Consider the following 144,179-nt stretch of genomic DNA (forward strand, 5'->3'; position numbering starts at 1 on the left):
CCACTTCCCCTTGCGCCTGGTTTCAAGATACGCATTTGGTGCCGCAGCACACCGTTGCCCCCCCCTCCCCCTTCCTCCCTCCCTCCCGTACCCCCACGGCTTTGGCACGACGGAAGAAGGCGCGTTTGCTCTCCGCCGTTAGTTCGCATCCCACGCGCGCTTTCACTCGCAGATATGGCGTGCGGCGACGATTTTATCGTCCTTGGACTTTATACGAAACCTCACGGCGATGACGACGGTGACGGCGATGGTGACGGCGACGCCGACGGCAGAAATGCGCTTGACGTGTCCATATAATTGCTATCGCAATAAAACAAATGACACTTGAAGCACAAGGATAGCTGTGAGCACCGTCGGCGATTGTCGAAATCGTATCTGCGGGTCATGCGTGTAGGGTTTTATACATGAGTCTGCGAAGGTTCCTGCCTAATCGCTGGGTCCTGCGTGCCTTCGAAAAAACGTTTCGCATAGCGTATACAATCAGATTACGCCATGTATGATGGAAACAGTCACAACAGATAAAATCGAGAAGCCTTCCAGTAAGTTCCATATAATGCAGGTGCATCTTGCACTCAGCGATGACATTAGCATGTTAGCGGAGGAAATGCAGTCCCCTAGAAAAGGCTAGATAAGTACACGTGTCAATACTCCCCTCTTAAAGAACTGTGGGAACGCCGACATTATTAGCGGCACTGTAGACGAAGAAGACGAGGGAGGCCCCAGCAGTGGCGCGAGGAACGCGCGAACTGCGGCTGAACGCCTTGGGCGAGGCCGGCCGAGACTGGAGCCTGCTGGCGTGGACTGCGGTATCGAGCCGTTTCCCACAAAACATAGCCCCGATGCTACAATCACAGTGCAAAAAAACAAAAAAAAAACAAGCTAAAGCACTGTTGATAAGGAAACAAGACGCAAGGTCCTAGAGTTAGTGCTAGAGGGGCGTAGGGCGGCCAACATGGACTATATTTCAGTTCGTGAGCTGTGCCACTGTGATTACGAAAGGCCGTCTGGCGCGAATGTAGGCCGGTACGGCAATACGTTGGATGATCTTGTGCGGTCCGAAGTAAGGCCGTAAACGTTTCAGCGTCCTCGTCAGCGTCCCGGAGTCGAAACAAAACACGGTCACCGGAATGGTATTCCACGTAGTGTCATCGAAGGTTGTAGTGCTCGCTGTTCGTCGTTTGCTGGTTCTTGATGCACAGGCGGGCGAGTTGTCGTGCTTGTTCGGCGCGCTGCCGATCGGCAGCGACGTGGAGCTTCTTTTCTTCGGTGACATGCGGCAGCGTGGAGTCTAGAGTCACTTAATTCTTTCCGTCAACAAGCTTCAACGGCGTGGTCTGCGTTTCTTGCACGGCCGTGTTATAAGCGAAGGTTACGTAGGGATGGACGGCATCCCTTGTCTTGTGTCGGGCGTCGACGCACATCGCTACCATGTAGGCGAGCGGCTTGTTGTGGTGATCCGTTAGACCATTCGTGTGCATCTGGTAGGTGGTTGTACTCTGGTGACTTGTCGGGCTATATTACAGAATAGCTTCAGTAATCTCAGCTGTAAAAGCCGTTCTTCTTTCGGTAATGAGCACCTCTGGAGCACCATGTTGCAACAGGATGTTCTCGACGAAAAACTTAGCTACCTGTGGTGCAGCGCTACCTTTGGGCAGGGCTTTCATATCGGCATAGCGGGTGAGGTAGTCGGTGGCGACGGTTACCCACTTGTGTCCGGATGCTGACATCTAGACGTCCATCTCGATCTGCTGAAACAGTCGGCTAGAAGGTTCGATCGCTGTAGGAGCCGTGCTGGTCTTGGCGGTGGTACCTTGCTTCGTTGGCAGTCTTCGCACGTTTTGACGTAAAGGGTGAAGTCGGCGTTCGGGCGTGGCCAGTAATACTTCTCCTGAATCCTCGCACAATCCACGGCTCCACTCAATTAGTTGCTCTGTTTCAGGCTTGTTGAGCCAACATTTATAGACAAAAGGGTATCTATAAACGTTGCGTTGAGCGACCGAAGCCATTTCTCGAAACAAACCGCGATATTACTCTCGGCGCAATTTCGACGGAAAATCGCAGCGATCGCTGCGGCGTTGCGACGCTGCGATCAACCGCTTCGCAGCCGAAAAACCCTGAGTCGGCACCGCGACTGCTATTTTCGTTGCATACGACGGAAATCGCATCATGTGCAACGGCCTTAAGTACGAAGTTGCGCGCGGAGCGCGCGGCAAAGCGACGTCAGCTATAGGGGAAAGTCTAGGTGGCGTTGAGCGAAGCCGGGAAGGAGAAAAGAGGCAAAGCGTCGCGGAAGAGAAGGGTAGTCTGAGGCGCGCTGGATTGACCTCCACTGGCAGTTGCTACCGTTGCGGTGTGCGGACAGTAGTCCGCAAGGCTTCATAACTCAGCGTCTGCTTGTTACTTCTGTTGCTTCAATACTAGTAATTCTTGTTAATAAAATAATGTTTCTGTTTATGTTTTAATTACTGTGATAACACTTGTTTGGGTGGCCTAATAATGTGAAAAGTTATTCTACCAAATTAATGCATGTTCCTTTAGGAGTCACAAGCATTGCAGGAAACCACTTTTTTATAAAATTTGTTCAGTATCTCATATGTTCTGAATGCTGAAACATTCATACCTGTGTGAATGTAAGCCAAAGTGATTTTGCCTATTTGTTATCTTATTGCAAGAGTGAAAATAAATTGATGGCTTTTCTGTACATCTTCAGGTGCCCTGCAAGGTCTCACTCTAGCAACACATACCAGTCGTTTTCTGCCAGCAAAGTGGATGTATCAAAGCGCCATAAGAAGGTCCAATAAACAACGCTTGGGAGATGTATGACATGCCCTTGCTTAAAATCGGAAGATTTCACTATTAATGAAAGCTTGAATGGGTGTGCAGAACTTGCGTAAACTACACTGTTTTAGTTACAATTGGAAGCTATTACTTCACCTGGTAATTTTTTTCATCTCAGAATTACTCTTTGCTGTAGATTTGGGAACAAACTATAAAAGCAACACAAAACTGTGATAAGATCAGTACAAGTTATCGCGCATGTAGTTAGTACACATACTACAGTGGTATTTGATTTATTATAGTAAATATTAAAATGAGGTGAATAGTAAATATAAATTAAAATTTCTCATACGTTCTCGTTCAGTTTTTTCAATAGGGATGTGAGGCCCAGAAGAAACTTGTGGAATTCGGCAGAGGCTTGAATACTAAATTACAATTGGGCTAAAAAACACTGTTTCCGGAAGGAAAGTGCTACATATTCGACACCAACGAAAATTATGTTATCGAAGTTAATACTGACAGACAAACGAGCAATGTTGTCGCCAAGTCCCCAAAAGCAACCCGTTCTAGACATGCCTATGCGGGAAATAAGTAGGCACACGCGAGGGTTGCAGGCCCTTTGTCAACAGCACCGTCATATTTACTAACACTCGGAGCGTTTTTCTGAAAAATGGTAGTTTGAACAATTTAATGAACCATACTGTATCTGACATTGTTGTACTAACGGAAACCGGGATCGCTGACAAAATAGAGACAGGCGAGCTGTTTCAGGGCAGCAGGAAATTTACCTTGAATCGCCCAGACCGTGCTGATAGGACATGCGTTGGGGCCTCATTTGCTAATAACTCTAGTTTTTAATCGTTCGTTTGAAGTGTGGATGCTAATTGGGAATCACTCCGGTGCTACCTATCTATTGGTTTTAAAAAATAATTATAGGCGCCTCTTATCGTCCGCCTAATTGGGATTGTTATACTGCCGAAAAAAATTCTTGACACCCATAGTTCAATTTCCAGGTTCACCCACGTTTTTTTAAGAGGCTTTGATTTCTCTACTATCGGCCAGTCGCGTTCCTGTCCCTTTTCTAATCCGGCATCTGCAGAAGCTACAGAATTTCTTAACGTTTGCTCAGATTTTAACCTTCCACCGCTAGTTGTCAAACCAACACGTGTCACATGTGCCTTGCTTGACTTGGTTCTGGCCACATCCTGATAATGATTCACTAGTGACCCACGTGTCTAGCCTAAGCGACCATGACATCTTACACTTTACTGTTTCAATCCCCACTACAAATGTACAGAAACACACGGAATATATAAGGGACTACAAAAAGGCTAGCTTGAAAGCTATTACTTTTGAGCTTTCAGCTGTGTTTGACGGCTTCTTTATGACACATGAAGAATTATCAGTTCACGAAACATGTTTGTCTTTGAAAACTACAGTTATGCGTCTCAACAGAAAATATATTCCTCTTAGAGTAACAATTCAATCTTCTAACGCCCCTTGGTACAGAAACCATCTGAAACATTTTTCCAACCAAAGCGCAGATATTCTGTTTCACCAAAAGATCGCTAACACCGACAAATGTTTAGCATAACCATCCGCTGCCAAAGCTTATAGAAGCGCTCTAAACCCGTCTATGTTTATCATCTTCAACTCTACCCTACCGTCATTGATAAGAATTAACCTAAAACGCTTCTGGGAACAATAAGAAGAGACAGAGAGAAAGAAAGAGAAAGAAAGACAAGGTGGTTAGCCAGTGCAAATACCGGCTTGCTTCCCTGTACTGGGGAAAGGGGTAAAGGGAAATAAAGGTGATAGAAGAAACAAATAAAGAAAAATTGAAGTAAGAAAGTTCGCGCAATAACGCGACCCTACGCGCTACAACGTTCAAAGCGGGTCGCACAATTCACAAGCCCTTAAGAACTTCAGCAGAGCCCTTAAGGCCTTGAGTGCTGAAGCCCATCTAGACATGTGTCCTGAAACTTTTTCCTCTGTGAGGGGGAATTGTCCAGTTTTTCAAGCGCAGTCGCGAGAACTTTTCTTGCCACATTGTAGCGGGGACAGTCACAAACGAGGTGCTTGATTGTCTCCTCGCAGTCACAGTTGTCGCAAGCAGGGCTGTCAACCATTTAAATGCGGAAGGAATGGGCATTCGTGAATGCCACGCCGAGCCACAGGTGGCCCAGAAGTGTTGCTTCCGCTCGTGGTAACCCTGGTGGAATACTGAGTTGCAGACGTGGATCCAATCTGTGGAGGCGTGCGTTGTTGAAATCACTGGTGTTCCACATAGTTTGCGTAAGTTCGCGTGCGAGGGAACGAAGTTTTGTGGCTGCGTCTGTTCTCGACAGTGCTATTGATACAATAGGGGCACCATCGTGGGCCGATCGGGCAGCGTCATCCGCACTGTGATTTCCCGAAATTCCGCAGTGATCCGGTATCCGCTGGTAGATGATGTGCCCCTTGTCGGTTGCGTGATAGTGAAGTAGTCTGATGTCTGCGACTAATTGTGGGTTAGGTCCGTGGTTGAATGGGGACAGCTGGCACTGGAGAGCTGCCTTTGAGTCAGAAAAGATGGACCATGACTGTGATGATTTGGGACCAATAAATTCTAGAGCAGCACGGACAGCTGCGAGTTCTGCAGCCGTCGATGATTTAATGTGAGACGTCTTGAATTGGGTGGTGACAGATTTCACGGGAATTACCACTGCTCCAGCTGAAATTTAGGAGGAGACAGAGTCATCCGTGTAAACGTGGGTGCGTTCTCTGTGCTTTTCATGCATGAATGAAGACGCGGTTTGTTTGAGGGCGAATGACGACGTCTCCGTTTACCAAATAAATAAATAATAAATAAATAAATAATAAATAATAACTAAATAAATAAATAATAATAATAAATAAATAAATAAATAAATAAATAAATAAATAATGTACCAAAGACAATACTATAATCCTCGTAAACGATTCAGTAGATCAAGTTGCGAATTCTCTTTGCGCTACCCGGCTGACCCGCACGTTTGTCCAATCCTTCTACACATCAAATATCAGTGACTATCCCGCTTTTTCATCCGTAAACTTTCTCGCCATGGATCCCATTCCGCTCTACCCATCAGGTATCTTGAGCCAGGATTTCCAAAATAAAGTGCTCATTATCCTGTCGCATTGACGGTATTATTCCAAGTTTCTCCAAAGCATTGCAGAATACAGCTACACCGTACTTACAGTTTTATTTTTACTAGATCGCTTAACGACAGTGCCCTACACATTGACCGGAATACTTGTTAGGTAATCCCGCTTGTAAAATGGGGGAACTCATATAACCCATTGGAAACAGACATACTTCAATAACCTCGATATTTGTAAAACCTTTATTGCGATGGCATTTATAAGGACACTCCCGGCGCATTTTTCCGTCGCCATCAGCGTCGCCATGATGTTCCGTATGATGTCTAGTGTAAGAGCACCGTCACCTAGCGCCGCATGCTTTATGTGCGCGTGAAAGCGTGCGAGAGGAGCCTATGATCCCGGCTCAACCTCGCACGCGCAAGGGAGAAAAGTGGGGAGGAAGCGCGCCGTCTTCCTTCACGCGAAAGGCTCCGCGGGGAGGTGAGGGAGGGGGCGGGCGGCGTTCTATTCTGGCAGCGAAAGCGTATTGCACGACCGGGCGTGGCCGCGAAGGCTTTATCTTGGAACCGATCTGCGTTGGCGGTTGTGTCTAGGCGCGCCGACTGCTCATACATTTGTGCGTGCTGTGTTCTCGCCGCTATGTTTGCATTTAAGCGATAACAGCACGAACGCTACTTCATTCGCTGCTGCTGTCGCGCTTCCTCAGGCCAGCATTTTGATAACGAGTGTCGTCGGTAATTCGAGCGTGATGTGCTCATGTTTGTCTGTGTGCGCTGAAACCATGCTTGTTAAATTAGAAACTAATGCCGATAAAACTACTATCCTTACTGCGTATAGCTGTCTACTAATTTGCTATCACACTCTGTGCTCCGCCTTTCGGGCGAAAGTGCGACTTTTTTGAACATATCATTTTCACTCACCGTGCATATTTCCTTGAATGAAACCACTTTTTAGTTGTTATCAACACGAGTTTCGTAAATCTTGTCCTTGTGAAACACAACCGATAGCATTTAATAATTTCTTGCATGTGATTTCGGACTCGGGATTTTGTGAAGGATTGCATTTTTTTTTTACTTTTCTTAGGCCTTTGACAAAGGAAATCACTACTTATCTATAAGCTCAGCCTTTTAAATATTCATCATTTAATATTGAGATGGACGTGTAGATTTCTTTATATTAGTACCCAATTGTTAGCTATCACTGACAATGACTCTTCAGAGGTACGATATAATGGAGTGTACCACAAAGCTCTGTATTGGAGCCTTTACTTCTCCTAACTGTTCCTCATTTACCTAATATTAACGACCTACATAATCAAATCAACTAGTTCTGTTGATTTGCCGACTATTTCGCAATTCACTGGAAGATAACTAATGATTCTGATATGGTGACATTACAATAAGATCTAGAGAACGTCACAACCAGGTGCTCCCGCTGGCACATGCATGTTAACACCTCAAGGTGTAAATTCACGAGAATCTCACTCAGTCAAGTCTCTTTTTCTTATTAGCACCATAACAACTCCTCACTTGAATCAGTATGAGTTTATGAATGCCTCGGTGTGCACATTGCAAGTATTCCCTTGTAGAAACGACATATTGAACACAGTACATCAAAATCAAACATAATGATGGTCTACCTGTGACGTACTTTTCTCCTTGCACCTTCATCTGTGACAAAATCATCACTGACGATTACGATACTCCCTAATGCGAAATTTCAGCGCATCTGTATACGTGTTTTCATTTCGCGATATATTGGCTGCCGCGGACTATATGTCTCGTGCTGCACGCTCCAAAGATAGAGAATTGTGCGAACATTGTTTAGGAGCGTAATCGTCAGGATACGCTACGAATGTGGCTTTACTGCTTAAATATGACCCTTTTGACCTCGAGAAGAGTGTCCCAGTCTGGCGTCGAACTGTGTTCATAAAGAGAGAAAGAAATCACCAAGCGCTCAGCATTTGATGTCAGGAAGACCTTTATTTCTTGCCAGGCGGAGCGTCTTCCGGAAACCACAGAGTCAGTTTTATGCTCCACGCCAGGGAGCTGCTCTGCCGTGGCGGTCACCGTGACACAGTTCAAACCAGCTTCGCGCTCTCTTCTACGGTCGCCGTTCCTGTCACCGTTCCGCTCCGCGTTGTAGTCGCCGTTGCGCTCTCCTTTGCGGCGGCGGCAGGGCTGAGCACAGCTACTGGAATGCGAAGCCCTTCTTGCACTTTGGCGAAGTTCAAGAATATATCTTGCAGAGTGTTCTCTCCGACGAGAACGTGCTCGAGCTCGAAGTCTTTCTGGAGCTTCTCGATCTTGGTGAACAGCTTGCTCCAAGGTATTCTATCTGCCAGGTGATAGCTGAGCAGGTTCTGGGTGAAAAACAACATGCGATGAGAGCACTAGACGTTATAATGGGAAATTTGTGCCATCTATACCAAAAAAACGCAACATATTTCCCAAATCCCCCATACATAATGATACTCCACGAAACATACTGGATCCTATGTAGAAATTTATAATTTGACCGTTTATCATATGGGATGATTGGAAATGTGAGTTAAACCTAATCCCTTTAGTCTTACATTTAACCTATTTTATCAGCCTGGAATTTTGCGTTTAAACTTCAGTATTACCCGATATTCTTTGTGAAGAAAAAGGAATATTACGAATTCTGGACATGAACAACCGAGGACTCCAGTCGGAGTGAACAAGAGAACGCGAATAAAGAGACATTTTTCAGTAATTATAAGATAAGTTTTGTTTAGGTAAGCAAACAGGTAACCTTTTACCGATGACGCAACTTACAATATGTAATGGCAGCTTTTATATCTGCGATTGAATTCAACAAGCTATTCTTTCGCAAGTATTCTTTATACCTTTAATTATAATTTTACCAAGATCACATTGGCTAGCATTCGCAGTAACCAACCATTAGGCTGTAAAATTTCTTTTTGTTTGAAAAGGTGCTCAACATTTATTGGAATGTTAAGAAACCTCACAAATACAAATTCAAAAATTATGCGGAAAAAAAGTGAGTTCCAGCAAAAGTACTCCAAGAAATTACATTTTAAAAGTGCCCATAGATGTTTTATGCACTCTGTTTGCGTCTTGTGTAAAGTGCACGTGTACAGCATTGATGCCTACCGCATCCGCCTAAATTTTGTAGTATTTTACGACAATTGTGCCTAGTTCGAGGATATGCCGCCATATCAGGCACAAGCCAAGCTAGGCGGTACTGTTACAGATTTCGTTGTGCCCTATGCCCGACTGGCATTCTGAGCAGTGACCCCATTTTCTAAGAGGATTTTGAACATTGGCTCTCTAGAGAAGATTTGAATAGAGCGATGTGTGCGACACAGTGGCGGCAACGCTCACGTAGAAATACTCGCCACTGTTTTCAATAAGTGTGGTTTATGCTATCGGTAACATAGCTGCAATAAATGTAACAATAACACTGTCACCACTATCGTTATCACAATTGTCGCAGTTGTGGCTATCACGCACGTTGCCTATTGCAGTCCGAACGCGTAGACGCAAGATTTGCGTACCACATAAGTGCGGAAAACTATATATATATATATATATATATATATATGTATGTATGTATATGAACGAGAACAAAGGGAACCGAGGGGTCCAATTTTTATTAATCATCAGAAGCCAACAACCAATGACAACAAGGACAACATAGGGGGAATTACTTGCACTTACTAATGGATATAAAAAACGATAAATTATTGAAAATGAAAATGGATGCAAAAAAACAACTGGCCGCAGTTGGGGAACGAACCCACGTCTTCGCATTACGCGTGCGATGCTCTCCCCATTGAGCTACGCGACGCCGTTTTCCTATCCACTTTCTGGGGTATTTGCGTCTTACAACTAGAGCTAAACCTGGGAGTGTTAGCCAGTGCCACCACTCCCAAAGCTTGGCGGCGGATGTGGAACATTCTTTCTGCCGCAGGCGTCACGAGTACGTGATCTTTTTGGGTCAGGGCAACTGGTCAATAAACGCACATATGCTACCTGAAGGCGTCAATGTTGCCGGATTCGAGCCCTCGTTATGTAATGAACGAGAACAAAGGGAACCGAGAATCCCGATTTTTATGAATCATAAGAAGCCAACAAACAATGACACCAAGGACAACATAGGGGAAATTACTTGTACTTATTAATTGATATAAAGAAATGATAAATTAATGAAAATGCAAATGGATGAAGAAACAACTGGCCGCAGGTGGGGAACGAACCCACGTATTCGCATTACGCGTGAGATGCTCTCGCGATTCAGCTACCGCGGCGTCGTTTTCCCATCCAGTTTATGGGTATTTGTGTCTTACAACTGGAACTAACCCTGGAAGTGTTAGCCTGAAGTAGACACCTGTAGTATACACATAGTCCGAGGAAACGCTTGGTAGTTTTTTTTTCTCGTGGCTTAGGTAACTTTCAACTGCCGGGATCTTTTCGGGATCAGGGCGGACGCCTTCAGCACTGACAATGTGTCCGGTATGCCGCCAGCATATCGATAACAAAAAGACGCCCGCTGCATCATTGCTGTGTTCCTAAGAACCGCCACAACACAAGCGTCAGGCAGGGACCCATAAAGAAACGCTGCGCCTCACGTGCTCTGGCCACGTGCTGACAGATCACCGGCGGCTTGTGCTCGAGAAACCGATGAATAGCACGTGACAGGAGGCGACGAAGAAGAGAACGACGTTCTAAGAAGCGGTGCTCGAAGGACCTTTGATTGAGGGTTGATTCTCTTGAGTTAACGGGCACTGGTTCGCCCTGAATAAACCAGGTTTCTTAGAAGATGTCATAACGGTTGGTAAGATTTTCGGTGGGAGTGCTGGGTATGATTCCAAGCCCCACACACGTCATGGAAGCTAGCCCGAATGACTGACGTTTGCAGTGAACGGAATTATTACCGGTCTATCAACGCACAATTCGTCGCATACGAGGTGAGGCCCCCTAGTCTGGTCCTCTCGCCGATTCACCCAGAGCAGCGGCGGCGGTCAGCATATGTGCCAGTGCTATGGCTACTCAAGTGACTTCGCCTCACGACGTAGACTCACCCCGGACGCCAAAATTCGAGGACGCCGAGGATTCGAGGACGCTGAGGACGAGGACGCTGAGGACGAGGACGCCGAGGGCTGGCTCGAGGACACCGAGGACTGGCTGGAGGAACCCGAGGACTGGCTCGGAAACTTCGAGCGTGTCGCCAGATGCGACGGCTGGGACGAAACGAGGAAGCTCCGTTATGTGTGCTTCGCACTGGAGGAATCTGCACGCACGTGCTTTCAAAACCACGAAGCATCGTTCTCGTCGTGGGATGGCTTCCGACGAGAACGGCGGCCGCATTTCGATGGGGGCGAAATGCGAAAACACCCGTGTACTTAGATTTAGGTGCACGTTAAAGAACCCCAGGTGGTCAAAATTTCCGGAGTCCCCCACTACGGCGTGCCTCATAATCAGAACTGGTTTTGGCACGTAAAACCCCATAATTTAATTTTTTTTTTTTTTGAGAGCTGCTCGCTACTTACCCGAGCACGGACCGCAGAGAGAGGGCAGAAGCTGCTCTTCAGGCGAGCAATCAAAGAAGCAATGAAAGTGTGCCCATGTACATTAAAGACATTTCCCACATCTTCTGCCGAGTAACCCGAACATGACCGAAGACAGGAAATTGCAGCACCTAATGCGCGGTATGAAGCAGGAGCTCTTTGCCGGCCTGCTTCATAATTCACCCCGCACCCCCACCAGAAATGTAACCAACAGTTACAACCACAGCTTCTACGAAAACTGGTTTATTCAGGGCGAACCTGTGCCCGTTAACTCAAGCGACTCAAACCTCAGTCAGAGGCTCTTCGAGCGTCGCTTCTTAGAACGTCGTTCTCTTCTTCGTCGCTGCCAGTCACGGGCCATTCTTCCGATTCTCGAGCGCAAGCCGCCGGTGCTCTGTCAGCACGTGGCCTGGGCACATGCGGCGCAGCGTTTCCTTACGGTGCTTTGCCTGACGCTTTTGTTGACAGTTCTTAGGAACACAGCTATGATGCGGCGGGCGCCTTTTCGTTCTCGGTATGCTGGCGGTAATATATATATATATATATATATATATATATATACATATATATATCCTGTACCTCATCGCTTCTGGGTACCCATGCAAAACCTTAAAAAAGCGAACCGATACGTGTCAGCTAAACGTACCCTTTCTTTCGTAAAAATGAAAGAATAAGACCGCCGTACCTGGTGGTCATCTTTAAGTTGAATTCCGGTGAAGAGGTGCTCAACTGCCTTTTTCAGCATTTGAGTGCTGGCTACAGCAGTATGCTTCAGCAAGAGCTCGAGTCGGTAGCCTTGGCCAAACTTTTCCCGCAGGTGTTGGATAGTGCCCAGGCACATCATGCGGCCTTGGACCATGATCGTGGCGCGGTCGCAGGAAAACTCGCACTCATCCATGCTGCGTGTATTCAAAGTCGTAGGGAGCACAGTGTTACGTAGGCAACTACGTTCGAATGAAAAGAAGTTATGTTTTCAAAGCGAAGCTTTTTTGGGGGAATCGAGCCAGATTTTTCCAACAATGGCTGCTGCTGCTTTGCCGCATAGCTTTCTTATAATAATTACGTGCTCGATGGCGGCATCGAAAATCGGTCTCCTAGCCCAGCAGCCCGATGCACTAACCAGTAGTACGCAATCACTTGTTTTTTAACAGCGAAGCTGTTTAAGCCAGCGGTAATTTGTGGTGCGTAGTCGTGGTAGCCATGGACTCGGAGGAGGGGGAGGAGGAGACCCCGAGCGTGCGCACGCGGTCTCCTCCCCGCCAGCTCCCTGCCTTCCCGACCCCTGCCTCTCATCGCTCCGCGGTGCGCTGAGCCAGGAGAGAAAAAAAGGTGAAAGCTTGCACTAGGCTGCGCAAAGCTCAAGACACATCGAAGCTGGCCGATTGATATTGAGCGGCTAGCCTCCAACGCGTTCGGCGTCAGCAAGCAGCAGCGTTCTTGGCACGGCGCCAACCTTGGTTAGCCTGCCTGCGTTTGTGGCATGCCAGGAACGCTGTCGCTCGTAGGCGCCGACGCGTCCAGCGCTAGTCACGCGAAATGTCGCCACCGCGTTCGGCGTCGTCAAGCGACAGCGTTCTTGGCATTGTACGAAACTTGGTTAGCCTGCCTGCGTTTGTGGCATGCCAGGACCGCTGTCGCTCCTAGGCGTCCACGCGTCCAGCGCTAGTCACGCGAAATGTCGAGAAAGGGAAGGTACCTTCAAAAATTATCGCTCGAGAATACCTTCCTACATGCGTAGTTAGGTTAAACCAAGTTAAGACATAGCAGCAACCAAGTTCATACCTAGCAGTAGTATCCAGAAAGCTTCGTTGTACCTAAGCTTTGCTCGACCGAGTGCAAACTTGCCTGTTTTTTTTTCTATATTGCCTTGCTTGCAACTTCATAACAACTGAAAAAAATGGTAAAAGCAAGGGTGACAACCACTCTGGCGTGGCCACGAATTTTGTAACATTTTTTCGTGTCGATCATCATAACAAATACAATTTTTTATTCAATAGATTCAGAGTGCAGCCCGTGTTTACCTCTTATACACGTGACACCGTCGATAAAACTTTCGTGTACAAGAGGTACGCTTGCATATGCATGCGCCTCTTGCATACGTTTCTTCTCCATCGCATCGTATAATATAGTTTCATGACAGCTGCCTCCGCATTACGATGCATATTCGCTTACGTGGCCTTCTCCTGGGATCTTTGGTGTCGTTATACAATGTCATGTGCTAGGTGGACGTGGAAAATGATACCTACGGGAAGTCCTCCTCGCTCGATGGATATTAGGCTACAATCACACGCATACTTTAATCCTGCCAACGCCAATCAGAGCGACGGGGTGGCAAGACTTTAGTTGGAATGTTTCGGGAATCATTCGAGATGTTCAAACCATCGGAATGGACTGGAAATGGATTGGTGGAAACTGTCAAGCAAATGAAATGCAAATGGGATGGGAGCCTGAGATTCCGAAATGGAAATGTATGGGCACATGTTCCTGGAGGGTTCAATTTAATGTTTGGAGAGGACAAAACCGGTATATTTGCCAGTCAGGCAAAAATAGGCTTTCCCTATTCAATAAATCGTAAAACGGGATTTAGTACCATATCACCCAGTAATGACCAATAGAAGAGTATCTTTGCCTCAGGAGGAAAATAACGCTTCATGGTAGAGTTTAAAGGCTAGAAAAGAAGCCTGCCTCAGAATTCTGCATTAAGTGCACGTAGAGACAGCAAATTTTACTTTAAAGAATGATTCGATTTGACAAGAGAATGCGTGACCTACGACACAAGGATGGATGCCGAAAACCACTTCGCCAACGCTGATCTTGCATGAGTACACGGTATTCTGGAACGCCCGCCATGTTCTTTCCTTTTTGAAAATTGTAGAGTATTTAAACGATAAGACAACCACCTGTTAGAAAGATGTTCTGGAAAAAATACTGCTCGTTAGTGCACTAGTTAGTGTGAAACAAAGAATACCATCCTGCGTATCACAATTATACGTTTCGCTTTGATATTTCTCATCAAAGTGACAGAATATTAGTGTCAGTGCGAAAACATTGTAGTTGACATCATTCGAAACATTCTTAAGACTTCAAATATCACAATGCTCGCAAGCGGAGGAAAGTAGTTATAGAATGGCTGTGGCTTAACTCAGTTATGCCTGGGTGTTAGTAGTGAGAGATAGGATAAGTCTTATTGTTTAGCTTGGTTTTCTTTGCGGTTAGATCTTTATCGTTTAGCTGCGTATGTCTGAGTGTTTAGGTTTGGTTGTTACCTCTCGTCAAATTATGGTTACGTTAAAAACTAGGCATTTTTAAAGTGTAACGCATTTATTTAGATAGTCTTCATCCTCTTGTTTCTCAATTGCCACAAAGACGGCCCGATGGTCGGTGAGGCGGCGGGATAAGGGGTTGTCGTCCCAAGTGACTGGTGCTATCCACGTTTCGGGTGCTACCATCTGAATCCACTCGCCTGACCGCTTCGTACTGACGACGCTTCTCGAGGCATGCGGCTCGTTCTTCTTCCGTCTCATCGGCTCGCTGCCTTCTCTTGGTTTCGTTCCAATGATGAAGCCTGGCTTCTTTCAGTCTGTCCGACTCACTTTCCATATCTGCCGACGAATCTAACCGAGCCGCCCCTTCTATATATACCATGCAACGCCGGCTCCTCCTCTGTTGTTGCAACGTGGTTTCACCGGCTCCTCCTCTGACGTCATACCAGATGACGCGGCGAGCGGCGCTGCCAGCTGCGGCGGTTGCTAGGCAAAGGCTCAGCTCGCGGTGCGGCAACCGGCCAAAGCGAAACGGCGACAATACAGCCAATGTAGCTCTCGCTACAATAATTTTAGGTGCGAAGCAACTTATGCGCTCGGACTGTCGGCGTCTCCTGTCGTCGTCGTCACGGTAAATCACGCGCAGTCACGCGGTGGGAGGCGCAATCACGCGCTCTCCCCCCGGCGCTTCTCCGGCGCCGCGCGCCGAGTGGCAAATAAAACGGCGCGTTGGCTCAGGAAAAGCTATTTCTGCAGCCAGCGTCTCCTGTCCTCGTCGTCACGGTAAACCAAGCGGCTCGTGCTCGCAGTCGGCACGCGCTCGTGCCACTGCTTCCGTGTTCGTCGTCATCGTCGTCTACCACATATGGGCGCGTTTCCGCTCATCATTCCAGCGTATAATTTCACTTCTCTTCGGTCATCGTAATGGGCAGGCCGCGTTTACGGGGTTATGAGCCATTGCTTAAGGCAGTATGAGCTCATTAGCGGTGCATCACTGCATGCTTCGCACGTTCCCAGGTTTCACGTTATTGGAGCGGCATTTTGGTCAATGGACCATTTGACACTTACGCATAAAATTTAATGCACCACTGAAACAGAGCCTGCGAACCCTCGCGATTTCTTTGATACAGTCACTAATTGTTTTCTTCTATCGGTGGAATAATTCTGAGGAGACGGTAAAGGTACAGCAATGGCGACAGAGCATGACCGGTTGTGAACTTCGGTGTTTCGTTTTGAAGCCCTTTTATTTACGAAACGTTCCAAATATGTGAAAAAATTGCAGGATGTTCAATGAATTTGTATGCAAGCGATCCGTAGCTTTATGAGTGTGTTTTTAGAGCTAAGCCAAATTTAGCCCGCTACCCAGACATAACTACAATGCGACAATTATAAAACTCACCAAAAATCACCGAATCATATTCAAGAAAGCGTTACCTTTCTTGGAATTGGAGGAGCGCATTGGATTAGCCCAATAACTCCAAGAGTAGGAAGGATGCAACTCTCGCCGTTCCACGAATTTAGGCAGAGGAACTACGGGAATTTACACTCTCCGAAATGGAGAGCGAATGGACTGGAGGTTGCTGCTCCGCCATTCGGACACCAACTAGGGCATTGACATCAACGTCACATATGTATTGGATGCCTGACAGCACTTGCGCGCACTCCTCAGCAATGGAAAATACTTGCATTTCGATGCCATTTTTAATCTCGACATGACCTCATGAACATTGAGTATAATGGCTGTGTTACAATAAGGTCATTCCCCCACCAAAGGTAAGCGAAAGCTTTTCTCAGACCAACGTCAGTGAGGGCCTGCGAAAGCCAGGTGGCACGAGCCGGTGCTCTTAGTCCTTGAAACAAGTGGCCACCTGGTGGTGGCGCGAGGGAGTGAGAGCAGCTTTGAGGCAGGAAAATGCGATGCCCCTTTTTACCAGCTTAGAGTGCACACACGTGAAGGGGACGATACATTCCTTCAAGCGGGCATTACATCGCCAACAGATGTCGTTCGTTTCTAAGTGTAACTTTAGGTCTAAACATTTGATCTTGCTGTTGAAGGTGTGCTCGACCGTTAGGTTTCACTTCAAGCTGAAAGATGGGACAACCTTCTTCAGGATGTAAAAAAGGGACGCATTGGTCGTTTCCGTGAAACACAGGGAAGTCGTCAACAAAGCGGAAAATTTTGACAACACTGGTCGGTGGGATGCCAACCATGACGTTTCTGTCAAAACTTATGATGCTGCTTTCTGTTGCTCAATACGTGCTGCATCAAAAGTGTTTTTCCGAGCGTCAAAGAAGCCCGCCAACAAACGCAAGCTTGCTGCGCGACTGGCCGCTCGAGCAAATATGCGTGTATTCGCGGGCATGTGACATGCTCAGAAAAACACGTTTCGGTAGCACGTATTAACAACGCAAATTTTCTCATGTTGCTCTACAATTTTCTCATTCAAGCTTTTAATGTAATTACAATAATTGAGTAGTGGAATAAATAAGACAAGTTATCTAAATAAGCGGAATGCCATAAATTATCTGAGTATCTTAAAGCGACGGCCAACAACCTTACCTTGGCATTTCTCCAGCTAGGTAGCACTTGCATGTTTCTATAGTTTGACCTAAGTTAAGCGAAACATCCGTATAGCTCGCAACAATACAGGTAAAAAATACGTGTAGAGCTGCATGGGCCGAATAATCAATTGTACGCGTGAATAACTGGCTATCAAAACTAATAGGCTATACGGCTAGGTATTTTTTTCGCAAAGAACACAGTAGGTGACCGCCGAAAAGCCTTTCACAAAGCCGAAAACTTAAATTTAAGGCTCACACAGCTTGTTTGGTACAGGCAAAGATAAAAACTCCGCCTCTATTCCACCTTGTAAAGGTAGTTGTAGAGCGAAGCTGTTTCCGGCATTAGACACGCGCAACCTACGTTAGACGAAGTTAGATAAGCACCACGAGCACAAGCGACGTACGTCAGGCGCGCACGGACGTGTGCGAAAGCGCTGCGGACACTTCTCAGCCCTCTAGGCCCTCCGGCAAGCGCATGTGCGTTATTGAACCAATTGAATTTCTCAAAGTAAATTGTGTCAGGAAATTCATATAGTGCGAATTGCGCACAAGCTGCCGTCATGATAACTTTATATTGTTATTCGAATATACGAGAATAACGACATCGTCACGTGACGATGTCGCCTGATGACCTAATCTGATGACGGCATCAAGCCGAAAGTGACGTCACGCGATGACGTCTTCTTCAAGTGATGATGCCACCTGGTGGCGTCGTGTGATGCCTGTTGGAGAAGCAGCACACTGTGCGTTTCCCGCTTCTTTGCACAGCCTACGGGATCGGCCCACATATTTTGTGAGCACCGCCCAAAAGCACCGCCCAAAATTATGACAAACTAGAGGCTAACAGTTTGGCTGTAAGATGGTGAGTGCGAGACATTGTAGAGCAGGGTGACGTTTGAAAAAAGTGGTGCCCGTGTAAATGAAGAGCTGTGTACGACTTTATAAAAGGTGACAAAGCGTTCGCAAGAGCGTCTGCGCTGAAATGGAGACGAATTACAACAAATTATTGAGGAGCTTAATCGAGAAAAGGTAGAGTGGGGTTGAATATGAATATGCAGAAGGCAAAGATAATGTTCCAATAGCCTGCCAAGGGAACAATAATTCAGGATCGCTAGTCAGCCTCTAGCGTCTGTAAAGGAGTACCTTTATCTAAGTCAGTCAATCACATGGGACCTTGATCATAAGATAGAAAGTTACAGAAGAATAAAATTGGGTTGGAGTGCATGCGGCAGGCACTACCAAATCCTGACTGAGAGCTTACCACTGTCATTGAAATGGAAAGTGTACAATCATTGCATTATACCAGTGCTAACATATGGGGCAGAAGCTTGGAGGTTAACAAAGAAGCTCGAGAACAAGTTAAGGACCGCACAAAGAGCGATGGAACAAAAAATGTCAGGCCTAACGTTAAGACACAGGAAGATAGCGGTGTGGATGAGAGATCAAACAGGGATAGTCGGTATTCTAGTTGACATTAGGAGGAAAAAATGGAGCTGGGCAGGCCATGTGATGCGTAGGATGGACAACCGGTGGACCGTTAGAGTTAGAGAATGGATACCAAGAGAAGTGATGCGCAGTCGATGATGGCAGAAAACTAGGTGGGGTGATGAAGTTAGTAAATTTGCAGGCGCAAGTTCGAGTCAGCTAGCGCAAGAAAGGGGTAATTGGAGATTGCAGGGAGAGGCCTTCGTCCCGCAGTGGACAAAAATATAGGCTGCTGCTGCTGCTGCTGCTGATGATGATGATCATGATGATGAAGATCACATGAGCACTGGCACTGGCTAACACTATCACAAGTAAATCGAATACATCTGCACAAATGTACACCATCGTAAATGATGGGGCATACTCCTCCTACGCTCAATTAGTAACGCATCACATGCGCCTTGCTCAGGTTGTTGCTTGAGAATTCAGCAGTGAATGCAATTTCTTTTTTGTGGTCTGTTAGCTTCATTTAGAAATGGCTAATACTTCGAGCCCTCAGCTCCTATCATGGGCTCCCTTGAAGCGCTCGTACACACCCATCCCCCCCCCCCCCCTTTGTTCTGCTCGTCGTTATTAAAAGGCTAAAGTCTGAGACGGCTCATGTGACCACAAATTCGATGTTCGGCGCTATGCCACCGAAATTGTATACCACCCAATGGCTCCACAATTGCGTGACACCAAAGGACGCCAAAATGGTGTGAAAACCCACGGCCACTGGTTGGAGTCGAATCCACGAGATTGGGTGCTAATTAAGGCTAAGTTAATTAGGGCACTTAATTAAGATAGAGTTCAATAAGGCACTTGAACCTACGACGTTTTGTGGGAGTCGAACCCTTGACATTTGGTATTAATTAGGCAGAAGTGAATTAGCGTGCAATTAATGGAGGTAGAGTTATTTAAAATACTCGGGAACCAAACTTCTATGGCACCAAACTTGATAGGAGTCAAGCCCAAGACCATTAATGTGAGTCGAGCCTATGAACTTTGATGTTATTATGACGAAGTTAATTAGGGCACAATTTTTAAGGTAGATTTAATTAGGCGCTTGGACCCCTAAATTCAAATGTGCCAATATTGATGGGAGATGAACCCACGACCTATGGTGATAAGGTATTTAACGCACAGTTAATTAAGATAGACTTAAGCCACTCGAACCCACGACCTTTGGTGGGCGTCGACTCGCCAACCTTTGCTGGGAGTCGAAACCGCGACCTTTGGTGTTAATGCGCAGATGATGAAGGCACAGTTAATTAGGACGGAGTTATTAAGGCAATCGAACCCACAACCTGTGGTGTTACTTGCGGCGAAGTTAATTATGATGCCGTTAATTAAGGCACTGCTAAATAAGGCACTCGAACCCATCACCTTTGGTGGTAGAAAACCAGTAATAGGAAATAACGACGCATTTGAATGAGAGTGACAGGTAATTTAATTAATTTCTCGTAAGCGCACGCTTTCGTCTTCATGCTCTTTAGCGAGAGCTAAAGTGACTGTCAACTGTTTCCGCTTAGATGTCGCGGTACTCACTTGTGAGACGTGAGCACGAAAGTGGTCCGCGAGCGTTTCTTGATCTCAGCGATGGCTCGGAAGATCTTGTTTCGAGACACAACGTCCACGCCAGCGTAGGGCTCGTCGAGAAAGACGAATGGCGATAGGCCCAGTAGCGCTGCGCTGATGGACAGCTTGCGGCGGTTTCCTCCGCTGTGCGGCAGGGAAGAACACTCAAGTCACAATCGCGAATTTGAAAATACTGCTCACGACAAAATGGGCGGTGAGTGCGGTTGTATGTATCGTTATATTTACTAACAGAGTAGAAAAATGCAGTTTCCAACGGCACCCCGTGACGAGGCATCGAATGTGCAGAGGAACGGCTGATACTCTCCAGGCAGGAAGCATGTGGGTTCTCGGTGAGAGCAGGGCATCGGCTATTTAATTACTTTATTCAAAATTATTTACATTTGAGAGTCTGGACTGCACCCAGGGTCGGTGGACATGATTCAAGCCATCTTGATCTGAGCAGTGGATTATAATGGAATGCAATAGAGGAAATTGGATATACACATTATTCTAGCGCTAGCATTGAAAGTCTGTCTCGTAATAAAAAAAAGGGCATCCTTCAGGTTCAACTACTCGTCAGAGCTGGGGCCAGACCTTTGTGATACCGGAGACCTTACGAGGCCACAAGCAGTTTGACCTACCATAATGACTTGCGAGAGAATGTCTTTCTAATAATGCTAACCCCCCCCCCCCCCCTCCCCAAACGCGCACACTCAACTTGCATTTTCTTGTTGTTGCTGCTTGGCAGTGACCGCAGTCTTTTGACAGGCAAAGGCCAGACTCTTTTATTAAAATATATTCATTTTGCTAACACTAAACCCTGCTATTCAGGTCAACGCACTCTTAAGCGTTTATCACGACGTTTGAGTGGGTGGATCCCGAAGATAGTGCCTTCTAAATAGAAGTAACCACAAAAAAGATGTTGTTTGTGCGATCAAGGTACATGACCTCTGTCCCAAATAACTTAAAACCTTTGTGCCCGGAAACAAACGTGCGTAGAACTGCGTAATTACACATAACGTCAATGCGCGTCTTGAGAAACTGCTTTGCGTCACAGGCCAGCGACCCCTTGCTTTAGATTTGAGGTCGCTCTTGCAACAGAATGAAGGTGCGGCCGATTGAGAACTCCCTGTGCTCGCGTGGTTCCCAGAACACTCTAGGGACATACAAGATCATAGGGTCCAGATTTTGCCAAAGCAGTAACCAGTCGGCGGCAGCACACTTGTATGATTCATAACGACCATTCCTTTCTAAACAGCTTTGCATTACATAGATATTAACTGGAATTGACTCTACTTAATTTTTTATGCCCTCAACTCGACACTACAAATCTGAAAGTTAAATTTTGAGCAACCGCAACGCCATCCACATTTGGTGCTGTTAAGCTAGTTCTCTGTTCCTTTATGTGTTTCGAGGTTTTCCATTCAACTCGCTGCATGAAGCAGGTATTTAAACAATGAATAAGTAAAGAAAACAAATCCACGTACGGAAAAATAAACAGCATGGGAACACTGTTAAGCTGATTAAGGTTTATAGTAAAACGGCAAGTAGCTCATGCAAAAACTGAAAACTAAGTGAGGAACGACAACGAAAATTTCCATATAATTTTAGAAAAGCACACCCTGTAGATGTTGTGTCTAAATGAAAGGTTATACTGATGAGTAATGACGCCTAGGAAATAAACAAAAAACTGAGAGGTCGTTCTAAGAATTTTACGTTAATGTCGATTTGCTAACCTGTACACCCCGCACTGTTTGGACGCGTGCTCCGTGAGGTCGGCAACTGATAGAATGCTGTCTATCATGGACTTCAATTCGCTTTCAGGGATGCCTCTCAGCCGACCGACCAGGTACAAGTACTCGTACGCATTCAGCCGGTTCAGGAGGCCCCCGAGCTGAAAGCAGTAGCTGATCTGCGACTGCCACTGCGGTGAATCAGGAAAACACAGAAACAAAATTTCGCGGGCGAATTTCCACCCCATCGACTATAAAAACGCTCCTTTTTCACGTTAAATTGTACCAGCACACTGGAACCTTTTCCCACCAAATGACAAACCCGTATGCGTGACGGAAGTCAAATTGAAGTTTGCTAAATTCCACTTGATTGCGGCAGGGTTTATATCGGTCAGGCAGGCCGTTGCATCAATGATAGAGCAAAGGAACACGAGCTGTCTATCAAGAATAAGATTAGTGCACATTTACCTATGCACTGTAATTCCTGCACATGTGAGGCAGACTTTTTCAATATCCGCATTCTCGGCAAAAGCAAAGATTCCCTGGCACGGGAGTTAATGGAGGTTTATTTTATCGCTATGAAACGTGACATCTGTGTCAGCGATACGTCTGTGGCTTTACGCACCACTGAACGCCAGTTTCTGCGCCATATGATTGGGTAACGATGCAAACTTTGAGTTACGTGCGCAAATGTACGTGCGCACAAGGCCATCTTCTCCTATTAATTTGACTCTTGTCTGCTTTCAATAAATTAGTTGCAAGTGACGCTCTTTCCTGTCCTGAATTTTTTTCCGTCCTTGGTTGCGTCTAAACACTACGGAATAAGGAATAGAGAATTGGTAATGCCACTGCTATGCTTCAATGAAACGTCAACATTGCGCCAATTTAAACAGAAATTTATTTGGTTTGATGGCACTAGTTCTTTTTAGGGGAAACACAGGGAATGCGGGAGATGGAAATTCAAGACGATGAGCAACACGAGACCGAAGCGAGAGCAGGATTGTGGGCTCCTGCTCTCACCTCGTCCTCGCGTGGGCCATAGTTCTTTTTAAATGTTTTGTGATTGAGATACAAGACAAAAATAGATATACGCAATTACAATTTAAAATATTCTGAATATTTTTTGCGGAACTGCGCATGGGTAATACGGAAAGACATGACTAAGCACCTTCAAATTTATAAAAGCTTTACTTCAGGGTAAAGTAACCAAATCACATTCTCTGATGTCCCATTTGTGTCTTATCGTCAAGCGCATTAGAGAGGAGAGTCGGTAAACAACTAGAAGACAAAGAATAGTAAACTGAAAGAAAAATGCAGTGAGTAATATTAGCCATGTGAAATGCAAGTCGCGCGTTCGTTTGCAGTGATGGCAAGTACACACAAAAAAAAAAAAACAGGAAGTGTGTCCACTCGTATGCGGCAAGAAGGTTTGAGTCTGTTTATTTGCGCAAAAAAAATAATCAGACAACTGCTTTGTTTTATAAAATAGGATAGATCGCATGGCGATTTATTTCCTAAATCAGGTTTCAGGGGCGCATCATGAAATTGAACCTTCAGAGCTCTTGCTTTGCATGAAGGGTCTTCGCGTGTATAATTGTGCTTTCAATTTCATTTTCTTGCAGTCTGTGAACTGAAGTCTAATGGGGCTGTCATGATTAGTTATAAAGTATTAGTGTTTCGGCAATTGTTTACACTTAGTGCTGACGGAGCGAGTAATTTTACACGTTGTAATAACAGTTACTCTATACATTCGTGCAAGAAAAGAAATCACAGCAAGACAGGGCAGGGCAAGCTTCCACAAAAATTAGCTGGTACGAAGGCTAACATTTTAATTATGCGAAATGATAAGTACAGGTTTCACATTTATTCAATCTCATCAATTCATCATCATCATCATTTATTATTTCCTTAAAGGTGCTAGGGGTATTACATAAGGGGGGGGGGGATACGTACATATACGAAATACACTAAAACTGGTCAGTGATCAAAATAAACAAGTGGGGAAAAACAGGCGAGAAGTCATTCAATGAATAAAAAGCAGTTAAAAAACAACAAAAACAACAAATTCATCTTACAGATCTGTCAAGAAGATCATCATCATTATCATAATTTGTCCACTGGAAAGCGAAGCCGACTCCCAGCCACCTCCATTTACCCCTGTATTGCTCCCGCTGGCCACATTTTGTGAATGAACATTTCCTCATTTTGTGACATCTAATTATCTGCAGCCTTGGATTCCGCTTAATCTAATTCGCCCCCAATGAGTTACTCTAATCGACCACGGTTATCTGTTCTACGCAATAGATGACCTGCGCATCTCGATTTATTCCTCCTAATCCCGACTCCAATATTGCGTACCTCCATTGGCTATGTAATCGGCAACGATGTTATCCCATCTTTGAACACTGAGGCCTAACAATTTCAGTTCCGTCGCTCATTGCACAGTCCTTAACTTTCTTTCAAACGTATCTGTTAACCATGTGTTAACCACGGTACAACAAAGTTACTGAATACACTTCATTTCAAGGATAGCAGTAAGCTGTTGGTCGTGACATACTAATACCTACCCTGTGCGCCCCAATGAATTTTTATCTTTTACAACTTTTGTTGTAGAGGTTAAGGTCTCTTGCAAGCGATTGCTCTAGTCAAACGCATTTTCACACAGAATCTAGAGGCCTGTAGTTAATAAAGTTTCGTTATCTTGCCAAGCTTTTGAACGTTGCCGTTATCTTCTACATAAAATATATTTCACCACTACTCTTACACATTTTAGGCTAAAACAGTAAGTCCATTATAAAACTACCCTTACCTAACTTACCTAAAGTGCATATTTACTTTTCTGTTACCAATTATTTATTCTATGTAGTAATGGTTTAGCAATCGCTCAGAGTCGTGTCGAAATAGCCGCTCTAACTCTCTCGTAGCCTAAGCAAGCTATTCCTGAGCATTAGACCCGGATCTTTGTTTCCTATCTTTGCTTACGTGACGATGGTTTACGGAGCTTTATGGCGCAGAGGTCAGATATGGCCAAATGGTGCCAAGCAAATATAAAGAGTGGCCTGTGGAGAAATATATCGCTACCGTTAGGTGTAACTTGGCTCTATAGGGTCATAACAATGATCGCTGGAAATTGCGTAAAATAGGTCGACGTAGCGTGAACGCGCGCACAGGTTATGTCACTTTGGCGAGAACAACAGCGGATTTAATTCGACCGATGGTTCGACGTACCCGCGCCACCAACGTGACCGGACAATCGGCCAATGCGCTCCGAGGCACCCCGGCGTCTGATGAGCTGGCTCGCATGCCGATAGACTATAAACGCGCCTTAATGCTCTCTTGTGGTTTGACCTCTAGCTCTCAAGGTGAAAACTGTTGAGTCGCCGACGGCTCCCCGAGGTAGCGTAATGAAGCTTTCGCTTCAGAACCCTTAACCTTGCACTCGGCCGCGCAACGCTTGAAACAGCGAAGCTGGTCGATCGTAGCCCAGCATTTTCCGGAAGTGTGCGGGAACTTTTCATCTTATTACCCATGATGATTAAAATTTTTTTTCGCACGTCTCGGACTTCGGGCCGTCACTGCGCGTTGCATGGCGCAGCTTGCAACACCGACACCGCGTTCCAATGCCGACAACACGTTCCAAGAGACCCGCTCTTTGAATGCGTCTCTCTCTCTCTCTCTCGCTCTCATACAGCGCAAAACCTCTTCACCTCGCAGAGCACGAGCTTGCGAACGTGCCCCATGTTTTCGATTCCAGCCTCGGCAAGGAAGTTTATTTTCTTTTATTTCTTCATAGTTTCTTCATACGAACCTCAATAATATTACGGCTGGCTTAAACAGCCTCGTTGTTAAAAAAGTTGCCGCAGTTTCACCTGAAAGGCGAAGCATCAATTGCGATAGCAAACTTGTAGAGAGCTATATGGAGTAATGAAAAAATGTCACAGTTTCGCCCTAAGGGCGAAGCAATGAATGCGATAGCAACACAGCAATGTCATACGAAGTAAGGTGAGCGGCTTTGGTAGCAACAACACGCAGAACTGTTGTCGACGCCATCGGCGTTTTGCCCGCGTTAGCTCAAAATGCGTGCGGCGTTGGTGACTGTTGCTGGAGCCTCTGATATAAATAGGCACTTGGTGCCGCAGCTAAACGTCGCCTCCCTTCCCTCCCCTCCCCCACGGCCTCTCGCGTGTCCGAAGAAGGCGCGTTTGCTCTACATATATGGTGATTGTAAAGGAGAAAAGAGACGCCTACTTCTGCAGCCCTTAAGCGAGCACGGCGCAGAACGCGCGTTTGTTCTCCGCCGTGCGTTCACTCCCCGTGAAAGACGCACCCCTCGCGCCCTTTCACTCGCACATACAGCGTTCGGCGCGCGGCGACGATTTCATCTCCAAATGACGTCATACGGAACCTCACGGCGACGGCGACGGCGACGGCGACGCCGACGGCAGAAATCTGCTTTTGAGTGTCCATATAATTGCTATCGCAATAATATTAGCTTTATCAGCTGTACAAACTTGGACATGCAGCAGCATCGGCAACACGCAGAACTGTTGTCGACGCCATCGGCGTTTTGCCCGCGTTCGCTCAAAATGCGTGCGGCGTTGGTGACTGTTGCCGGAGCCTCTGATATAAATAGGCACTGCGTGCCGCAGCTAAACGTCGCCTCCCTTCCCTCCCCCTCCCCCACGGCCTCTCGCTCGTCGGAAGAAGGCGCGTTTGCTCTACATACATGGTGATTGTGAAGGAGAACAGAGACGCCTACTTCTGCAGCCCTTAAGCGAGCACGGCGCAGAACGCGCGTTTGTTCTCCGCCGCGCGTTCACTCCCCGTGAAAGACGCGCCCCTCGCGCTCTTTCACTCGCACATACAGCGTTCGGCGCGCGGCGACGATTTCTTCTACAAATGACGTCATACGGAACCTCACGGCGACGGCGACGGCGACGGCGACGCCGACGGCAGAAATCTGCTTTTGAGTGTCCATATAATTGCTATCGCAATAAAAATTATGGTTGACCCTGTTTCATAGTTATCGGTAGAATACGAAAGCAAAACATGTCGTCAAAGAAGCTGTTGCATCTTAGGGGCGAAGCACTTGAGGGTCGAGGCTTGTCTGTCCGTCCACGTTGTCCGTGTTCACGGCCAACGTTGGCCGCACCGTAGCCATAGCAATCAAGAGAGCAGAGGAGGGCGGCGCGACGCATGCGCACGCGGTCTCGTCCACGCCAGCTCCTAGCTCACTTCCCCACCCCCGCTTCTCTTCTCTCCACGCTGCGCTTCCTTAATGCCCACGCAAAAGACGTCGAACGAGATCTCATACTAACGAAAGCAGACGTCCTTTGCTTTACCGAAACGTGAAACGCGAGACTCCGTTGTCTGCATTCTCCCCGTCGTCTGCAAAGAAAAAGCAGAGCGTTCGGCGGGTGGTGTTGGGATGTACGTGAAATTACCAGACACCGCGGTGGATCTCGACCTACCAATAACGAGCCAATCTCACCACGGCGAACACGCTGCAATATAACTATCCGACGGAACCGTCGTCATGACACTGTACTTGGCCACGAATCTCTCCCGAGGCAACGTAGAAAAGTACATCGATCTAGCTATGCGCGAACACGAAACAGTACAAGAACCCCTTCGTGCTTGTCGGAGACGTCAACGTAGACATCACGGAGAGCAACTCGTATTCTCCGAGCGACATCACGGAGAGTAATCCGAGGACAATTGAGGAGGAAAGCGCGTGCGCGGAGGAGAGAGTCACTATTTTCAGGATCGAGGGGTTTTACGGCAGCGTAGCGAGCCGTAAAAGGGAAAGGGCGCGCAGAGGCGAAGGTGGAGAAAAAATTACCATAGCTTGCACTAGAGGCGCAATACTTAAAGAGACAGCGGAGCTGTTGCGCACCTAGATAGTCCTGGCTTTTGGTGTAGGTTAAGCACTACCAAGTCATCCCAGCATTTTCCGGAATTAATTGATTATTGATCGATTATTGATTAGCTATTGATTGGCTATCGCAAAGTATTGGCTACTTCTTTGGGCTAGGCTAAGCACTACGAAGTGATCCCCAGCATTTTTCGAAATTTATTGAGCATTGATCGATTATTGATAAGCTATTGATTGGTTACCGATGTCTGATGAAGCTTAAGTAGTCCCAACCATGCTTAACTAGGCTTAGTCAGGATCAGCTTCTTTAGTACACAGTGGTATGTGCCGTTGCGCTTTGACGCTTTCTGCACAACAACCAGGATCGGCTCACATTTTTTGTCCGCGACGGACGGACTAACGGCCGGCTTAAGCAGCTCCGCTGTTCAAAAGAAAGCTACAGATGCCCGGAAGCATGACAAGCATTCAGGTGTCGCGATGAACGTATGCCGTGGCCAACCTTGAGGAATCCCGAAACGGTTTTGAAAGAGTGTGTGCACGTGTAGCGCGGTCGCTCCGCGCTCGGCTGTATCGGGGGGGGGGGGGCAGATTCATTAGGCACCGCCAAATTTGTTGTTCACGGTGTGTTGTCGCGACCATGTCTGCATGGTCGTGAAAACTCTGGCCCCTATTGGAGCACGACGGCTTGCCTGATTGGCTTGAATGGGCGATTGGTGCAGAAGCCTGCGTCTCCCACGGGTGTGCGCGCCCCTTGAATGCTGTAGAAACACATTTAAGGAAGGGGTTTTGTGTCGTTTTGGGGGAGCAGGGACACAGCAGCCCACCGCGCCACTTCACCACGGGAGACCAGGCCGGTCAGGCAGGCCGCCGACGATCGGTATTACATCGTTCCATGTATAATATGTGTGTCTACAGTTTGAAGGTGCCAAGTTAATTCCAAGGTAAATAAATCTAGTTTCTTCAAATGTTACTTCGCGTTGTCGTCGTACCTACCGATCTGCCCCTGCTGCTGCTAGAGCTTATTCCCCCTTCATCGTGGTCTCACTGGTGAGCTGATGTGTCCGAAAACTAACTGCTGCGTCAGTTCACTACACAGGGATCTTTGAATGCTAAAGCTTGGACAGGCGCACGCCACGGGGCAACAGAAAAATGTACTAAGGCCTTCACATTTTGATATAAGATGGCTTATATTGCTCTGTAATATTGTCGTCCCAGCAAGGCAATTGTGTTTAAAAGTGAAGCCGACTGTTAGTGGTTCGGTGTAAGCTTGGTCTTTGTAAGCTGGCTTCCCCACTTTGTGTACTGCAGTGAAGCATCCTCATAAATAAAAAAGCGATAGGAACGGGGCCCGATAACGTTATCGCGTTCCACTCTTAAAGGCGAAGCTTAAGCGTCCTCTAATTTGCTTACTTGTGGCCATCGCAAGCGAAGCAGTAGGCGACGTGTCAGCACTGCTGATGCATATTGAAGCTGCACTCTGTAGGCGACGAGGTGCCACAGGCTAATCTGAGGCGAAAGACAAACCATGTGTGGAAAGTGCCAACACCAGGCTATACCGTGTTGGAGTCTCCGCTGCGTTGTGACTGCTGAAGCGCTCCCTGTCGGGGCTCTTTAGTGTCACAATGCAGTACTTCGCTTCACCGCTCCTAGGTGGCAGCGCCATCCCTTTCAACAAAACTTATTTTACTCGTTGGCGCCGGACGTCACATTTGTTACATCTGTAACAGAAGTTCGTCGCAGACCCCCGCATGAAATTATACTATATTTAGTAAATGTATGACGACGAGTGCAGTGAGATATGACACAAGCATGAAAGATGCGCCACAATAGATTAGAAACAAGCTTTAGCTCAGGGGCCTCCTACCTAAACACTTGGGGAAAGGCCAAATCGTTTTTTTTCGGCAACCACTGCACCGAATTTGTTGAGGTTTGTTGTATGTAAAGCAAAAAGTTGAAATATAGTGACTTTTGGTAACAAATTTCTTATTTAGTTGTCAATTTTTATTAAAAACTTGTGAAAATCATAACGTTTCAAAAAACGATACTGTGAGGTTTACAACTCTGTAGCTCAGTAATGAAAAATGGTTTCACAATTATGTCCAATTGCGTCTAATAGCACGTCTAAACCGGACAAAATTGATGCACTATACATGGCTCCCAAACAGACCACTAATATTTGAGTAGGACTTTAGGAAACGATTGTAAGCAATGTAAGGAGTTCAGGTAAGCTGTACACTCATATGTCAAATTTGTCCACTTTGAATGCTTTAACGAATGTACTTTAAAGAACTGTGATACCTGTCTTTGGTACATAAATACGAATTAGTAAACTTCGGCGTTTTATTTATTCAGGCTTACCAAATTTGAAAATTCTATTTTAAATAAAAATTCACCGCCCATGGATCCCTTACAGATGCTAAACCATGGCGAAGCTGAAATGAGCGGCCCCGGTATGAGCCTCACGTGATTTCTTTCTTTCTTTCATTCTTTCTTTTTTCCTTCGTTTTTTTCTTTGTCTTTTTTCTTTCTTTCTTATCCCTGGCTCATACTCGCATATCCAATGGGGGTATGCGCCCCACATGATTTTATTATCGTTAAGCGGGACGTCACTGACGAGCATGTGATATTATTGATGTCATGACCTATCAGTCATGTTAGTCATGCATTGGTACCCTTCCATGTCAATTTTCGTATATACCAAGTGAACGAGACGCGAGTTTTCGATGAGTTTTCGATACGTTCATTTCAGCCTGAGGGTTCCTCTGGTCGGACCACCGTTGTTTCAGCCTAGGCATATACAGCTTCGCTTTTAAAGTTATGCCCGAAATCAATATTCCGCTTCTAACAGTCACTATAATTTAGCATTCTCTCTCAGCTGCAACAAATGTCATTAAAATGGGCCGAGTGGTTATTTCAAAACAGTGTTTCTGTGTTTATATGTATTTGAATAGGCGGCGTCGCAGTTGGGCCCGAGCTTAAGCTTCCTCCTAAACAGAATAGCAAGAGAGCTGCATGGTAGCACTAATGACTAACAAGGGCCCCTGAACGCAAGGGCGTGAAGGCGCGTGCAATGCTAGATATAGCTATGCCAGCCACACCCTGTGATCAGAGGCAGTGCAGCATATTTCAGTGACATCGTGATAATGGGCAATGTTCACCACTTTAAGAATTCGCCAGAACACATCTCGCGATGATGGTCGACGGTAATACGCTTATGATTGAAGCAATATAGCGACGAAACGTATTGCCACCGTAAAAATGCCGTATTTATGATGCGTGTAGTCCTGCGCGGTTCCTCTCGCTTGCTCCCTACGAACAACCTGTACCATCTGGTGTCACCGCCACAAAGCCTGCGCGTGTCTTATAAAATGCATGGTACGCCGGCGCATGCGCGGAGAAACACATCATGGCAGCAGCCGGTCTCCTCTCTCTCGCTTCTTTATGGGCATGCGGCGCCATCTTGTGGCGCCACCGATAAGTGAAAGTGAATGGTGGCCATTTTAGGGCTAATGTGTGCCGAAAGTGAAACGTTGCTCTTTCACTTGCATAGGTAGCCAATATATCGTGAATGCTCTTTTTCTGTCTGACCGATGCCTTAGGTTAACTGAGCGGTGTACTTTCATGGTGTTGGGTAAAAATATGGGGCAGGATATGTGTAACTTGTATGCTACTCATACCGCGACCTTTGAGATGTAAATGTCAGTTGATTAGTGCATTCACTGTGAGAGAAAATGTAGAGTCCAGAACTGGAGCTGCAGGTTGGAGTGCATATAATTTCTTTAGAATGATTTTCGAACCAGAATAGTTATACGATTTTCTTGATGCAGAGTGGTAAAAAAATTGGGTTAAGCTTTGTAACTAATGGACAACAGATTCTAGGACGGAGTGAAATAACTTAAAAAATTATGGGGTTCTACGTGCCAAAAACACTATCTGGTAATGAGGCACGCCGTAGTGGGAGGCTCCGGAAATTTGGACCACCTGGGGTTCTTTAACGTGCACCTAAATCTAAGTACGCGGGTGTTTTCGCATTTCGCCCCCATCGAAATGCGGCCGCCGTGGCCGGGATTCGATCCCACGACCTCGTGCTCAGCAGCCCAACACCGTAGCCACTGAGCAACCACGGCGGGTGAATTAACCTCATTTTACGATATTTACCACCTTCAAGATGGAACAAGGAAATTCTCGTGAGCGTAATCTCAAGATTAGTACCTCTCTCGCTGTCAGCAGAGGCGGTGGAAGTGAACACTATTATTCATTAGAAATACCCACTCACTCTGCGTGCGTTCCCACTGAGCTTGGCCGTCGCCGTGGAGGCGTCACCGTGTGAGGCGCTGACCAGTGCGGCCAGCATTTGGAATGTGGTGGTCTTGCCGGCGCCGTTCACGCCGAGAAGGCCGAAGCATTCGGAGGGACGAAGTGCCATGTAGGTGCCTCGGACGGCGAAGAACGCGCCGAAGCGTTTGTGCAGACTCCAGACGAGCATCGAGTAGTTGGCGAAGTCTCCTTCTTGGAGCGCAGAGTTGACGAGCTTCTTCTCCTCTTCGACATCTTCGTCGGCAGACAACTCCTGGCCCGCGAAGTGGTCACCGCGCTTCAAGAAGCCAGAAGTTAGGAAGACCATGATTGCCAGGAGGACCAGGCCTGTCACTGTTGCAGCCAATAGCTCGATTCCGATGCCATCATAAGTAATTGCCAGCACGCTCGCGCCGCAATCAATTTTCAAAACTGCAACAGTAAAAACACCCGTTAAAGGCGAATGTCATTCAAGGGATGTGGCAACAAAAAAGTTGAAGGAAATATTGTCTACTGAAGAAATGCTTCTCAATGATTGCCCCTGAGAAAACCATTTTTCGGGGGAAAAAACGGCCCTGAAGTGAAAAAATGACATCTCAGTGAACCAGTGGCGTAGGCAGAAACTTTTGTTCGGGGGGGGGTGGGAGGCTCACGTTACAGCGCGGCCTCCTCCTCATAGAATTTGTCGAGGGATCAAATACAGGAATAATAACTGTATTACCAATGCCAATGCCGTTGCATGTTAGATGCTGCAAACGACTTATTGAACGCTACGCACTGTCAAGTAAAATATGTATTTTCTCATAAAAGAATACATTCGTATGTCCCAAAAATTGTTGCAGGAATAACTGATATCAATTCGTCCGCGTTTTCTTTTGGGCTATTTAATAACCAAAGAAAACAGTCACACGAACTTTAGAACTATATCATTTCGAAACCAGCAACGCAGTGCGTGCAGCAGATATCAAAAACGTAAAGGCCCTGAAATGATCAAGTTGAGGACAAATATTTTGAGGAATCTTTGTGATTCAAGAAACTCGTTTACATTTTTCTACATATGCAAAAGCCATGGAAAAACCTCAGTGACACTGTCATTCGTTGCACTAGATTGCGCAGGAGCCTCTGTTACCGGTGGTGTATTATAATTACACCGAGATTACAGTCGCAACAGTGAGTACATATAAAAAGCAGGAGTTCCGCAAAATATACATTAGAAATGCGAAGATAGAATGGATATACAAATGCGAAGATACAACTTGATAAAGTGCAAAAAAAAGTGCCACTAGGAAACAAACTTTACTGCTTGTATATACAACACCTCGCAACAAGATATTTAAATATACGTATAAGTCTCCAATAAATCTACGTATTTAAGCAAACGTCACTGTATATAATGCGTCAGACAAGACAGATAAACATGTTGCGCAGTCACAGATACTCAACTTTACGCATAGAAAGACAGATGATCCAGGCACGAACAAAACTATTATCGTAGAAATTGTGATATGTACTTGGGCCATGCGGCGGTCGCGACCACACCATCAGGGTCGAATAATAGCGGAATAATGCCGAAATCAGTCAGAAAATGTGTAATTTAACTGCCTGCAGAGCGGCAACAAATATTCTGCATACAAAATTAAAGAAGGGCATTGTTTATGTTCAAAAAAGAAGTAAAAGCAGGTAGCTAAAAAGGAAAGAAAAGGCCAAACGAAACCCACAGATGATGCGGCAAGTTGAACTACCGAATATCCGAGTGTGTTTGTTAGGAAACGCCGCGTGGGCTGGGCTTTCAATGAGCAAGGTCGGTCAAAATTAGTTATTGATGTCCTCGTAATTTTTCCATTCGCGTGATAATTTTGATCATGATGCTAACTATTGGAATAAACGGCGAAAATTTCTGTGGTTTTAAAAGCTAAGGAACAGTCATACGTTTTTCATAAATACGAGTTTATGGACTGGAGGAACAGAGGTTTTTACTTCCATTGATTTTTGCTGCTTCGCTATCTAAAGGACGAACTTCACTCGATGGGGAAGTTTAGTGAAGTGGTCAATGACTTCGGACACGTTGACGCCGACGTCTCTTGCCAGCCTAACCATGCGTTCTTCACACATCGTAGAGCGCAAGTGGTCACTGGAAGGGTGACAAGACTCTGCAGCAGTTGGTACGCATTCACATAGAACTTGCAATCGCAATGAGAGAGGGCATCTATTCCGGTTCTCAAACCTAAAAACACTCCTTCGATATCGTTGGCATCCTTGCTTAGGTACCTCGCACCAACAGTAAGCTGTTCGATTCGAGCAATATCTGTCGTTTCGTCAGCAAGTATAGAGAGGCAGCCTGCAGCGTTTACTTTTGAATCTAGGCTTTCTTTAATAATTTCACCACAAATTTCTATAATTTGGTTTTGTACATCTTGGCTTCAATACGAGGTATTACTGGGGCAACTTTCCAAATGGTTCTTCAGATATAGGTTGCAAATGGTTCCAACTGGTTCTTCAGATACATATGTATCTCCACAATCATCTCGCATGCGAAGAAGCGCACTGAAAATACTAGCATTTTCAGCGGGGGCTTTGCTTAAATCTATAGGACCACTGTCCCTATGGCCACGGAGAGCCAGACCTTGTCGCCCGCAAAAAACAACTGCCTCAATAATAGGCCGTTAAGTTTCTTCTGGTTTTCTTATTTTACTTTGCCTGCCCTGGTCCAGCTGATCAATCACATTGGGTGCGCTTCCTGAAAATTTTCTCCGAACATTTTCAGGAAGCTGTCAGTCAGCTGTCAGCTGACAGTCACGGTGATATTTAGTATTTTCGTGTGTGTGGAAGATTGCGAGCACGTGCTTACATTTCTGCAACGGCTTGGACACGAGGACTCCAGTGCGCGCATGTTGGCCCAAGTTTATAATAACATTAAACCCATAAAGTTCCAGAATTGAAAATCTAAAGCACGCCTTTGGAAATGTCAGTGCACTAGTCGCGTGAAAAGTTATGACAACGTTATACCCATAAAGTTTCGGAATTGAAATCCATGCGCTCCATAGATTCCGCTGCGAGATGCCGCAACGCGCCCGCTCGCTATCGAAAAGCCCTTGAAAGTTTGTGCTCGGATGGGGTCCCTGCGTTATGTGACTCCAGGTGCAATGGTGTTGCCACGAAATCCAGGCCGAGTTCGCAATGTTCGTCCCGAAATGTCTTTTGGAGCGTGAAAAAGACAGTGTAGACAAAATACAGAATGATTCCTGGCGCCGGTGGTTGTTTTGGTCGGCGGTGCATACCAGCACGAAAAAATTTTAGGGGGGGAGGAGGGGTCTGAAACCCCATCAGCCCCCCCCCCCCCCCCCCCCCTGGCTACGCCTCCTGCAGTGAACTCATTCGGAAATGAGTAGCAATTGACATGCATTTTTTTCTTTCAAGTAGATTGTTTATTGAGCAGACGTGCGCCCTAAAGCAACGATCTCGATGGTGGAATAATTGGCGAACTAGCATTGAAAATAATCGAAGCGTCACCTGCGCGGTGGCTATGAGGGATACTTTGACGTTAGTATCCGGTCCCGATGTCGCCAACAGCAGCGTATCTGTAGCATTAAGCTTGACATAGTGCCGCCGGATGGCAGAAAATAGATCCTTGTCCCTGCAACTAACATGAACCAGCTAGGACCTGGCAGGTGTGAGGCCACAGAGAGAAGGAGAACGTCGGCTCCGCCGCAGCTTCGACAAAGGGAGAGAGAGCGCATATGCCGCGGACAGCCGACGCGATCAACAGAGACTAGAAGCTTCGACAACAAACGCGAAGGTTACCGTATCGAGAGAAAGGAGAGTGATCGCGCACGCGGAAACGCCCTCTCAGACCCCGACACAGGACGAGCAGAGAGAGTAGGAGGATGACCACCTGGCGTGCGCCTAAAAATGAGTCACCGCCTTCATCAGAGACGCTTCGGCACCGCGGCCGAAAACGCGAGAAATGTATAGAAGATTACCAGGCTTTGTTCACGCTATGGGAGTCCGACTCCGTCAGAAAGTTCGAGAAACGCCGGCGAAGGCGATAAAAGCGCCGTGCAAGAATGAGTACGGAAATCAAACAGCGCCGGTGAAGAGATGTGACGTGGAGACTGACCGTCTTTGGAAGAAGGGGATTCCCCGACAAGCTAACCGACGAGTTCCTCGAGCGTCTGCGTTTCTGGAAGAATTTCCTTCCCTAAGATTTGCCTCCAGCTACGCCGAGATCGTCCGGCTCAAGACCAGCACGGGTGAATACGAGTGGGCACTTTGTGTTCCTCTTCATTCTCTGTGGTAGACGTTGAACTCTTAGTGCTTGTCGTTAATTATGTTCCAGAATTTTGTTAGCACCCATCTTAATTGCCTTGTGATATGCCTAGCCGCAGTTTGTATGTGTGTATGTAACTGCCTTATTTGAAGAATATTTTTTGTTGTGTTTTGACAAGTCTGAGCTATGACTCAATTTTTGGAGCACAACCGGCGTTCGTTGGCGCCCCAGAAGGCCTCTTATTAATTGTCCAAGCTTTCGTGGGGTTATTTTCGGAAACTGATAAGTCGGCTTTGTAATTTGGCCCAGCGTTCACTCCTCGTTCACGGGGTGTGTAACGCCGATGCGCCTTACACATGGCCAAATTAAATAATGTACGGGATAGTGCAGAGGCCTGAGGTATTCCATACCGATGAGGAGGAAAGGATGGGGAAGTAGTGCCGCCAGTGCTCATGGTGATTGCCGTACGCGAAGAAAGTCACAGACATAATTTTAGGTTTGACTTAACTTTTCTTCCTATTTACTTTACGCTGATGACACGACTATCTTTTCCCATCATTCTGATTCCGCGACTCTCGTATCTAACCTTCAAGCTGACTTAACCTCTCTCGAAGAATGGTGCAACTCTATTAGACTATTGATTAATCCATCCAAAACTAGTTTCATGCTTTTTCATTCTCCCAACAAAAACAGCTATCAATTCCCTGCCTCTATGTCAACTCTGTCGCCATTCCGTTAAGCGATCACACATCATTTTGAGGAGTTATAGTTGACACTGATTTGAAATTTCACCAACATATCAATTCCATTTGTAAAAAGATTTCATATGGCATTAGGGCATTATTAAAATCAAGAAAGTGCTTTAGCATAAGCACTCTTAAAGCGCTATATTATGCATTCATACACAGTCACCTAACTTACTGTATTACATCATGGGGTAGTTCATATGCAGTTCACATCTGGCCTCTGAAGGTACTGCGAAAGCAAGCCGTGCGACTTATTACCTCTGCTACTCGACTGACGCCATCACATCCTATTTTCGTCCAGCTTAACATACTACCTATCTCTGAAATATATATTTACAGTACGTGTGTTTTGTGTTTTACGGTTTTCCATCGCATGCACATAATCAATATTTTCCCTTCCGTCCTAGCTGTTATCTAATACAAACAGAACTAGATTTGGGATCCATAATAACCTTCTGCTGCCCAGAATACGTACTAATTATGCAAAAATGAGCATTGTTTTCTCATCCCTTTCATTGTGGAACTCACTCCCATCTGTAATGCCTATTCAGGCAAGAAGTAATGCCTATTCATGTATTTAGGCGAAAGCCAAAATGTTTTATTCAATGTATAACTGATGCTTTCCATTAATTCTCTTTACTTTGTTTTTCGTTACGTTTTTTATGCAATCACTGAAATATTCCTCTTTGTCTTTGTTGCGAGTAAGATTTTGAAATTGTTTGTTATTATATATTCGCTTTGTTAGTTTTCTAATCTATTAACATAGGAAGTCCCGCCTGCGGTTTGTAACCATGGGACCTCCTTCTGTATATTCAGTTGAATTGTATTCCCTCAGTGTTGCATTAATAAGGATTGATTGATTGATTGTCCCTCAACCTGACGATTGCAGTTAATTCAACATGCTGTGATGGGTTGCTTAGTCGGACACCTTTTTGAAGAGCAGGTGTGGCTCTCAGTTGTGCTGGATTATCAATAGCCTGTTCGGAAATTTGGGGAGGTTCGTGACACCACATGCGTGCGCGCCAGTTTTTTTTACCCCAGAGACGCAGGAATGAAATGGGCAAATAAATAAGATTTTATTACCTGCTTCACGGAACCTTAGCTTCGCATAGGTTCCACGATGGGCGCTGTACATACGTTTTGAGTGCTCTTGGTTTGGTGAAAGATACATTAGAGGAAAAGTATGCACATGTGTTCTAACAGCTCTAGTTACCACAATGATCTAGAAACACCGCTTGGAGAAAGGAAAGCGGGCATTCGTGCAATTCAATGAGGTATAACAGGTGGACGCGTGTACTTGAAAACAGGCTTTTAGAAAGTGTAACCATCGATCTTGTAGTCACCCACGCCTGCAGTTAAGATGAATATTTAACCATTCTATCCTGAGTGCGGTCAGAGTTGAATTGTAGGACCCTGCGTTTACGCGGTACTTAATGGAGCCTCTGTGGAGAAGACGCGTGACTTGTAGTACTTTAGGCAGGCATGAGCAATGAACCGTTCACTCTCATTGAGAAAAACTATACACCGTACTTTTTTGGAGAAGAAGTTGGTTCTCTAGTAGCTTGCAGTGCAGGGACTTGTCCTCGTTGTCCCATATTTTGACGAGCATGGACAGCAGCGTGTACGGTGGGAGGGCGAGCAAGGCATAGTGCACGAAATTTGACGTTGAGAAATACGAAAGAATTGAACTGCCCATGACGGTGAGCAGGCCTGAAATGCAGAACAGGTGCCACAGAATTACGAAGGAGTTAACGGAAGAAAACTTTCCAAGAAGAAAATCTCACGCCAGTCAGAATAGAATTAGCTTGTCATCACGTCTTAGACGTATGAGGCACACTTTCCTGCAGCGTTGCGCTGCCTAGCACAAGGCTGGTGGTCGGAAGCCCAGCCGCGGTGGCCCCATTTCCATGGGGCGAAATCCGAGAGAATGCTCGTGTATTTAGATTTAGGTGCAGGTAAAAGAAACGAAGGCGTTGAAGATTATTCTAGAGTTTCCCGATAACACTAGAAATGCCTGAAAGTAACAACGACTTCAGAATGAAGTAATTATTATTTCAAATTCCTAGTAAATTAAGTACTGGGGAATTATGATTAGGATCATACGGAATTACACTGATGTTCATGACGTGGAAAACTGTCATCCATTCGAAGCAACAGAAAGAATTCTTATGGCTTCCCCGCAACCAAGTGTCGCAGGTCCGAACAATTCTTTTGCACGAGAAAGAGGACCACGACGAATTTCTCGTCAACGGCGACGTGTAAAACAGAATGGCTCTCTTTGGCTTTCGGTCGTTATTGGGGTTGGTCCGTTGGTAGTTCGTAGTCGATGATGGTACCCGGAACGGAAAATGATGCCGTTCGTTCTCTCAAGGTCTTTGTCTCACTGTTCATATCCCTTACTTTCTCTCTTTGATGGCTCACTCGTTCCTTCGTTCGTTCGCTCGCTAGCTCTTTCGCTCCCTCATTCGTTCGTTCGTTCGTGCTTTCGTTTGTTATCGCTGTTTGCTTATATTGACAAGCATTGTCGATGGTGTCAGGATTTTTTTTTACCTTTTACGCTTTACCTAGTATAGGATTTTCGTTTAACACTTAAGGAATAAAAAAAATCTTGGCAGACTCAACAGTAGTTGACATCGAAGTATTGCGAAACATTCATGGTTTGTAGTGAATGGGTATATGTAAATGTCAAAGATAATGTAGCAAATGGTTATGAAGAATTTATGGACTGTATTGTAATAATTTGTAGAGTAAGAGAGTGGCTGTCAGCACAAGGGTATAAGATCCAAAGCAAGCTAAATTCTACTGGCCCATATCCAGTGGTCTCGTGAGCACATAATTTTGTGCGTCACTCTCACGGGGATCGGCGAACGAAAACGGCAGATAGGTTCACCTGCCACAAAGTCGCTAGAATGACATGAGGATTCTTTGCATTAAATGTATGCGCGAGTGTTTCAAATTTTTTACAAGGCACAAACGTGTGACGCTCGGCAACCCGAAAATTTCGACATCACATCATCATTACAGCGCATTTGAATGCTATCACAGTGCTTTCTTGCTGCTAGAACCTAAAGCGGCACGGATTGAACAGCCCTTACAACCACCAAACACTATATTTTTCGTTACGTCGTCTCGCTACTTTTGAGCACGATGATATATATGTCACACGGTGCCCTTTTCTTCATGTTTTTATACCAGCATGGCTAACGTTAGCTAGGACAGACAGTATCCACGAGGGCTTACAGCCTTAAGAAAGTCTGTTGAAATCAAATGCGGACTCTACCGTTCAAGCGAATGACGGTGTGCATAACTACAGACGAAAAGCAGATCTAGCGGTGTTTTCTATTCATTCACGCAATAAACGGTTGCGTGTGTCAACACAATTCTGGAATAGCGGCGTTTCAAATTTAGAACCATTTCTAGCTATCATGCATAGGATCTCCTAGCTCAACATTTTCAGTTGTTAAGTGGCACCACTCATCTGTAAATTATCTTGCTGCTTACCTCCAACGTAGAATGCCAGGAAAAGCCTAACGACCGCAGAACCGGGAGAGACTGCAGTTTCCGCGAATAGGTAGGCAACGCCAATAGCTGCTGGCCCAACCGACACAAAAGCAAGGAACAAGAGCCCTAAAATAGAGTGAAAAAACATATTCATTAAATACACAGTCAATATTTTGCATAATCGACATGCTATTTGATGCCCATTGCTGCAAGACGAACGTCTCGCCCAGCAATATTCGATTTTTCCTGTCTTGCGCCAGTTGACTATTTCGTATGCCGCGATGTTTTCTAACATAATCACTCGAAGTTTCTGCATTCTTTTATTGCGTTCCCGTTTACTCGGCACCCATTCTGCCATTTTGTCAGTGCCGCGGGTACCTGCCTTCTGCATCACATTGCCCTCTAAACTCAATTTCTTTTTCTCGTAATCTCATCTAGAACATCGGCTACCCTCATTTGATCGCAAATACACAACGCTGTCTTCCAGGCTCTTAACCTTAAGCCTACCATCTTTCAGTCCGCATTAGGTCGAGCTGTACTTTTAGAGAAGCCATCTGTTATAAAAAATGCGTTAAGCGCAGCGATAACATATCTTCTCTAAGCGTGAAATTGATGAACACAAAAAGCCGCTATGCCACCTCCTGTATTGGGCTATAATATATCCGATATGACTGCAGCACTGAATTGACGACTGTGTGTTACCGAGAGGGAGGTCACGTGAGGATTACAACTTAAACATTTTCGCGCGGTAATTTCAAATTGAGGAGCAGCAGGGGCACCTTCGGCGGCAATGTTCGACGCAACATAGTCGTATATTGCCATACCAAACACTTTCATAGACTTCTAGACGAATAATCTATCGGTCTCAGATAGACTAAGACACATATATGGTTCTTTACCTTTCTCCGATGATTCGGTGTTGATGTCGAAGTACCGGTTCATTTTGTTCGTGGCCGCTAGTAGGCAATGATTGTAAACGTTTCAAGCATAGCGGCTAGCTGCTTGTCATCTCTTGGCAACGCCTTGCGGATCAGTTCCAAATACATTTTTATTATTCTGTACATCTGCATCTCATGATCCCAGTTCACTGTCACTAATCATTAGGCTTTCATTTTATCGAAACATAACGTGTATCAACTGCACGAATTTCCTGGCAAAGTACAGTGAAAGCACTCGAGAAAAAAACTTAAACGCGTGTCTATTCGAATTTTTCTCCTCCACATGAGGTTTCGTCTTTACTGAAGGTTCGTCTACCATTCAGTCTCGGGTAACCCACCTGCTTTCATTTGCTCATGACCTTTGCTTTAAATAATTCTTTACATATGTTGAATTCTTCATCATTTCTGCCCCTGACTAGCACGCCCCGGCGCAGCGACAATAGAGAAGATCGCTTGCATAATGGCAGAGGGAAGTATAAATCATGACAACTGAATGCTTCGAAATCTTCAGAAATAAGCCTCGTGAGATTTCGTTTTTTTTACTTCTTGCGCACTACAAAGGCTCGACAAGCTTAGGATGGCTCACGATCCGCTCAATTCAATCCGTAGCAGTATCCGCCATTAGGCTAGCTGCTACCAGAGAATTATAGAGCAATCACGACTTTTTTGTGCTTGTTAAGCAAGTATGTACTCGAAGGTTTCATAGTTTCATCAAAACGTTTAGGTTGTTTGCCACCATCAGGTGCGTGTTTGTTCGCGAAACAATTGCACATCAAATTTCCCAGGCAATCTGCTACTAAAAAATTATGCTCATCCAGCTAATTTCTACCAGTTCCTTTTCTTATGCTTAATAGTTACCGGCCTTAGTTAATTCCATTATCTATATAATCATCATCCTGAAGTTACGGCAAAACCACACATGTAGACTCAATCGTTCATTGGAGTACCATTGGCGTCCTCCAAAATCCATGGTTAGCCTCCCGGCCGGTATTTCTAAGCGATTCCTTTCTCTTGATCCCATTCTTTTTTTTTTTATCATACGCCATTCACTACCGGCAGATACGGCTGATAAGAATGGCAGAGAACTGTGCCAATAGCTGACGAATGGCGAAACGAAAAAAATGTCATAAGTCATTGCATTCATTGCTCCATCCGTACCTCAATATGGTCGCACACGTTTGTGAGTGTACATTGCGGTTACTTTGTGCATTTCAGTTGTGATAGCGAGTTATTGCTCACGACTGAGCCTCTCGTCTGATGTTCCTTCAGTGCCACATGTACCATGTTTCTGGGGGACCGCAGAAAGTTTGTCGTGTTATAGTTATAGTAAGTGTTATTTGGTGTTGGCACTGGTCTACATTCTAATAAGCGTAGTTATGTGTATTTATGCAAAAAGGACATATAAGATCGCAAAGGCTTGATTCGTATAAATATAAATCTGAATTACGTATTGGAGGACAAAGTCGCCATTCCCTGATTGCGTCCAGAGGACCCTGAGCATTGGAAGTAATCTGACAGTAAGGTAGGGAAAATACAGGAAGATGGCTGCGCGGATTAGCGCCCAAACGGGGGAAGGCAAAATATAGTTCACATTACACAGACGAAGTAGGACTGGCTTAGACATGTCATGCGCGTAAGGGGAAGTAACCGATCGTTCAACTGAGTTACAGAACGGGTGCCAAGACAAAGAACGCGCAGCCGACTATGGTCGCAAATTGAATGGTGTGGTCAAATTGGAAAATTTGTAGGCATTATAAGGGGCCTGCTGGCGCAAGGCCGCAGTAATTCGAGGTTGCTGTAAGAGACCCATTCTATGTAGTGGACGCAAAACTGGCTGAATATGATGATCAAATCAATCACCAGATACTAAGGAATGCTGCAAGATGCGGCCGATTCTCGGGGAATATCCGAATCGGCGATTATCGCGGAAGCGTACTGAGAAAAGGCAGATAACGGTAATTCTTTGTCTGCCAACAGTTTTAATGTCATCAAACATTTCGCGAGTATAAATCCACAGATTGTAAAGATCATTCCAAATAAACGAGACGTGCATTAACATGCTGATCTTTATTTATGGCCATGAAGAGTACATTTGCAATCTATGACAACACTCCATGGCTGTGTCCGAAAGCTACGAAACGGTACTTGTGTGAACCCTTGGTACCTTGTATCACCAATTGCGTTCTTCAACTACCCTCTACTGAATGTTATTACGATTGTAATGTTGCTTTCCACGAATAGCCGTGAAAATAAAAACCGGGCAATTCACTTACATAGACGAGTTTACGTGGACCTCACCTTTTCTAGTTACGCTTGCTCTTCATTCATTGACACGACATAGATTGAACACGGTAATATAGCAAAAACAAACAAAAAAAAAAATACAGGCAGGCTCAACTCCAGTGGACATCTACTTAAATTGAGGCATTTTTGGTGTGATAGGGTCATGAACTATGTGTATGTATATATATATATATATATATGAAGTGTGCTTTATGCGCAATAAATATCTAATTTAAAGAACAGCATGTTATACGGAGAAATGATTTTGTGTACATAGACTATTAGACGGACTGGATATTATATCCACGCATGCAATACATCATATATATATATATATATATATATATATATATATCGTAGTTCCATGCAGCACTGTGGAAGGTGCAAAACTCCTTCGCCAATAAGAATGACCTACACCCCTCAAAATGTCTGCAACCTTGCCGCTTCGCCTGCTCAGCGTCTTCCTTGCCATCCGGTCGACACATGCTCCATGGTAGGTGGATCGAAGCGACAAATGTTGTGGCGTTGTAACCATATGCTGCGGTTACAACAGCCACTCAGCAAGCGACTCAGCAAACGCTGGCCGAGTCCCTCTGCTTGCAGCTACCATAGTACCTAACGCCGGGCACAGAATGTGTAGGTTGTTGCCACACGCAAATTGCAGAAGGCGCGCGCCGCGTTCATCAACGACCACAGGCCCCCATAACGCGTGATTGGCGTTCCGCCCAAGACAAAACCGAACGAGACAAACCGCGTGAAAACCTGGTTTAGTTCATCGAGAAATGCTCTAGAGGACGGTGAGGCGGAGCATACACAGCAATGACAACAAATGATGCACCTTCGCAGTTGACAGCCACTACCCATGGAGACACGTCTGCCACCGCGGTGGAGGATTTGGACGTGCCTACGTGTACTTTCTGATCCACCTACGGCCACCCCCGGCGCGCCTGCCTTGTGCATTCGCAGCCAGAGAGCGGTGTGTGCACCCGGACACCCGAAGAAGAAGCCGCTGATCTTGAAGCGCGTCGCGCGGCCAAGCTAGAATCTGCGCGTTGGTCGCGAGTCGATTCGGAATACCGTGTCTAGCAGCACTTAGCATTGCCCAGCAAAACATAGCCAAGCCTAGTAAAACTTGGAAAAAAACTAGGTCGATCACCAGCTGCGCTGTTGACTTGCAGCCTTGCACCACTAGTACAAGCTGCCCACCTTTTCTTAACGCAGCTATGAATGCCATAACGTATAGATTGATAATTCGCACGATATCGACGTCGAAAAAGAACTCACTGAGAGCGACACACGTACCTAGTGTGGCTGCAGAGTAGGAGCTGAAGGTGTAGTGGATGACGCACCACAACACGCTGAAGAGGACGTGGTAGAGGAAATCGAAGACGAAGTGGGCGAAGATGAACTCGAGGCCCGAGATTCCCGTCATGAGCTGCACTTCTCGAGCGCCGCTCAACAGCTCGGTAGCAGGAAACGAGGCGTAGGCAGCGAAGCCCAACGCGTAGAACAGAGCCGCTTCGAACCCCCAGTAGACCCAAGCACCTAATTTTGCCATGAAAATGAGAAAAGTGGTTGACCTATGGAGGGCTTTCAGGTAAGTGACGGTGACGTTAATGTGCGCCTCCGGCTTCGTCGTCAGCACGCGCAGCCAGGCCGTGTGTACCAGGTTGACAATGACCGGAAGCGTGATGGGGCTCGTCGGGTTGGGCAAAATCTGTATCCTGCGTGGACGCGAGATAAGAGTGAGTTCTCAGTGCGAACAGTTCCACGTAAATGCACTGCGCAAGAACCTACAAGATAAATATTACTGCTTGATTTTGCGAAGGGGAGCGCAGAAGTGTTGCGGAAAAAGGAGACTAGGACAGGAAAAACACTTGTGCGCTGCACTTTGCACAATCATGCCAAATCAACTAGACCAACAACTTACTATTCATTACTGCTTCTATGTCCGTCTACTTGGCGATTTTCACCACTCCTAATTATACTTTTACCGTCATTATTTCTGTTCTATTTGGCATGTTACCGCACCTGCCGTTGCAAAGATGGTAATCCAGCTCACGTATGCTGATGAGGCTACCTGGTGGCGAACATTTGTGTGTTGATTGAAAGACTGGTAAACTAATCGAGTTTGCCTTAGTTCACTCTTATCGTTTTACCGTTAGGAAGAGATTTGAAATAATTCCGTGTATACACAGCTATACATACTTAATCTATTTACTCCTATATGGAAAATGGAACTTTCGACGATTTAAATAAAAGGAAATGAACGATAAGGAACTGCCAAACACATCATGCTATTTTTAATGTGTAGCATGTTCTAATTTCCGGCGATACGAGCGTCTTAGCAGTAGAGGACATGCCTAGTGCAAATCACATTTGTTATCTACTTCAGTTTCACATTCCAGTGCCAGATTTACACAGCATCAGTCGAGATCGGTGCAAGCGTGTATCGCGTGTCTCGGCTAATGTTAGCCCAGCTGTGGAACGAAAATGAAGATTTAGAAAACGCACGATGCATGATACAGTTAAACGACCTACGGCATTGAGTCGTAATAGTTCTCATGAGCGAACAATGTAGATCTTCAATTTGTTTCTCGCACCATGGTTTAACATTTTTTCGATTAAATCGCTTTGATAACGTTATATAGGTTACCCTATGTAATCGAGCAATAATTTTCTAACTAGACTATTTTTGTTGTTATTGTTCGAATTTTCACGTTATTCGTTTTTACAGGAAATTGTAGATTAGGAAATACGGCAGAGCCACGGCAGCACCCTTAACTCAATGATGTATGAGATTTGGAGCAAGTTCACCATAGAACATTGACGAAATCAGGAAGCGCAAACTGCGAGCCAGTTGGTCGTTTGAGCTTCGTCCTATGAATGCATGACAACTAGCCTCGTTACTGCTCTACAAAACAAGATTTTTGATCGCCTTTCAGAAAAAGGAATGGTCATTGATGAGTAAGCCAACATTCCTTAACACAAATAAATTCTAATTTGTCGTAGACAATGCGTGAAGCACAACGCTTGTGGCTATGCATATATTTAATGCTCTCTTTGTAACCGATAAGTTCATAGTCAGTACTCGTGTTCTAGTTTTCAAGTGTAATTCCTAGGTCATTGCCTGTACGCGCTGAGTTGAGACGAGGATATAGACTGGCGTATGCGGACGGCGGCAAATCACATCCAGCGCAGCTGTGCTATGCGGAAGTGGACGCTCCACAGTCTTTCGTCCGGCGCAATTATTTCCACCTGCCGTAAATGAGGCAAATTTATGCAAATGGCGCGGGAATAGAGCACGTTCTATCTCATGCCGGAGTCACAAGACCAGAGTGTATTATGTACTAAGTTGGGTGGACAGAAGCCTGCTGCCCTAGAGTTCGGGTTCACTGAAGAGATTGCGCTGAGCTTGCACTCTTGCCAAACGAAACGGCACTCGCTCGCGTTGCACTCGTGCGCATGCGCTGTCCGAACAGCTTATCGGCGCTTCGGCGATAGGGGCGTCACCGGCCGCTGGAAACACCGGAATATATCCGTGTGTTTAGGGAAATGAAGCCATATGAACTAGCTCAAATAGACGTATTGTCCCATTCAGATTGAGCTGCAACACGTGTCTGATGGCTTGAGCGAGGCTCTCGAGAAAAGAAATGTGTGGCCATTCCTGCAATGCGCATACTTAGGGACTTTCAAAGAGTTGAATGTTGGGCTAGTTGGTATTTTGTCATAAGAACCATGTTGAAATGCAGCGCAATGGGACGGAAATGGGACGGTGTTCGTTTTCCTCTCTGTTGTGCCGTCCCATTGCGCTGCATTTCAAGATGGTTCTTATGTTAGGGACTTTCCTTTGTTGATTGTCATCCCGGAGCATTAACAAACTTGCCCGCCGAGCAGTACAAACGTGGCACGCCCGCAGCGCTTTGTGGTGGCGTGCGGCTTCCCTAGCTTCCTAGTTATTCTCGTTCCTTTCATTTTTTCTTGAAATGGAGCAAGAGCTGCTCGGCAGGTCAGTGTATTATTGCAATGCTGAGAGAGCAGGCGATGGAAAGCACGGGGCTGTGCATACGGTTAGAATGGATGAGTGTGAACTTTTTTTCCCTCAAGTGGGTCACTCCAGCCATGGCTCACGAGTTCCAGCCTCTCACTGAATGCGATAATAACTACGTTCAAGTTCAATGAAACAGTATTGAACGGCATAGATGGAGACCTTACACTCACGCGTTAGACTGAAATGAAACGGCCATTGGGTAAGTCAGGATGTAGCTTGCGAAGTCGCCCTCCATGATCTCGCGGAGCTCCTTTCCCACGTCTTCCGCGGTGCGCACGCTGCAGCCTTCGGACTTCACAAGTGCCCGCAGTTGTTGGCTTACGTCGGTGGCCGGTGACTCGCCAAGTATGACCTCGGTTCGTGGGAAGTGGGCTGCCAGTTTAATGGGGATGTCGAGGGTGTTTGCCTGCGTTTGCAGCGACTTCAGCTGGCTCACTGGTGGCGACTGCCAGGTACTTAACGCCAGCAATGCAAGAGGCAGCAGGAAGAACGTGGCGCAGAGACCCCAGCTGCGCACGAGGCTTAAGAGCCGCTTGAAGAACAGGGCTCCGAACGATCGTGCCATCGATCGCCGTTTTGTAATTGTCTTGGAAACAGTAACGACTTCTTTTTCTGCAAATTCGACGCAGCAGACAACAAATTGAAGAATTAGTGACTAGACATTGCGGAAATGCATGAACTGCGTTTAAAATTCCACCAAAAGCTGGCAGCTTCGCACGACGGGCGGAGCATTTACAGGGATGGCAAGCTTTAGGGCTGCGCTTGAACTGCTAGGATCGTGTTGTAACTATACACAAGTGCGACATGGCTCGAAGTGGCACAAAAGACGACTTCTGCTGGGCATAAAGAGCATCACCCTGGCAGATTTCAGGCGTCTGAGAATTCTAACAAGCGTCATGAGCTCCGATAGTGGGGTTACAGGCGTCGCAGCGCGATGCTGCACGCGATTAGACTAGATGAGACCTACCGTCGGCACTAATCAGCGCTGAGTAAAATATTAGATGCATAAGAGCACTGGTACCGGTTCCCGTGAAAGTGCAACAAATGGAGATTGCGAGCGCAAATATTGTTTTTATTGCTTTAGGATAAAAAGCATGCACTGCAAATGAAGTGCTTTATCACTGTTCTCTGCAATTTTCAAAATACTGTTTAATAAATATGTCAAAGCCAAAAAACCAGGTCACAGCAACTTTGGTGTTTCAGTAAAATAGCATCCATTTCGAATAATTCATGTGGACCACACCAACGCCCCCGATGACGACGAAAATTCACCAGAAGGGCCCATATAATTTCTGTCGCAATAATAATTGCTTTAGATTTACCTATAATTTATCTCCCTTAACTACAATAATATAAATAGTAATAATAACGCTAATATGATACACGTAATAATAAAGAACAGTGAAAAAAAAACATAGGGGTATGTAAGAATTGTGGATATCTCACTTACGTAAATAAGGTCTGCACAAATGCGAAAAATTCAGTCAGCTTCACTGAAGAGTCCTTCACTGTCCGTGGATACTATACGTTGCTGGGAACGTCTTATCCAAATTTTGCAGTCGGGCGCGTTGTGTGGAGCTCACAAGCGGAGCGCAAAGTAACATTGTTATGCGTAAGCATTCTTTGGTGAGTACCCCAGCCTCGTGACGCGAAAACCATGCCTTGTATCTGCTCAAAGTGCGTAATTTGCAAAGACATTTAATCGTTGTATTAGTGTAAATGTAGATGATTGTGATTGGTAGCTTTTAGAGCAATTGGAACAACTGAAAAAAAATCAATAACGGAATACCCATAGATTAAGTACAAGCATAGGTTTGACTTGTCTTTATATGTTTTGAACTGTGAATCCGTGTGGATTGAGGCTAACTTTTCGCCTTTCAGCAATCTGATTAATTTGATCATTGCATGCATTTACCCTTCCCCACCTTCATCTATCGCGGATTTTCTACATAAACTCGCTGCAGTACTCAATATAATCTCTGCTGAAAACAAGAAAATTGTACTGATTGGTGATACCAAGAATAATTTATTGCATATTGATAACAACCGCAGAATTGCATATACTGATTACTTTCTTAGTTTCGGGTTTGAGTCACTAATTTCATCCCGTACTTGATCTTCACTCAATGGAACTGGTACTCTTCTTGACCTCGTTTTAAGCAATATCAAACCAACGCTACGCGCAGGAGTCATTGATGTGCTTATCTCTGATCATCTTCCCGTATTTGTAACTTTCGCCGCAAAACTACCTCGCTATAGCACTTGCCATTTTAATTCTAGCTTAAATAAGGACAACTTTCTCAAAACAACTGATGGCACTGACTGGACTTCCATTGGCAACTTGCCTGATCCTGAAAAAGCATTAGAGAATTTCGGCTGCTTGTTTCTTAAACCAGTGTATGCAAACAATAAAACTGTCAAACCCAAGAAAATATTTAAACTTCCCCATAATCCCTGGTTAACACAAGATTTGTTAACTAGCATGCGAAAGAAAGATAATCTCTAGAGGAAACCTAAAAAAACTGCCATTCAGTGTGGATCGAAATTTAGGTATAAAAAATATTGTAATAGGTTGAATAACCTTCTAAAAAATTAAAACGAAAAACAATTTTGTAAGACAAAAAATAACGCCAAGAAAAAATTGAAACTTTTCAATTACTTTTTAAATCGACCACATGTTAGTAAAATAATTGGTAAAATAAATTATGAACAACAAATCTACACTGAGGCATCCGGCATTGCTAACTCATTTAGTGATTACTTTGATGAGATCTACAACAATAGGCCCGTAGCTTCATCGTATCCTCTTACCCGCTGTAACCATTCATTTTTCTGTTTCCTGTCATCCCTGATGAAGTGTGTTCTACAATCATGAATCTAGAGAACTCTAGCGTTGGGCTAGATACTATTTCTGCTTATCACTTAAAGCTCGCTGCTTTATGATTGAGGAAATACTAAACAAAATATTCTCACTTTTAATTGTGGTATCTTTCCGAGCTCACTCAAAAGGCTAAGTTGATAAGATGATATCACAGAGGTCCTAAACTATCGCCCTATCTCTATTTTGTAAATTAGCAAACTTATTGAAAAATTATTTCTGAGACGTATTAACAAGTATCCTAACACATTTAAATTGCTAAAGCCTTGCCAATTCGGTTACCGTGCAGGTAGTTCAACCAACTTAGCTTGACTATCCTTAACCGATTTCTTAAAGTCTTGCATCGACAACGGCGATTTCGTCTGTTATTTATTTCTTGGTTTTACTAAAGCCTATGACACCGTTCATCGTAATATTTTACTTACTAAACTAGAATCATTGAGTATAAATGGTCCGCCTTTAACTTAAAAAAACTTACTTGATCGCGAACCATCAGTCTGTATAGGTGACGTTTATTCAAACGTTAATGTGATTAATCCAGGGGTACCGCAGGGCTCAGTACTAGGGCCTTACTGTTTTGAATCTAGATTAATGATTTACCTAATTGCATTTATCTTCCTAAGGTTGTCCTTTAGGCTTATGATACCACCATTTCCATGTCACATAAATGGCTAAAAACGTTAATAAGCGGAACAACGAATTGCCCAAGGTATTTAATCGTGTCGTTTAAACAACCTAATTTCAAACCCTATTAAAACTCAGTCATGTTTTTTGGAACATCTAAAAAACTTGTCGCTTACATACCACAAGTATCCATAGACCATCAATCAATCCCAGCGGCTGATTGTATATCTTTCCTTGACATAAAATTAGACCCTAACTTGAAGTTTACTACTAACGTTACTTAAGTTAACCAAACAAAATTGGGGCAGCTTCACACTAAGTGGTGCGAAGGCACGGCAAACAGCGAAGCTGGTGGCTCTTCCCTAGCCTTTGCTCTCCTTTGCTCAACTTGGTTTGGCTGGGCTGGTTCTTAGCTTTACCTTTGCTTAACTTGGTTTGGCTAGGCTGCTTCTTAGCCAAACTTAGCCGACCCCGAGTATCGGGACAATACTCGGGATGGGCGCGCAGTCTTCTAAAGGCCACTTTATAGTCTGACGTAGCGTTGACGGGCGAGCGCGCTAGTCACGGGGAAGCCACGCATGCCAGCGAAAGCGCAGCACTCTATTCCGGCGCGAATCGTGGCCGACGAAACGGGCGTTCGTCGGCGTGCCCCGGCTGCAGCCGGCGTCGAGGTGCGACACGCTGCATTTCGCGCCAGCCTCGTCACCCAGAATGGACCTCATCCGCGTCTCGTCGAGCAAGATGGCCTGATGGATACTGGTGGCGGCACATGCAGCGAGTTCGCAGTTACATATCCTCCCGAAACTCGTAGTTCCGTATAAAATGCGCATGTGTCTAGGCGGCGCGGCGCAAACGTTGAACTATAGAGGGGTTGGTTTTCGAGCCATCCCTAATCACGGCTATCCACCAGCTCATCTTGCTCGACGAGACGCGGATGCGGCACATTCTGGGTGACGAGGCCGGCGCGAAATGCAGCGTGTCGCATCTCGACCCCGGCCGCAGCCGGGCATGCCGACGAACGCCGGATATGTCGGCCGCGTATCTCATATTTCGTTTCCCTGGTTAGAACGAAAATTGTTAATCGTCTGCAAGGAATATAACGAACAAGCGCATGTTACTTGAGCATGTCCCGTAAGCAAATGTTGCTTACAATACTTATTTTGCGGAATGCAGCACAATTCACAACGTTGACGTTTGCAAAGTATGTGGAGAAATGTCTACGCACACTGCTTTTTCCCAATCACGGGGAAAAATGACAATGATAGAAAGAAGGACCACAAGGTGTATATGCAAATACATCACACGCGCTTTCGCTTCCGTATGCCTGCAACGTTTTCAACCATAGGAGTGTTACATGAAAGTGCATGTCTAAGACATAACGACATATTACAGTACGATAACAATAATATAGAGTAATGCGCAGATTTTCATCACAAAGCGATATTTCTATTTCGATAGACCAATTTCTTCTTCAAGGATACTTGTTTGTCACAAACCTTCTACGGGTTTTTCTCTTCCCTTTCCTCCAGGGGCCCAGTCCAGGTTTATCCTGTGAAAAAAATAAAACAAAAAATGCAGGAATATTGTGCGAGAAGACCATAGGGAATGACGCGCATTTTTCCAATGAAGTACTTTTAACGAAGACATTTCGAAATTGTTTACCTCTCTACCAACTGCACTCTATAGTGGTAGAGGTAAAAATATCCTTTTCAAGGCGAATATTAATTCCGTTATAAACATTCAAGATTTAGGACTAGGTGGTTTTCGAAAGGGTCTCAGACATTCGCCTTGGATGTAGACATGAGTGTGCCACATATGACTGTTTTTCTGCACCAGAGCGGTCATTGACACATAACATTTATGTTACTGTTAGCCATCAGCCAATATTACTTGGAGCAAGTCAGCACTGCAAATAATCATCAATGGGGGCGTCAGAAATGTTTTCTATGTCTCGGTATCATGAGCAAACACTAGCAAATTCAAGTACTGGAGCATACAGGCGGGATTGTACTCTTTATACACCTGGAAGGTCTCATCAGAATAAACGGGCCAGTGGTGTCGTAACATTTAGTGGTGTATGCGTGTGCTCAATATTAAATAATGAAACACATCAAACACCTTGAAAATTTCAACAGTGTATTGCGAGATACGTTTTCCCAGAATACAGGCGATATACGTAACATCACGCATGTCGTGGTGATAGATGCGCTTGTGACATCAGACCGTTCGTCTAACCACGTTGCCATAGCAACTTGCAATGAAACGGACCCCTCCTATCAGAGTATGTATGGCAGAACCGATTACTGTAGCATGCTATAAAACTAGCGCGGTTGTCCAAATATTGCATGTTCAGTTACAAATTTTATTTATTTATTTATATACAATACCTACAGCGCCCTCTAGGGCATTATTGTAGGGGGAACATCAGAAATAAATAACAAGACATATACGATAAGTTAAGCAAATGATGCAGCATATAAAGCATCTAAATACCTATGCACTATTTAAGTAAAAATCAAAAACAAAAACTAATATACAGTAAATACTACTATACAGTACTAATATTCAGTAAAAAGCAAGAACAAAAACTAATATACAAAGATGAACAAGCATGTCACACACACACAAAAGAAGAACATCTAAATATAGCGATCTCGGCTAACATCGTTGGGAATGATCAACAAAAGGGATAAAACATACAAGGACAAGCAATATTGCACTCATATTAACACGTGGTTCTGTAAAGCCGTTAGAAAGTATGTTGGAGGGGCAGTAGCAATTTGCGCAGGTAGACCGTTCCAGTCGTGCACGGTTCGTGGAAAAAAGCTCTACTTGAATGCGTTTATTGGGCAACTGTATTCGCGTGCCTTTAGTGGGTGGTCAGTGCGGGCGGAAATGTAGCTAGACTCCTTTATGTATTTCTCTTTTTGAATGCCAGTGTTATTGTTTAGAACATTATAAAAGAAAGAGAGTCTGAGGTATTTTCGCCTGTTTTCAAGTAACGGCCATCCCAACTTGTCGCGCAAACCAGAAGACCTCTTTTGAAAATTATAGTCGCCAGATACGAATCTGGCAGCCCGTTTTTGGACGCGCTCCAGTTCTTCAACGTTGAGCTTTGTATGCGGGTCCCAGGCGACGCAAGCATACTCGAGTATAGGACGAACACTTGAAATATATAATGTTTCCTTTAGCTTAACGGCAGCATCCTTAAAGTTACGTCGGAGGAAGTTTAATGTGCGGCTGGCTTTCGCGGCGATATAGTTGACGTGTGTATTCCAAGATAAATCAGTGGAAAAAAAGACTCCTAAGTACGTATAAGTTGAGACATCAGATATTTCTGTGCTTGAAGGAATTGTTTCTTTTTCGTAAACCGGACCAGATTACATTTCGAGAGATTCAGCGCCATATTCCATTTTTGACACCAAGAGTACACGGAGTTGAAGTCATGCTGTAGTGTAACTGCATCGGCTTCAGAGGATATGGTGCGGTAGACACAGCAGTCTTTAGCGTAAAGTCGAACGGTACTTGAAATGTAGTCACTAAGATAGTTTATAAATATCAAAAACAGAAGAGGGCCTAGAACCGACCCTTGCGGAACACCAGAGGTCACACCCACACTTACTGAACCGATACCGTCACAAACTACGCACTGTTTTCTTTCCATGAGGTACGCTTCAATCCAGGTTAGGAGTGTAGTAGGAATATTCAAAAGTGAAAGCTTCTGCAGTAATAGGTCTTGAGCAACTAAATCGAACGTTTTCCGAAAATCTAGAAAAATACAATCTACCTGACCGGCAGAGTTTAAGGAAGCGGAAATATCAAGGGTAAATTCTACAAGCTGTGTTTCACATGAGAAACCTGACCTAAATTCATGTTGTGTTGGACAGAAAAATTATTTTTTGTAGATGGCTGATTAACTGAGTATAAATGACATGTTCTAGTACTTTGCACGTCAAAGATATAGGCCTATAGTTGCATGTTTTACTCCTATCACCACTCTTATGTATGGGAACAACATTGGCACTTTTCCAGTCATGAGGAAGTTCACCACTCTCTAAAGATTTCTGAAATAGCACTAGATACGAGGCAACAGAAGCAGCACAATTTTTCAGAATGTAATTTGAAATGTTGTCGGGCCCCGGAGCAGATGTAAGTTTAACTTTCTGTAGGAACCGCATAATTCCCCGTTCAGAAATTTCTGTATCATCCATTCTTGTCAGGTTGCTTGAAGTTTGGAAGAGAGCGTGTCTTGTTTTTTGACTGGAAAACACCGATTGGAAATAGAGATTGAAACAGTTCGCATTTCCCCTTGAATCGTTGCCATAATCAACTCCATCTAGTATCTCAGGTAAAGTGACACCGGTGTTTCTGTTGCTTTTAACATATTTCCAGACTTCCTTCGGGTTTGTCTTTAATCTCTGCCCAAGTGTGCTTCAGTATGCCATTTTTGCTTTGTGTATTTCCTTGGATAGGTTTTTGGTTAGTTTTTTCATCTCCGAGTACAGATTTAGTGCCGGCGAATCACAGTATCTACGAAAGAGGCTTTTCCGTCGGTTGACCATCACTCGGAGCTGCCTATTCATCCAACGCTTATCGTCACGACGCTTAGCTGAAATGAAGCGGGACGAGATGAACGTGTGTGTCAGAGATAAGATTTTAGTTTTAAACAAGTTCCAGAAGGAATCAACATTCATAGACGGTCCGTGTGAAAGAGACTCAGGAAAAAACGCATCAAGTCCCAATGATAAGGACGCATAATCCCCTTTTTCGTAAAAATAGACTTTACGGGGTTGCGTATGCTGTCGCTTCACAACTTTATACGATAATTTATACGATAGCGCTGGTAGCCTCTGTCTCGTAGGGGCTTCAACAAACTGGAATAATGAATGCGCATTGATCATTTCACGGAACGCAGTATACAGAAGGGATGAAGTGCAAATTACTGGTTGGTAAGACGACCATTCAACACTAGGCATATAAAAGTCTCCGGCAAGGATAATGTATGTTGCGTGTAAAGTTAATAATGTGTTGCTAAGTTCAAACAATGATACTGGACTGGTGGATCCGGGAGGCCTATAAAAAGAACCAACTGCTAGTGACGTACCATCGCCCAGCAGTACCCTACACCAGACAGCTTCACAGGAATCGCCGTCTATGTTAACCAACACGCTTTTCAAACTGCTATGAACAAGGATGAATACACCACCACCACGCGCATTGCGATCCTTCCGGTATGTGGTATAGGATGAAAGAAATATTTCACTATCAGTCATGTTGCTGTCCAGCCATGACTCTGTTCCAATTACCACATGTGCATTTGTCATTTCTAAGAGGGAGAGGAACTGATCAGTTTTGTTTTTTAAACTGCGACAATTAATGACAATGCAAACAAGGCCACTTTTAGTAACAGTTCCTGGGTTAGCTGAAGGACATGGTCATGGCTATTCGTCTACACATGTGATACAGTCTCTTTCAGTGTTGTACATGAAAGTTTTTTTATCCAAGTGTAGTTTATTAAAGAGCAGTTTCAGTTTTCCTCCGCGCTCTTTAGCAAACCGTATAAGCCTTTTTCTTTGTTCCTGAACATTGGGCGAATAGTCCTCGCTAATTGCCCAGTCCGCATCCTTTAGTTTTGCGGCATTTGAAAGGATTCGGTTCTTATCCTTAAAAGACAAGAATTTCACAATCAGGGGCCTCTTCTTGACGGCCCCATATCTGCCTAGTCTAGGCGCTCTTTGAATAGTCGCAGCATCAACAGATATACTTAACTTCTCAGAACAAAAGGAGATAATGTTTCTCTCAGACTGCTCCCATATTATCATAGACTGTCGATAAACGTGTAAAATTTGCGTAGATTTATGCAGTAGTAATGGAGACTACATCGAACGCATGTCAAAACACAGTAGCGTTTTCACCAAAGCGCGCATCGAGCGGCCGCAACATATTTCACTTGTTCTCTGTCCCGTCCTCTCTACAAAAGTTGGATCCTCTGTTTAAAAATCTTTTCACGCCATAGTGCACAGTAATGTCCAATAAACGGTCAGTTCTCCTTTCACAGAAATTGTCAATTAGACCGGAATTCGGCAGAAGTCTTTCCCAGGAGTTGTTCGTTGACCTTAGTCTCACTAGCAATCTTTCCGACGGCTTGACCGCAACAGTAATTGGTTCTTGCAGGTAACCGATCGCTCCCGTCTTCTTCCGCCTCTGCAGACTTTGGATTAGCGTAAGAACAACAAGTGCTATGTCGGGGCTGTTGTTCGTTCTCATAACAAGTGGCCACACACAGTGCCTTCGGTTTTCACTTGGGACTCCTAGCTGGTATAAACAGTCGAACACCACCGTGGTGCGCATTTCTGAGAACCCGCTATTTCCGCATAGTGCTAATATAAACGCCGTCGTGTGGAGGTGATGAATCCCGCAGAAACATGCCTTGCAAGCGGTCAGATGCCGAATGCTTTCCCATGTCCAGACACGCTCTTCTCCTTGAATGTTTATACTTCAAACCGAAACAATGCGTGAGTACGGTGCGTGGCAAAGTGGTCTTGCTGTTTCATGAGCTGAGCTGTCGACTCTCGTTACATCTTCCCAGCCATCGCCAGGCCGTGCACTCTCCAGTCAGCAGAGCACTGTTTATGCCGGCCGCGATGTTTATGTCGGTGCCTTTAGCGCCAACTCGTTCTACGTGGTGCGTTGGGCCTGACAACGACCGAAGTATCAGTGGTGATACTCTTCGGTGCAATCGAAAGTTGCTCCCTGCCGTAAAAAAATGGAGGACGCTTAAACTTTGCCGTTAAGAGTGAACGCTATAGCATTCAAAGATCCCTGGCTGCTTATCAGGCTTTTTTCTCGTATATTCAAATGACAATTCGACGCTATCATGTCCGTAGGCTGTGGTTAAGTCGTATTTTACTAATTTTTTGGCGGATTTTACTTTGACAAATTCAATTTTTGTTCACTAACTCATTGCGCCACGCGAAGGACCTCTAGGGCCTGTAGGGGTGGTTCGGGATGACGTAGTTCAGCAGGATTATTTCCGCCAACGACGCCGGCGAGCCCCCGCCGACACCGATGCCAACGCCAGATTTTCTGCGACATGGGGTCCTTAACGCTATGGCGTGAAAAACGCTATAGCCTCTACTAGGACACGTTCCACTAGGCGGGATTTAAATAAAGATTACGGAGTAGTTTGAATTGAGCAGGTGCTGCGGCAGGCAAAGAGATGAATCTCCCAATTCCCCACGCTTTCGCATAGCCGTACAAATGCATCACCGCCGCTTCCGAGGTCCCGCTCCATCGGCTGCTACCTGTGCATCTGCACAAAACTGGCACAGAGGATAAAAGCTTTATATGACACATTTTTTGGGAGGGTGTGGCTGTAGGACAACACTACGCCACCGCACACACCAACCGAGGTGCCGTGGGAAAACCTCCACATCGGAAGTGATCGCATGTTCTCTGAGAACAAGCTAGCACTAGTGAAGAGGGTTTGAAAGGCGGCCAGGGCTCACGGATTCCTTAAATACTGTGGCCGCCCGCCCCGGGCGAAAGGGCGAAAGGCGTTCCTTTCTCCTACTAACAAAGATGATTTTTCATCTTAATTCGGTTTTAAAATTAGGTGGTAAAATTGGTGCTGAAGAAGTCGCAGACATGATTGAGGCTAGGCATGACAGTTGTAAGCACGATTGACACTGATTACCGAGCACGCCCCGCAAGTCGGTTACGTGTGAGAACGTATTCGATTTGCATCGGTGTCCTTGTATTGGCGGTGAAACACAAAGCACCACCAACCGGAACAAAAAGAGCCAATCATTCAAACAAAGATATTGCTTTAAATAACGGTATTGCTATGTGAAACTTAACAGTATATTTCCGTAAAGCGAATGGTCGAATTTCGAGTTCTGTTTTATTGGTGGGTTAAGGTTACCTTGCACTTTTCTCACTGATGCTGTCGATTGTATGCCTCTGACTTATAGGAATTTACCTGCTCGTTCCACAGCTGGATGACACAAGTACACAGGGGCCGACATTATTTCATTTACGTGTTTCGTGCATACCTTAATTATTGCCCCACTTCTTGAATATGTTCCTCATTTATTTGTATTACATTTATAACTTACTTAAGGTAGACATCCTTCATCGAAGCAACGGTGACTCCTATGCTTGTGATGCCCAGTTTTTCGAGAGAGCTCTCCAGCTCCTTGAACATTGCTGAGAACCCTGTGGGGTCCGTTGTCCCCAGCATGATGGACACTTCGCTTTCCTTGTCATCATCCACAACCGCTTTCGGTATAGTGTTATGGACGATAGCCATCGCTTGATTGAGATCAAACGCTTTCGGCACCTTGGTAAACGTCAGCTTGTATCCAACGCCTGCGTGCATAGAAAACCTAGCGTGAGAGGAGTCGTATCATGGTTCTTATGCATAAGTATATTTTAAGCTGCCGCAACGACTCTGTGGCTACAGTATCGTTTCGCTAAGAACGAAGTCGCAGATTTAATTTTCTGCCACTCTAATGGCATCACAACAGGCTGGGATAAAAAGCACAAAAATATGATTTATTATGCTGCAGAAAAGCGAATCAAGTTTCTTCTATAAATTTGCGTTCCTTCAATACCATGTGCATCATATGAGTGTACGCGGGGCTCGAGGACTTATTAGGCTGTCTCGCCGTCTTGGGGAACCCGTACCCTTAAGTTTTGGTTTTAGGTATGGTTACCAAAGCAGACAAAGAACTGCTACGATTTTTGTTGTCAGACAGACATGAGAAACAATAAAATGGCTTCTTCGCTCACGGTCCCCGTGGGCACCTAATCCCCCACAAGATGGCGTTCATTTGGATGCACGCCAATTACAAGCAATCTATAAGGTGATGGCACAAAGAACACGGAAGCAAACAAGCTCGCTAGGCCATCGCTATCCAACGGGACCTCGCACAGGGACCACGCATTGTCCACCCAGCATAACCCCTCGTCGTGCAAATCGTACTCGGCCGAGCTGTCCAACGTTACCCGGGGTTTCAAGTTTATTTTGCGAGGTGCCTATTGCGGGGAACGCTGTACAACAAATTGAATTTCGTCGACGGGGCGACGGGCGCACAGCACCGTGAGCGTTCGTTGACGGCTACGAGCACAACACCACCTGTAAGTTGTCAGCAGGAGAAAAGAACCTCATCAATAGCCTTTGTTGAAATAAAGTATTGCCGTGGTTCCTTCAGGCATAGGTCGGAACACCGGAAGTAGCAGGAAGGTATTACATCGCAAGATGGACTACCGTGAAAAGAAGCTGACATTGCTTGCGGACTAAGAGGCTAACATATGTCATATAAGGAATGCAACGCTGAAGATACTGCGTGAGTTCCGCAAGCTACTGACTGGTGTTTGCTGCTTTGTTGAACAAGATGGTTTACTACTGACTCCTTCACGCCAATTGCCCTGCCTCGCCAGTATGCTGTTTGGCAAAAATGCCTAAGGCCAACGCCTTGATGCCATCAATCGTACACTATACTCGCTTTGAGTTCATTGGAAGAACTAGTACCCGTATCCACCATTCCGAAGAATTATTTAAAAAGGTCCGGAACATCGCGCAAGTTGATCGCGATGTACTAGCGCCTTTCGACGTCGACTAGCTTTTCACAAGCGTACATAATGGATTTGCTTGTAGAATCATTCACTGCCGCCAATGAAAGCGGCAACACCGCAGCGGAAAAGTTACACATTCACCTCCCATATTTTAAGCGGTTCTTCTGTTAATCCGTTCAGTGTTCTGAGTTTACCTTCCACACTTATTGACATGTTTCTTTGCTTCCACGACTCTAACCATTTTCCCGCAATCTTGAGCGAACGGGTAGGCCAAGGTGTAACGGTTAGTGCACTGGGCTGCCCTGCTAAAGGAAATGTGTCAAAACTAACGGTTTCTCCACCTTGGCTATCATAGAACGTGACACTTGCCATGTGCCGCTCTCCAATAACCTTTTTCACAACAACTCGGGTCACTGGGTATGTGGTGCGAATATATATATATATATATATATACTGTACATGTGTACAGTACACATGTACATGGTCTGGTATACACATTATACATGCAAACCAGAGCTACGGACAACGGACGACGACGAAGGACAAGGCTCGGCCCTAAGGTGCTTCGCCCCTAAAAAATTCGCGGAGCCCATTTCACGATGACTGTCGGCCGTTATGTGTTTATTGTTCGATCAATACTGCGACACAGCGTATTGCCACCGTCAAAACTAGTTATGTATGAATCGTGTACTACAGCGAGATTCCTCTTACGCGTTGCCCCGAGAACACTTGGTGCCATCTAACACCGCCAATGCGATGCCTGTGCTTGGCCTCTAAAATGCATGGCGTTCAGGTGCGTTCCAAAGCTGAGAAAAGCCTCGTGCAGCGACCGGTCCCCTCTATGGCGTCTCTTTCCGGACACGCTGAGCCCTCTAGAGGCGCTGCCAGGAATTCAGCGCGTGGCCTCCGAGTCGAAAAGGGTGGCCAGATTGCCGCGCGACTGGCCGCTCGAGGCACTTTGCGTTTAGTCGCGGGCACCTTTCACGCTTGATTAAACACTGTTATGTACCACGCCATGACCAACACAAAGCCTTATCGGAAGTTTGTCGTAAGGCTCTACAGTTCTGACACTTCTGATCTAATTATAGTAATTGAGAAGTTTATTATTTATTATGACTAATTATCTAATTGGGCGGAATGCCAAAAATAATCTGAGTATCTGCAAGCGACGCCAAACAGCATTACCATGGTTCTATCCAGCTACGTAGCATTTGGATGTTTTTAAAGTTTGGCCCATGTTAAGTGGAAGAGCCTGTATAGATTTGCTTACTGCGTCCTCAATTTTACTGCGATACAAATTATAGGGATAATCCAGGCGCATTACGGCCGTCGCCGTTGGCGTCGCCGTGATGTTCCGTATAAAGTCCAAGAGCGCTAACATCATCGCCGCGTGCCGTAGGCTGTAAGCGCGAGTGAAAGCGTGTAAGGGTGAGCCGACGATGGCGGCTCAATCTCGCGTGTGCAAGAGAGGAAAGTGAGGAGTGCTCGAGGCACCAAATACGTAATACTAAGCATTCAATTTAGTATAGAATGAATCCAGTGATTGATATGTGCGTCCTGCAGCGAACAGTTAGTATTTCTGCAACATCCAGCGAATATAAACGGAGTGCAGCGGATGGTGTTCGTTGTTGCTAGGGCGCGAAATAAGTTAATTAAAAAATGGCGAGTACAGAGTGGCCCTTGTGCCACTCTGTACATTACCCAGTAGCCCCAAGCCTTTTTGGGATCTGCCCAAATTTTTAGATTGCACTATATTTCGGCTGCGTAATTTGGAGAGCGACGGCTGGTGTAGTCCCGCTGACAGCAGTTTGCCCCTCGGGGGTACTACAACCCTCTCGGCGGTAGCACGGCGTAGGCTCTCGCGGTGCTTCGAAGGCCCAAGCCGAATGCCGGGTAGGCTCACAGACTGGATTGCCAGCCTAGATTTGACACTAGAAAATTTACAATCAAATCAGTACATTCTAGAGCTGCATATACACAGTGACACATGCATTGTGGCGCATACCCGCGGCAATGGCCAACATTCATATAAGGCGGAAAATACCTAGTCAAACCCAGCGGTACACACCCACTGGAACGCCGCACATTACACAGTGACCGTATAGTTACCGTGAAAGATGTTCACTGATGAGAGGGGAACTCAATAGCTCATACCAAGTAGGCCCCAGGGGCAGATACCCAGTGTTCTTTAGGATCAGCACACATTTTAGACTGCACTATACGGAGAGTGTGGATAGTTTGTGACGCTCACAGCAGTTCCAACCACGGAGGAAGTGCAATCACGCTCGGCGACAACGCGGCGTAGACTCCCACAGTACTTCACAGCCCCATACTGATTGCCGTATATTTTAACAGCGATGCTGTTTAAGCGCGCCGTAAAACGTGCGCGTTTCATGAAAAGTCAGCTGCGCCGTAACCATGGCAACCAGCGTCGCCGCAGCTGCCTGCCACTGCGTTGCCTAGCAACCACCTCGCGGAGCGTCGCTCGGCAGAGAGAAAAAGAAAATGAGAGCGAGAGAGAGTGCGCGTGTCGCGCGCTATGCTCTGGAGAGAGAAAGAGAACATGAGAGCGAGAGAGAGAGAGAAATAAATTATAGCAGCACCAACGAGGCAACGCGCAGAGGTGCTGCCGACGCCATCCGCGCTTCTCCGTTTCCCCGCATTAGCACCGAACTCCCGCGGTGTCCGTGACTGCAGCAGGCGCCTCTGGCGGTGGCTCGACCGAGCTCCCACCAGCTGCGTGCTACTGCGCATGCGCTTTGTCGCCATCCCGGCCTTTTGTCTGCTGCGCGCCGTCCGTAGACTGGTCATAGCTTTCGCCCCACTTCCCCTACGTGTGCTCGGACAACAATTGCTTCGCGAGGCGTTCCCTGCTGCCACGGACCACGAGGAAATGCTTATACACTTCGTATAACTTAACATCACTTGGCATTACTTCGTCTTGCTTAACATCACTTCGTATAGCCATGACCAGCTAGGAACCGATTGCGCCACTAGTGCAAGCTACCCCGATTTTTTTTTCAAACGAAGATCATTCGTGTTTTCTGACGGATTTAAAAGTCATGGTCAGTTAGAAGGGAATGGTTTGGCCAGTGAGCAGGGTACAGAGGAGCCTCTGAGAGACTGAAGGCGGCACGAGAAGTACACACAAGTGAATGTTACATAGAATGACGTCAGCACAAACGTGGCGACACTGTATTTAGAGCGCACGCACCGTGCAAGATGCACTGACGCTGGGAAGACCGCCATGGTGAAGACCCTATTTTGCTTACACCAAATCCAACAGCGCGCAGGTTCTGCTATTTATTGCGTTATATTTTACCTTTGCGGCCGGTTTTGTTTTGTCTGCGTTTAACAATAAATACGAGCTGGAAGTACGCACATGTCGCGCTGTGATGTTTTTGTCTTCACCGTAAGCTCCGCGCCCATAACAATGATAACTCTGAAGGTTCATGACATCAATTTCGTGGAATACACCGCCAGACAAGCCACCTCTAGCCGCATCTCTAGCTATCTTTAGACTGGTGGGTTAGTTTAGTAACAAAATTTATGCGAACTAGCATGTTGCAAGATCGAGTTCAGTGACTCAAGTGTCTATGCCATACCTTAGCGACTAGCCTACGCAAGCAAGAGATCGTGGAGTTTGGCAGGCCGTGTAAAGCGGTAGTTACATACCTGGGGCTCCACTTGCGGTAAATATTGAGAACCAAGAGAATTTAAACGTATACCTTAATCAAATGCGGCAAAGAGTAAGGTAGAATACAATTTTAGATGAACAAGTGTGCACACATAAGATGCATTCAATCGAGTTAGGAGACGTTGGCCTAACATATATGGGAGACGGTTGCGACGAAACGTGAAACTTAAACTCTCCTCATGTATTAACTAACTCACCTGGGCTATACTCAATGGCGGGTAAATAGCTAATCCACGGTAAAACACAGTTTCTAGATTGTTACAAAAAAATGTGGTTGATCCCTCTTATATAGGAATCGGTATAGAACACGAAAGTGAAACGTGTCTTCACAGAAGTAGTGTAATGTTTATTGCACATTGATATACAATGTCTATTGGTGTTTTGTGGCTAAAGCGCCCTTAGGCGTTGATGCACCCACGCTGACGCCTGGTGGCACGTCTCCTCAATCACGACTACCAACGTCGATGACCATGAGCAACCGTCGTGCATATGGAAGCTGCACTACGCTGCACACGCTAGCACAACGCGAAAGACGAAGCACGTAACTGACACACTAATACAACGCGCAAGACAAAGCACGTAACTGAATCGTCACCGAGTCAAATCAGCGCGTACAGCGCGTCGTAATTGCAGCCTCCGCGATCAACTTCAGAAACATTTTCAGAGCTAATTGCGGAGGCCACGCTCCGCTGTGCTGAGTACGGTGAACGCCACCTAAGTGGCGTTGGTAGTGCTTCTTGATGCCAGCGTCCCTTCGAATGCTGGCATCGAGGCGTCGTAGTGCTGAGACCACCGAAGCGTTCACTGTCGGTGCGCGTTAGTGTCATAATGCAGTACTTCTCTTTTCTGCTCGTAGGCGGCGGCACCGCCCCGAGCAAGAGCGCGGGTACACGGAGGAGTGTTAGATATATAAGGCGCGTCTGTGTAGCTCTCTGCAAATGCGTTTGTGGCGCAATGGGCTAAACGCTCGGCGATCTATCGTCGCGGACCGAGAGGTCGTGGGTTCAATTTCCAAATTTTGCATGTTTGTGGAACTTTTTCTTCTGGTTTCTTTCTTTGTATTATGTTCTATGACGTATTTCCGTGACGGAAATACGTCAGTGAAGTCTTGGTGGACCCCGGCATAAAACACTTTCGTGTTAAAAACATTGTAACGAGCCACTTTCTATTATTAGAGGGAATTACAATTTAACTGGACAGCGTTAAAGGCCTCGTGTCACAGAAAATCTGGCGTCGACCTCAGCGTCGGCGGACGAGAAAACAATGGCCCAAGCACGCAGGGCCTCCGAGGAGCGCAGATGCGTTAGTGAACTAATTGAATTTCTCAAAGCAAAATACGTCAAAAGAATCGTACATTACGACTTAACCACAACCTTTAGACGTGATTGTGTTGGATTGTAATTTCAATATATGAGAAAACATAATTCTCTTATGCAGAACCTCAAATACATACCCCTTTTCCAGCATTTCTACCATTCAGACAGTGGTGTGCGCCGGTTGGTTCCTTGCACATACACCATCTAGATTGCACCCGCCTCCTGCGCAGTCGCGCGCGGGGGCAAAGTTGGAGAAACAAATAAAGCTGCAGTGGCCGGGAAGCCTACCAAGCAGTCAGGGATATTTAATGCTGTCCCGTTCCACTCTTAAAGGCGAAGCTTAAGCGTCGTCTAATTTTTTTCCTTGTTGTAACTTGAACTCTTTGGATGCAATGATTTGGTATGTGTGTACCATCTACTACTTGGGCGGCTAAGCGGCAGCTGGCAGTAATGAATAAATCAGCATAGAAATAACGAGCATCTGCAGAGCCGTACCACATGCTTTCTTGAGAAAGGCTGTAGATCCACTGCAGACGGCCACACCGTTTGCCATGACAATTATCTGATCGCCGATGGCGTCAGCCTCCTCCATGTCATGAGAAGACAGAAGTAGGGTACTCTTCTTCGCTACGTTCTGCAAGGTGTCCCAGACACACCGCCTTGTCTCAGGATCCATGCCAGCCGTTGGCTCGTCCAGAATCAGGAGCTGCAATTGTCTTGAATGCATTAGTCGACGGTCCTCGGTAAACTTTGAGCACTTGGAGTGTTTAAAGCTGAAGTGATTTCATATACAATTTTTTTTCGTGGATTTAGTTCAATACTTACCTTGACAGGAAGCTTTCTTCTAAATGGCTAAACGCCATCGACATTTAGTCACAGTTCCGGGTGTATCCGGTTCTATACGTCAAAATGATCACAAATAATGTAAGAAAGAAATGTGGCCCCCACACGGCCATTTTTCTGACTAGAACTTTTTTAGAGTATTCCCAGGGGCTCTGAAACATGTCTTAAAGCTGCTCCGTAATGTGTTTACTGGCAATGTAAGTATCTAAGGGATCGTATTTCCCCGAGACAGTAGAGGTGTTGATACTGTCGGTCGCAAGATGACGACGACAGCGACGCGGTGGCCAAATGCACGCAAAGGCCTTGCATTCGTTGTGGTTGCTTGCAGTTATTGTAATCTTGTAGATAATTGTAAACAACTGCCAGCCCTGCAAAGTGCTTAAGTGGTAGGCCTGTCATCCGTGTCCTCGCCATTAGCCAACTACTGAATATTGAAGTGGTCACTGTCATGCTTCTTCAGCGATTTGTAACACTGACGCCAGCTCATCGGCTACTAGGTGATGTGAATATTTTACACCTACAGGACCCTGTAACCGTTTCTTGTGCGGATGGTGCGGATATAAAAGACTTGGATGCCGTTTACGAGCACGTCAGCGACCGCGAGATGTGGGACCCTATGTTGACGGTTCTGTTTAACTTTCATGCGTGTCACTGAGGCACAGCCTCCTAGCACCCAAAATCAGGACAAAGCCATTCGTGCATGTGACACATAAGCCATTTAATATACACAAGAAGAGAAAGACCGGAACGTTGGCAATTAACACTTAACAAAGTATTTAACAGGGATAACTACATCGGAGCATTCCGTGTCGTCTGAAGTGCTACAAGGCATGAAGCCGTCCAACAGGGCGGTGCTGTGAGAAACGAACCGTCGATAGTGTTTAGCTAGCCCCAGGATTTCCCCCAGGTTCTTAGTAGTCGGTGAACGTGAAAACAAGTTGATAGCTTCCACACGAGCTACAGGTGGCAAGATTGCGAAGGAATTCCTCCGATGACCCAGGAAGTCCATTGCAGAAACACAAACTTACCTATTCCTTGTATTTACTACAATCTCGTATATTTGGAGTAGAGGAAAAAATGTACCACTATGGCCAAGTTTCCACCGAGAGAGAAGTGCAGGAGAGTCTTGTTCCTGTTTTAGATTCAGTGTAATCGGGAAGTGATCACTCCCAAACAGATTTTTGAATACACTCCATTCTAAGTCATCAAGATAGCATGGGAGATCCAAGCGCTAGATCGATTGAAGAATAAAAATAATGTAGAAGATTGTAGTAGGTGGGCTTTTTCTTGTTAAATAGGCACACACCAGTAGTCAGAAGAAAGTTTTCCATCAGTCGACCCCTCATGTCACACCGGAAGTCTTCCCACAGATTGTTGTGAGCTCTGAGGTGCCAGAAAGCAAGATGAGGTTCAGGAATATGGTCAGTGAGGCCATAGGATTCCGTTTTGCTCAGGTGATAATTTTGAGGTATGAATATGATGCAGACGTCAACTAATTAATCAAAAAGAATTGCACGCACTGCGACTTCCTCGAGGGTCATAGGAAGGGGGAAAGTTTGGTAAGAAAATCTCGACGACAACTATGGCTACACCACCGGATGAGGCCTTAGCCTCGTCACGGTCTTTACTAAAATAGCGTATGGCAGGAGCAAATTTGTATGTGTAGCTTTTAAATGTCTTTCCCTAGCAGAGAGCAATTTTGTATTCGGTTTGTGTTAGTATTGTTTAATGTCATCAAGATTGTGAAAACCACCTCTCACATTGCACTGTAGCATTTGTGTATCCATTTGAGAGAGTGTTATACTGTGTGTTTAGGAAAGGAAAATTAGCTTTCACTGCCCTTTCCGGCTACCATGATGCATGGTTTGTTTTTGGAGCGGTCGAGAGCATTCTACCGCTCCTTAGGCGCTTGTTTCACCGACTGCCTGGGGAGTTATGTCCCTCCTTCAGAGACGGTGAACCAGCACCTGCTGCTGTCGCCAAAAGGGCTGGTGGCATAGCCACGGCCATACTCGTCTTGGGCCGGGCCGATGCCAGAGTCTGCTGCAGCATTACGCAGGCGCCAGTTGTACGTAGCTACTATAACGTAATACGTCCAAGGTTGGAAATTCTACACCAGCTTAACCCTTCCTGCCTGGAAAATCTGGTATAAAGAGAAGTGAGAAGAAGAAATAAAAAAGTTGCAGTGGCTTAGCTCGGCTATGCCAGGATATACGTAGCGTGAGCAAAGGTTCAGCTGATTATTCTTAGCTTTCCTGGTTGTCTCCTAAGCTCAACCGCTAATTAACAGGCAACTACTTCGGGATCCGATGAGTCAAGCTTCTCCGTTCTTTTGCGCTGTTGAGCAGCATTTGCGCTCTCCTTCTCCATGGCTATACCACACTGGCAAACACCAGTCAGAAGCGCAGCGGCTCCAGCGCAGTGTCAGACGGCGACTGCACAGCGAGCGCGCGCCAGCGCCAGTGCGTCTACCACGGCTACGACGTCACTCCTGTGGAATGCGCAGACCGGCGGCGGTGAGTCGCGCGCGGCGGCGGCGGAGTGCGCGAGAGGTGCCGGCTCCGGTGGCTCCGGTGCGCAAGCCGTGTGACATCACTGATCCTTGCGCATGCGCAGCACGGCTCTTTATGTGCCGCGCGCAACGGGCTTGGCTAGGCCAGTGTAGCTAACGCTACAAAAATTACAAGTAAGAGAGAACGACGAAGGCTGGAGAGAGGGAAAGGAAACGGCAACTCTCGATTTCCCTTGGTTGTGCCAATCCCGGGGTGCCGTGTACGTGTGGCGAAGGCCAAAGAAATGCATTGCCTCCGCTGGGGCGCGTAAAGGTCCAAGCTGTCTGCATTATCTCTAGCCCCACTATCATCTTTTTCCCGGAGACTTATATGATGACATTCTTATTGGTCCGTGTTTCTGACATGTGTATTCCCGGAGACCGCTAAGCTACGCACGCTCAAGCGTGTTAGGGTCCAACCCACATCATTTTCATGTATGCCGTGCCTTCTGCAAGGCTACGGCTGAGCGTCCACTCAGCGCTAATAGGTACAGGTGGCCTTTAGTGTGGTCTTCTGCTCTGTAGAGGTCGCATCTACAAAGCGAGCCTATACTGCCTTTGTCTCTGATTTCACGCGTCATTTGGAGGTCATATGCTGAGGATTCCCCATTTCTAAGTAAGCACAGCCTTGGGTAGTGCATGTGCTGTAATCTGCAACACTAGTGACGCTGGGTACCTACCACTAAAGTGCGTGCAAACATGATCTCCGTGCTGGCCTTTGAGCACTTCGTGGGTACCATAATGCTTCGGATGGATACCCCCTTGTTGGAAAAATGGACGGCATGGGAGCAGCGCACATCCCTAAATGAACAGCAGTTGTGGGCTAGTGGTTGAGCAACTGCCTCGTAGGCGCAGGTTACTGCAGGGTGCAGTAACGTATGTGGGGTGCTGCATGTATGGTAGTAAGACAAGGTGGCTTAAATTCTTTCGCGTTTACCAATAGGTCAAAAGCAATGAATGTTTTTACGCCATCACGTCACATCAGTCTACAGCAGGGTACAACTTTAGAAGGCTGCGGCATTTCCTCCTCAAAGGCGGATGCACACGAGCTTCCACCAATGGGTCCACTCTCTAGACTGACGTCATGAGTCGGATGGCTTGTGACCCCGCTAATAGAGAGCATGCAACACGCGCTTCAAGCTGGGCCGAGTCGCGTCAGCAGGACTATTTCCTTAGTCGCGGAGACAATCGGCTGCCGCGCTTCGGTCATCTGGGCGGTGCCTCTCCTGTCGTCTTAAGCTGTACCCGACTATAGTTCCTGTGGAGACACCTTTAGTAATTTGATCAAGCATCCCGCCAGTAGCTTTTCTCGAAGGTAGCCGCAGTAAATGGACGGAGGAATTTTTTATAACAGTGACACAGAAATGTGAATCGAGATATACCTTAAAGATGTTTATTCTTAAGTTTTCATCGTGGAAGTAAAGACGAATTCGTGTGCCACTATTATTTCGCGGTCGCCTATGCTGAGCCCACAATTTTCTGTCTTTACCAATACGGTCTGGATGACATGAACGCTCCCATAGACGGCTGGACCAACTACAAGTCTAGGAGTGTTATATAACCTCCTTGCTTTTCCAATATGCCACATCAGGCAAACCGTTATCAGCGATATTGCATCAATGTCCTCCCTAGATAACTCCGTAGCTGCACAAGTTCTGACATTAGGCCGTTCTTTTCATTATACGTCCCTTAGTGGTTGGTGTATTTTTGTTCTTCAGATCAATCTGTAGAACCAACAAGTGTGCGGGCGTGTGTGTATGTAACTATGTATGTACATTTCTAGTTACAGATGTGAAGAGAGAGAAAAGTACTAAAGCAAGAAGTTGCATGTTATCACATATAGGCCTGAATACAAATCATTATAAATATTTATGTGCAAATTTGCGTAATCATCTACGAGTGCTTCGCCGTACGCTGATTGCCACAGATCCATGCAATTCGCTGTAACTTTTATTGAAAATAATTGAATTGGCTCTTTCCAACTTGCACACGTATGGTGTCATTCAAGAACAAAATGAGGTACACAATTATCTAGTTAAGATTAAACCAAGCAATGAAGTTGGGCAGGTTATTTGATTCACAGGGCGTAAAACCATTAATTTACCGGAGTTGTCAGATGAGTGTCCAGGTAACGATAGCGCAGTCAATAGGAATGATGTTCTAGGTGGTGTGAAGGAAATAACATCGTCATATGGCTCAATAGGGGTAATTGCAAATCACCGGAAGATGCCTTCATCGAGCACTTTATGTAAAACAAGCTGGTGATAGCGGTTCTGTTGACTGCAATCACTATCTGATACTCATGGACGTGAGGTAAACAATGATTGCCCATCTTGCTACTGATAATTTACCTCTGGCTCAGAAACAAGGGTAATGGCTATGCTCAGCCTCCTCTTCATGCCGCCAGACAGCTGGTGTGGCATACTATAAGCCTTGTCTTCAAGCCCGACCACACGCAGTGTTTCCGTAATGGAGTTCACAAGTTTGGCTTTCTTTGTTCCCTTGAGCTGCAAAAAAAATGCAAGGCATTATTGTCATCTGTCTATATCATTGATTTCAAAATTATCATAGAGATGGTAGGGAGGAATATTAATTCAAGCAATATACAACACATCTACGGCAGTAAAAATCTCAACTCTTGCTAATTCGCCATCCGTCACTGCCGCTATGTTTCACGGCGATGACGATGGACATGAGTTTAGGTGGACGATGGACAATGAGTCCAGGTGTGATGTGGTCCTATCACTGCCGACACGCCGTATGCAGTGGGTGCTCTGAAAAACGTGGGAAAGTGAACCTAAAGTGTGAAGGAGTGAGCATTCAGGTAACAACGTCGGGGAGTGCGTCATTTAAATAGCATGCGTAGTTATGGCACTCACTCGTTACGCCTTCACTCCATTAAAGCCGTCTTTCAGTTCTGAGCGAAATTCTGATAACCGCATCAAAGACGTGGCGAATTGCCGTACTTCGCATGTTATTAGAAGAGTGTACGCTTTCGAAGTTGTTAACTTAAATTTGTTGAAACACGGGCAGTGATTGAAGTACCATTTTAAAAGAAATGCTGCCAAGTGGGTTTACACTGGTGCATTTCAGTGAAGTTCCAGAAATGGCACCACGGTCAACGTCCGAAATTCCTGGGTATGGGGCTGTGGCAGGCATGATAATTAGTCAAAAGGTATTGTTGGGCTAGTTGGGGAGCTATAGCGACAAACAGCACCAGAGAACCCGAGGTACAACCAAAGTAGATAGAAACCTTCAGTTGTTGGTGTGCCTTGTGATTGTCCCCGCCTGCTTTTCTTGTACCTCGAGTTCTCTGGCACCGTTTGCCCAATGTTGATTGAAGACTTTTGTATGGTTGAATCTAAGTATAATCCTACTAAGTACGCTGTATAATATTCCACAGAATGTAGAAAAGTGTATAGTAAATTCGTAAACAATTTTGATATTGTACTAATGCATGACCACAGTAAGAATGCCTGACGCGTACCGATCCGAAGTAGAGGAGGTTCTCAGTACATGTCATATCATCGAAGAAGATATCTGTCTGTTGACAAAGGCTGACCAGCTGGCGCACGTGGTAGCGTTGCTTGGAGACGTCGTAGCCACAGACTATGGCGACGCCACTGGTTGGGGCCTTCATACCTATGTAGTTCAAATCAGTCACTGAATAAAGCACTCACGTTTGTTGAGTTGGGTGAAGACATTTCTGAGTCGTCGTAAAAAAAAAAAAACACGTGAAATATTTCGAACGTCATATGAATATCAGTGCTTACTATACTTTCTGTAGTGTAATTATAAATACATTTCGAACACGGATGGTAATCGTTGCGAAGCAAATACATATATTTCTGCCAATAGCATATATCATCTTCGTACCAAGAGATTTGTCTCCAAATAACATCAATAAGAGCATAAGCTGCAACAATGATCATCTTTGCAACATAGCATCGGCTACTTCCGCTGTATTACATACATAACAAAGTCAAATAATAAAGATTATGAGTGACATAGAGGTCCAAATGTATGTTTGTTTCGAAAGAAAGACCTAATTGAGGATTCTGTAACTTTATTGTGTTTGTTACTCCCACATGCACTTTCTTTTTTGTGGTTCCTGCGTCCATATTGTTTGAATTTGACTGGTTATCTCACGTTGCTTTACCTAATAGTAACGGTGAAAATATAGTTTCTAAGACTGTTTAAATTACTATTGCGAAAACTTTGACGGCTATCAATGTGCGCATGTGAACGGCCCTAAATGATTGCACGTGTAGGGAGTACAGTAATCTAAGCCGACGACTGAACAACTCTGGTATAAATACCAATGTCATTCATGCGATGAAACTACCGTTCACAATTATGGCCAAGAACAAGAGTGCTATTTTGGGTTAGTTATTGAAACATCACCTTACTAGAAAAAATTGAGAGGACGCCTAAGATTCACTGTTAAGAGTGGATCGCGATAGCATTCAAAGAACACTGACTGCTACTCATAGTTCCCGACGACTGCAGCTTATCCAACCGTAATTGATACTGGCAAACACTGGCGGCGAACGCTATGCACGTAGGCAGTTTTCTGGTGGAAACGCGGCCTCTTGCTTGGGCCGATCCCGGAGATTGTGCACAACCGCGTCAAAGAAATTACATCATTTTCAGGTTTCCGTATTTGTTTCGCACTTTTATAATTTCAGTCTAAGAAGATTTAACATAAAAGGCATCCGCTGTGGGTGTTTTGTTCCATGACATTTGTTTTGTCAAGATGCAAGATAAGGTATGAGCAGAATTAATGATAGAATGGTGTGGCGTACCTAAACGTGGTTCGGGATGTTTTTTTCGGCTGCGGGCGCCAATGCCGAAGCCGACGCCGGCGCCGGATTTTCTGCGACACGGGGTCCTAAACGCAAGTGTTGTCTAAACGCTATCACGTTAAAATGTGACAGACCTGCGTGGCACACGCACCAAAGTCACAGCGTAAGCTGGTGCAGTGGCTCAAGAGTAGCTCCAATTTCGGCACCACGCACAACAGGGTGTTCGGGGCAAAGTCTCTTCGCCTCGTTTTGACGAGAACGGTATCAACTATCCGCCCGGCGTCGACGGCGAGCTACGGCTTGTAATGCTCTCTGCACCGCAGTCTGCTGAGCCCGATCAAGCCTGGTTGTAGCCGCGCACGTAGCTCTCCGATTCGCTTCTTCAGCAACGATTGGTACCTTGCGAGGAGACGCCACAACGTGTACCGAAGAGGTACCCAGAAAACGTGGCGCACATCTCACATCCCGTGGCACGGTAGGTTGTTGTTGTGGTTGATGATGATCATGATTGTTTATTGGAATCTTCAAAACGGGCTGGTGACAAATAGTGACCTAGCCTGCTTGATTACACCAGGTTCAGTTGCATGCAGCATGCAATTGCTATATGCAACTATGTCGGGCACACTGCATTTGCAGGCACCTTAGCTAGATGGCACCACCATACTGGCAGAGCCTCGGGCAGCTCGGGATCGCGTTGATTGCGCGCCTCGTTTGAATCGCATCTCGTCGTCTGCGCCTGCGCACGCTGCGTCTGCAGGCGCCTTACCTAGATGGCGCCACCATACTGGCGGAGGCCCGGGTCGTCTGCGCCTAGGGAGCGTTTTAGGGCATTTTCCCGATGCCCCGATAGCAAGCGCTTGCGTGGATCAGTGGTAGAGTATCTGACTCCCACGCAGCGGGCGCGTGTTCGATCCCGCCGGATACGGGTACTTTTTTTTCGCATTTCCGCCGGCGGTGGACACCATCGCGAACTGAAATGGCTATTGGAATGAGCCCCTAACAGCTTACGCTGTAACATAAAAAAGCACACACCCCGGGACAACGAGAAGAAAACAAACCACCCAGGTTATCATTTTCTCCTAGTCCTCTTGTCTGCGCTATGTTTTCAGTACATCGTTCGAAGCACTCCCGCTGTGTTCTAACCGGTGCTTCCAAGCTGCGAAGAGAGTTATCCTCTAACTTGGCTAACATATTTCTCTAGATTTTACAAAAATTTGTGCAAAGTGTGGTTTGGCAAATAATTGCAAAGATTAATTTTTGTTTGTAGTATCAAATCAGACTAAGAATTTCGTAGTTTAAGATTACTGATAAGCTGATTTCAATATATTCAAGTAAGGAAGTCAATGCACTTAGTCTGAAATGACGTCGCAGTGGATGTTATATTAATCGAGCCTTGCGTCCAATAGCTTTTCAAACGTCTTTTGCACATAGAGCAAATAAGTTCTAAGACTACGAGTAGCCTTATTCTATTTTGAGGAAGTGGGGCCCCGGCCCTCCCTTACACAAAGTAATAGTGTCAGACCAGTGTGCAAACTCACACCAACGCAAATGATACAACCTTTTTTTCCAGGTCATGTACTGATATAGCATTATACCATAAGTAATTTGTAGCTAAGCAAGCAAATCCGCAGCCACTTTTCACCTTTCTTACCACGAATAACTCGCCTAACAAGTTCACTACTGCGACTCTGTCCAAGCTTGCCCTGTCTATGGGTGGTTTCCGATGAATACCAGTATACGCATGTATCGTTGGCTCTTTAGCGCAACGACTGCATTGTGGAGCTCGCCGTTAGGTACCTTATGCGTCCCCTTATGCGTACATTCGTCCACGTTATTTTATTGGTGTTGCGGAGCACGTATGTTTTCTGGATTACAGATGAAAAAACACTTAACCGTGCACTCGGCCGCGCAACGCTTGAAATAGCGAAGCTGGACGATCGTAGCCCAGCATTTTCTGGAAGTGCACGCGAACTTTTCATCTTATTACTCATGATGATGATAATTTCTTTTCGCGCGTCTCGGACTTACGGCCGTCATCTGCGCGTTGCATAGCGCAGCTTGCAACACCGACACCGCCTTCCAATGCCGAGACCGCGTTCCAGTAGACCCTCTCCGTGAATGCGTCTCTCTCTCGCTCTCATAGCGCGTAAAACCTTTTCACCTCGCAGAGCGCGAGCGTACGAACGCGCCAGCAATGGACAAAGACGACGACGCTCGAACTCAATCATATGGTTCGCATAAATGCATGCTCTGCAGGTGTGGCTGTGACCTGCGTTGTATTTGCATGGGTGTATGTATTGTTGTATGTATTGTTGTGTATGTATGTAACGCTAGCGCAAGACAGGAGTAATTGGAGATCGCAAGGAGAGGCCTTCGTCCTGCAGTGGACATAAAATATAGGCTGATGATGATGATGATGATCTGATGTATTGTGGCGAAGAAGGTAATAAAGAAAAAAAGAAAGGCTGTATAGCCTAGTGGTTACGACGCTCGCTTTGGGACCGGGGGTACGCTGGGCTCGAATCCCGCCTCAGCAAAAAGTTTATTTTCTTTTCTTTCTTGGTAGTTTCTTGCTACGCACCACAAATTACGGGTGGCTTAAACAGCTTCGCTGTTAAAATTTATTCGAAGTGTACAGACATCGACAGTCTAGCTGTAGGTACGAACAGTAAAGTCCCAGCAGCAGTAATTGGTTAGAAAGGCCAAGGGCATCCACACCTTGTCGCTTACCTCGCCGCGCGCGTTCACTGTGCAGCAGTACAATCGTGGTTACAGGATGGTGGTCCCATAAACCAAAACAAGCCATCACGTGAGCAGCTCTACTGTTTTCAATGTCCTAGGGCACAATTTGCAAAGATTTGCATAAAGAACGCAAAAAACTCAATGTACTCAAAAGGACCAAGGACCTCCTGGACATGGGCATAGTGTGGATTCCGGGGCACGACTCGCTCGCGGGGAATGTCACGGCACACGTTGCAGTCCGAGAACGCACTTTCCGGGCTGACCCGCTGGGTGTCCGCGCCGTGGGGGACCCGGACGTAGGCGTACCAGAACGATACACCGAAATCGTGGCGTATTACTGACTCGGCAGAAGAAGATATCCTCCACTGAACCCCAAATTTAAGAGACAGGACGCGGTTGCATGAAGAAGGCTACACAGAAACACCTTTTCGCACGGGACACTGTTCCACGCGATGTATCCAACATGCTATGACTACACCTGCAAAAAATTCTTAGCGCCGTGCACACTCTACCATATGGTATGGGAGCGTGCGCACATGACACTGCCCCTCATTCCCAACCCCCTATACCGGAGCAGTAGGAGAACCTGCTGACCAGCTCGTGCCCTGAAGACCATCTTCGACTGGTGGACAGAGCGAGACAGGCGGCGAGGGACCACGGGACTGAGGACGCTACCCAACTGGGGACGACCATCATCGCCGGCTATTTAAATAAAGTTTATTCTCTCTCTCCGCCTAATTAAATAACTAGTTTTGCTTAATTAACCAACTTCTCGAATATTACAATTACATAAAATGCGTCAATGCGAAAATTGTAGAGCAACATAGAAAACTCCCGGTACAGCTCGGAGTTGTTCAATACGTGCTACATGTTTTCCAGAGTGTGAAAGAGCAGTGCGAATCCACGCAAAGTGCCTCGAGCGGTCAGTCGCGCGGCAATTGTAAACACACTGAAGAAACGGAGCAAGTAAACACACATACCCAAATTTGTACATATATATATACGTACAAATTTCTGTATATATATATATATATATATATATATATATATATATATTGTAGGACGATGCCCGGGACGAAGGTAGAGCCCTGGTATTTTATTACAGCGCGAGACAGCCAATGAGCACCAACCCGACAAACGATCATGATGATTATGAGGATGGGTATATTCCCGTGTAGACGATGATGAATTGCAAAGTTAGCGCTAACTCCCCCCCCCCCCCCCCCCTTCTCGAAACCGGTCGGCAAAGCAGCGAGTCAGAAACGGTACGAACGCCGAACATACGGCTTCAGACAAGAGATGTGAACGATTTCAGCGCTGCGACAACTCCAGTCCGTAGCCGATTTAACAGGAACCACGCGATAGTTCACGGCAGATGTTCTTTCAAGCACGGTATACGGGCCGCGATACACAGAGCTCCGGTACTGGAACAGGTGTCCACAGGAGCACTTCGTCGCCTGGACGGAACGAAATGACACGACGGGTCGCATCACAACGGACTTTCCTCTTGTCCTGGATGGCCGCAGTGCTCGCGGTGACGCGGGCGGCGAACTCCTCTGGTAGAAATGCGAATGGAACAGGAGGCGTAGAGAGAAAGGTGGTGTCCAAAACAAAAGGCGGTCCACGGCCGTACACGAGAAAAAAGGGGCTGTAGTTTGTTGAGCGGCAGTATTATAAGCAAACGTGACGAAAGGAAGAATAGTGTGCCAGTTTGTGTGGTCGGGTTTTACATACATGAAGATCATGTCGGGCAGGGTTTGATGGAAACGCTCGGTAGGAATACTGGTTTGGGGATGATACGCTGAGGTTGTCTTATGGAGGCTATGAGAGGCCTCCAAGATTTCAGCAAGAACACGTGAAAGAAATGTCTTGGCACGGTCAATTAGAAGAACACGATTATCTTGCACCATGGCGCAAGATAATCGCGTGCAGGAGAAACTCGGCGATTTCAGAGGCCGCACCACAAGGAAGACCTGCCGTCTCAGCTCAGCAAGCGAGATAGTCAACGGCGGTGACAATCCAGCGGTGAACCGCGGGTGGAAGCGGAAGGGGTCCGGATAAATCGATACCCATGAATTCGAAGGGAACGGACGGGCACGGCAATGGTTGTAAAGGGCCGGCAGGAAGAGAGGACAAACGTTTTCGATGTTGGCATGACGCACACGAACTGACGTGCTTGGCAACACAGGTGGACAGGCCAGGCCAAAAGCAGCGAGTCATAGGTATTCGGTATAGTATTCGGTATAGGTGTGTGGTCGTAGGTAATGTGAAATCCTAAGTGGCCAGGTGTTGCGTCGTCATGAAACGCGTGTAAAATTTGCCATCAAATTGAGCGAGGGCGACTAGGACCAATCAGTGACCGGTAGGGAGGTAAACATGTCGAAACAATCATCCATCATGAAGTTTAAACCGCGCAAGGTGTCATCTTAAGCAGCTGTTGGGAGGACGGGATAAGCCAGCGAGCCAGTCGATACTTGTGGGAACTTTTGAAATAGCGCGCCAACCGGCAGAGGGAGCGTGCTGCAGCTACAGAGCTTATGTAGCGGCAAGTTTAGACAACTACCATGTGCCGCGTTTCGCTCTGACCGTTAGTTGGCAAGGTACAGCCGCTGAAGTGAGCACATGAACAAGCTGTTCTTCGGATTGGTGCCAAAGTGACAATGAAGGAATTGGAAGAATAGCGTGTGTGTGTGAAGCTCTGTTACAAACTTGGGAAAACTTTCACAGAGACACTTAAGTTGCTTAGCCAAGAGTACGGGGAGGATTGTATGAGTCGCACACAGTGCTACAAGTGGTTCAAGCGTTTTTAAGAGGGAAGAATGTCGGTCGGTGACAATCTCAAGCCTGGACGACCTTCCATATCCACAGATGATGACCACGTCGGGAGAGTTCGAACTGTGATTCGTGGAAATCGTCGTTTGACTGCTCGAGAAGTCGCTGACGAAGTGAGTATAAGCGTAGGATCATATCATGGAATTTTGAGTGACAAACTTGGGATGAGTCATGTCAGTGCAAAATTCGTGCCGCGTTTGTTGACCGACGAACAGAAGCAGACCCGTGTTGAAATCAGCCAAGAACTGCTCCCCATTGCCAATGACGATGAAAAATTTCTCAAGAACATAATAACTTGCGATGAGACATGGGTTTGTGGCTATGATGTTGAAACGAAAGTGAAGTCCTCGCAATGGGTGGCGAAAAGTTCAACTCGTCCAAAAAAGCAAGCATGAGTTGGTCGGACCTAATACTTTGATGCTAATTAAGGCTCGCAAATCGACACTTCTTAGTATTGAATTGCAGACCGGCCTTGGCAAGACACGTGAGAACGTCGTCGAAACGTTGTAGGTGCTCGGAGAAGCTGGACGAAAAGATGACAATGTAGTAGAGGTAACAAATGCAGGTTCTCTGTTTGAGGACGCGCAGTACGCTATCGATCGTTCGTTCAAATGTAGCTGGCGCATTGCACAGACCAAAATGCATTACATTGAATTCAAAAATTCCATCAGCTGTTGCAAACGCCATCTTCTCGTTGTCTATGAGCCAATGGGATCTGCCAATAGCCAGAACTCAATTCGAGGCTCGAAATGTATCCGGCACCTTGTAAGGTATCCAAAGCATCGTGAGTACGAGGCATAGGATAGACATCCTTACGGGTAATTTGGTTTAGCGCCCTATAATCGATGCAAAAGCGTACCGAATCATTCTTTTTTTTAACTAGGACAACAGGAGAAGGCCAAGAGCTAGCTGAAGGCCTTATAACGTTCCGAGCGAGCATGTCGTTTACTTGGTCTTCTATAACCCTGCGTTCAGCAGACGATACATGGTGAGGGCGGCTATGAATGACGCGGGATCGTTTTGTTTCAATGCGATGAGCAGCCACCTTGTTTGACCCCAAGCCATCCGAACAAACGTTAAAGCAAGTTTGGTGTTTCCTTAAGATGGTGAGCAAGGCATCAGTCTGGGTTGGGCTGAGATCTGAACTCACAGTGGCCCCGAGAGGCACTGGGTTAACCATCTGTGGGCGTACACTCTGGGAATGACGAAGCAGGCGAAGCAGTGACGAGAAATACTGGTGATGCGTCGATAAGGATGGCAACAGTGGACCCCTCCGGCAGCAGAAGTGCATGGCTCTGATGTCGAGTTGTAGGCGGTCAGACTGGCGCAGCCACGTGAGAAACGCACTAGAAAAGAGGCGGTGGCGATTACCCAAAAAATGCTGCGCTGAGAAGGGGAAACCACTGCGTCGCCGTGGATATTTTCTCTTGATCTAATGGTAAGAATGTGGGCTTGGCCGGGTGGAAGGACAAAATCTGACACTGTGACAAGGTGGGGCGGCGTGGAATCAGCGGTGTCAGAGAGCTGGGTGTCCATAATGTGTGTAAGTGGTTGCCCGCACGAAATGACAGCAGACGCAGCTGACAAGAAATCAAAGCATAAGATCATCAGACGAGCGCACGACGAAAGCACAGCAAGCTGTATATGATGGTGAATTCCTTCGATGAGGACACGAGCAATACACTGTCCGATAGGATAAACCGGACTGTCATTGGCGCTACATAAGACCGGGCCAACATACGGAGTTTGCACTTTGCGTAGACGGAAGCATAGTTCGCGATGAATAAAAGAGATGGCAGCTCCAGTGTCTATAAGAGCGTCGACAGCAACACCTTCCACTCAAACAGCGAGTAAATTTGTCGAGCGAGCAGGAGGAATTGGGACAGTTCGCGAACAAGCAGTTTCTCCTCCAAGAACTGCAGCGTCAAGTTTTTCGAATGGTACTAGAGAGAATTGGAGGTAGGACGCAAGAGCGATGAAGTACGGTGGAACGGTGACGGGGAACGACGATGGGGTGAGTGAGAAAACCGGGACATGCCTTGGGACAACGGAGGTGAGGGCGAGCGATGTGACGAGGATATATAGGGTCCTGCAACGTAAGTGTCAGATCTGGGCGCATAGTCTCTCTCATACGTGGAATAGCCACGGCGTTCATCTTGCTGGTGCCGGGGGTAGAAACGAGAGATATGGCCACGTATGCCACAGTGGAAACATACTGGGCAGGAAGGGCGCCAAGTAGAGTCGTATGATTGTACGGGGGCCTTCGCTGCCTTCGATGCCAGGTGGTCGGAGACAACCGCAGCAGGTAAAGATGGAACTAGTACCGGAGGCCGTTAAGCAATCTCGTCGTAAGAAGGCGCACAAACAGGCGCAGGGTACCGGGCACGTGTGACACTTGTCATGGACGCCAGTTCTTCTTTAATCATCTCGCGAAAATTGGGAATTGTAGCGCGCAATGGTGTTGCTGGCCGGAGCATGGCCGTGAAGCTCCTCTGGCACAATGATGCGGATGAGGGCGCGCAATTCGGCGTTGTCGGTAAGGTGAGCGTCGCAGGAGGCGCATGGAAGACGAAAGGCGCAGATCGTGGCAAGGCGTTGGCATGTCGTGATGATATCACTAACTGAAACGGGGCTCTGAATTACAGGAGCGTTAAAGGCAACGGAGTTGATGCCCTTCGGGATACGGCAATTACGTTTCACTTCGGACATGTCCCTCTGAGTGCGACGGCAGAGAGCCAGAACGTCTTCAATGTAGGCGGTATAAGATTCCTCGGCTCCCTCTATGCGGGTAATAAACTTCTGTTTTGCTACTTCGGAGCGCCCAGCAGATGTGCCAAATATCTGACGCAGCTGTGCAGTAAATGCTGACCAATCAGCGAAGTCACGTTCATGGCCGAAAAACCGTGTTTGAGCGACCTCCCTCAGGTAGAAAGCAATATTGCGGAGCTTGCGTGCCCCGTGCCAATGGTTGCAAGCGCTCATCCTGTCGTAATGGCCAAGTCAGTCTTCCACGTCTTCGTCGCGAAGGCCAGAAAATACCTGAGGCTCGCGTTGCGGTGCTGTGACGGACTAACTAGGCCCAGCTGTCTGAGCCGTGGTGGTTGCAGCAGTGTATGCGTCCGTTTGTGCCATGACTGGTGTTGTCGAGCACAATATATATAAGTATATATATTTATGCAAATTTATGTATCTCTGTAAGAACATACCCAGGTGGCATGGCCTGTGTGCATCGCTACAAGTACTCAGGTGTCTATGGCAGGGCGAGGGCAATGTAGCGCGTTCTAGAACCTGCGCAATAAGAGCGGCCCCATTCTTGAGCGGACCCTCGCACTATAAAAAAAAATATCTGTCGAGAAGTGCCTCACCTGTCATGCAAATAAGCTTTAAGAGAAAGCTTGAGCTCGGGCCCAACTCCGATGCGGCCTATTCAAATAATTGTAAAACACAGAAACGCTTTTCTGAGATAAACCCTGGAGCGGTTTAATGGAACTGGTTGCATTTGAGAGAGAAAGTTAAATTCTATTGGCTAATGGAAGCGTTATTCCGATTTAGGGCTCTAATTTTTTTCAAAGAATTTTCATTAATTCGAAAGTTCGAAAAAAAAAGAGAAGCTGGAAGTTATCGTGATTCTGTGAACGGCATCCATTAGACGATTCGAAGCGGACAAATTCGATTTGTCATCTTATATTTTAAGTGAATTCGTTACGATGTGTACAAGGATTCTGGAAAAGTCGTATTTTAGTATTGCTGAATTTCTTGAGCTTCATGTTCAATATATAATTTTTGACTGGTTTAGATGTACCATTAGATGATATCCACAGAAATGTTATATCGTTTTTCATTGCTGAGTTAGAGTTGTAAACTTGATAGTTTCGATTTCTGAAAATTTGCGATTCTTGGCAATTTTTTATAAAAAACTGACGACCTTAAAAAAAATTCGAAACAAATAGTCACGAGATTTTGGGTTTCCTTTTGATGCAACAAACCTCGTCAAATTTTGTGCAGTGATTGCCGAGAGAGAGAGAGAGAAAGCACTTTATTTGCACCCGTCAGAGAGTCTGGGTGATCGGGGTGAGACGCAGCTCCCCCTTTCACCGTCCACCTCCCCCCTAGACGTCGGCCGGAATCAGTTGGCTTCCGGCGGCGGCCTGGGCTTGACAGATGGCTTGTTTTTGGGCATGTTCTTCCTGGCTATGAAGGGAGGATTCCCATGACTCTTTGTTGCCATGTAGACCGTTTAGCGCTGGGCAAGCCCATAGCATGTGATTTAGGGTCGCTATGCCTTCACAGTTTTTGCATTTCGAAGAGTGCACCTCAGGATGCCATTTGTGTAGGATATACGGGTTTGGGAAGGTACCCATCTGCAGTTTTCGCCAGATTAGAAAAATGAATTCTCCTTTTACGTGTATTTAGGTAGGAACACTCGAGATAAAGCGCAATGAAACTTAAAGGCGCAATGATGTCTTCGTTGATTATCCTTTTACACTTATTTTTTCGTGGTCCTTATTTATTAATGTAATTTTACAGTAGCCTTGTATGATGGCAATTCATACCATGGTTTGTTTCTTTTCCTGGTTGCTTTCTTTAACTGCGCTATTTTTGGGACCCGCTCAAGAAAATGCCGAGATGTGCGCCTAAAACTCCGGGTTGGGTGGGAAAGGAAGGCTTCGTATTAAAATCACTCTTACTCTAACAGGAGGTTTGGCTTGCATGAAAAAATGTTTAAAAATGTCGCAGTTTTGCCTGAAAGGCGAAGCATCAATGGCGACAACAAATTAGTAGAGAGCTAAATGGAGTAGGGATAGTTGTTTTATCGGCTGTATAAACTTGACACATTCGCTTACTAACTGAATAAACTAGCGAAGTGTCAGCGCGCACAAGCAAACAATAATAGATCACATTCGATGACCGCAGACAAGCACTGTAAGAACACTGGCGTGAGGAAGGGCGGCCGCCACATCGAGCGAAGGTTCGTGCGGTCTATCGCTTCTACAGAAACTAAGCGGCGAAAGCACAGCGCATACAAAGGTCACAGCCGTGTGCAATTAGCTTTCAAGATATGGTGCGCGCGACAACACCGACCGCCCGCACCGGCGCGAAGTACAAGAACGCATTTGTTGGTAGAGTAGAAGCCGCCCACGCTGCCTTCCCGTGTTCCTCCTTTCACGTATGAGATTGCGTCGCCAGTGTAGCGCCCGGTTGCAAGATACGCATTTGGTGCCGCAGCACAGCGTCGCCCCCGTCCCTCCCTCTCGTACCCCCACGGCATTTCGCGGGACGGAAGTCGCGTTTGCTCTCCGCCGTGCGTTCGCTCTTCGTGAAATCGTGCGTCCCCCACGCGCTTTCACTCGCACATACGGCGCGCGGCGATAGTTTTACCTCCCTCGGACTTTATACGGAACCTCACGGTGACGGCGACTGCGACGCCGACGGCAGAAATCCACTTGAAATGTCCATATAATTGCTATCGCAATAAAATACAGACAGGTGGCGATACCGTGTTACAGCTGCGGCCCCAACTCGCTCTGAGGTAAATTATTTTGACGATGACTGCTCGGTCCTAGTTAGCTGAATAAAAGGTAGTTTAAACAAACTGAGCTCTCATTTTTTTTCAAGCTTTGAAAACATTTATAGCGTCTATCGCAACGGCCAACATACAAAGAAATTATCGGAAAGATCTAGCAATGAACCTGATGTACCGAAGGCGCAAATTACAAAAATATGTTCTTTGAGGTTTAGTTTCTCATCTCATAATCAATCTATTTCTGCAAAATAATAAAATTAGACTCTTGCAAAACGAAATGGGCCATGCGGAGAAGCTGCACTGTTGCACTCGCAGGGTTCGCCGAGTTCCGTTGTGCCTAGAAAATCTCTCCGTATTTCCATGGCGCGTTCCCTTCGGCAGCACTGTTTAGTCTAAAACAATTAAGTCTCGCCTGGGGACGCCTGTGCCCGTTTGGGTAACTGATGAGTAAATGGCGATTTACACTGCCTACGAAATCATATAAGCACCGACAAGGTCCTCTAAAAGACATTTTATTACTGCATCATTTCCAATATTCATCCGCACACACGGAAAGAAAGGCACGGAATGCTTTGCTTTAAAGGAAGTGTGGGCTTGAAGGTCTATGTTCGCTGCGCTAAGGTTATTTACGTTACATATGCCCTTTCACTTGGTATAGGTATGTGGCGAACGAACTCGGCCACTGGCGCAACTGTTAAGTTAGTACAAATGAAGCCATATAATGGCCGTTGCGCTAAAATAACACCACCCTGTGTGTTAGCTTTTCGGCAACACAGCAGCTGCAGCCACGATGAGAAAAATCCTGGCGCTTTATCCTAAACATCATCGCGATTATTGCAGAAATTATCGAAGCGGTACTACAGAAACTGGCATGTATGGACGACTGGCAATAAGTTGCGTCAGACAGAAGGTGCGCCCAACGGCTTCTCCAGCATTGATGAGGCACGGTGTTTTTTCCAGCGTCGCATTTCTCTAAGGGGTACGTAGCGCTAGTGCAGTGGGAGAAAATTCAACCCGACACTGAAAGCTTGTTTGGTTTCCTTTTTGTATTCACCCAGTGCCCCTTTATCCTGCTTACCTGTCAAGATACTCATCAGGGTTGTCTTCCCGGCGCCATTGTGGCCAAGAAGTACCGTGATTTTAGACTCGTATACTTTCATGTCAACGCCATTTAAGGCTGGCTTGTAGCCGTAAACCTATTAAAATGGCAGAAATAAAAGAAATCGTTTATCTTCTGGTTACCGATAGCTGTGCAATGTGAGCACTTCAAATCAGGATGTTTAACCAATAAATGCCGGTTTGCTTTAGCTTTGAGTTCAACACAGATTTTCTTTCGGCTCTGTTGCGGCTCGGAAAAATAAAAATTTATAACGGTTCGCAGGCCGATTCGCAAACCGGTTCGGTGCCCTCTATTGTATCCTGCCCCAGGGTGATCTGCTGCACAGTACTATCGACTTATCGGCATGGTGTATGAGCACGTTTCATTGATAGGAGGCAGAAATTTACGACTGAATTAGACAGATCAGAGAACTATTATGCATATAATAATGTCAGACATAATTAGAATATTTCCCGCATCAGCGTAAGATCTGCGTAGCTTCACACTCATTACCTTGACAGAATCGGTCAGGTATTTTTTTTTCGTGCTTCATATTTTTACCATGGTACTAGTGGTCAGCAGTCTGTGGCAAGTTATCTATGGGTTTCGAAGAGAGCATGAATTCACATTGTAGTACATAAATTACAACTTCAAACTTCTTGTCTATAGCAATGAAACAAGCGTGTATTTGACATTTCGCTGAGTTTGATTTGTTTTTTAGACACAGGAAAGGACACTGATATTTATGAATTACGAACAAAATCGTTTGGCTTGTTCTGAACCATACGCCGTTCTTTCTTGCGAATTGGCACGTGCACGTAGTACTGCGCTAGTTAAGGGCGCATAAAGAAGTAAAAGGTATGCACGTTGGCTCCAGGAATAAGTTATACAGCTGTACGAGCGTTGTAGCCTGCTTGGCTAAGCACCAAACTTGTTGAATCATGTGATGCAGCAAAAGTACATTTGGCGTGCTGTTTGCAGCCAAGGTTACCGCTCACTGAGACGGCGACAGCATTTATCAGTGGCGGCAGTGTCATGTTAATGATTTATCATGCAGCTGAACTTGTTCATATCGCTCCTCGAGGACATCGTCTTTTCTCGTGTCCGTGTGAATATAACTTATATTGTTTCATTAACAAGTTAACGTAACAGCCGAATTGGGAGCGTCAATGGCAATATCGATTCCGCGGAGTCCCTAGAACAAGTTTTCAGCCCCGGAACACAACTGCACGGTCGACTTTAGAAGTACAAGTGTCTCTGCCGTTTCGCAAAGTTTAGTAGCTCGAAATGGGGTCCACAGAAGCCCTTCTTCTCCAGGGTGGAAGGAAACGACAGGGTTGGATGCCTTATATCTGGTTTTGTGGTGCTGTTGAGAAGCGTCGGTGTCGAGGGTGATGCGTTGGTGACACTGGGCAAGGCGTGATACCAACTGCTCACACACTGACGCATATGAGGGCACGTGGATACCAAAGAAAGAGACGCCGAGGAGAAAGCTCGTTACATGGCCCCATGGTGAGTACTCGGTAGCGCGTTGCAGAGCGATGTTCTACGCGGAAGTCACTAATGGCCAAATAAGTCACGAATAACGTACCAATTGTTGAGCTCAGTTTTGATCTACATGTATCTACATGTCGGACATCGGACATGTCGGACAATCTACATCTCGGACAGGGTGCGATGAAAGCGCTGTGGGCGGATATTGACACGTACACATGTTTATCTTTCACAGGTGGCCGCTTTGCACCGACTAACAAATGTTAAACGTTATCGCTCGACGCAGGACGTGCCTGTATCGGAAGTTTCTTGAACGTTATCGACACTTCTTTCCGTAGCCTGTTTTCACCGAAGCTTATGTTATCTGATTGTATGACCGACGCGAATTGTCTAGAACTTTCTGGAAGACACACGGACATCAGGGATTAATCTAGAACCTTCGATGACTCAGGTATAAAAGCCGACGCGTTTCTCCGCTGATCAGATTTTCGACGATCGCCGACTGTGTTCGCCGCTATCGTTGTGCTTTGAGTGTAGCTTGCTTTTGTGGGCACAGGTTCGCCCAATAAACAACCAGTTTCGTCATACACAGTTTTACGACTGTTTGCTTCACCGTCACTATACTACGTGACATCAGATGGAGGTGCTAGTGCGTTCATGCAGCGAACGCCCCCGCAAAGCCGCGATCCAAGCCCGAAACCAGAGGACAATTAACGCCAACCTCGCCAAGGACCATCGAGCAAGCCGTAGGCAGCAAGGACTTCTCCCGGAGTACGGACTTCTTCCCGAGAAGACCACAGTGATGAAGGCCAAATCAACGACCCCAATGGCAGCCTCAGCGTCCCCCGTCCTGCTCCAACAACCTCGGGAGCCACCAACCTTCCGTGGATCATCGGCTGAAGACCCTGAAACCTGGCTGGAGACATACGAGCGGACCACGACGTTCAACAAATGGAGCGACGACGACAAGCTGCGCCATGTCTATTTTTCGTTGGATGACGCTGCTCGGACCTGGTTTGAGAACAGAGAGACCACCCTGGTAACGTGGGACCTTGTTCATGAGAACTTCGTGAGGACCTTCACGAGCGTCGTACGAAAGAAAAGGGCAGAGGTTCTCTTAGAAACCAGAGTGCAATTACCGAACGAGAGCATCGCGATCTTCACGGAGGAGATGACTCGCCTCTTCCGCCACTGCCGACCCCGACATGTCTGAAGATAAGAAAGTTCGGTTCTTGATGCGGGGTGTCAAAGAGCAAATATTCGCCGGATTGATGCGCAACCCGCCCAAGACTGTCGCCTAATTTCTTTCCGAGGCCACAACGATCGGAAGACACTTGAAATGCGCGCCAGGCAATACAACCGCCGTGCCCCTGACCAACTACGCCGATGCTCAAGCAATAGGCGCCGACGAGCTGCGCGAGACCATCAGAACAGTCATTCGCGAGGAGCTGCAGAAGCTCTTTCCCGGGTCGCAGCTTCAAGTGGCATCTATCGCCGACGTTGTCAAAGAAGAAGTTCAGCGATAACTTGAAGTTCCCGATGTGCAGCCGCAATCGCCGCAACCCCAGCCGGAAGCGCTGAATTACGCCGCCGTTGCCCGTCGTCAAGGCCCCCTTCACGCTCGCGCCAGGGCCCCTTAACGCCGCATTTCCGTTGTCCACATCTGCAGATGTCACGTAGTATAGTGACGGTGAAGCAAACAGTCGTAAAACTGTGTATGACGAAAGTGGTTGTTTATTGGGCGAACCTGTGCCCATAAAAGCAAACTACACTCAAAGCACAACGATAGCGCCGAACACAGTCGGCGATCGTCGAAAATCTGATCAAGGGTGCGATCTTGTACGCGTTCCAAAATGGAACGGAGGCGTTCCGTTCCATCGAGCCGCACACGATTGGTCAATTTCAACCGCAACGTCCAAATTGACCAATCGTGTGCAGCTCGATGGAACGGAACGCCTCCGTTCCATTTTGGAACGCGTACAAGATCGCGCCCCAAGTCATCGAAGGTTCCAGATTAATCCCTGATGCCCGCGTGTCTTCCAGAAAGTTTTAGACAATTTACGTCGGTCATACAGTCAGGTAACAGAAGCGTCGGTGAAAACAGGCAACGGAAAGAAGCATCGATAACGTTCTAGAAACTTCCGATACAGGCGCGTCCTGTGCCGAGCGATAACGTTTAACATTTGTTAGCCGGTGGAAAGTGGCCACCGGTGAAAGATAAACATGTATACGTGTCAATATTGATTTGTGGGTGGCAGTTGTAAGGGGTCTTACGAATGGTGTAAGACGCATGACGCACATCGTCAAGAAGCTCCGACAATAACGTCTTGCCACGGTCGCTCCAAACAACACGCGGGCTCCGTGGCCTAAAATATGGCAGCCAAGAAAAAGCCCGCCACCTACGCTGTCGATCTTGAAGGTAGTGCACTGTTTCAGCGTACTGGGTGAAGTAGTACATGGCTCTAACTATCTATCGTCTACCGCCAGCTGATATGGGTAGCACTCGGTACAGGTCAATACCAACGACTGCGAAAGAGCTTCAGCACAGTGTAGAAGTTGGAGTCGCCTAGCCGCAGGCGAGGTTAGTCATTTGTGATGCTCGTAGAGTGAGCAAGCAGGCACGTATTTCAGTACGGTGGTGACAAGTACTGACCAAGAGAAGCGGCTGCCCCCGCGCTCGTATGTTTTATGGAAACCCAAGCGACCGGCAGTGGGATCATCGTGCAAGGTCTCCAGTTGCCGGCCCTGATGTGCCGTCCCACCAAGGGCACCGATAACGTTCCAGCCGACATTCTGAGTAGCCTCAATGCCGTTTCCACGTCGACGCCGGAACCTTTCATCATCGATGTTGACTTACTTGCCAGTTAACAGCGTGGCGACACGGAACTTCGTACTATCCGGAATTGTTCAACGTCACTAAAATTGGTCGACGTCGTTTTGATGACGTCCCGAGGCCTCACAGGAGCATCAGAGACGCCTCTAGGATCGCCACCATCACGAGTTGCACTCTTCTGCGGGTTCTTTGGATGCTTCTCTGGTCATCCTTCCGCCGTGTGGGCCTTTCCGAAAAGCTGCTGTCGCGTTACCCTGGTCCATACCGTGTGGTGCGACAAGTGACCGATGTCACATACGACATCATCCCCGCCGCCCCTCAGCGTCGTCGTCAGCTGCAAGTGAGATCGCTGACGTAGCGAGACTGAAGCCACGTCTCACGCATTTCACCGCGGATGTGTAGCTTAAACACCGGGACGGTGATGATACGGAACAGCTGCCACAGTGTTGCTGCACTGAAGAGGAGGAAGACGACGTGTTCGCTCTTGATATTGCATCGCCATCTTTGCCTCCGTTGGCTTCCGTGTACATAAATTTTAAAACGCTTTGGGCATCGGCTACTTGTAACAATATGATATATGCAAACGCACAATAGTACAAGCGCACTAGGAGAATGCAATGCGCCGAAAGTTCGCGCATTAGTACTATTACAAACTATTCGTTTCTTCCGGCATTTTTGCATTGAAATATTAGGACCTAATATTCACTTCTCTCTTAAAGTTAACCGTGACGCACTAAAAATCGTTACACACTTGTATAATGTAGCCGTGCAACTCCACTAAGTCAACCTTGCAATTTCATGGAAGTCCCTTTTCATGCAAATCTACTCATTGGCAGACTAGTTGGATCATCCTGTACAAATAAGATGCAGCGCAAAATGCAAAAAAAAAGGCTGAAAGATCGACTGTGCCCTGTCGTATTTTTAAGCATCACTTTAATTGTATCTCTGCCTTTATGGCGAGTTTAGTATTTGTGATCCTAAGTGTTTGTAAATGAAGTTATAAATATCATGGGAATCAGCACAGCATTTCAGCTCAGACAACAAGCTTACGATAGAATTGTGCTGAACATTATTTTGTGCAATCGCCATTCCTGTGTTACTGAAAATGTTCATTTCAAGACGATAATTCCAAAATAACTAGCACTGAGGGCCAACAAACAGTATCAATTTCTGCTGAAAGGACAGCGGCGGGCGTTGGAGCTTATAATTTGGGCAGTCTTAGGCATGGTACGATACTCTTGTGCCGTCATCAGGTCCCCACCTTGGTTAGATTGTTGATGGCGATAACAGTTTTGCTGTCTGGCGGCAGTTCCTCAAATCGAGAGGTGTCTTGTTGTACCTTCATTGTTTCTCCGGTGGTTTCAACAACTTGGGGCATCCAATGAGAGGGCTGCAAGCATTGAGCATAATAAACATATACCTAAATATTGTCATAGAGACAAATTACTTGCTCACAAAAATGCGAATCAGAATGTTCGACAGGAATTTGAATAACCGATCTAGTACAAAATATTGTCTTGCTTCTAATATTACATATTGAGCTGCAAATGAAAAGCTGCCATATAGCATTTCCTATATGCTTATTGTCTATGACGCTATAAATTTATATGTACCTTGTAGTGCATTGTTTTCTTATACGTTCATTTCTTTTGATACTGTCTTTACTATGTACTCATACTGCTGTAGCCTTTCTTTCACAGCTGCAATATATCCGATAGGTAAATGTACATACACATAATTGTTGTTCTTTAACTCGTGTAATAGTAATGAAAGAAGCACTGGATTGATAAGCTTTTAAGCGAGCAGTAACTACAAGCCGATACAATTCACTCATTTATTATAATGGGTACCTTAACCGGTTGGTTAGCATAATAGTTGAGAGCTTTGTTATACCAGTCAGAATCCAGCACGCGTAGTAAGCCGAACAACACTACTATACATAATTATCCCGAAAGGTGTATCATAGAAAACATCGACAAAAAATGTCGCAGTTTAACCCAAAAGGCGAAGCATCAATTGCGATAGCAAATTAGTGGAGAGCTATACGGAGTAAGGATATTAGTTTTATCATCTGTACATGTAGCATCACCAGCAACGCGGAGAACTGTTGTCGACCCCGTCGGCGTTTTGCTCGCGCTCGCACCGAACGCGCGTGGCGTTGGTGACTGTTGCCAGTGCCTCTGGGGGCGGCTCGGAGGCTTTCGACGTGATCAGAACGGGACACTCGTCGAACAGCGTCGGAAGTCTTTACCACCTTCTCGCCTGGCAACGTTTTTATATAAATACGCATTTGGTGCCGCAGCTAAACGTCGCCTCCCCTCCCTCCCTCCATTCGCCCCACGGCCTTTCGAGTGACGGAAGTAGTCGCGTTTGCTCTATATATATGGTGATTGCAAAGGAGGAAAGATGCGCATAATTCTGCAGCCCTTCAGGGAGTATGCCGCAGAACGCGCGTTTGCTCTCCGACGTGCTTTTGCTCCCCGTGAAAGCACGCGTCCCTCGCGCCGTTTCACTCGCACATACAGCGTCCGGAGCACGGTGACGATTTTATCGCCGTTGACGTCATACGGAACCTCACGGCGACGACGACGCCGACGGCAGAAATCTGCTTTGGAGTGTCCATATAATTGCTATCGCAATAAAAAAATGGCGGGCGCTTAAGCTTCGCCTTCAAGAATGGAACGAGATAGCATTAAAAAAATTACTCCATCTCCCGCAAAAGGGAACCGTGTGTGGATGCGAAGCAGCGGGGAGATGATTAGCTTGAGCGGGAGATGGTTTCGCGGCAGCGGCCCGAGCGCTCATCGCGGCGCTGCACAGGAGAGAGAATGAGGCGCGCGCACTCCGTCATTTTCATACCGCGGAACTACCGTGGCGCCCCCAGCGGAGTATGCAGCTGTCGCACCACCTGCTGTGCGCGCCGCTCTGGATTCCTAGAGGAGAGAAAGGGGGAGCGCAGGAAAGGAGAGAGAGGGGACGCGCATGCGCTGTGGGGGTGTGGCACGCGGGCGCCGCTTAGTACAGTAGAGGATTCCTAGAGGAGAGAAAGGGGGGAGTTAAGGAGAGGAGAGAGAGGGGGAGGGGACGCGCATGCGCTGTGGTGGCGTGGGACGCTGCGGGAGAAACCTTAACTTCATTAACAAGCACAATGACGTAAATATTTGAGAAATACTTTAATGTACCGTCGGCAGTGCGGCCCCAGTGATAAACTCCGGGGCCGCACGTTTCAGCTTCGCTGGTTGACTTCGCTGGAAGCACCCCGTACCACCACGCTGGTGGTGGTACGGAATTGGAATTTATCAAGGCCGTAAGCCTTATATGTCTCATCGTTCAGTCGACTTGCAACGTTCTTGAGCGAAAACCATGTCGTTGACGCTAATCGTACACGATGACGAGTCGGTGTAGTAATTTACTTACTACACCAACCTACTACATTCACTTACTACAATTTACTTACTACATCGTGCCTTGCCTATATGCAAATGCTGACGCCACCATTCTGATGGTGTGCGGGTCGCTGTCGTCATCGTGTTAATTAGGATAAAGTTAGTTCAAACACTCAAATCCATGACCTTTGCTGTGAATCGATCCATTGACCTTATGTGGAAGTCGAACCCACCACCTTTGGCATTAAGGCAAAAAAAAATTAAGGCACAGTTAAATATTGCAGCTAATTATTACAGAGAGCACTCAAAGCCAGTACCTTTTGGTGGAAGTCACACTCTCGACCTTTGTTGGGATTCGAACACACGACTTTTGATGTTAATTAGGGTGAGGTTAATTAAGGCACAGTTATGGTAGTGCCAACTAAGACACTCAAACTCGCGATGGTCGGAGAAAATAAGTAGGAAAGCATTCGAATGAGAATGGCAAATAATTCTCTCTTGAGGGCACAGGCTTTAGCCTTCAACGTCTTTGGCGTATGCTAAAGTGACTATCAATTTTTGGAACTTCAACTGGTCAAGACGGTTATCGTGAAAGCCGCAACAGTCGTTCTGGTTTTGACTAGAACCACTGTTGCCGACATTGCAAGGAGTTGAAAGCTTTTACTAGCCTGTCGAACACGTAATTATGAGCCTGTGCAGCATCTGCAAATCTACGCAAGTATTCCTACCTGAAGGCAGAATAATGGATGCTGTGGGTTATCAGTGCTCCAGGGAAGAACTTTGGAGAGGTACCAGGCCAGGAATGCAAAGGCAGCATCGGCGACTAGCATCACTGCCCAAATTTCCGCAATTGTGACGTTATCTTTGCCAAGCACCCTCTCTGTCACCAGCGACCATTTTGCTCCTCCTGCAACGCCCAATTTTTTAAAAGGAAATTCGGCTTTAGTACGCCTCGCTTTTTTAAAATTTCAACTAAGGTCAATCACAGAAGCACTGTAATGTACAGCTAAGGTACAAGCTAATCGATGCAGGGAAGATTACACTAGCGGAAATATATACTATTGCGAACATATATAACGACAAGTAATTAAAAAGACATAGATACGTCTACAATAAATAAACATACTTTGAAATACCCATAGCTATCTCTGAAAATAAAATGAAAAATTAACCGACGATTACGATACTCCCTGATCCAAAATTTAAGCGCAACTCTATTCATGTTTTCATTTCGTGTGCCAGTATTTTGTATAAATATTTTATAGCTACGCGGTTTATATCAGGAAGATACGCTGTGAGTAGCGTAGCTGGAACGGACAATCTGTCTCGTGCGGCACATTGCAAACAGAGCGAAGTGTGGCGCGACTGCTTGGCTTATCGGGAGATCGCGAGAGGCAGCGCGTCGCTGCCGCGTGGGCGCGATTCACCACAGCAGCAGCTGATCACCTAATGCTGCGCCTTGTTTCTATACAGACGAGGCGCTCTATTCCGGCGCCCTATCGTAGCCATTGGCGACGCAGAGCCTGTCTTGCATTCTTCTTGCATCGTAACGTGATGACATATAGAGACATCATTTTGCATAATACTAGTTATATATATATATATATATATATATATGGACTTCTTAAATTCGTGTTGCCATTTCTCTGGGGGAAATGCTTCGGTCGTATGTGATCCTGCAAAGTCTCTTTAAAACTTTTCTGCTCGAAGTTGTCCCGCGATTACTATGGCGCCCTGCAAGAGTTGAATTTGTCCGCGTATTGCACTTTAGGGAGTTTCACGCAGGCCAACGAACTGTAAAAACTGTATTTCGTATTTCTTTGTTAGAGTACTTCTTTTTATATTTACTTCTTTTTGAAACTATCACCCCGATACTGTTTGCAGCATCGGGGTGATACTTTCCAAAACGGTCGCATTGAAGCGCCTACGTGTATTTTTTAACTGTTCATTGTTCATTTAAACTGTTTATTTAACTGTACCATTGTTTACTGACTAAGCACTATTTTAACGCGAGAGTGTGAAGGGCCCCGTGTCGCAGAAAATGTGGTGTCAGCGTCTTTGTCCGTGAGCGAAAACTTCCGTATATATTTGAGTATACGTAGTTGACATGCCTTGTTATATGGTATGCGGTATACACGGGTTATATTTACACACCACTCTACAACTAAAATTGATCGTACCTTGTCTTACATTTTTGACAATGTTATTCCACAGAACTTCAAGAATGACAGCCAACAAACAAATGCCATGAAACGAAACACCGACAGTGCCTGCCTTTTATGTTAATGATTCTCAGACCTAAATATTAAATGTTCGAAACAATAACACAAACTTTAAAAGATGTGTTTTTTTTTTTTTGGCGCGGCTGTGCACAACCTCGGGGATCGCCCTACGCAACATGCCACCTTTCTACCAGGAAGTTCCCCGCCAGCGTTTCTCGATAAACATTACAGCTACATAACCTGCAGTTGCCGGGAAGCGTGAGAAGCAGTGATCGATCTTTGAATGCTATCGCGTTCCACTCTTAAAGACAAAGTTGACGCGTCCTCTAAGTTTTTAAAATTAAAACTATGCGCATTCATGTATAGGGTCTCCCCTGATCGTTGTCGACGACTTGGCAACGATCATCTAATCAGATCGCATGCGCGAAGCAAATGGTCAAGTACATACCTTCTGGAATGTACGCGAACCCCAGCTGTTGCGCTAAATTTAAGTACGATCAGCCATGCATGAGTACCCACCGCACAAGACCCGTAAATATTATTTTCGGCAACAGGTGACTGGTGTCGCCGCTATGGTTGTGCTTTGTATGCCACTTGTTTTCTAAACCCAACTTCACCCGATAAAAATTAGATTCGTGACTCATCGTTTAGAGATATTTTCTATCACACCTTACCTGTTGTCACCTGGTTTGGGCTACATCTTGGGTTATATACAGAAACTTTTTTCTTGCAGAAAAAAGTACTGCGCGCAATAACCAATTCGATATTTGACGCTCATATTGAGCATTTCTTTGGCCCTCTTGGCGTATATTGGAACCAAACCCAGCATAATAAGCAAGCAAGCGATTTTTCTCGCGATAAAGGGCTCTATAAACAAACGATGCCGCCATACAGCTTTGTACCTGTCGCTACTGACAATAAAACTAGGGCAATACAAACCTTCATAGTCTCTAGCGATGCAGATAATCCTCATTACTACGTAGAGACCGCAGTGCGGAAGAGCACTTGATGAGAGTTTGACCATCCGTGATTGTAAGAAATATCGGGGCAACGAGAGTGGGTTCGCCGCTTTCGAAACCCACGCAGGAGCGAACAATATGATTATAATGGCCGTGATAATTGCCAGCCAACCTGTGAACAGTAACGGAAGCAATTTATACTTGTGCAAGGTTTTGTTTTCGTTTTGTTATTGTTCCCCACTTGTCATGTGGTTAGCATCACACACGCCACAAGATGACTAGACAAACTCTCAACGATCCTATGAACTATTGACAAGGGAGAGCACAAAAATAAAAACAAACGAGAAAGAATGAAAAAATATCCAAAATAAACACGCGGCGTACTTGTAACTGCCCCGCAGATAAACACTGAAATCACATGTAGCTAGCGAAAGCTAATACATAAAATGTCTAAATACTGTGTAAGTACTCTTTAACGACCACAGAAGAATGACATCAGCATGATAAGGTAGGAAGTTCGACAAAAATTTAGCGCTTCCAATATTCGATTCACGCAATGTCAACAAACAAGTGCCTAAATTATGCGCCTATTGTCATAAATATAAGTTAACTGCTAAAACATTTATGCACACAATTCACATAGTGGCAATTACGTATTTTTCGTACCCAACGTTCCAAATTTATTTAGTAGGTTGCGCTGAGCGATTGCAGGCCGTATGTAGAACGGCAAGTCGGAAGCTTTGGAAGCTCTGTCCACCTTGTCTAATGGGAGAAACTTTTGTTACCAAGTTCACCAATTTAGTAAGATAAAAGCTTCTTCCACTAAGAGCTTGAACAATCCACATGACCTACTCTCTCCCGATGCATATCACTGAACAATAATATATTTTATTACTTGACCCAGCGAACACGCTGCTGTACCCTGCGGTTATGACGCTCCGTTGCTGCTCAGGAGAACACCGGCTCGACCAATGCCATGGAGGCAGCATTATGATGGGACGGGGAAAAATGCAATAGTAAACTCGGTGGTAATGCAGTTCCACTCAATGTGAACGCCGGGTTAGTGCGGATCAGTGATTCTCTGGTGTTTACCTTGTGCTCAACTTGTTTTATCTTGTGTTTATATTCTGTTTGCTCGGCCTGTAATATTTGGCAGAATAAATGCCTACTACTACTACTACTACTACTACTACTACCACTACTACTACTACTACTACTACTACTACTACTACTACTACTACTACTACTATTCTCTTTAGCGGTACTTTTCACGATGTTGGGATTAGCTTGCCTGCGCTTGCGAGCAACTTCAGCTTCTAGGGTGCGCACCGCTTGATCAGCCCTGCGTCGGTGATGTCTTTCATGGGCGAGGGCCCGCTGTCGCTCTAAGTGTGCTTGCTGCTCGGCGTCCATGGTGGGAAAGAGGCACCGGGAGCGCGAGAACGGCTCTCCTTAAGCGCGCCTTAATAGAATCTTTCCACTTGTGAGGCTGTGGCGCCCTCTCTTGACTAGCTTCGGTATCAGCTTGGCGTTTTCGATTGACTTTTCATTTATCTGCCTTAATGAATGTGTTAATTTATGATTGTTTTCCTTATTTTATAATATTATTTACTTATGTGGTTTAATTTTATCCATTTTTAGGAGAATGTTATGGGAATTGTATGTCTTAAGTAGACCTTGTGTTGTGCGTGACACCCACCGACGAGGGACGACATCCTGCAACCCTAAAGTGTTCCGCGCCTAAAACTCCAGAGACTTATGTGCGCGTTTGCAGAACCACGGTGGTCAAAAACATTCCGGAGTCCCCCACAGCGGCCAGCCTCATAATGAGTACGTGAATTTAGCACAAAAATCCCTTTAATTCTTTTGCAAATGTGACATGGGCTCGCAATAAATTAGGTTAACCTATTCTGAACTCGCAGAAGCCGATGGCCGAAGAAGCGTTCAACTTTCGTGTCCCTCCAACCAAGCTTCATGATAATCACCGAAGTGCCCGCTCGGCGCAATTCCGTCTGTGGCAGAAGCACTACTTTTTTACGAAATGCATAGTCTTTCAAAGTGAAAACACGAAAGCTGGTGACATTTCTTTGGGGCTGGAAATGAAACCGTACACAGTAGTCAGAATATGGTGCGAGCTTTTTTAATGTGTTGGTCGTAGTTACTGCTTCCGGCTTTGCAAAGACGCTGTTTCAGCTCGTGCGACGGGCAACCGTCGCCCAATCGGCCAAGCTCTCGTTGTTGCCGTGATGTATTGCTTTTGTGAAGCGAACGATAATGTAGCAAAATACGTCGACAAGCAGGTGTTTCCCGTTATAGCACACACGAAAGTTCCCTGTAGCAACAACGTTAAGAAATACCGTATTGAAGAAACATTTCCGTTAGTGCATTAACCCCACCTTTCCATATGAGTTAAGGGGTTCTGTAGCTTCTTTCATGGGCAGATTCAACAGACAGTGCAGTGTAAAAAAAATTTCGGCAGGAGCCATCTCATGATGCATGTCAACATTATAGCTAATAGTACTCAACTAATGTATCGACAGACCGTATTGATTCCACAGAAATGCCTCCTGTATAAGGACCTGCATTGTAGCCGGGGTGCCCTCGGCGCTTGGATGGAAGGATGCAATGAGCGTCCCTTTTGAATCAGGGCGGTGCGTTGCGCCACCAAACTATTGGTAATATTTTCCTTATGCTCAAGGTACCTATCTCTAAAGAAAACACACACAAAGGATTACCAGCATCCAACTTTCTGAACCACTGTTGGGAACTTTGTTTTTGTACGCCTCCGTTGTTTGTGGTCTCCCTACTTTCCACCACCAAACTTCCAATTGCCTCTTACTAATCTCTTTTGGGGACATGATTACTTTTCCCCTGCTATCTCTGAACCCAAGCCATTCAAGCAGGCCAGGGGAGCCTAAATGAAAAGCTGGGAAGATATCTTCCCGTTATAATAAAACATGTTCCATCGTTTTATAAGTACACGTTCTAAGGCATCTTGATATCGCTTCGAAAAGTAAAGAGATTCCCTTTGCGTTATCAAGCATTGTTTCTCGCCTCGTTTCGTTTTATTCCTCATGGTAGTTACTCATAGCACGTTTCTTTTCCGTTGGTGCATGAGAGAAGCTTTCCCGCATCCTGAAGGACAACATGCAAGGTATCTCACTTCTCTGACTGTCTGGCATCGTCACTTAATGCGCACAAGTGAACTATAGGCTGTTGCGTTTTTTACGTAAAATATACTGCTACACCTTATTCCAAGCAGAAGTCTGGAGTGTTCGAGACGTGTTTTCTGCGCAGGTGGCTTGATTGCATAATACTCGTATAGCTGAAAAGTATATTAGGGCTTAAATGTGAACAAACTTTTTTTCGGTTGTAATACAAATTTCTACATAAGTTTTATTGCGATAGCAATTATATGGACACTCCAGGCTAATTTCTGCCGTCACCGTCGTTGTCGCCGTGAGGTTTCGTATAAGTTCACGGGCTATATAATTGTCGCCGCGCGCCGTTTGTTGGATGTGCGAGTGAAAGTGTGCGACGGTCAGCCGGCGATCGCGGCTAATCTCGCGCACGCAAGGGCGGGAAGCGGGGAGGAAGCGCCCCGTCTTCCAGTCGCGCGCAACGCTCCGGACTGAGTGTAGATAAGGGGTGAGGAGGTTCTACTCTGCGCGGCCCGAGCAACTGCGCGCGCCCGCCGGGCCGCGAGGCTCCGGGAGGCGGATAGAGAGCGGGGGGCGTTCTAGCCACGGGCACGCGCTTGGGGGGCTGTACCTTGAAAGCTATCTGCGGTGGGGGCAGAGTCCTCCCAAGCTGCGTTCTCACGGCTTAGTTCGCGTTGATGCGAGCGGAGGCCCTCATGTCAATTCGCTCGCTGCTGCTGCAGCACTTACTACAGCGTTTTCACAGCGAGTTTCCGCGGTCATCGAGTGAGATGGTGTTGAAGGATGCGCGTGTAGGTTACAATCGCCTTTCAAGAACAACACTACCGCCGCCTCTTAATGCTCTGACGTGAGGGGAAGTCGTTATATGTCGAAAACTCCAAACAAAGACATATGCAGATTTGAATCTCTACCAGGGCATAAACGCTGCACTGTATTTCTATGAATGCCCAAACTGCGATCAATGCGCAACGATTTACCCCATGGTATGGGCTTGCGCAAGCACACCACATCTCACACCCATAACACACCACACCACACGGAATGGGAGGCAGCGCTGTCCAGCTTCGACTCGACGGACTAGCTAAACCTGGTCAACCGAGCGAGAAGGGCAGCTAAGGCCCCTGGACTCCTGGACTCAGGGGACCACCCACTACACAGCGGAAGAGCTACCTACGCTCATGGGCTCTTTTCTATTAGGCTTACTATCTCTCTCGAGTGAGATGGGTTCATATTTGCTCGTGCGCACGGATCACCATGCTTGTTCATTTAGCTAATATGCCTATGTTTACAAGCTTATACGGACAATAAAACGACTATCCTTACTTCGTATAGCTGCAAAATAAATTGCAGAATTCTACTAGGTTAATGAAACGAGTCACTAAAGATTATTGAACAAATGTACAAAAGGCAAATTGGGCATCGAGTGATTCTTTCTTTGTCTGGAATGAGATCTATTATAATGTGAAATCACACTAGCCATTTGGCTGCCAACACACTTGCGGATTCTTTTATGTTTCATCAATAAACGTTAAACGTGTGACACAACGACACTATTCATACCAAGTTGATTGCCCGCCGTGGTAGCTCAGTCGTCTAAGGCGTTGCGCTGCTGAGCACGAGATCGCGGGATCGAATCCCGGCCGCGGCGGCCGCACTTCGATGGAGGCGAAATACAAAAACGCCTGTGTGCTTGCGTTGTTGTGCACGTTAAAGATCCCCAGGTGGTCTAAATTATTCCGGTGCCCTCCACTACGGCGTGCCTCATAATCAGAACTGGCTTTGGCACGTAAAACCCCAGAAAAGAAGAACATACCAAGTTGATTCTCGCTGAGTTGAGCTTAAAAAGAAAAATGCAAGCGAAAGCGGCGCTACCATTTGGTAACATACCGTGTTCTACTCAGCCTACGAGACCCACAGGCTAGTATCTTTCAAGTAAAGCGCTGCGGCGCCGTTTGGCAAAGCAGTTATTGGTCAGTGTTGCTAGCTCAGGCTTTTCCATCCAGGCAGCAGTGCCTGTGAATTTTCCATATGGATACGTATTTGGATGTATACGAAAGGAGATATGTACAAAAAAGCCGGCAGATCACACAAGGTCGATCCAAATGGTCGCGAAGCTTCGGGCGAAAAGCGGTTCAGAACGAACTGTCACCGACATCAGCAAAGGTGGTTATGGGAGAAGCGATTGCAGCGCGACTATGTTTGGAGGGAACAAACATTGAAAAAGAAAAAAGCGTTTTTAAATTAAAGCGAGGAACAGTTTGATTCATTCAACGAAAATAAAATTCCTAATCAATTTTATATACGCATGGTGAAAAAAGAACAACTCTATTGTACTTAATCATTATCAATAAATACCTTTTTCAGCGCCCAACATAAGAGCGCCCACCGATAGCGGCGGGCGTTGACGCCGCTATCACTTGCAATGCAATTGAAGTGGACAGAAAGGCGTGCGCGTAAAGTTCACGCCCCCCTCACATGTTGTGTTGCTTTGCTTGTCGGCGTTTGTCTGAATTTGGTGACGCGGGTAGTTTTATTGTTTCTTAACCTGTTCAGTCAGAAGTAGTGAGTTGCGACCGCCGGATAGTTGTTTACTTTAGTTGTTTTCGTGGGACAGCGCTGGCCGACGGGCTTGGCGTCCGACGAAAGGACGAGCACTCTACGCCCAAAGCTTTCGTCGGCCTTCAAAGAAAGCATGTTCCGTGCAGCGATGCGATTTCGACACCCGTACGGCTGAACTTTGTCCTGCATCGCTTTCCGCCCTGAAAGCTCGAAACGCCCATCAAGTCGAATGGCGGGGCATTTGAATACGATATACAGCTCTAATGGCAGGCCTTCGAAAACAAATTTCGCGCCTTTGAGAGAAAAATGACGTCACTTCTGTTTTTACCGGATATGATGTCAAATTATTTTTTCTTCCGCCGGAAGTGTTCCCACCTCACACAGATGGCGCTAAGCCCCATGAACCGCAGATGAACCGCCATGTTTTGAACATATGGGCTTCTATGGAAGCTTCGCTACCAGGTATATTTACCTTGGATCACACGCCCTGTGCGAATCAATGTTATGCGAAGCATTGTGCGGGGAGCCTATACCAACTTAACGAAACGACCATTAGAGCACCAAGACGTAGGCGGCTCTTTCTCGACCTACATGACACACATGTCATGACATTCATGTCATGATTCCTCAGGAGCCCCTTCAGCTACAACAAAGAGCCCTTAAGGTGAAAGCATTAGTCATTCTCATGACTGACTATCACTTCGACCATCAACCTTTAGCCTTTTCCTTCACTTAGTACCACATCCGAGCCCATTCCATTCGTTTTTGAGTATTACTATTTTTTAGGTTGGTCATTGTCATTTTGGTGAATCATGCCCATGATTATGACTTCTACCATCATCATTGTCATTTTGGTAAATCATGCCCATGATTATGACTTCTACCATCATCCTTTCGTGTTTCCTTCACTTAGTGCCCACGTCCGAACCAATTTCAGTGTTTCTTGTGTATTATTCTTTTTTCGCTGAGTCATTGTCATTTTTGCTTAGTCATCCTTATTACAATGACTTATACCACCATGTATTAGTGTTTCCTTCACTTAGTACCCACGTCCAAACACATTTAAGTGACTTTTTAGTGTTAAACTTTTTTCGTTGAGTCATTGTCATTTTAGCTGGATCATGCTCACGACTATGACTTCTACCAGCATCGTTTAGTGTTTCCTTCACTTAGTACCCAGGTCCGAACCCATTCCAGTGCTTTTTGAGTGTTAATATTTTTTCGCTTAGTCATTGTCATGTTTGATCAGTCACGGTCATGACTAAGACTTCTACCAGCATCCTTTAGTGTTTCCTTCACTTAGTACCCACGTCCGAACCCATTCCAATGGTTTTTGAGTGTTTTGAGTCATTTCCATTTTTGCTTAGTCATCCTTATTACAATGACTTCTACCACCATCTATTAGTGTTTCCTTCACTTAGTACCCATGACCAAACCCATTTAAGTGACTTTTGAGTGTTAAACGTTTTTCGCTGAGTCTTTGTAATTTTTGCTGAGTCATGCTCATGACCATGACTTCTACCATCATCCTTAAGTGTTTCCTTAGCTTAGTACCCTCGTTCGAACCAATTTCAGTGATTTTTTAGTGTTAATCTTTTTTCGCCGAACCATTGTCATGCTTGCTGAGTCATGCTCATTACTGATTTCTACCATCATCCTTTAGTGTTTCTTCACTTAGTGCCCACTTCTGAACCCATTCCGCTTGTTTTACAGCGTAAGCTGTTATGGGCTCATTCCAATAGCCGTTTCGGTTCGCGATGATGTCCGCCGCCTCCGCCGACGGCGTCCGGCGAGCGTAACAGCTATCGCTGGAAATGCGAAAAAAGTACCCGGTTCCCGCCGGGATCGAGCCCGCGCATGCTGAGTGGGAGCTAAATACTCTACCACTGTGCCACGCAAGCGCCTGCTATCGGGCACCGGAAAAATGCCTGTTGAAGCAGGCGCAGACGATCCGAGCCTCCGCCAGTATGGTGGCGCCATCTAGTTAAGGCGCCTGCAAACGCTGCGTGCGCAGGCGCAGATGACGAGATGCGATTCAGACGAGGCGCGCAATCAACGCGATCCCGATGTGAGATGTGCGCCACGTATTCTGGGTACCCATTCGGTACACGTTATGGCATCTCCTCGCAAGGTACGAACCGCTGCTGAAGAAGCGAATCATAGAGCTACGTACGCGGCTACAAACAGCCATCATCGGGCTCAGCAGACTGCTGGCAAGACAGTGTTGTGCGTGGTGCCGAAATTGGAGCTACTCTTGAGCCGCTCCAGCAGCTTATGCTGTGACTGTGCTGGGTTTGCCGCGCAGGCCTGTGACTTTTTTGCTGAGTCATGCTCATGATTATGACTTGTACCTGCATATTTTAGTGTTTTCTTCACTCAGTAGCCACTTCCGAACCCATTTCAGTGGTTTTTGACTGTTAATGTTTTTTCGCTGAGTCATTGTCATTTTTGCGCAGTCATGGTAAGACTGTGACTTCTACCATGATCCTTTTGTGTTTCCTTCAATTAGTACCAACGTCAGAACCCATTTCAGTGGTTTTTGAGTGTTAATCTTTTCTCGCTGAGTAATTTTCATTTATGCTGAGTCATACTCATGACTATGATTTCTACCATCATCCTTTACTGTTTCCTTCCCTGAGTGCCCACGTCCGAACCCATTCCAGTGGTTTTTAAGTGTTAACCTTTTTTCACTGAGTGAGTGCGATTTTTGGGAGTCATGCTCATGACTCTGACTTCTACCAGCATCCTTTAGTGGATCCTTCACTTAGTACCCACGTCCGAACCCATTTCAGTGGTTTCTGAGTGTTAATCTTTTCGCTGGGTCATTGTCATGACCTACATGACACGCACGTCATGTCATGACGTGCGCAACGCGGCATGTAATATTTAAGGCAATCTCTCCCATTCCCTCTGAAAATCCTGTTAGATTTTCTGATTTACATGACAATAAAATTGGTCTTACTGTGCACTCTTGAATTCTCTAAAGAAGAGATCGAGAGAAACTGATGATAGACACGCAAAATTACGGTGCCACGAATCGATCTAAAACGTCGTTTATTTATAGAAACCTCGAACTTCAAATCAGTTCAATTTCAGTTCATTTTTATTTGATATTATATAGAGGCCTCAAAAAAGAAAAAAAAGAACAAAAAAGAACCTTTGCACGAATATAAACAATGTTATTCGGGAAAGTCGCCTAATTGTAAGTTTTGCTTAACGGGGTTCTGAACCACTTTTTATCGAAGTGGACAAAGGCAGTTCAAGTTAATATAGGCTATTTCAGAAACACTTTCCTGCAAAAAGTACTTCAATGCCTTCAGCAGAAGCGGAGTTATTGGCGTTCAAACACGCCCTTCGCTGTGCTCCCCTTCGTCTTCAACGCCTTGCACTGCGAAGGCTACGGCATGGTGGGGAGGTGCCACTAAGCTACACCTTCGAAATGTCACCGGAGCGCGCAGTTCAAATTTCATTTTGCATGTTAACGTAGACGTCAGTACTGCCAATTTTGGTGCCTGCGACGCACTAAACGTAAGCCAAACGCGACTATCCACAGCGAGTTAATGTAGACGCGACGACTTCCTATTTTGGTGCGTACGACGTGCTAAACGTAAGCCAAACGCAATTGTCCACAACGTGCGGCCAGTGGTCTCGCGGCGGCACCGCGCGGCGGCCGTGGTGCAGCCGACCACTGCGAGCAATACCAGCTGCGTATTGGAATGTGCTTTATTCCGTAATAAAGAACACTGAAGAGAGTGCGGATCATGGCTTTCGTTCAAACGAGAGCGTTTCAGAGAAAAGTAACTTCACACTCCGCTTGCGAGCTTCACGCACCGCCTACGACCGCAAAACTTGGCTGAGATGTTCCCAGCAGCGCATACTACCCGCGGACTACGTTATTTTACCAACCCGAGGGGTAGTTCAGGGCCCCTTTAAGTGCCCATTTTGAAAGCATACTAAAAAAAGTCACAGGCCTGCGCGGCACACCCAGCACTGTCACAGCGTAAGCTGGTGGAGTGGCTCAAGAGTAGCTCCAATTTCGGCACCACACCCCCCAGGGTCTTCGCGACAAAGTATCTTCGCCTCGTTTTGACGAGAACGATCTGAACTGTCCGCCCTGCGTCGACGGCAAGCTGCGGCTTGTAATGCTTTCTGCACAGCAGTCTGCTGAGCCCGATCAAGCCTGGTTATAGCCGCGCACGTAGCTCTACGATTCGCTTCTTCAGCGGGGTTTTGTACCTTGCTAGGTGATGCCATAACGTTTACCGAAGAGGTATCCAGAATACGTGGCACACATCTCACGTCCATTGACGCGTGGCACGGTACGTTGTTGCTGTTGATGATGATGAACATTATTGTTTATTGTAATCTTCCAAACGGGCTGGTGACAAATAGTGACCTAGCCTGCTTGAGTAAACCAGGTCCAGTTACATGTAGCATGCAATTGCTATATGCAGCTTACATATCGGGCATGCTGCATTTGCAGGCACCTTAACTAGATGGCGCCACCATACTGGCGGAGGCTCGGGAAGCTCGGGATCACGTTGATTGCACGCCTCGTCTGAATCGCATCTGGTCGTCTGCGCCTCCGCACGTTGCGATTGCAGGCGCCTTACCTAGATGGCGCCACCATACTGGCGGAGGCTCGGGTCGTCTGTGCCTGCGCGCCTGCCTAGGGGGTGTTTATAAGGCATTGTCCCGCTGTCTGATGGTAGGCGCTTGCATGGCTCAGTGCTAAAGTATCCGACTCTCGCGCAGCGAGGCTGGGTTCGATCTCAGCAGGGACGCGTTTATAGGGCATTTTCGCGCTGCCCGATAGTAAGCGCTTGCGTTAATTGCTCAGTGGTAAAATATCCAACTCCCGCACAGCGGGCCTGGGTTAGATCCCGGCGGGGACCGAGCACCTTTTTTTGCATTTCAGGCGATAGCGGTTACGGTCATTAGTGGTGGCGGCGGAAACCATCGCGAACCGAAACAGCTATTGGAATGAGCCCATAACAGCTTGCGCTGTAATAAAGAGGTGGGCAGCTTGCACTAGTTGTGCAAGGCTGGAGTAAACAGCGGAGCTGGTGATCGATCTAGCTTCTTTCAGGTTTTATTAGGCTTGGCTAAGTGTTGCTAGGAAATGCTAAGTGCTGCTAGGCACGGTATTCCGAATCGGCTCGCTGCCGACGCGCAGATTCTCGCTTGGCCGCGCGACGCGCTCCAAGATGAGCGACTTTTTCTTCGGGTGTCCGGATATTCTTTGGTGGTCCCATTTCAAGGCTACGTGTAGTCGCCACAGAATCAACGAGAGTTGCGCCACCCTCGAGGCGGTTCCGAGGTTTGTCTCCCCGGTGACGTCACGGCCAAGCTGTGCCTCCACACCTGCCACGGCATGTCTGGTCGAAATCTGACGAACCGCCGCCAGGGGCTCCTGCTGTAGTCACAGGTGGCAACGGGGAAACGCGGACGGCGTCGACAGCAGCTCTGCGCGTGGCCTCGTTGGTGCTGCTACAATTTCTTTCTTTCTCTCTTTCTCTCTCACCCACAATTTCTCTTCCTCTCTCTCGAGCATCGCAGGCGCTTCGCGCATGCTCTCCTTCCCTCTCCTTAATGTCTCCTGTGAAGGCAACATGTGCACAGCACGGAGAGTAGGCGAAGCACACGCCGCTCCGCGAGGTGGTTGCTAGGCAACGCGTGGTGACGTCATCGTTCAGAGAGGCTTTTTGTACGCGAGGCTTTTTCCACCCACTGACGGTCGGCTTCAACAGTTTCGCTGTTAATAGCGCACTGTGTCGGAGCAAGTTGTTGCAGTATACATTATAGCAGTGATTTAGGCTTAGTATTTTGTTTTTTTTTTTTTTTCAACTGTTTGTTATCACTTCATGTGTATTGGCACCCTTTTGTAAAATTATTCGTGATTCGGCGTTTTAGGTATTTTGCGTGGATTTTTATAGAAATGACAATGAAAGAGTTTGGTTAAATTCACAGTGGTTATTCGGCCAATGCAAACTCTAACGTAGCGGAACCATACTTCAGTGGCGAACCAATCTGTAGCCGTTATATCAATGACCTTCTACTAGCCCGCACTGGCCACACACCTACTGTCTTTCACGAAAATGAAGAGCAGATATTTCAAGCACCCTTAAAATATTGCAAGCAAGGTGTTCATGCCCGGGTTTAAAGTCATATTCAAAACGATGTCTTGTACTGCGACTCTGAAGCACATATCTTCGGATCAGCATAACGAGCATCAATTTTTTTCAAAAAGTTAGAATTGTATGTATTTTAGCGCAACACTGTACTACTTTCACAGCATTTACTTCAACTATGGTATTCAATATATTCCATGCGATAATATCCATAGTGTCACGCGTTCTAGGTGGTATTTTCAATATGGCTGCGTAAAATACCTACCCCTAAACTGAAAACTACGTTTCTGGAGTTGTGTCAAAATAACGAATATAAAGCTATGTTGCCTGGTGGCTACGCCAATTTCGTAAACATGTCCCCCCAGCTCTGGTGATAGCCTCGTTAAGTTCCAAAAATTAAAGTTGGGCAAAGCCTTAATATTTTGAGTACCTGGCACGACATAATCGGTGACCATTCTCCCTTCAAGCATACGCATCCCCTAAATAAACGAAGACACCCAGAAACAATATGTATCAGTCGCAGAAACATTATACTTGTAATGTGCGAATATTAAGTTCTATGCGGTAGTTACATCCGGCATTTCTGCCTCTTGTACACAACGATACAGAAGTCTTGTGCCATAGAACAAATGGTAAAAAAATGCAGCCAAAAGACAATGTTCTGCTGTAACATTTATTCTACAGCAAATGTTCGCGAGCGATGACCTGAGCAGGATTATAATTCCTTAAAAGGGTTCTTTTTCACACCCTCACGAAATATAGTAGAACGTGGGCCTATCTCCGAAACAGGGACACGAGTTTGGGTGTAGCGTCGGGTGTAGCGCATGTAGCTTTAGCCAAGGCAGATAAACGTACACCCGGATCTTTCTAAGATTGTCAGCTTCTTTCCTCGAGAGGGACTTGCGAGGAGTCCCGCATTTTTGACACTCGAAACGCTTCTTTTCCAAAATTTCCGTAGCGCAAAATGGAATAATAATCGCGGGCGACAGGGAGGAACCATCCGACGCTGTCAGGGCGGATTGCGGAAGCAATGCGGGCGCAGAAGTGTCAGCAGTGAGGAATTAGGTGGGGGTGAGTACAAGTGTTGGTGGCAGGCAATGAGATTAAAGCATGGACATTGTAAGGTACGTTATACTGTAGGACCGATAGCACAGACTGATTGCGAAATGACATCGTCTTCTGCACGACAAGCGCGGAACCTGTGCAAAGGAAATTAGGCGGAGGCATGCAGTCTCGTGTTATATAACGGTGATAATTATTATACGTCATGCAAATACGGGTGCAGCTTACAAACGCAACGAAATGGTGTTGCCGTAACGTCTTATAGCGCTCACCTTTGGGGAACACCCACGTGATGAGAATAATGAGCAGACTATAGCCAATCTGCGCGATGATGAACGACACCATCAATAGGGTCGGATCTATTCCCTTAGCGTACGTGGTTCCCTCATGTTTTGCTTGACACATTATTAAGACACAGATGGCACTTTCGACGACGCCGATTATCAGAGCCGTTAGAAAGTGGCCCCAGAAGAACTCGGCGTCGGATAGTCCCATTACACCTTGGTGTTCCTGAAAATGTAAACGCCAACGATTGTAATACCTGCTAAAGCATTGTAGACTGCCAATTCTTCAATTGCGTGATTTTGCACATTAAATTATTGTCTAATAAGAACCTGTTGCATGAAGCTTGCGACTTGTTTTAGTGCTTTACAACAATAAGGAAGATGTGCTCAAGAAAAAATATGTGGTATTGGCAGGAGTCATAAAAAAGACAGCCCTTAAGGCGTTCCGACAAATTTGCTGAATGACAGCTAGTAAAATTCTCTCGCTAGTTTGAAGAATTTATGAGTGACTCACTAGTTTAGATTTGAGGAGCCCTTAAGCAATTGTAAATAATGATGAAGAGCGCAGTTCTGGAAAACTTAACATTAGGGAAACCATAAAGCGCCAAAAAAACCCTTGTTAGCAATCATTTATTCGTGCGGCCTCTTCAAAAATTCAAGCAGTAAACCTTTCACAGAGCGCATAATTCTTCGTTTGTAAAATCAGCGTACCCAACTTTATTACTCCGCTCCTCAGCGACGTGTACTTCGTTGTTTGTAAGCCTCGCATTTCATTCCCTTCCGCGGCAGGACTAAGGGAGAGCGCTTATAAAAAAGTTATTTTGTTATAACGTTGCCTGGTCTGAAGTGTACGTGAGGCTTCTAAAAAATATATGAAAACGTTGCACGATAGCCACACTGTAAACTTCGGAATATCTACATTATTTTCTTGTATCTCGAACTCTTTCGTCCAACGAATACGGAGTTTTTTTTTTTAAATTAAAAGTGGCAATATAGGGACACAACTGACTGTTAGAAATAGCAGCAGAGCTGCGTGGTTGTTGGCAAACGCGCACATGCTTACCGTTTCCGAAATATAACAAGAGCAACAGTGAGTACAAAAATAGCAAACCATGTCTTTTGTTTGAATGCTCTTGAAAGTCTAAATGCTTTGCTCTAGTGTGTGACTGAAAGAAAATGGAAAAAGGCTTTTCAAATCATGGCAAGCAGTTACGTTGTGTTCCATCATAGTGAACATTTGTGGGAGCTTTTCTTGCGCAAGTTCGGGTAACTTTGACAGTTTCTTTAGCAATGATAAGATAACTTTAGGGCCAGGGCACTAAGATTTTGACTCAGCTGCTTGGCGTCCTGGAGGAGCAGCGGAATATGCCAGGGGCACAGATCATCGTGGAGCATCGGTTATACAAATTTTGTGAGTTTTGTTTGTAAGCACAGATGTGGATACCTAAATAACGTATGCTAACAACCTCGAAATAGCATGTAGCTACATGACAACTGGAAGAAAACATGCTGCAATAAGGTGTTCTTGCGCAAAACTACAAGGTCCTTTTCGAGCAAAATCCTACACGGTTTTCTGCTGCGCCACCGAGGAAAGAAACCTTCGCAATGTGAAAATATTTAATAGTCAAATTCCAGTTCATCAAATAAATACGAGTAAGTTTTACCCGAAACATTCTTGTTTTATTATAATATACTTATTTTAGATGTGCATTTATTGGGGTGAGACGAAATTGAATACGAATCGAATAATGCCGGAAGAAAAGGAAATCACAGGCCGAGTACTTTTGCAATTATTTTGTAATATTGAATATTTTTTCGCACAATGATCAACTAACAATTTTTAGATCCTAATATTCACAATGCTGGCAAGTTTCCTTATTTACATGGCACGCGAAATTGAATACGAATCGAATAATGCCGGAAGAAAAGGAAATCACAGGCCGAGTACTTTTGCAATAATTTTGCAATATTGAATATTTTTTCGCACAATGATCAACTAACAATTTTTAGATCCTAATATTCACAATGCTGGCAAGTTTCCTTATTTACATAAACGCGCTAACGCGTTGTTTATTTAAAGAACGAATGGAGCATTACGAAAAATTAACCAGAATTGTTACGACACACAGGATTCTTCACGGAGCGCGTACGATGGCGGTACAACTGTTTAAGACTGGTTGTATACGGAAATAGTCAGCTGCATTAAGTTATTAAGTTTTATGCATATACTATGCGCGCGGCGGTGAAATTTCTGGTATTTATAATTCAATTTTAGGTTTGATCGCACATAATTGACGCTATGAAATATTTGACAAGTATTCAAAAAATATTCGTAGATGTCAATAGTGGTTCTTGAACTCGAAGACCGACTCAACCAGGGCACTATTCCATTCGTTATTGGGAAGCTTTGAACATTAGCAAACTTTCAGTGTATACTGTTATTGTGCAGAATTGCCTGCACCTAATTATGTCTTGCAAACATAGTCTGCCTCTATATTGCAAAACCAGAGTGGCGATGCCAATGAAGTGGTTTGTAGGTAGTGAAATTAGCTGATATATTAATGACTGTAGTTTTTTACCTTGGATGCTTTTTCCACAATACATACGTCCATATAATGTCTCCTATGTATACGCGTTATTAGAATCAGCTTCTAGTTCTCTTTAGGCGCGAGGAACCAGGCGTCGACTTTATTGTAACAGCCGTTTTCCACTGAATACCCTTGTTTGGTACAATATGTGCGACAGGAGATGTAGCTGGCATCATATTTTACGAACAGTTCTACCGTAAGAAGAATTTCTTATATGGCCAAAATTTTAATTACGCCTTCAAGCTGCCCATAGTGCAGCTAAGACTGGGCAGCGTTAGTCTCTACGGGTTTATTTTTGCATTAAAAAAACTTTCGCACAGAAGATTTCGAGGTCCCATGAGAAGTAAACGCTGCACACTCATTTGAAAAGTTGGGTGAGTTGGTGACTAATTATCACACCCTGTAGTTCAAGCAGCGTACTGAACCGAACAAAGCGGAGAGAACTCATAGAAACACGTCACTCACTGCAGTGAGGGATGTTTCCTTGTGTTTTCTCGGCTTTGTCCTGTTTAGTGCGCTGCTTCACCAACACGGTATGGTGATACACGTTGTGGAACTTAGCACGTCTAATATAACCAAGTTGTTTTACTCTATAAGAGGTTCTATCCCTCAGTACATTATCTGTGAAATCTTAAAGTCAATTGAGGTCAAAACAGAGACGACGACACATTCGTTTTGTGCGCTACTCGTGGGATCATAACCAGAAAGCAAAGACAAGGACAGGCGATGAAAAAAAAAACATTCTGCGTTGGGGAATGTGGTATTTACTCGCTTTTGGCGTATTGTTCTCCTTTGTCTTACTTTGGCCTAATTTTACCTATTTGTATAGATGGGCGTCGATAAGCGTCCCGGTACAGTGTACTATGCGCATGTTTATGCAGCTCCTATAATGCCGTCCGATTATGCACACCAGTGACTTATATTTAGCAAAGCGCCAAAAAAATTGTTTACTGAGCGGAACTGCGCGTCACGACATGACTGTGCTACGCCTCGACAGGACGAAACACGAGAAAGACGCATGCAGGCTCGGACTTAAAAGCTTGGTTAGTTTGTCAGGTATCAACCATCTTGATTAACCAGCGCTAAAGTGCGCTACATCACCAAGGACCAAGCCAAAAAAGCAATCAACCTGTCCTGTCATTTTTGCCTGTACAGTCACGAGCAGAAGTCGAGAGACCATCGCATCATTGGTAAAAAAAATTGTTTCGGCCAGAACAGTGCAACCTGGAAGTGTCTCAATTCGTTCCATTGTTCGAACTGACTCAAGAAGGCTCTACAACTTGATTTGATGCTGCATGAGAAGGCGTTGAAGAAACAAAAAGCTATGGAATCTCTGGTCTTCAGACTTTTGCTCGTGACGCTTTGTGACACTGGTGAAACATATATCATACATAGACTTCATTATCAAAATATATAATGCATTATGTATATTTTCTACTCAAACTTGCACAGTTTTTTATCTAAACGTGTTGCGTGTTATCTGATTGTGGCTTGCTGCTGAACTATTAATTGTCAGTTTATAAAGCAATACAGTTATACTTGTATAGTTATTTGTGTAGTCTAGAAAGCGCGGTTTTATCGGAACAGAGAACCGAACCCAATACTCCATCTATATGTTGCGATTCCTAGCTACCCGTAAAACCGATCGACTCTGTCTGTTAGCTAGAAGATAAAAGAATTATTCTGGCCAATTCCTTTAACAGATTGCAAGAAAAATTCGTCGTACATGCACTTTACAGACCACCAGAAGCCGATCTTTCAGTTGTGGAAGCACTGCATTACTTCATGCATGAGCACTGTAAGCGCAATGCCAATATCATCCTGTGCGGTGATTTCAACCTGCCAAAAATTAACTGGGATCTACTGAATGCTTCGTCGTCTTGTCAGCATTCCGAGTTGATGCTTGATATTGCTTTTTCGTTTCGTCTGAAGCAGCTTGTGGATCAGCCCACATGAGTAACAGCTACTTCTAGCACACTTCTTGACCTTTTTTTTGTTTCAGAAAAAAATTAGTGACTTAAGCTATGACATGTCATATTTTCCTGGAATATCAGATCACGACATTTTCTTTTTTACTGGCCATATGCGGGTCTTGCGATCTAAAAGCGAAAAAGTAATTAAAGCGTTTCCCGACTTTAATTGTGCTCAAGACGAGAGTATACTTGACCTTCTGGAACAAGACTTCGAAATTTTTGAGCATAAGCCTGCTTCCGGAAGTTCGACAATAGATCACTTGTGGATCCATTTCCGGAATACTGGGAATGAATGCATTAGCAAATATGTTCCCACTAGACAAAAAAACGCAACTGTCAGAATCCTTGGATCTCGCGTGCGATAATACAATTGAAACGCCGTGTCAAACGCCTATCACGCACGGCCACTAACCGAGGGGCGATTTCACTGCAGCTGCTGCGCGAGGAATTGCGCACAAAAATAAAGCTGTCAAAGTTCAACTTGTGTAATGTCAAAATGCACAACTTTCTTATCAACGACCCGAAAAAGTTATGGTTGCACCTTACAAGGAAAAACGATACTATAAGCAAATTGAAACTTGACGACGCAATCACGAATGATAGCAACCGTATAGCCAATGCATTCAATGACTACTTTTCGTCTGTGTTTCTTAGCGCCACCAACTCAGCCTACATCTTTTCAGAAAACTAGTTTTGCTATCCCGGATTTAGACATAAACGAAAGGGGCATTTTTTCGGCTCTACTTGAATTTGACACCAACAAAGCTATTGGTCTGGATGGCATGCCGAACGTATTTCTGCGTAGATATGCTGAATGGTGTGCGAAGTATATCTGCATATAATTTTCAAAGAAAGCTTAAGGAAAGCGGAAATACCTTTGGAATGGAAAACAGCGAAAGGCGGTGCCAATTTACTAATCGGGTGACAAACTCAAAGTAATCAACTACAGACCGGTCTCACTGCTGTGCAGTTGCAGCAAAGTCTTAGAGCACTTCGTTTTCAAGCACCTTTCTTCCTTCTTAGAGGACAACAACTTTTTTCAAGCACTCAGCATGGGTTTCGGCGTGGCCTATCAACTACGACACAACTCATTCACACCACAAATGATCTAATGGTAATACTAGACAAGGGTGGACAAGTTGATATCATTTTCCTTGACTTTGAGAAAGCTTTCGACCGCGTGTCGCACGCCCATTTATTGTTCAAGGTTCGATGCATTCTAGACAACCATCAAATTGTACAGTGGCTCGACACGTACCTTCACAGCGCAAGCAATTTGTTCATATAGGCAACTCGAACTCAGAATTAGTATCCGTTCTCTCAGGCGTTCCCCAGGGATCGGTGCACTGGCCACTACTTTTCTTAATTTATATCAACGATTTACAAATTAACTCTCCAGTGCGTTGTCGTTTATTTGCCGACGATTGTGTTGTATATATGCAAATTGAGTCAAAAGAAGACCAAGAAATACTAAACAACTTCCTTACTGCAATTAACAACTGGTGCTTAATCTGGCAAATGCGACTAAACGTTTCCAAATGTGCTCAGATGAGAGTTACACGCAAAAAGTGTCCGCTCGTCCGAACCTATAGCATCAACAATGTTCCACTAATTGCGGTAGACCAATTTAAATATTTAGGATTATACATAAACTCTACGCTAACCTGGAACAGTCATGTGAAATACGTAGTTTCATTGGCTTTGAAGAAACTTTACATGCTAAGGAATCGTCTAACACATTGCACTTCTAAAACTAAGCTTGTGGCATACACGACATTAGTTGGACCCTTATTGGAATACGCAGACGTCGTTTGGGATCCGCACACCAAAGTTGATATAAATTGCACTGAACGTGTCCAGAAAAAAGCGCATAGATTCATCTTCAACGCTTATGGCAGGCATGTTTCGGTTACTAACCTTAGGCAATTAAGCGGTCTTCCTACATTAGAATCACGCAGGAAACTACACCAACTGCAAATGCTCTGAAAAGGGGGAAGGGGAGGGAAAAAAAACTACCATTTCATGAGAGTACGAGTTATGTGCAGTACTAAAGATTGTGTACTTTTTCTTTCTTTTCTTTCATGTGCTCGCCTGTAGTTGTCATTCAGCCATAGATGCTTTTTGAATATTTTCATACAATACTATTGTTGTTATCAATCTTGTTGACTTGAATGATTCTTGTGTATATTTATTCTTTATGAAATCGATGTACCCACTCCTGCCATGGCTTCCAAAAGGCAGCCGGCAGTATCTGACAAATAAAACAAAATGAACAAATATGGTGGACGCTTGACGTTATGAAGTCAGCACAGTTAAAGGCGTGGTAACATTTATCGCGCTAGAGTTAGTGTTTTCCAAAACCAATAACACTAGTTTCACGTTTCGATCCCCTGCTTTGCTTGGCATTTCAATTTGCCGGAAGTAAGCGAAATAGTAATAAAACGTGATGTGAAATCTGCGAAGCTTAGCAGCAATTACAAGGTTTCTCATACCCCAAAGGTATAGCGTTCGGGTTTCTGACTGATCTTTCTGACCTGTTTTTATGGCATTACGGACAATTCAGTTTCATTTTGAAATAACCACCACTGAGTTTGTCAGTTTTGAACAATGACTGATTTACTTTATTACGACTCTCCAAGCAGAAAGGACAGGGTGTCACGGCGTCTTGTTAATAAGGTATATGTGGTGTCTTGCCATGCGCCGACAGCGAATGGCCTTAATAATCAAAATTTCGTGGTTACAATATGTTAGAAATTTCTTGCCTAATATTTACTGAACGCTCATGGTGCGTCACCTATTGATCTGCAATATCCGCATTCACTAAGAAAGCTCTAGAAATTTAATAAACACCACGGCGAAAATAATCTATGATGGCTCTGAAACGTTTTCTGCCACATTTTCTTGCATGTGTTTCCTTGGTTATTGCTGCAAAGTTGTTCTATAGAGTAGGATTCAATTCAGCGTTTACTTTAAAAATACCACAACGGTATTAGATTTCATATTGTGTTACAGGGAGAAGGAATTCAATGCCAAGGTCTGATTTGTTGAAGGTATTTTATTCAACATTTTGTTCTGTGTATTTTATTACCCTACTAATTTGCAAACTTGCATAAGTGGCATTTAGTTTCGGTATAGAAAGGTGTATATGGAATTTCTGTATAAAGCAAAAATGCAATTCAGGAACATTATGGTAAGAAACGTAGATTATGTCCGTGTTTATCTTTTTATTTCAATGATTTTTTATTTCAATGTTTTTCTTTTTATTTCAAGCCTAATTTCAGTTACTGGAGTCCTGGTTGGGGCTATCGCAAGTGTGGAAAGGAGCAAAGCCTAAAAAAGATTATTTGAGAGCAGCAGTGGTAAATCTTAATGTACGAGGCATACATATATGCATAATATGGACTGCATTCAGTGCCGTTCAAGAATTTTGAAGTGTATACCTTTTTAATGTTCGATAGTCCCCACAAAAAAAATTCTATATTTGTTGGTCTGAGTATACGGAGGACAAACATATTAAATTCGAGAGTAGTTTATTCAGATAGCAGTATTGGATGCCACAGATAGCTGTACGGAATTTTTCAGGGGAAATTTGCACTTGGTAAAGGTAGCCAGTCAATTTCGCGTTGTCGTCCCTTCTTTTGGGGCATCTCTACGTGCAACTTTTTTATTGCCCGCCATGTTCAATACCATTTTCCTGACCGTAAAGATGTCGCAGTTCTGCCCGAAAGGCAAAGCATTGATTGGAAAAGCAAACTTTTAGACAGCTGTACACAGTAAGGTTAGTAGTTTTATTATATGTGTGAAGTGCTGTAAACATTCGCTTACTAACAAGCACGGTGTCACGCTTGCACAGGCAAACATGTACAAATCTCTCTCGATGACCGCGGACTCTCGCTATCAAAACGCTGGCATAGAGAAAGAAATTCAACAAGAGGGGACACTCGGCAAAAACTGGCAACAGGAAACACGTCACCATACGTCACGCTATACTTTTGACACCGAACGTTAGCTGCCGCGAGCATCGAAAAAAAAAGAAAGTGAACTTAAGTTAACAGGCATTGATTTATTTTTTTAATTCTTTGCCGCGAAAACAAAAACGTTTTGCGTATAAATGAACTTAAGCTTTGCGACTTATTTTCCTTGCCTTACTTAGCCACAGGTCAATGACGCGCCAGATACATGCGTTATGCGCCAGACACTCCCCCGAAGCCAGCGAGGATGGCTGCGCGCGCGTTTGAGCGCTCGCGCGCGGCGACCCGTCTGTCTCCTTCTTTTTTTCTTTTTTAAATGTAACCTGGTTTATTGGGCTTTCGGCGTATTCTTGCGTTCCTTCTGCACTGAGACAAGACACCACTGCACTATTGGACTATACGGCAAGGTGAGAAATCTTGTTTCACAGTCTACGACGCAATTAGGCTTACGGCATGGACCGAGACTTAAGACGCAGTTAGCGAAAAACAGCTCGGCCATCCTGGCGCAGTTAATTTGAGTTAATGAATCGTGCTGAGACATGTTTCCGACGCTTCCTATGGGACTATTGTAACTTATTTCGGTTTTTGAGCCACACGGGCCGCACAGGGCGCCGTGTCGCAGTTAGCGATAACTCAGCCAGGGTGTGTAGTCTAGTGCATCTTGCTAGGAGAAGTTTGTGCCGCTTTCTCTGACGCCAGACATTACTGAAAAGTAATTGCGTTACTTTCTGGGGTACTTTTGAGGCACGCTGGCCGCACAGCGCGCTGTGACGCAGTTAGCGATGAGCAGCTCGGCTGTGGTGATAAAGTTGGTTTGGCGTGTAATGAATCTTAGAGGGACAAGTCTGTGACGTTCTTTGTGGCTCCGCAACAACATATACCTTCTTTCGGTACTCACGCCTGTTGAAAACGCGATGGGCGATTGCCAAGAGTGATAACATGGGGTGTGCTGCTGGCGCCGGCAGAACGCGCGAACGACGAACATATCAGAAACTTGTAATTCGAAAATTACGTCTTCTAAAGGACTGAAAAAAGACATTGCGCCCACGCATTTGTCTTGAGTGCCTGTTGCGTCCGTCTCTATGTATGTAGCGTACCGTCGCGTCGCCCGAGGCCAAGTTTTGGAAACACGAAGTCGCTCGTGTATTTGTGCTGCCAAAGTGCAGGAAATAATGCCCGGAAATGGGGGAACGCTTGGAAATCAGATGTTTTCATATATGTTTGGGATGAGTCGGGTATTTTCGACGCCATGTATGTAAAAGCGAATTGCTTTTGTTTTATTGCGATAGCAATTATATGGACACTTCCACCGGATTTCTGCCGTCGGCGTCGCCGTCGTCATCGCCGTCGCCGTGAGGTTCCGTATAGATAAAATCTTCGCCGCGCGCTGTATGCCCGAGCGGAAGCGTGCAGGGACGCATGCTGTCACGGAGAGCGAACGCACGCAATCTTCCACGCGCAAGCAAGGAAGCGGGAAGCGAGCGCCGGAGGGAGCGGGGGTGGCGCATTTCTACTCTGCCAACAACCGCGCTCGTCGCTCGCTCGCACCGTCTCTTATCTCCACACGGCTCTGACCTTTATGCGCTGTGCATTCGCCGCTCAGTTTCCGTTGAAGCGATAGACCGCACGTACCTTCGCCCGCTTCGGCGTATATGCGCTTACTGCCAGCGTTTTGACAGTCGTTGTCTGCAGTCATCCAGTGTGATCTATTCATGTTTGTTTGTGTGCGCTCACACCACAGTTAGTAATAGTCGGGCCACATTTTCCAACGCACGCTACACATGCAATGCTGCCCGGATCGGCAGTGCAGCGCTACAGGTGTGTCCCTTCGCACGCGCTGCCCACGGGCAGCGCTTCTCATCAACACCACCGTTTCACACGTGCCTTCTCGTGGTCATCGAGTCTCTCTTCATGTCGGTCTACTTCCGCCGCAGCACACCTGCTTACTTAATCGCTAAAACTCATGTTTACTACAATTCATATTGCTACCAAAGTGGTGGCGTGGAGTAGAGGTAGAACACCCGACTTCAAATCTGAAGGTCGTAAGTTCGAATCCTGGTCCATTCCACTACATTTTCAGGCATGGAGTGGTGCCTGACACCGGCAAAGAAAAAAAAATACATATTGCCGAGAGCTAGTGGGGCTATACTAGTTCAGGTGCAACCAAACTAGGCAGGCCCACTAAGCTTCATCAAAGTCACTCCCTCACCAGAACAGGAATTGGCCTCCCTGGTGCAGTATTCGGCCACTACCTCCCTCATGACTCCGACAATTAACCCATGGCCCTCAGTTCCCAGTGGCTGCGGAGCACCTGACCAAGGCGGCGGTCAGACCTGCTACGCGGCAGAGGGTGCTAAGAATCTCTGGGTCAAGGCAGGCCGCCAATGGAAACTGAACCTGGCAACGTTCAACACGCGCACCCTCTCGAGTGAGGCTAGCTTAGCAGGACTATTTGAAGAATTATCAGGCATTTCCTGGGATATTATTGGCCTTAGTGAGGTTAGAAGAACTGGTGAGTCTTACACAGTACTGACTAACGGCCACGTCCTCTGCTACAGAGGTCTTCCAGATAAGAAAGAATCCGGGGTAGGATTTCTAGTGCATAACAACGTAGCGGGCAACATTGACGAATTCTACAGCATTAATGAAAGGGTAGCAGTCGTCGTAATAAAGCTGAATAGGAGGTACAAAATGAAGGTAGTACAAGCCTATGCACCAACCTCTAGTCACGATGATGAAGAAATTGAACAGTTTTATGAAGATGTTGAACTAGCAATGAGAAAGGTGCGAACTCAGTATACTTTAGTCATGGGCGACTTCAATGCAAAAGTGGGGAAAAAGCAGTTTGGTGAGCAAGCCATTGGCAACTACGGCATCGATTCTAGGAATGCAAGAGGAGAGATGTTAGTAGAATTCGCGGAAAGGAATAGGCTCCGAATAATGAATACCTTCTTCAGGAAACGCAGCAACAGAAAGTGGACCTGGAAAAGCCCTAATGGAGAAACAAGGAATGAAATAGATTTCATACTCTCTGCCGATCCAAGCATAGTGCAGGATGTAGAAGTGTTAGGTAAGGTTAAGTGCAGTGACCATAGGTTAGTGAGGTCTAGGATTTCTCTCAATTTGAAGAGAGAGAGAGTGAAATTAGTCAAGAGGAAACAGGCCAACCTAGAGGCAGTAAGGGTAAAAGCAGACCAATTCAGGCTGGTGCTCGCAAACAAATATGCAGCTTTAGAACAGGAAGATGAAGATAACATAGAGATAATGAACGAAACCGTAACTAGGCTGATCTCAGAAGCAGCAATTGAAGTGGGAGGTAAAGCACCAAAGCAACCTGTAGGGAAGCTCTCCCAAGAAACAAAGGACCTAATAAAGAAACGACAAAACATGAAAGTGTCCAACTCAAGAGATCAGATAGAATTCGCTGAACTGTCAAAACTGATCAACAAGAAGAAAGTAAGGGATATTCGAAATTATAACGTGGGAAAAATTGAGGAAGCCGTAAAATATGGACGCAGCATGAAATCAGTAAGAAGAAAACTAGGCATAGGACAAGGCAAGATGTATGCACTGAAAGATAAGCATAGTAATATCATCAGCAATTTCGATGACATAGTAAAAGCAGCAGAAGAATTCTATACTGACCTGTACAGTAGCCAAAACAACCAAGCTTCTTCCATTCGAAATAGTGATGAACCGGATACAGAAGCTCCTTCTATAACTAGCGATGAAGTTAGAAGGGCCTTGAAAGACATGACCAGGGGAAAAGCGCCTGGAGAAGATGGAATAACAGTAGATTTAATCAAAGATGGAGGAGATATCATGCTTGAAAAGCTTGCGGCCCTTTATACGAAATGCCTCACAACTTCAAGTGTACCAGAGAGCTGGAAGAACGCCAACATTATACTTATCCATAAGAAGGGAGACGTTAAAGAATTGAAGAATTACAGACCCGTTAGCTTGCTTTCAGTATTGTATAAAATATTCACCAAGATAATTTCCAATAGAATCAGGACAACACTTGACTTCAGTCAACCAAGAGAACAGGCTGGCTTCAGGAAGGGATATTCTACGATGGACCATATCCATGCCATCAATCAGGTAATCGAGAAATCTGCGGAGTACAATCAACCTCTCTATATGGCTTTCATAGATTATGAAAAGGCATTCGATTCAGTAGAGATATCAGCAGTCATAGAGGCATTGCGTAATCAAGGAGTGGAGGAGGCATACGTGAATATCTTGGCAAATATCTACAAGGATTCCACAGCTACCTTGGTTCTCCACAAGAAAAGTAGAAAGATACCTATCAAGAAAGGGGTCAGGCAAGGAGACACAATCTCTCCAATGCTATTCACTGCATGCTTAGAAGAAGTATTCAAGCTCTTAGACTGGGAAGAATTAGGAGTGAGGATCGATGGCGAATATCTCAACAACCTTCGGTTTGCAGATGACATTGTCCTATTGAGCAACAATGGAGAGGAATTACAACAAATGATTGAGGACCTTCATCGAGAAAGTGCAAGAATTGGGTTGAAGATGAATATGCAGAAGACAAAGATAATGTTCAATAGCCTGGCAAGCGAACAAGAATTCAGGATCGCCAGTCAGCCTCTAGAATCTGTAAAGGAATATGTTTATCTAGGTCAATTACTCACAGGGGACCCTGATCATGAGAAAGAAATTTACAGAAGAATAAAATTAGGTTGGAGTGCATACGGCAGGCATTGCCAAATCCTGACTGGGAGCTTACCACTGTCGTTGAAAAGAAAAGTGTACAATCATTGCATTCTACCGGTGCTAACATACGGGGCAGAAACTTGGAGGTTAACAAAGAAGCTCGAGAACAAGTTAAGGACCGCACAAAGAGCAATGGAACGAAAAATCTTAGGAGTAACGTTAAGAGACAGGAAGAGAGCGGTGTGGATCAGAGAACAAACGGGGGTAGACGATATTCTAGTTGACATTAAGCGGAAGAAATGGAGCTGGGCAGGCCATGTAATGCGTAGGATGGATAACCGGTGGACCATTAGGGTTACAGAATGGATACCAAGAGAAGGGAAGCGCAGTCGAGGACGGCAGAAAGTCAGGTGGGATGATGAGGTTAGGAAATTCGCAGGCGCAAGTTGGAATACGCTAGCGCAAGGCAGGGGTAATTGGAGATCGCAGGGAGAGGCCTTCGTCCTGCAGTGGACATAAATATAGGCTGATGATGATGATGATGATGATGATATTGCTACCAAAGCCGCTCACCTTACTTCGTATGACATTGCTGTGTTGCTATCGCATTCATTGCTTCGCCCTTAGGGCGAAACTGTGACATTTTTTAATGCCGCCCATTCACCGCTTTCGTACGTTTCGCCTCTACACGCAGTATTCTTATGTCTAAATACCAAAATGACTCTTGCTTGTAACATGCTGTTACGTGCTTGCAAATGTAACATGCTTGTAATTTACTTTTTTTTCAGCTGGTGCCGTCCGGTGGAGCTTCATACAGGAACTACTGCCTTACTTGCTGGTGTCACAACGTTGGATGAACGCACAAAAAGCGCGGAACGAGCTTTTATATAGAGCAAAATAAATATTTCCTAATTGCACAAAAGGTCTTGCGTCTACTTTGTGAAATTTCACGTGGCACAGATTCGATGGGACTTTACGGGATCGTTCGCAATCATTTTTACTAAATAATAAACCGATCCTGCACGAAGAGCAAAAAAACAGGAGGGGGGGGGGGGGGGGGGAGGGGCGCAGCCGGCGTGCTAGCTTGCGTTCAAAATAGGCGCGCCCAAAACCGAAACCGGAAGTGATGTAAGTGATTGACACCGACCGCTTGGCACGCTGCAGTCAATTCGGCCGCTGGGCCCTATGGGAGTGCCCCCTCTTGTTGAATTCCTTTCTCTATGACGCTGGTCTGATGAACAGCGGGAGCAGCGGCGAGCGAATTTCCCTTCATGCCGTCTCACGCTACAACGCGAACCAGGCTCGCGAGAGTGCAGCGCACACGAAGCCATCAACAATCTCGGGTCTGCTAGCCTTCAAACGCAGCCGCGGCCACCTGCATGATAAGGCGCATGCGGCCGCGAACACTTGAGCGATGCGGAGCAGCTGCCAGAGTCTGAGCGAAGACGTTCGCCTATACGATTATCCTCTCCCCAAGTCCAACGTTTCGCACACGCCCCCCCCCCCTCCCCCATCTTTGCACGAGCGAAAAGTTGGCGCGCACCCTTCCCGCCTTTCCCCTTATCACGCGCCGAGAAGACGCCGCCGAATCACGCAACCGTACTTTTCGGACCAGACTGGCATGCTTGCCCTTGCACCTGCAGGATACGGCGCGTCCGCGCCCATATCGCACTTGGGCCTTTTTCGGAACATTATGGCGACGCCGCCGCCAGAAAATTGCGCAAAAATGTTGTCACAATAAAATGAAGGGCATAGCAATAATAGCCGTGCCTGGCATTGAAAACACTTCCAACAACTTTTGCTTGCCGTTTTCTTGCCGAGCATTCTACTTAACCCTCTAAATTCTCATAGGCTGTACAGGATGTAATATTTATAGGCTGTACTCTTATACAGGATGCAAATACAATTCCCCTGAAATGTTTGATACGTTTGATGTCTTGTCGTCCCTTACAACAGCATCACAGCAAAAGTATCTTCAGTGCTGGTTGTACATAACCATATACAGTATATATTAACGTTGGAGGATCACCTGGCCAAGATTGCACAACCGCCATTTTTGCACTCAAATGCCTCCCTGTGCTATGCATTCAAATATATGGATCGCTTGAGCATGATATTTGGTGAAGGCAATACCTAAATTTGTCATTACGGCATTGAAACTTTCTCTTTGATAAGTAAAACTATTACTGGTACTAATGTGGGCATAGCATATCTTACACACATTAGCATATCTTATTCACAGCATAGCATAGCTAGTGCTGTGAATGACGAATGCGAAGAAGACGTTGGAGCCAGTTGTACTTACCGCAGTGCCGGTCGAGAACTCGTACTGTATTGCGTTTATCCGTCGTATAAGAGGAATCAAGACTGCTAAATTAATCACTACTAATAACATCCCCTCGTATTGAACATGATGGCCTTTAAACGGCCAGCCAGGCAGGTTTCCAATGCTAACCTAGGTAGGAAAGAAGAAATCCGTGGTTATTGCTGTTGTAGAGCTGGAAGCGCCACTAACCAATGCAATAGTCAAAAGTGATACGCTTCACATAGTCAAAAATGATAAAGACAAAAAAAAAATAAGACCACGTTTTTCCTCTACTGTGGTACTGATACCAAATATATACACCAGGTGTCGCATTACAAAAACTTCTTATGCTAAATTTCTTTTTCAGAGAAAATTATAGTCATTGCCTATGCAGGAAACATTTGAGGACGCTTAAGCTTCGCCTTTACGAGTGGAACGCGATAGCTTTCGAAGATGCCTGACTGTTCCTCACGTTTCCCGGCAACTGCAGCTTATGTAACCATTATGTTTACCAGGACAGGCTGGCGGCAAATGCTATGCACGAAGGCAAGCTTTCTGGTAGAAACGCGGCCTCTTGCTTGAGCAGATCCCGGAGGTAGTGCACAGCCGCGTCAAAAATGACATCATTTTCAGGTTTCTCCTAATGTTTCCCTTTTTTAATTCTTTCAATTGGAGAAGGTTTAACATAAGAGGCATGTGCTGTCGGAGCTATGTTTGGTGACATTTGTTTGTGGGCTGTCATTCTCAAAATTCTGAGGCATAACTTTGTCAAGAATGTCAGACAAGGTATGAGTAACCTTAGTAACAGAATGGTGTGGCAATAAATCCCGCATATACAGCATGTCATAAAGCAAGGCGTGCTATATACTTATACCTCAATATATACCCTAATTTTCGCCCACGGGAATGCCGGCGCTGGACACCAATGCCGGATTTCCTGCGACATGGTGTCCTTAACGCTACCCCGTTAAAATATTAAGCCGATAGCGTTAGGGCCCCGCGTCGCAGAAAATCTGGCGTCGGCGTTGGCGCCGGTGTTGGTGTCGGCATGGGTGTTAGCGTCCGTGGCGGAGAAAATCTTCCCGAACAACCCCGACCGCGCAGGCCCACCGCGTAGCGCAAGGTGTTAGTGAACAAAAATTGAATTTCTCACAGTGAAATCCGTCAGAAAATAGTAAAGTACGACATAACCACAACGTACAGACATGGTGGCGTCGGATTGTAATTTGGATGTACGAGAAAACATAAATCTGTTGCGAGGAAACTCAAACACAAACCCATTCTCAGCATTTCTGCAATACCAACAGCGGCGCACTCGAGTAGACACTCGCGAAAATCATATCCAGATGGCGCTCGCATGCTCGGCAGGTCAAATCGGGACATAGCCTACTTAATACGTTTTAGACACGCGAGCGCGTCGGAGCAATAGCAAAAACATTAATAAAATAACGAAAGAAGGTGCTAGGGCCTTCACATTTGTATATAAGACGACTTATATTGCCCCATAAGAACGTCTTCCTAGCAATCTATTTCAGTTTAAAAGTGAAGCCCACTTTAAGGGGATCGGTGTAAGCTTGGTCTTTGTAAGCTGGCTTTCCCACGTTCTGTGTTTCAGTTAAGCCTACTCATAAAGAAAAATGCGATGCGGACGAGGTCTGACAACGTTATAGCGTTCCACTCTTAAAGGGGAAGGTTAACCGTCCTCCAATTTTTAATAAGGCAATAGCCTTAAGGGGCTCTGTTGAAATAACACCGTCCAGGGGTAGCCTACGCTGATGTGAACATCTCAGACAAGTTTTGGTGTTGTACGCGCTGCGTGGAGCATGCAAGCGGAGCGCGAAGTCACCTTTTTCTCAAACGCTTTCTTTTCTAACGGAAACCTGCTCCTCACTCTCTTCTGGATGCTTTATTTCGTATTAAAGGGGATTCCAATCTGCGACTGCTATTGGTAGCTGCGGTCGGCTACTGCAGCGTAGATACCGCGACCTCCACGGGGTGCCGCCGGATGTCCACTGGGGATGAGCACTGTGGCTCGCTGAGGACAACTGCGTTTGGCTCACGTTTGGAACGTCGTAGGCACCGAAATCGGAAACAGTGGCGTCTACATTAGCATAGAAAATGAAATTTGAACTGCGTTCCACGGTGACATTTAGAAGGCGGAGCGTCGTGACCATGTCCCACTCTGCCATAGCCTTCGCAGGGCAACATTCAAGAAGGAACGAGGACGCAGCGAAGGCCGTGTTTGATTACCAATAAGACCGCCTTTTGCTCAGGGCATTGAAGCACATTTTGCGGTAGAGTATTTCTGAAATAGCCTATTTTCACTTCAAACGCCTTTCTGCAAATCGATAAAGAAGAGATTCATGGGCCGATGGCCACGAACGACGATTGCGCGATGGCCTTGAAAAAATCTCAGCGTCTCCTTAAGTGGTACAAAAAAAAAAAAAAAAAAAAACATCTGACCTTCTCGGGACGACAAGCGGGTAGAGAGGGAAATGAGCGGCGCGCGCAGAAAGAAAAACAACAAGAACAGGTGTTCCGTCGCGGACGTTACGCGGCGGCGGCGATGGCGGCGGCGATGGCGGCGGCGGTTGCGGCGACAGTCGACCGCGAAAGTATATTTACGATCCTCATAAATTGATATCAAGGAACCTCATAACATAATGGAAGAATTTTACCCTTCTCTTGGAACTTAGCTGCTAATTACGTCAAGTACAAAACTTCAAGGTGGGCACCAGGGTGGGACGCATGGTCGGGGACGCTTCAACGTTAGTCGCAGCGATGAACACATGCCGTGGCCATATTGTTACGGGAAGAAAATATATGTATTTACAATATATACAGAGGGTTGTAGCTCTGTGGCCAGGGTGACACCATCTACCGAGCTCCGAGACACTTCAGCCTCTTCTTCCCCAACCAACGTCATTTTGTCCACAGCAGTACAAACTCGTACGTGACATGAACCCCCCGGCGGCAGAAGCATCGTCTCGATGCTTCTTAGGGTGTCGAATCAGCGTGCGAGTTATAGGGCTTTAGTCGCGAAACGTGCACGATATCAGTTCCTGGGGTGGTAGAAGACTTTGAATGCACAGGTGAGATCTCATATGTGAGGCTGGTGACTTGGCGAAGAACTCGGTATGGCCCGACGTATCGTGGCAGCAGTTTTTCGCAAAGGCCGACGCGACGGGAGGGTACCCAAAGCAGAACAAGGGACCCAGGGCTGAAATGAGCGTCCCGACGATGACAGTCGTAACGGTGCTTCTGGATAGTCTGAGATGCCAGAAGACAGTCACGGGCAATACGACGTGCAGCGGCCGCGCGAACAATGGCGTCGTGAGCATAGAACGTGGTAGTGGTGGCGTCAGAAGGGAGCAGTGAGTCAAGAGGCAGGAGAGGGTGACGGCCATATAGTAGATAGAACGGGGAATAACCAGTAATATCGTGACGCGACGAATTGTATGCAAACGTCACGAAAGGTAAGGTGCAGTCCCAATCCCAGTGATCATCACACACGTACATGGAGAGCATGTCCGTAAGTGTACGGTTGAGACGCTCGGTAAGTCCGTTTGTCTGTGGGTGGTAATCCGTCGTGTACTTGGGGGACGTGGAGCAAGAACGAAGAAGGTCGTCGACAACCTTAGAAAGAAAACAGGGGCCTCTATCGGTGAGTAGCTGACGTGGGGCACCATGGTGTAGGATGACTTCATGGAGGAGAAAATCAGCCACATCAGTTGCGCAGCTTGTAGGGAGGGCCCGCGTTATGGCATAACGCGTGGTATAGTCCGTCGCAACAGCCACCCACTTGTTGCCCGAGGATGAGGTAGGAAATGAGCCAAGGAGGTCCAGGCCGACGCGGAAAAATGGCTCACTGGGTATATCTATAGGCTGAAGGTGGCCAGCGGGAGACAATGGAGGCTTCTTGCGGCGTTGGCAAAGTTCGCAGGCAGCGACGTAGCTTCGAACACAGCGATATAGCCCAGGCCAGAAAAATCGTCTGCGCACACGGTCATATGTACGGGAGACACCCAAATGACCAGCGGTAGGCGCATCGTGTAACTGCGAGAGAACTGTCGAGCGCAGATGCTGGGGAACGACGAGGAGCAGTTCAGCACTATGTGGATTCATATTGCGTCGATATAAGGTCCCGTCCTGGAGAACAAACATACGGAGAGAAGCATCCTGTTGCTCCGAGGTAATGCGTTCGATGATGGATCGCGAATATGGGTCACGACGCTGCTCGTCGGCGATGCGTGAGAAGTCGGAGATCGACAAAACGCAGGTATCTGTATCGGTTTCGGTGCCATCCGGTGGGTCGACAGGGTAGCGGGAGAGGCAGTCGGCATCCTTATGTAACCACCCAGATTTGTAGGACACGGAAAACGTGCACTCTTGCAGGTGTAAAGCCCAGCGGCCAAGACGGCCTGTCGGGTCTCTGAGTGAGGATAGCCAACATAAGGCATGATGATCTGTCACGACGGTGAAATGTCGACCGAACAGGTAAGGGCGGAACTTAGCGATGGACCAAACAAGCTCCAAGCATTCACGTTCTGTTATCGAGTAGTTTCGCTCTGGTGCAGAAAGAAGACGGCTAGCAAACGCGATCACACAATTGGTGTCCCGCTGTCGTTGGGACAAGATAGCGCCAATGCCATGGCCGCTTGCATCAGTGCGAACTTCTGTGTAGGCATGCGGATCAAAATGACCCAAACGGGTGGATTGGTAAGGCGACTGATAAGCGTTGAAAATGCTTCAGCCTGGTCGAGTCCCCAACGAAAAGCGGTGTCCTTTTTCAGAAGGTCTGTGAGAGGACGAGCGATTTCGGCAAAGTTCTGGATAAATCGCCGAAAATAGGAACACAGCCCTAGAAAACTGCGGACATCGGTAGGAGAACGTGGAAGGGGAAACTCCCCAACGGCACGAACTTTGTCAGGATCAGGCTGGATGCCAGAAGCGTCAACCAAGTGACCAAGTACTCGTATTTGGCGGCGGCCGAAATGGCATTTTGCAGAATTGCGTTGTAGGCCGGCACGTCTAAAAACATCAAGGATAGCTGAGAGTCGGTGAAGGTGGCTCTCAAACGTCGGTGAAAAAACTACGACGTCATCAAGGTAGCAGAGGCATGTGGTCCACTCGGCAGGTGTCAGGACTTTACGGAGACGGCTCCGAAGATCTGATCGCATAACCGACACCTGAGCGCCAGTATCGATGAGGGCTTGAACGGGTACATCAGCAACAAAAATTTCAACAAGGTTCGGTCGAGCAGCAGGGGTCAGCAGAGGTTTTGCAGTCCGAGTCGTCAACGCAGCCTCACCTCCGGGGGCTGCATTGCTTAGTTTCCCGAGAAGCGGCCCGCGTAGGACGGGGACGAGGGACGTCGAGGTGTAGGCGAGTGGGACTGACGGCGTTGCGGCGAGGGCGAGCGGCTAGTGGTGTTTCCCCGAGAGGGAAGGCCGGCATGGTATGGTTCAGAAAGGGGCGACAGAGACCGAGGGTCTTGGTCGAAGCGGCGATCAGCGTATGGTCGAGGCGAGGAGTACCAGCGGCTGCTACGGCAGTGGCGCGAGATGTGACCGACCCGGGAGCAAGCAAAGCAAATCGGCCTGTCATCCGGTGTTCGGCACTCAGATGGGTTCCGATATCGACTCGGGAACGACTGGCGAGGTGCAGCAGAGGCAATGACAGGAGTGGTAGGGGTAGGACGTGGGCGGACGGCAAAGTGGATGTCCATGTTGGCAATTTCTTGGCGGACAACAGCTTGAATGAGCAAGATGGTCATGTTGTCGTGCGTATGGGGACAGTGAGAACTTGGAACCATAGCCTCAAGTTCGCGGCGGATGACCTGTGTCAAGCTTGGCGTGGAAGGCGGATGTGATGCCGGAGGGTCGTTGCAGGAGGAAGTGGCAGCCGTGTTGGGAAGTCGGTCGAAGCGTTGTACGATGCGTTTGCTCTTCGCTTGCTCAAAATTCCGGCATTCCTTTATGATGGATTCAACCGTTGAGCAGTTCCTGCAAAGCAGGAGGTTGAACGCATCATCTGCGATGCCCTTCAAGATGTGTCCAACCCTATCGGCCTCTAGCATGTCCGCGTCCGCTTTACGGCAGAGAGCCAGAACGTCTTGAATATACGCGACGTACGATTCGGCTGGTGTCTGGACACGAGACGCTAGCTCTTGCTTGGCCTCCATTTGACGTCCCACAGGCCTTCCGAAAAGATCGCGTAGCTTTTCCTTGCAGGAGTCCCAGCTTGTAATTTCGGTTTCATGCGTCTCGAACCATACCTTCGCGGTTCCTCCCAAGTAAAAGATCAGGTTGGAGAGCAAATTTGTGGCATTCCACTTGTGCTTACCGACGCGCTCATACGACGTCAGCCAGTCTTCGACGTCGACCTTGCCAGTGCCAGTGAAGATTCCCGGGTGACGTAGCTGGGTTAGTACCACTTCCGCCGGTGTCTGAGCGGCGGAGGCAGCGTCAGCGTCGGAGGCAGCGTCAGTAGCCATAACAGCGGAACCGATGTGACGCCCGCTGCGAAGATCCAGGGCCGGCTTGTGGCGAGATTACCCAGCACCTCCACCAAAATGTTACGGGAAGAAAATATATGTATTTACAATATATGCAGAGGGTTGTAGCTCTGTGGCCAGGGTGACACCATCTACCGAGCTCCGAGACACTTCAGCCTCTTCTTCCCCAACCAACGTCATTTTGTCCACAGCAGTACAAACTCGTACGTGACAATATAAGCGTTTTAGTTTAGTACCGAACACTGGGTACTCAGATCAGCAGCAAGACGCGTAAATTTTCAGGGCGGCGGCTGTAATAATAAGCAACACAAATTTATGGCATGCATTCTAGAGACTTGTTCAAGTGTCATACTCATTGCATGGAGATCTCCTGTCAAGAAATAAATATTTCGAAAGAATGCGCTTTGTCATTGACGCCTACCTTGCAGTCTACTTGTTTGTGGGCTGTAATACATAAAGTACCAATTACCAACTGAACATTCGTTAGTGTGATACGCGAGTCATGTGGTGACTGCCGTGTGCAGTATTCCTGCTGGTATTTTCATCCAAAAGCCAAACGTGCTGACGTTACTTGAGTGTCATGGCGCCGACTGTAGCTACAACTTTTCCAAATTCGTCTCGGGCGAATTCGCTTCTACAGTGATACTCAGTGTTGGATGGAATGCACAAAGAAAATGTACTCTGTGGTTTTATGCACCCAAATCTCGGTATGATTATGAGGCATGCCATAGTGAGGGACACTGGAATAATTTTTAACCACCTGTGAATAATTAAAGTGCCGCTAATATGTGCAAATACAAAAAAAAAAGATTTGTTGGACACGATAATTAGAACGCATCATGCTGCCCCTACACGCAGAAACGGATGAGGTCTGGCATTATCTTGAGACACTTGAAACACCGCTTTCTACTTACTGAGTGACGCTTGAGATTTAACACCTCGAAACAGCACCCAAGCTGTGAGGCACGCGGTAGCGGAGGTATCTCGAATATTGAGACAGCCTGGGGTACTTTATTCGCACTTCAATTTTGTGAGAAGTGTCTTGAGGGTCAAGTTGTTTTCTGATTACGCTACGGAATCGCTGTAGGGACAACTGTCAATGGTGTACACTAGTTCGGGGTATTCTTTTTTCTTTACAGGGTCCCGTCTTAGCATTAGCGTTGTATTTCTGCAATGGATGGATGGATGGATGGAAAACTTTAACGAACGTCCTGAGGTACGCGACTCAGCGCGCAGCGGGCCGCTCCCACGTTGGGACAGTCAGGCCATGCCCGACCGCCGTATTTCTGCAATGCAATTACTTTATTTTAAATGCTAAAATAATAAAACGGACTCTTTTGAACATCAATAATGCCAATAGCAGCTTGAAAAATAAAGTATTATTAGGCTTGGAATTCTTATTAAAACAGCAAGCAGTAGGAGTAAAATGCTCACATGAATTGTTTTTCTCATACCTACGAGAAATAAAAGCTGGCAGGCCAGACTGTCTTGCAGAATTAGGTGAGTGTAAACATCAGTCAAACAATTGGCATAATGAATTAAGCAGCTGAATTTCTGTGCACAGCGTCAGAACTACATGTACGCACACACACATTTCATGCACGCAAGCACGCACCTCATAACTGATACAAACGTATCTCGCTCTCCAGCCAATCCAAGCCCGAGTGATGGCCATTTTAGGCAAGGAAGTTGTGTCTGGGAGCACACCCTTTCTCCGGGCAATCAACCAATACATCTCGACACAATACCGGTACGTGTGTATAAAAAGACCTTACGGAAATCTCTAAGGCACGTACCGCGTCTAACATCAAACGACATGCGATTTGAGAACTTCGATACGGAAGTGTGAAAGTAAAAACACGAACTCTTGCAGCCGATTTGGGTTTACCTTTCCAGAATACGCCGAAGGCAACCGAATATGCGATTCCGCGCTTAGAAATGCAAATAGAGTAAATTTTGCTCACTCACGTTATAATCCATTTCCGCTTCCGGATGTGCTTTACTCTGCAGTTTCAAGTGCTCTTGCTCTATTATTTGCTGAAAAACCGTGGCTTTCTCTGAAAATAGAAGACATCGCGTACATATGAAACTGTTAGAAAAGACAAATGCACGCTTTGTGTTGTTTATTTGATAGAAATAGAAGCATACAAATAAATAAAGACAAATATATATATATATATTATTACAGTCAATGTAGCCGCATGAGTAGCAGTGGAAGGAGTGTGAGCGGAGACGAGAAAGAGAACGCCATTGCCCGTCGGAGGCTCCTGTTTAATAAAGTCCGTTTTGCTCGCGTCGTAACAGTTTTGGAGGAGGTGCTGCGTACTCGAAGTAACGACGGACCCGGAGGCATCTATTCTTCGCCATAGTCGCCGCCTCGCCGGACTACCACCTTTGCCTGTTTACATGGCCAACGAAGGAGACGCTCGGGGACCGATGCCTGCCGCTGAGGGACCAATGCCTGCTGCTACGTGGCGCTACTACCGAGAACCTCGGGTTTTCGCCGGGAAAGCAGGTGAAGATGTAGAAGAGTGGCTCAGGCATTACCAACAGGTAAGCAAGTCCAACGACTGGGACACTACTGACCTACTAACCAACGCTGTCTTCGCTCTCACTGACACTGCCCTGATGTGGTTTGAGAATCACGAAGACTTATTAACAACGTGTGAACGTTTCGTTCATGACCTAAAGAAATGCTTTGGTGACTCGGACGCAAAAAAGAAATGCGCAGAGCACACCCTGGCACAGAGAGCACAGCTACCAGGTGAGACTTGCACTGCCTACATCGAAGAGATTTTGAAATTGCTGCAAGCAAGCAAACGCAAGAACCTCCGAGGAAGACAAGGTCGGGCACCTGCTCAAGGGCATAGCAGAGGATGTATACAATTTTATGATCGGCAAGGACAGTCTCACTTCAGTGTCTGATGTCATGAAGCACTGCCGTGTAAGCACTGCCGTGTAACAAAGCTGTGTTACAATGTTTCCGAAATAACATTTTTTCGAGGCTTCAGTGAAATGCTACACTTTTCAGTTCCTGCCATAGCTTGGGTGAAAAATCTCTAAAACAATATTTCATACTAGGACTAGATGATCGAGCATCTTTCACAGGATCATTATGAGACACTAGCAGCATATCTCAACACAAAGATTTCATTATTCGTAGCAAACCTTGTCACCCACCACCCCGCTTCACAGCAGCCATTTTACTTTTGTTGGTGTTGATTTGATGGTTACCCGTGTGTGTGGACTGCCTCGAATCAGTATGTTTCTTTTAGCTTACAAACTTCTCTTCAATCGATCCACCTGACGTGATGGAATTTACGTTGCAGTGTCACCTGCTAGCCGTTATTTTAGCCTTTTATTCTTTTGCTTTATGAAATGCAGATGAAGACGTTGGTTGTCTAATAGTTCTTGCCTTTTTCGTGAACATAAGTCTATTCTATAAAAAACCCAATAACTCAGGGTTGAGCTGGCCGACATTGTCAGACCGTGCGGATATAGCGCTGTCATTTAGAACGTGATCATTTGGATACGAGCGACAGGTAAGTTCGAATCAATGAACTGATTTACATTATAGAATTACAACAGCAGAAAATGCACTAGATGGCCGTTGGCAACCATACGACTCACTCACCCATATATGATGATAATGCACTGTCGGGGAGAGAACCGAGTTCATATTTCGCCATATCATCAGTGATTGCATCGACGGGAGCGTAGAGCACCAACGAGATGTTGGGAGATTGACTTGTCGCCTCCGACAGTGTTAAGCAGAGCGGCTTCGCGAAATCCATACGGTTGAGTGTGCTGGTTCCGTTGAGCAGCTTTTCACATTCCGTAACCACGGATATTGTGTCTTTCAGGGGGAGGAGGTCTGGTCGTTTCTTCAAGGTCGACTTCGCGATCATAGGTTCATTTTCCATGGCAGCATAGGCGCCAATGGAAGACAGGGCGATGCCAGCGCCGCTCTCTAGCCTCCCAATCAAATTCATGAATCGGTTGTCTGGTTGATCTACACACAGAGAGAGAGTGACAAATTGTTCAATAAAAGCAAGTAAATGCTCGTGCTCAAAGTGCTTGCGCTGACGCACCTAGGATAATATTCTGCAGATCGAGAGATATAGGGCCGCCTAAATAAAACCTAATCAAATAATTAATATCATTATACACATAGGCAAAATTGTGGCCAGATATCAAGATTGGCTAGAAAACTGTAGGGTGGTGATAAAGAGCCCAGGATTTCTGAAGCCTGTGCTGTTTGTCTTTATATAGCAACGGGACAGCCAAAACAAGCTGTAGATAGGTGAATTCGTTGCGAGTTTCATAAACAGAGTGAAAACACGGCTGTCAGTTTCCCTAAAAGTCGCTCAGCGCTCTAGCTCTTCTGCAAATATATTGTGTATAGTTCGCTACTCAATCGTGGTAAATCTATGTCATATTGATAAAGGTGTGCATGTGCTGCCTCCCCCCCCCCCCCCCCCGAAGGATCCTCGCGAGATCCACCATAGCTAGGTCCACCACAGCTACTGATGAGAGGAGTGTCTCCAAGCAAGTCTGGGAAATTTCCAATAGCGCAAACCGGTGTGTATGCAAACAAACTAACTACCGAGAGAAAGCTGTGTATGTCTTTGCATTCGTTGTGTTGCTATTCGTTTGCGTTGTTCTTGCGTACAGAGTACTTCGTTTACTCCACTCTTGCCCCTCCCCACTCATCCCCCCCCCCCTTTGCGGCCATGGCTTCTACCTACACCATCCTGTCTTGTAACTGCAATTCTGCAACATTCAACGGCGTGCGCTGTGTTTATGCCTGTGAGTGCCTCCACATGTACTACGTTCTAAAAACAGCTGGGAGCCGATTCGCAGCCTCGCTAACGTCCTCGCTAACGACGAAGCGTATACCGTACGAAATCTGCGACAACGACTCCACCTGTTGAAAGAAACCCAGATGGAGGCGAAGCGCGCCCAAATCTCCGGCAACCTTTTCGTCACCAGCTCTGAGCTAAATATTATCGCTCTGCGTCTAGACACCGACAGACCCACGCGTCACATACATTAAGGACACGTTGGCCCCGTTAGTTGACAAAACAAAACAAAAACAATTCCGATGCCAACGAGATGAAACGCATCGCTGAAAGGCACGCTTTATTTTCAAACCTATTTATTGCAATGCGTCAACTGTTGCGTTCCAACCCTGTAACCATAGAATTTCGTAGGTTTGAGCAAACGAAAAACCGTTTAATCTTGTGCAAGTTTGACCTCGTATTGCTGTGGTGTCATCAGGTGAGCATACCCTATGGCTAGGGTCCACTTGCGACAGCGTCATAAGCATTATTAGACAAACGTTTGACTCTTTATATCTGCCTATACTTAAACATCGTTTCCGTTAACGCCAACCAAAACAGCGGCGACTGCGATGCCACTGATTCATGCACTCGGGAAAACCTTTGGCAAACTTTTTTGTTGGTCCACAGAGGGGGAAACGCTATACTAAAACAATTTTAATTTATAACACTTCATTCCCACTGTACTCTATAATATGTAACGAATGTATTCAGAAAGGCCTAAATGCAACAAGCTCGCCTTCGTCAATCTTCCTGAACTCTGGTGCCTTTTCGTGATTGTTCTGGCTGGACATCTCGCGATGAGGAGGCAATCTGTTCCACATAAGGCTCACTGGTACTGCCTATCCATGCGAAGTCACGCGACCAAGTTGGTCGCAAGCCAACCGGTTGCAAATCGTCGGTTTGGCCAAAAAGAATAATTTGAGCCTGGCGCTCACTTCTACAACATTTAGTGACTCATTTGCAGTCACAATATTTCTAAACTAATCAGTGCCGCATGAGCAGGATCTGTACACACGCTGACGAATATTTCACGTCGTAATCACTATGCGAGCAAGCGCGAACGGCATCAATTGAAAACAATTTCGGTGTTGTGACAGGCTGGTTGCTATGCAGCCATGCCCCTCTGTACATGGCCGCTCCTTGGTAGGCAGTGGCTGTCAGTGGCGCACCTCTACTAATAGAGGGTGTAAATGTGCCTTACAGCGGCCATAATCCATAAACGCATTTGCCATGCATGCCTGCAATTGAACCAATTTTTTTCTTCAATCGCGCAAGAACTGTTCCTCTAGCCTACCTGTTTCGGCGTTCTGTCCCTGTAGGTTTGACAATTTCCTGACTTGCATCTTATCCGATGTACCCCGCTACGCTCTGTGCCAATGATGCGAGCGGTAAACCCGAAAGCAAACATCGATTGTCGTTAATCACATAAACATCAATGTGCTTGGCAACAACACGAAAATTTGTCTCGGTTTTTGCTCCCTAGACGTTGTTTTCAAACCCTTTACGGAAGCTCTAATTCTCTTTTTTTCTCCCTCTTTTAGTCGTTCAAAATCGTTATGTCGCATAGTCTATATTTCACTTGCACCTCGCATATTGTACGCATATTGCTATTTCTAATTATCTTATACATTAATCACGTGTTCTTTGATATGTGTCATTCATATGTTTGCATAACCGTGTGAATTACTACATAGTTATTTACTCATACGCATTATATATTTAATTTGCTTGTATTTGACTTGATCTTCCATTATTGTAAGCACTTTTCTTGCATTTGATTACTTGCTTCATTAACTCCGTGTATTCTGATGTCTGTCGCTGCTATGTTGCCATAATGTATTAATTACTATATTGCTAAATTACTAATAGTAGGTCCCCCTGACAGTTCTTGTAACTACGGTACCTCTTTCTGTACTAAGGATGTATAATGATGAAATAAGCTTCGATCCGGTGAACAAATGATAAAACTATTGGAGGTAAAGCAGCCCCTATCTCTCTCAGCTGAAGTTCTCCATTAAGCTACCCATAAAAATAAGCTGCTCGAAGCCCAGGGTTCTGCCCCTTGACTTATGAATTAGGTGGTCCGACCTGGAGTCTACGTGAAGCTTAGCATTAGTAGGAGAGAGAAAAGATAACTTATTTCAGAAAAGGCGAGGAGGCCTTTAGGCTGATATCTCTCTATAAAGAGAAAGGGAACAGAAAGAAAAGAGGGTATGGGGAGTAAGGATTAGGAAAGGTAGTTGGATCCGACTATAGACAAGTTCTTGTCAGAATGGCCAACTAAGAGCCCTAAATCTTAGCCAGCGTTAGTTCAACATTCTGAGATAACCTTGATGGCTTGCTTCATTCATATCGTGACCTGAAAAAGGCATATTGTGTCCTGAAAACAGAAAATGCTTCTTATTGGTCCACTGTGAATTGGCGCTAACGAGTAAGATTTCTGAAGAGGGGCCCTGGGACCGTGTCTACAAAAAGTTTTGTCCGCGCAGTTTTGACTTGCCCTAAGCTAGTTCCAATTTTCTCTACCATTTTCCCCTGACAGGATCACCACGAAGAGGGCAAGTCTACTCCTTTCCAAGCAATAAAGTATTTGCAACAGCCTGAATATCAGCTGGATGTCAGCTGGATATCAGCTTTGACTTGAAAATAACGTTGCGGCAGCATGTCAGAAGCGTTTATACATTTCAATTGCACCTACTTTATTTGTGATATTAAAAACGACCACTCGTAAGAAGCACTGCTTATTTCAACCGTTACGTGTAGGCCTCTTACTAACGAAGAAATATTTGGCGGTCCCATATATCGAAGGTTTATGCGTGCATTACGTGCAAGTCTTCCCCACGACGCGGTGAGTTGAAGAACCCTAAAAATGGTGCTGGTACTTCGAATATTATACCAAAGTAGGGTATTCTTATACAAATTAGATAGCATAGTTGAGCAACAAGTGCAGCTAATGCACAGCTGGAAAGTTCCAAAAAATGTGGCCAGCCTGTTGGTTTCCCCATGCTGTTCCGAGGTGAAACAAACAGTATTATCCCGATTCAGGTCTGGTACGAGCAAAAATAGTGGTTCTTTCCCGGTTTGTTGTTTCGGTGTTCCATTTCTACTCACTGATGGCGCGAGCTATCTACTGTAACCTTTCTGATCGTCTTTGACCATTGCATCACACAACAGATACCTAGTACTAATTTCCTGTGGTCACACTACACGCCTACTGACAGCTTAATCGGCAGCGTTCGACTAGATGGGCTACTTGCATACGATTGATGTGCCAAGCCTCCTGATGGCCTGAGCTTTACAGAATTCTTTCGAGTACCTCCTAAAGCTGTGGCTTTTGCGAGGTTGTCTATAACGACTCCGATCGCAGCTGCATACTATGTCTCAGATTACTGACGTTTTGCCACGGCCTGATCATGCTCTGCACCGCCCCTTAGTAAACTAATGTGGGCAACCTCTCCTGCTTCAAGATTCGCTGCATGTCCTCCATGGAGGGATGCAATGGCGAAAGTCAGTGCTTTTCTAGAGCATTTATTTGATACTTTTTCCGTGGGCGATTTTTTCAGCCTCAAACTACAACAGTATCTTCCAATTGTGGCTGAGCTCGAGCCTAATTGTTGAATTGTAGCGATAGCAAAAACATGCTGATTAACCTCTGCCATTGTGTAGGCTCATACGCCGATTTTTATTTTCAGCAGATAAACCAGAGGACGAACATCGATTGTCCTTCATCGCATAAACACCAAATTGCTTGGCAACAACATGAAAATTGCTTGCCGTGCTGCTTTAAATACCCTTGAAAATTTTGGCCGATTCGTGGTGAACAATTTGTCCGCTGTGCTGCGTAGGTTGTCCACGAGATGCCTCCCAGCTTCCAGAAGTTCTATGCCAGCCAAACGGACCGATGTTTGAATGAGCGTCTGTGGGAGCATTTAAATAACCTAAATGAATCTGTTGGTAGGCATCTTAGCGCGCAGTGCAATGCCTGTGCATATGTGCCGTACATCTCGCGCGTTGCCATTCCGGGCAGAAGCAGCAATAAAACAGCGCCGTGAACTCTTGGAGGCATACTTTATGAGAAAGAAAGTAATCACGTGCGTCAGTGACACTTCGATACCTGTTTGAGGCGAAACTGTAGCAACGTAGATAGCCATCACTGTCCCGTTATCTGTCTTGAGTTGCCACATAACCAAAAATGCGCTATCTGTGCTGGTTGCAGCAATAAATCACTTGGTAGCTAGCGCTTTGTGCGTGTGTGTGTGTGTCCTTTTTGCATGTGTCATCTAGAGCCAATAAACAATGTTCAGAGAACACCATCAACCTGTCCGAGGAAAAGTTATACTAGCATTAATTTTTTTACTTGAAAAGACTTAAGGGGGTGCGCCATTCGTGGACTTCTGAGTTTAAGCCATGAAGAAAAAAGGCGGGAACTGGGCAACAGCCAGCTTTAGCCTCGGCAAGGCCGGTCTCCTCTGAGGCCTCCCTTCTTTCCTTTAGAACCAGCTGCGCGTTCGCTGTTGGCATATAGGCCATTCATGGCCATTCGACCATTTCAAGTCATTCTTTGCTTTCTGGTAGTTCTTATCAACCCCAAAGTCACGATCTGCTCTCGCCACTCTTACTCAGCTCTTATTTCCTCCATACCTTCAGTGATCTAGGTGGTGACAACTGCTCGCGTATCACGTGGTGTCGGCTTATTTCCGATAAACTTTTGTTGCTATTTGCATACGTAGCCTTTAAATACGTGATGCTTTTTCTACCATGTTGCGAGCCTTGGTGAACTTGAATGATTGACTACTGCGTAAACAAAGGAGACTGAACACAAAAGAACAACGACACTGCTCAAGAGGTGCGATAGACGTAAATACTACCAATAAACACATCACCCTAACCCAGAAGGCATACCCCTTCTGTTAAGTTCAGTCTCATCTGCATGCGCCGCAAGCAAACAAGATCACAGCGAATGTTTTTTTTTTGATACTTCATGCTTTTATTAGAGCCAACGCTAACAGTTAGGTGCTCGTGGCTGGTATTGCCTGTTTCTTGGACGTGGCTTTACTAAAGCAGAACAAGAACGTTTATGCCACTTACCATCTTCTTGCGTCGTGTTCAATCGGCTGGCAATCTCACCGGCTACTGCAATCATGAGCTCATCGTTGTAGTCACTCTGTGGTGCATACACAATGTGCGTCACTTGAGTCGGGACCAAAGCCAAACGTGCGTCGGCCTCATCACTTTCTTTGCTGAGTGGATTAGGCGGTTCCCGTAAAAAACACCAAGAAGTAAAAGAGGCAACCCACTACTACAATCTCGATCAACGTGGCAATGTAGTGGCGACGTATACTCTGCAGGTAAAGGGTGCGCCACAGGAATGTCACCACGTTGCGCGGCATCGTGCAGCGTCGGTTCCAGGGAGACGACTGTGTTCTCGCCCCGCCGAAGAATATGCTCTACCAGGTATCAGGCTGGAATGCCTAAAAAGAAATAGAAGTGTGGTTCTATGGTCACGACGATATATACACACGTCGTCACGCCAAATGCAGTTGAACGTTTTTTTAATGCTGATTGATACTATTGCAAGGCGTGTGCCCTACTTGCACACTACGCAATGAGCGTATTCTGCCCCGTTGGATCTGAGAACAGATGTTTGCCAGACAATGCGTTTGATCTCCGGAATGTTTAAACTGGATGTCATTTTAGCCTAAGGGAGGAATTTTCGTGGGAAATGCGTGACGAAGTGGCCCAGAAACTTGTGAGGTGACTGAGTGACAATGGGCTCTTGAGTGAACGGCATCGCGGACGGAGCACTTCGTTCTGTCAATTGACCTAGCTCAGCCCTGCCTACTCTAAGAGCGCGTGTGCGAGCAACATGTGGTGGAGGGGATTGTCTATGACGTAACGCAGTCCGCCCACCTACCCAATATGCTCCACGAGGCGGCGGTCGTGAAGGAGAGATTTCTTAGTGTGGTCGTTCTACCGGCTTGATCGGCGTTCTACCGGCGTGACCTTAGTGTGATCGTTCTGCCGGCGTGACTATATGACCCAGAGGCGAACAGTCGGAAATATTACTGCGGCTTGGACGCTGCGGTCGTACGTAGAGGAAGGGACTTTTGTTTAAAATGTTAGCTTCCCTTTATTCGTTTCCGTTAACGCAGTGCGCGTTCGGCTCTACCGACTCGACACTGTGCACTAGCGATAAGTCATGAACGCGAAGAGGTATGACCAGCTGCAAATAGTTCCAAACATCACTCCTGATCACAGTTGGTGACGCTTCTTCAGCTAGTTTGCTTTTTGCTATTCTGCGTAAAAACATTCGTTCCGTTCTATAAAAGTAAAATAGAGGATCCAAGTACATCGCGACAAGGCCACTGCCGCGAAGATCAATCACGGTTGCAGTTGTTCGCGCTTCTTCACGTTGTTTGCTTTTTGCATGTTTAGGCAGAAAAACATTCGTTCTTCTCTATAAAGATCAAATACTGGATGTAAATACATCGCGACATGGACAGTGTCACGATGTCTTCTCGCTAGCTGTTCGTATACTTACAGTTACAGGATTGGCGTGTCGCATATTTTCGAATGTCACCGTTATCAGCAATTTTCAACGCTTACAACACAGTAGAAGCTATGGTAACCAATGGATCACGATAGTGAAACCGGTGAAAGTTTTTTGAGCAGAAATTGTTAGTCTAACCACGTTCACACCTTATGAGC

At 46.0% G+C, this 144,179-nt stretch overlaps 1 protein-coding gene and 1 long non-coding RNA gene across 2 annotated transcripts; one reads left to right on the forward strand and one right to left on the reverse strand.

The window, feature by feature from the left end:
• Nucleotides 1-7,877: 7,877 nt before the first annotated feature.
• LOC119463953 (phospholipid-transporting ATPase ABCA3) lies at nucleotides 7,878-110,654 on the reverse strand. Its single transcript, XM_049655440.1, has 17 exons — nucleotides 110,582-110,654; nucleotides 94,944-95,122; nucleotides 92,091-92,219; nucleotides 86,482-86,599; nucleotides 72,988-73,142; nucleotides 71,852-72,007; nucleotides 66,602-66,812; nucleotides 59,632-59,884; nucleotides 48,183-48,521; nucleotides 45,264-45,685; nucleotides 40,741-40,866; nucleotides 38,770-38,949; nucleotides 32,207-32,658; nucleotides 22,059-22,246; nucleotides 20,293-20,466; nucleotides 12,141-12,354; nucleotides 7,878-8,263 (listed from the first exon to the last, which is right to left on the reverse strand). The coding sequence occupies exons 1-17, from the start codon at nucleotides 110,652-110,654 to the stop codon at nucleotides 7,982-7,984; spliced, it is 3,651 nt and encodes a 1,216-aa protein (XP_049511397.1). The 3' UTR covers nucleotides 7,878-7,981.
• An 8,683-nt stretch (nucleotides 110,655-119,337) lies between these two features.
• On the forward strand, nucleotides 119,338-124,727 carry LOC125940174 (uncharacterized). Its single transcript, XR_007463407.1, has 2 exons — nucleotides 119,338-119,532; nucleotides 124,594-124,727. It is a non-coding gene; the product is annotated as an uncharacterized LOC125940174 (long non-coding RNA).
• Nucleotides 124,728-144,179: the final 19,452 nt, after the last annotated feature.

The sequence above is a fragment of the Dermacentor silvarum genome, chromosome 9 (genome assembly GCF_013339745.2).
Source record: "Dermacentor silvarum isolate Dsil-2018 chromosome 9, BIME_Dsil_1.4, whole genome shotgun sequence".
Classification (NCBI taxonomy): Eukaryota; Metazoa; Arthropoda; class Arachnida; order Ixodida; family Ixodidae; genus Dermacentor; species Dermacentor silvarum.

Coding starts and splice junctions, on each gene's coding strand:
- LOC119463953 (XM_049655440.1), bottom strand. CDS start 110,654: ATGGTGTCGTTCATCATCGCGCAGATTGGCTATAGTCTGCTCATTATT. Junction 86,600..92,090: donor CCATCAACAATCTAACCAAG/GTGGGGACCTGA, acceptor CCATTTTAATAG/GTTTACGGCTACAAGCCAGC. Junction 59,885..66,601: donor CTTTCTCAAGAAAGCATGTG/GTACGGCTCTGC, acceptor CTATGCACGCAG/GCGTTGGATACAAGCTGACG.